Source organism: Rousettus aegyptiacus, unplaced genomic scaffold (assembly GCF_014176215.1).
Source record: "Rousettus aegyptiacus isolate mRouAeg1 unplaced genomic scaffold, mRouAeg1.p scaffold_m13_p_9, whole genome shotgun sequence".
In the NCBI taxonomy this organism is placed as follows: Eukaryota; Metazoa; Chordata; class Mammalia; order Chiroptera; family Pteropodidae; genus Rousettus; species Rousettus aegyptiacus.
Window position 1 is genome coordinate 58,995,478 of NW_023416312.1, and position 112,114 is coordinate 59,107,591.

Here is a 112,114-nt window from a genome sequence, read left to right on the forward strand (position 1 = left end):
TAAGCTAATGAATAGATTTTTGTCAAGTTCACCCTTACTGAAAGTCTAAGGCCTTTAAAAGTCCCAACTTTTGACAGTTGTCTCTGTTTCAAACCCCTGCCTTATTTAGGCCCAAGGTTCTGTCTCCTGCCTCTACATGGCCATTAAACTTTAGCGGATAACCAAGCCAACTGCATGCCACCATCAAAGCGGCTGAAACTTTCAATTCCTACTAAACACTCTGGTTTTCCATTTTTGTTTGGACTCCTAGTGATTTCCTTTACTAACTCAGAGATTCATCTGTGCATTTAAAGGGATTTTATATTTTACTCTGTATTTCTAAGTGTTTTGTAGTGTGGGAGGACTTTCAGTGTATTTTGGCTACCATGTTACTGGAAATGAGCAATGAAGTTTATTTTTAAAGGAAAATAATCTTAGGATGGCAGGCAGCATTGGCTTAGATGTTAATTCTTTATTTAAAAAGCTATCCTCCTTTCTTTCATAAAAGAATGTTAATTGATTTTTTTCTGCCTATTCCATCATCTTAAATATTTTTGCTTACCTAAGAAAGAAAACTAAACTGTCAGTCTACCAGTAACCTGAGGTCTGTTGCCTCTTTTTATTTTTTATCCTAATCTTGGCACATTTGGCAGAATACCAGATTTGGTCCCATTTCTCGAAAATAACTTTTTTGAAAAGGACTATAGTGAGGGTGAGGAGGATGCATCGCACATATGTAAATATGTGTATATATACATATATATATGTATATATACATATATACGTATACACACACACATACATACATACACACATACATACACACACATACACATACACACACACATGAGTTGTTTTAATGAGGAAATTGATCAGATTTATGATTCTCAACTTTTTTTTTTTGGCGAGCTCTGCTACAAAAATAAAAGATACTTGGCATACTTCTTAGAAAGGAGAAAGTAATTTATTTCCCTTCACACATTTCATAAACAAATGTGTAATATAATCTGATACAGAACAGGTTGTAAATGGGCAAATCTTGAATGGTTGGTCATCCTGATATTTTCCCTTTTAATCCTTTTATTTAGTCATCAAAATCTAGTCTATATACCTCAGGATTACATTTCTACCTTAAAAATCTGTCAGATCTCTACTCCCAGTCTTATCCTTTTTCAGTCTTTGACGCTGGTGTAATTGTAATCTTAAAACACATGCTTAAAATACTTTAGAAGTTTTCCATCACCTTCAAAATAAAATCCAAACTCTAAGGACATGGCATAACTAAATAGTCCATGTCTACTTTATGATTCTCTTCTCTAGAGACTCTCCAATATCTTCCTTGCATTTTAAGTTGCACCAGATTACTATCACTTCCCTCAAATTCTATGTATTCTTATTAGGCCTAAGAAAATAGTTAATGAAAATATTATTGGTTTTAACAAAAATATTATTTATGAATTTGTCTCCATTAAAGCCAGGAAAGGAAAATGTAATAAATTCTGCTTTTGGTGTAGATAAAATTTTTAAATTTAATGCTATGAATTTTAATCTACTTTTCAACTGCTTTAATGTTCTGGGAAAAATTAACTGTTCAAGAATACATAAAACATGTATATGGGGGCCACATTTTTCCTTTTGCCTGAGGCTCCAGTATGGCTCAGCATAGCACTGTATTTATTTAAAATTTTGATACTTTTTTCATAATGAATTTTTGCATTAATTTTTATTTTAAAATAGTGCATAAAATATCATTTAGCTGGATTACTGAGATATTTGGCATCTCCTTAAATTTTTTTAACTAAATTTATTAGGGTGACATTTGTTAATAAAATTATATCAGTTTCCAGTGTGCAATTGTATATTACATCATCTGTATATTGCATTGTGCGTCACCACCCAAAGTCAAATCTCCTTCCATCACCATATATTCGAACCCTATGCCCTTATCTACCTCCCTCCAACCCCTTGCATACAAAGCAAGTGCCTTACTCACCCCACCCTTATCCCAGCCCTACTTGAGGTCCTTAGATATAAATAATCTCTTTGAGACTACTGTGCATCTGAAAGTATTGTAGTTGAAATATAGGACTTTTATTCCTGGAAGTGGTTTCTATCACACCTCTCTACTTTTTAGTACAGAGTTCAGAATTGTGAGGTGGGGATAAATTTTATTTTTTAATAAAATTTTTTTTGAATAAGAAATACATTCATGTGATTCAAAATTTAAAAGACAAAGAGAAAAGAAATATAGTAAAAAGTGTCCCTCTAACCACCCAGTTCTTCTCCCTGGAGGCAACCAATGCTAAATATATCTTGTAACAGATAATGTATACTTATTCAAGCAAATGTGTATATTTATTTTAATTCCCCCATAGTGTGTCTTGGATCTTGCTGTTTTAATTTAACAATATGTATTGGAGCTCATTCCATGTAAGTATATAAAGAGGTTCCTCATTCTTTTTTATAGTTGCATATAGTAAGTATCCCCTTGTAGGATCATTAGTTAATGTTTTCAGTCATTTTCTCCTACAAACGATGCTGCAGTGAATCACTTTATTTATATATCGTTTTGCACATGTGAGTATATCTTTAGGATGAATTCTAAGAAGTCATATTTCTGGAATAGAAGCTTTTAACATCTGTAATTTGGTAGATATCACTAAACTGCTGTCCCTGGAAGTCATACCGATTTACACTCCCACCAGTAATGTAAGAATGCCTGTTTCCTTACACACTACAGTATAGTATCACATTTTTGTTTTGCCAGTCTAATACATGAGAGATATCTCAGTTTAGGTTTTTTAATTTCTATTAAAAATAAATATCTTTTTACATGTTCAAGAGCCATTTGTATTTCTATTTCTTTAAACTGTCTCTCCATAGCGTTTGCTCAATTTTCCACTGAATGGTCTTTTAATATCAACTTTTAGGGGCCCCTATATAATGAAGAAATTAGTCTTTTGTAGAAAAGTTTCAAATATGTGTTCCCCATTTGTCGTTGTTGTTGTTGTTGTTGTTGTTGTTGTTGTTGTTGTTGTTTTTAACTTTGCCGTATCAATAAGGGAGGGAATGCCAGAGTTGACTGTTAGATGTGTAAAATTCCACAACCTTTGCAATTTCCCCATGTTTATTCCGTGTGTTGGTCTATGAAGAAGAAAGTGCTTGAAAAATGGGGATCGGCTCTTTCAGCTTGGTGGTATATCCTGCCGCACAATGACACTGAAAGATAGTTATTTAGGAAAACAACTAGGTGGTGCTGATGATATTTCCTTTGTAGTGACAAGGTATATCTAGCAATATTGTGACCACATTAGATTTTTAATTTGAACAACAGTGGTTTAGTACACAGATCAGTCATGTTATGTAGCAAATGATTTAAGCCTTATGGAACTAACTATATGTCTGAAGTACAGTTTAACAAATACTGTTGAGTCCCTGACTCCTCATTGTTTCCTTTGTTCCTTTTTGTCTTTCTACTCATTCCTCTTTTCCTTATCAAAGTACAGTGTTAAAACTTGAGTGAGCTTCCTGAAAAACATGGAGGAGTGATATACATCCCCAGATCTTTCTGCTTGAAACAATAAGCTAAACATCGAAAATTCAACAAAAAACACCCAAACTGCACACCGGCACATCTGAATGTGGGATCTGTGCATAAGAGCTACCACCTGGGTCAGAACCCTGATGTCAGGCTGTGGACTGGGAGAAATAAAGAAGCAGCTTCTTACAGCCAATAGAGCTACCTGTATGGGGAGAGGGAGAGGAGAAGGTTTGGCAACTTCCCTGAATAGCCCTGCCTGGGAGAATTTGTGAGTTCCACACAGCCAATGGCAGGGCCCAGTCATCATGGCAGAAAGAAGAGAAGTGGACAGCAGAGAAACAATAGTTGATTTTTACTGACCACAGTTGCAAAACCGAGGCTGAGCCACAGCCCCCAACTCCCAATGCAGAGGGCCCCTCCCCACATACCCACCGAGACCAATCACCACTGAACCCAAGGGAAATCTGAGCAAATGCTACCGAAACTATTGTTAACAGTGACAGGGGCTGAAACTGAGGGTAGCAAGCGTGATTAACTATCTACAAGAAAATAAAGCATTATATAAAAGCATTATTAAGGCTTTATATAAAGCACAAATCCAAGAGGCTTAGATGCCACCTACTGGAAACCAAAGAAAAGCACCTTATTTGCAGCAAGCTAAAGAGAAACCTTTATATAATAAATCTTCTTTCTGGAAAAAAAAACAGCAGAATACATTTCCATTAAAGCCCAGGTGGAGAACTAGTCCATTAAACACCATCAACAACCAATGTGACAAGGCATCTCAGAAAGAAAGAGAAAAGTCTCCAGAATATAAGCTTATAGACATAGAAATATGCAACATAAATGATAGAAAATTCAGGATGGTACTTCTGAAAAAACTCAGTGAGTTCTGAAACAAGTCCTATCATCAATTTCAGGAATTGAAAAAACAACTAGATGAGCAGAGCAAGGAGATCGAAACCCTCAAAAAGAACCAAATAGAACTTATGGAATAAAAAAAAAAACACTGCAAGAGTAGAAAAATTAAATAGCAAGCTTGGGAAATAGAGTCAACCAAGCGGAGGACAGAATCAGTGATATCGAAGACAGAAATCTAGAAATAACCCAGAAGGAAGAAGAGAGAAATTGAAGGATGAAAAATAATAAAAGAGAAAGACAAGAACTAGCTGATACCATGAGAAGAGAAAACATAAGAATAATGGGCATTATCAAAGGCAAGGAAAAGGAACAGGGATTAGAAAGCATTTTCAAATGAATAGTTGATGAGAATTTCCCAAATCTAAGGAATGAGCTGGAGATTAGAATTCAAGAAGTCAACAGAACACCCAATTACCTCAACCCAAAAAAGCCTTCACCAAGACACATTGTATTAAAATTATCAAAAATCAACAACAAAGAATTCTCAGGGCAGACAGGGAGAAGAAAACAATAACTTATGAAGGAAAACCCATTAGATTATCCTCGGACTTCTCAGCGCAGATCTTATGAGCCAGAAAGGAATGGAATCTAATATTTGAACTATTAATTGAAAGGAACTATGAGCCTAGAATAATGCATCCAGCTAAGCTCTCCTTTAGATATGAAGGAAAAATTAAGACCTGTCCAAACATAAGAAAATCAAGCGAATTCTCCACTACGAGGCCTGAAGTACAGGATATACTAAAAGCGGTCAGCTCACCTAAAAGAAAATGACCAAAAAAAACCACACAACAAAACATAATTAGGAGTAAAGTGACAACTAGGCAAATAGAAGCAGAAGAGTGCAACCCTTACTAAGAACATTACATTATAAGCTTAAATAGTAAAAGAATTGCTATAGCAAGATAGTAATGAACGTTCAACATACATAGGGACAAATTGAGAAAACAATTACTGAAAAGGGGAAGATTCAAGGATCCAAATTTGCAAAGGGGAATTGAGATAAGGCATGTGCAGAAGAAAACAGACGACCATATATTTATAACTATCCTTTACATATTTGTAATGATAACCACACTCCAAAGATTCAGAACTGAGGTATATAACATAAAACAAGAAGAACCATAGGAAAAACCCACAAAAGCCAACCACAATAAAGAAAACAGAAACACAAGGACAAGAAAGCAACGGAAACACCAAGCTACCAGAAAACAAAAGATAAAATGGCTATAAGAAGACTTCATACTTCAATAATCACCCTAAATATAAATGGACTGAACTCACCAATAAAAAGGCACAGAGTTGCAGAATGAATCAAAAAAAAAAAAAAACCCAACCATATTCTGCCTCCAGGAGACACATTTCAGTTCGAAAGACAAATATACACTCAGAGTGAAAGGGTGAAAAATGACATTTCAAGCAAATGACATTCAGAGAAAAGCAGGAGTAGTGGTACTAATATTGGACTAAATAGACTTCAAAATAAAAAAGGTAAAGAAAGATATGGAGGGACACTTCATAATGATAAAGGGAATCATGCACCAAGAAGACATAACACTTATTAATATCTATGATCCCAATCAGGGAGCCCTAAAGCAATTTACTGAAGAACTAAAGGGAGAAACAAACCAAAACACTATTGTAGTACGGGACCTAAATACCCCACTGTCAGATATGGACAGATTATCCAAACAGAAAATCAATAAGGAAATAAAATCCTTAAATGACACATTAGAACAGCTGGACATAAGTGACATTTACAAAGCCTTCCATCCCCAAACAGCTGCTTATACATTCTTCTCTAGTGCACATGGAACATTCTCAAGAATCGACCAGATACTGAGACACAGAGATAGCCTCAACATATGTAAGAGGGTTGAAATCATACCAACCATATTCTTTGATCATAACGCTTTGAAACTTGAGATCAACTGCAAAAAGAAATCAGGAAGAAACACAAATACATGTAGATTAAACAACATGCTACTGAAGAATAACTTGGTCAGAGAAGAAATTAAAAGAGAGATCAAAAGATACATAGAAACAAATGATAATGATCACACAACATATCAAAACCTTTAGGACACAGCAAAAATGGTCATAAGAGGAAAGTTCATATCATTATAGGCCTTTCTCCAAAAACAAGAATGACACCAAAGAAACAACCTAAAGCTTCATCTTTAAAAAGTAGAAAAGGAAGAACAAATAAGCCTAAAGTCAATAGAAGAAAAGAAATAATCAAAATTAAAGCAGAAACAAATGAAATTGAAAAAAAAATAGAAAAAATAAATAGTTCAAAGAGCTCGTACTTTGAGAAGGTTAATACAATTGACAAACCCCTGGATAGACTCACTAAAGAAAGAAGAGAAAGGACACAAATAAACAAAAGCAGAGATGAAAGAAGGGAAATTACAACAGACACGGCAGAAATATAAAGCATCATACAAGAATACAATGAAAAAGTATATAACAGCAAATTTAATAACCTAGGAGAAATGGACCAGTACTTTGAAGGATAAAACCTTCCTAGACTGAATCAAGAAGAACTGGAAAATTTAAATAGACCTATCAGCAGTATGGAAATTGAAACAATCATCAAAAATCTACCAAAAAGTAAAAGTCCAGGACCAGATGACTTCACCAGGAAATTCTACCACACATTCAAAGAATATTTAATACCTATTTTCCTCAAACTCTTCCAAAACATCAAAAAGGAAGCAATATTTTCCAACTCATTACATGAGGCCAATATTACTCTCATACCAAAAGCTGGTAAGGATAACACACAAAAAAGAAAACTACAGAATAATACCTTTCATAAACACAGACGCAAAAATTCTAAGTAAGGTACTAGCAAACCGAATTCAGCAACATGTTAAAAAGATTATACACCACAATCAAGTGGACTTCATCCCAGGGGCACAGGGATGGTTTGACATACGCAAGTCAATTAATGTGCTACACCACAGAAACAAATTAAAAAATAAGAATCATATGATCATATCAATAGATGCAGAAAAAGCCTTCTACAAGATACAGCATCCATTTATGATCAAAACTCTTAACAAAATCGGTATAGAAGGAAAGTACCTTAACATAATAAAGGTCATCTATGCAAACCCTCAGCTGACATTATACTGAATGGTGAAAGACTAAAAACCTCTAAGATCAGGAACAAGACAAGGCTGTCCACTATCACCACTGTTATTCAATGTAATGTCGGATGCCAAACAAGTACAATCAGACAATAGGAAGATATAAAAGGCATCTAAACAGGAAACCAAGAAGTCAAATGGTCACTATTTGCAGGTGACATGATTCTCTATATAGAAAACCCTAAATACTCCACAAGAACACTACTAGAAACAATAGGCAAATACAGTAAAGTTTCTGGATACAAAATCAATGTTCAAAAATCCATAGCATTCCTATACTCTAATAATGAAGCATCACAAAAAGAATTGGAAAAAAATAATTCCTTTTGCAATTACAACAAAAAGAATAAAATACCTAGGAATAAATTTAATGAAAAATATGAAAGACCTATATAATTAGAACTACAAGACCCTATTAAAAGGAATCAAAGAAGATAAAAGAAATGAAAAGATATTCCATGTTCTTGGATTGGAAGAATCAACCTAGTTAAAATAACTAGACTACCGAAAGCATTATACAGATTTAATGCAATCCCCATCAAAATCCCATTAGCTTTTTTTTAAAAGAATTAGAACAAAAAAATCATCATATTTGTATGGAAGCACAAAAGACCCCGAATAGCCAAAGCCATCCCTAGAAAAAAGAGTGAGGCTGGAAGCATCACTCTGCCCAACTTCAAATTATACTACAAAGTGACAGTAATCAAAAAGGCATGGTATTGGCAGCAAAACAGACACATGGACCAGTGGAACAGAATCAAGAGTCCAAAAGTAACCCCATATTTATATGAACAAATAATTTTTGACAAAGAAGACAAAAACATACAGTGGAGAAAGGAAAGCCTCTTCAATAAATGGCTCTGGGAAAACTGGAAAGCCACCTGCAAAAGAATGAAACTAGACTGTTGTCTATGACCACACACCAAAATTAACTCGAAATGGATCAAGGACCTGAATATAAGACCTGAAACAATTAAACAAATAGAAGAAAACATAGAAGCTAAACTCAAGGACCTTGGACTTAAAGAGGACTTTATGAATTTGACCTCAAAAGCAAGGGAAGTAAAAGCTAAAATAAATGAATAGGACTACATCAAATTAAAAAGCTTCTGCTCAGGAAAAGATATCGTCAACAAGGTAAAGAGACTATCTGAATCAGAAAATATGTTTGCAGACAACACCTCCGATAAAGGGCCTAATAGCCAAAATATACAAAGAACTCATACAACTCAATAACAACAATAAAACAAACGATCCAATCAAAAAATGGGCAGAGGACCTGAACAGACACTTTTCCCCAGAGGACATACAAATGGCCAAAAAACATTTGAAAAGATGCTCAACATTGCTAGCTATTAGGGAAATGCAAATCAAAACCACAATGAGATACCATCTCACACCTGTTAGAATAGCTATTATCAACAAGACAAGTAATAACAAATGTTGGAGAGGATGCGGAGAAAAAGGAACCCTCATAAACTGCTGGTGGAACTGAGAATTTGTACCACCATTATGGAAAACAGTATGGATGTTCCTTAAAAAAACTAAGAATTGACCTATCATATGATCCAGAAATCCTTCTACTCGTTATTTTCCCCAAAGACTTGAAAACACATATCCAAAAAGATATTTGCACACTGATGTTACAGCAGTATTATTCAAAGTGGTCAGGACATGGAATCAACTGAAGTGTCCTATGACAGATGTTTGGCTAAAGAAGCTATGGTACATATATACAATGGAATATTACTCAGCCATAAGAAGAGATGAAATTCCGCTATTTGCAACAACATAGATGGACCTCGAAATAATCATGCTAAGTGAAATAAGCCAAACAGAAAAAGTTGAAAATCACATCATATTACTTATATGTGGGATATAAACCTAAGAGCAACACATGAACAGGGCAAACAAGCAGAGACTCATGAACATGTACTATAGACTAGTGGTTACCAGAGGATATGGGGCGGGGGAGGAAGGGGTAGGTAGACGGTTAAAAGGGGTCAAATACAGGGGTGTCAGGGGAGGGAGAAGTGGGTAAAGGGGATCAAATATATGGTAGCTGAAGGAAACTGGACTTTGGGTGGTAAACACACAATAGAATATACAGATGTCAACTTATAAAGCACACCTGAAAATTATATAATTGCATTAACCAATGTCATTCCAATAAACTTAATTTTAAAGAAAGAGAATATTCCCTATGTTAAAAAATAAATTATAAATCTGGCATTGGAAAAATTAAACTCGTGATATTTTATCTTTTTTATCTATAAAAATATAGAAGACTCTATTTGTGAGTAATCTTTTTAAGTATTTCTGACATTATGAGTATTCTTATGGTCTTTAAATTGGAAGGTGATGAGAAACAATTCCACGGTTTACCCACATACTGAAGCTATGGAACTGGGGAGAGCCATTTGTGTAACTTCCTCTCTGTGGCCCGTTCAGCATGGTCAGTTCTGTTATCTTTCTCTCTTCCAGTCACTTTTGCTGCCCTTTGAACCCCACAGCATCCTCTCATTGGCACATTATTCTAAACCCTACCTCCTTTCCTATCATCTGTTTTACTTCCTTTCCACTTTACTCCAGATTTCTCTCTCACAGCACCTCCATATTCCTAATGTTTCCTCCTGTCCGTCACCACTTCCACTATCTGAACTGAACCCTCCATACTCTCTTGCCTGAATTAGTGAAATACTCGTTACTATTTCTCTGCTTTAATTCAGCTACCAGAAAGCTGCTAAAGTGATCTTTCTCAATGCATATGTGAGAATAAGAGGAGGACTTCTAAGTAATTCTATATCATTTTAAAATTTTAAAATAAGCATTAAAATGTACAAATATTATATCACTCCACTGTTTAAACTCCTCCTCTAGCTTCCATTGATTGCAAAACTCAAAATTCTTAATATTACGTGCTCCATTAGTTGTGCCACTTCATCAATTAGTCAACTTCATTAAGTGACTTCTTGCTTTTCTCTTGTTTTCCCAGATGACTCTGCCAGAGTTATCAAAGATGCTCAGTTCTGAATACTAATATCATCAATTAAAGCATCTGCAGTGTACCAAGCACTCTACATGTGATCTCATACTTCAACCCTGTAAAGTAGGCATTACCATCTCAGTTTTATAAAGAAAGTGAGGATCAAAGAGGTTAAGTGACTTCCTTAAGGTCACACAGGTGTTGGCAGAGTCAGGATTTGAACCCAGTTCTGCTAACTTTAAAACATATGATCTTTCCACTATACCATGCTATCTCTGGAATGAACTGTTTTGGTCATTCCGGCCCTGCCTTTTAAAGAAACATTACTTCCTATCTTTAAATACATATTAGGAGGCAAAATAGTACAGTAGTTCAGACCATGAGCTCTGGAGTCAAGCTGCCCAGGTTAAAATTCCATTCTTGCCATTTATTAGCTGTGTAAACATGAATAAGTTTATCCCTCAGAGCCTCAGCTTCTCCATCTATGAAATGGGTATGTTAATAATAGTTCTGCTCTCATAGAGTTGGTATAATTTTTAAAAAGATGACCCATGTAAAATAGTTAGTACAATGTATGGCAAATATTATGCATACCCCCAGTAAAGCATAACTATTATTAGCATATTGCAGATACATCTCAAAATTCTGTTGGCCCTTTTGTTTTAGTGCTCCCGATCAGTACATCCGAATCCTAGTTTGCTACATCCTAATTGTCCTTTTTATGCATTTCTGTGTAGCCAAAAGTACCATAATTATATTGTATAGGCTTTGCCTCTTTGAGAGTGATTTTTGCAAGATATAGCTTTAGATACAAAATTTTTATTAGTTCATATTAAATGGCTAATTGCTCATGTGCTGGTCACTTACTAAAGTGTTACAGAATATAATGATTTAATTGCTTTAGTATTCCTTATATAGGAACAAAAAATAGTAGTTTAATTATTTTCTTTTATCACAGGATTCATCTTTTTTGCCCTATGTTTTCACAGTGGGATGTCGCAATGGCCAGAGTAATCTCCTAATATTATCTGCTCTTCTGTTGGTTCACTTTCTATGTTAGGTATCAAATTTGGGAATTTCCTTGAAGCAGACGTTTTTAGAGAAGCCAATCACAAAACCAACCCTGGGCAAGATAATCTTGATTTGTTTTGTGATTTGTGTAAGCAATCAAATGAATTATCTGAACAAGGCCTTGGATAGTTTCAGTACCTATGCAATCATTCCCATGTACTATTTCCTTTTCCCCACTGCTGTCACCACCTACTCTGCCATTCTTTTCAAATAAAGCCAGAATAGGCCCTCGACAATTTTAGTGGTACAACCTGTGGTTTTCTTACCATAGTCCTAGTTTTTTTTTTTCCTCCACACCTTTTGAGATGTCCCTTATGGTATATACTTGTTGCCCTTTGAGTGGAGATCGATAAATCTAAACAATACCCTTACTTTGTGGAATAAAAATGAAGGTTACCATAATTTTCTCCATTAGCTTCTTCTGAGTCTAGACAATGACAACAATATAATGAGGCTAAGAGTATGAAGTGTCTTAAAAGAAACACTATTGGATGGTCTTTGGTATAAAGTCTCCCTAGACCAAGTTTTAATTAAGGTATTGATTTGAGGGATATTGGTTTAAACAAACAAACAAAAAAGACCGTTGATTGCTTTCCATGTAAAGGCTATTTTCCAGGGAGTGTATTGACTTGCTATGTTTTGTAATCCAGACTCCTTATGGAGATTTGTTTGTTACCATAAATAAAGTTTTGCTCAATTTCCTTTTATCTATCATCCCTAATGTTCATTCATGGATTAATGGGCGGGGGCTTTAGGGATAGCCTGGTTTTCACAGTGTGCTTGGTAAAACCCTAGAGGTCTTAAGCGTCTTAAGCACCACAGGGTAAGGGCACAGGGTGGGGTTTGTGATGAGACAAAAGCAGGCAGGCCTCCAGATACCCCTGCCACCAAAGCAGCTTTGCTTTTCTATTTTACATATTAGGCTTCAAAGAGAGATTTCATTTCAAGAAGAGTCTGATAATCCAATCCTTTGGTTTTTATAGTTGAGTCTTGAGTGTTCTACCATGAATATTTGAAATGAGGACTTTGAATGTCATTAGGGCTGACGGTACCACCTTTCTGTCAAGGTTCTCAATGTAAATTTCTGAGACTGACAAAGCAAACAAAAGCTCAAACTGTTGATCTGGTCCTTAATCTCTGAGAGGATGGGGGCAGATATTCTACCTCTTCTTCCTCATTGTCTTGAGTCTAGTAGTGTTGGACACATCCTTGGTGCTTAAGTATATTGTATGAATCTGACAGACACTCTCATTATGTATATTAGGTGAGCAAGCAATAAAACTGTAGAAGACATTTAAGTTTGTTTCTAAATGTAATGAGAATACTTTAATATTGGATGAAAGAAGAATATTGATATAATAATAAAGCAAATAATAATATATCATAGAAAGGAAGAAAGAAGAAACCAGAGGACCCTTCCTTTGCCTTGAAGTTTTACATGAACACACTAAATTTTGTAAGGAAAAAAATCGATAGGAGCACATAGATACAAGGTATGTGTTAGACACCTAACCTGGAAGGCTGATTTTTCCTGGACTTCAAAATGACATTATTATTACTACTCTGCTGCTGCTACTATTACTTTCTTTACCAGGCACATGTTCTCCATACAGCAGACAAACCCCCCTAAAATTTGTTATATCACATTACTTGTCTGCTAAAAATCTCAAATGGCTTCCCATGCTGGGTAAAAGCCAAGTTTTTGCAATGGCTTACAATACCCTACGAGATCAGTGCACGCCCCCACTACCAGCCTCGATCCATCTCAGGCATGTTTCTCCAACTTCATCATTCCTACCCATGCCATTCCAGCCATACTGACCTTTTGACTGTACTACTTTAGCATCACAGAATGTATCTCCCACGCTGGGGCCTTTTTGAGCTTGCCGCTACCTCTGCTTGAAATGTTCTTCTCCCAGATACCTACCTGGCTTGTTCACTTAATTCAGGTCTCTGCTGAAATACCACTGTCCCAAGGAGGCCATCTCTAACCATCTTACCTCAAATAACAACATCCCACAAATATTCCCTTTGCCTTTTCTCTGTGGTACTCATTATATTGACACATTTACATGTTTGTTTCCTCTTCTCCTCTCACTAGAATATAAGCTCCAAATGGGCAGAGACTTGTTTTGGGGCACTGCTGAATCTCTGGTACCAAAAAGTGTCTGATACAAAGTAATCACTTAAATGTTTGTCGAATTGTTTTCATCAGGATTTAAAATGTTTTTTTGTCGTGCCTATATGGGGGAAAGCTAAAAGGACTAGAGGCTTCAGGAAATGTGTATTTCCCTAACTTTCATGGACTTGTACTAGAAACACCAAACAAATAGTTCCATTCCAGGTACATACTCCAGTCTACTAGGATTTGAAGAGAAGAGGAATCCAGTCAATATAACCTCTTCCACTACACTCAGGGAATTGACTATCTGCACTGAATTTCTTCTCTCCCCATCTCATTTAAAGGTTCTCATCTCTCGCAAAAAAGTCAGAGGTCCCTGGAATACTGTGTTGTACCTTGCCCAGAGCAGGTACCCACACTGACTACATTTCAGCCTTGGAACGAGCCCACACCAAAATCTCTCCAGGATGCAGGTGATAACCAGAATGAAAAGCTTTCTGAATCACAGAATTGAATCTTGTAGAAGCTTTTATTTCAGTAATCAAAAGAACACAGTAAATGGAATCTATACTGATTAACATTAGGCATGCACCTCTACCTGAAACTGCTGTTAGTTTCTGACAGGCCTAAATCTTTATAACTTATTTAGGCACATCTTCGAATTTCTTGGACCCTGATATTCAGGGTAAGTTCAGTTCTTCCTTGTGGTAGTTTAGTAATGAGAATTATGTTCACTAGCTAGATGCCTTTAAAACCAAAGGCCTCTAGACAGACACTCAGGCTACCTGTACTACCTTGATCACAGTATAAGGAAGGGAGATAACTCAGAAAGTTAACTGCATTGTATGAATATTCAATAGATTTTTTTCCAGCACTGATGGTCAAAACACTAGATAAGGAGGCCTATGGTTAAGTACCAAATTACTCTTCTCCCACTGTTGCCCTTTCTCAGAGACATAAAGATGTATATCCATGTTAGAACTCTGAAGTGAATCCACACAAATGACAGATTTTACCCATGTGGTCCCACTAACAAATTACAGAAAGCAGTTCCACTACCCAAATTATAGGAAGCAGTTAATGGGACTTTGAGAAAAAAACACAGTCCCACAAACAGTAATATGCATCTAGTAAAGTTTTCCATTCACCTGTCAATTGTTTTCACAAGATTAACATTAAAAAACACACAACCAAATACGCGTATGACCGTCAAGCCCCAAACACAAACAAAAAATTGGTCTTTGTTCATTCTCAGATGACAGGATGTCCCAAGAGTGACAAAGGTGGGAGCCAATCCCCCCATGGCCTTTTCTTCAACCATCCCATCAACCACTCTTCATTTCTTGAACAAACTTCCTTTTACAAAAAGGTAACGCTAAAGTCAGTCAGAAAGGCTTTCTGAGAAGACTGGCTTGGATTTCTGGGTCTGTTCCAGTCGATTCAAGATGAATTGGCTTGTATCAATGAAGCGCTCAACGCAGTTCACAAAACAGGCCTCAGCCCGACTGTCCAACTTTGGCCCAGGCTTGTCCATGCACTTCTCCTGCTCAGGACAAAATACAGAATCACAAAGGGAACTTGGGGGAAAAAGGGGAGGGGATAACTTATTTAAAGAAAACATTTCACCTAAAAACAGTAAAATGATATGTTAATAATACTTCACATTTGGCAGCAGCTTACTTTGTGGTGAGCAATTTTCTATAGCCTTACATCAAATTTTTATAACAAACCTATGAAATAGGCACTACTATTAATCCTCATTTTACAAAGAGGGAAGCTGTGGCACAGAGATATTTTGCCTAAAGTCATAGGGCCAGAAAGTTGTGGAGCTGAGACGTTACAGAACAAAGAAAATGGCAAAATACAAGTGAATTAATCCTCCAATGAATTTGGTTACAACTCCACATACATCAAATACCTTTAACTGCAAAATAAAGAGGTGGAAGGAGAAATCACTGCAGCAAGATACCCCAAAACCTACCAAGGATAAAAAGAAAATCTATGACCTGAGATCTCTAATTAAGTGAACTTGACTACTTAAGCCAGAGGTTCTTGAATCTTCTCAAGATGAATGAGGGAAAAAGATGAATAGGAAATGGTATGAATTTTCCTAAAGCTTACAGATTCTTGGAGGAGTCCTTAACCCGCCCCACCCCCCAGCCAAATGTAGTGAATCACAGATTTCTTAAAAAAAAATCAAAGCACTCTGGTCCAAGAGAGACAAGAGGTAAGTATTTGTTAAGGGTCAGAGTCCAGCAATATCATAAGTTAATGGGAAAAGGACTATGAAAACTGACGACTGTATATAATTCAAGTTAAGCGATTCAAATGAATTTCCTTCATTATTCTCTGCTGTGTACAGAAACCTCGGACCTCTGCCTCCAAAGAAAATTACCCCTAGCCTCTGAATTCTGTGAATTTTGTATGTCAAGGCAGTTATGCTGTCCTTGGCAGCCAGAGAACACCTTGATCCCAAACTGCAGATGCCTTTCACCCTTTGGCCCAAGTTCCCTCACAGGGCATACTCAATTCTTTAACCTTCAGATCCAAAACGGCTTGATATTACACAACAATCCAACAAGAAGGCAAGTAACTGTGTATGTTGGGAGAGATTAGACTACTTTTATAGTTAGTGGGCTAGAGCCACTCGTTCCTCACGGACAACGGTTATTGGATCTAGGTAATCAAGATAAACCCTGAGGAGTCCCGGAACAGGAGATTCACTGACTCCTTGTGACTGGGGGTTCCAAAAACTAGAACGTAGTATCGGAGACTCCCATCAGTCTTGCTGAGCAGCACTAGGCAGCTTCAACCTCGGTGCCTAAAGTGCTACTTGGGACAGTGGCATATTCCCCAGTCTTATGATCCCCAATCCTCTGTACCAACAAAGCCGAGGTCTGCAGTGACAGTCCCCTGAGAAGCGAAGTCACCCTTTCCCCGACCCGGCTGGGCCTGAAGAACCTAAGGGAACCAAAGGGTACTGTCAAGTGCTCCCCTTCCCCGAATCCCGGACGTCGTAGCTAGTCCCGCGGGGCAAGGACAAGCGGAACGTAGGTACAGTGGCTAGGTCCCGGCCCCAGGCTCCTTACCCAACAAAGTTCCGTCATCTGGTGCACTAGCTGTTGGAAGCGCTGCTTCTGAGTCTCCACTTCAATGAAATGCTGCAGCTGCGGGTCCATCGAGCCCAAACCCGCTGCGGAGGAGGATGAGGAGGAATCCATCCCGGCGCCGCCACGCGTGCCAAGACCAACTCCGTACCAACTCCCCGACCTTCACGTGTCTCTGTGAAGGAACCGGAACCACAATCCACCGCCTAGGGGACCGCCCCCTGTGAGCGCACTGCGCCTGCGCGAGGCCACGTGCGCGCCCCGCCCCCTACTCTCTACCGGGCGATCCTCCCGGCTGCCCGCGCGTTCCTCTCCCCGCCCGAGCCGCCGGCTTCTCTTCCAGCCCCCGTGCCCTCACTGGGTGCCCTTTCCGGCTGCCAGCGCGCCCCGCCTCTTGCCGCGCCCTCCACTTGTGCCATCTGCTACATTTCTATCCTCTGACCCCTCCGAGCACTCCTCTTCCCCAGCTGCTCCCGCGTCCCGCTCCCGGCTTCGCCCCCAGTCTCTCCCCCTGCCCTCCGCCAGGCTGCCCTCGGGCCATGCTCCCGCCAGCACTTGAGGTGCCAGGGTCACTGCGCTGGCCAGACGTTATTCCAAAAACAAAAAAAGATTAGAAAACGAAGTTACTGCAGGCCACGTGGCCCATTCCTGACTGGCCCAACAGCCCCGCCCCTGCCCGCTTCTAAATTGGCCCGCGCTTTCCCAGCTGCTGTGTTGATGCCCAGCCTGGACTGCGAGGCTCATCATCTCTTGGCCGTCCTGGGCCCCTGGCTCTGTAATGGTTCTCTTTTCTTGATGTGGGGAAGAGTCTCCAGCAGAATTTGTTCCCAGCCATCAACTTCATTCTGGAATACCGCATGATGACTGTGTGCTGGGCACTGTGCTTTGGCTTGTCAGTTCGTCTCTGATTCAGAGGCAGAATTTTCCAAGAGCCAGAGGGATTAAATGCCAAGGATCTGTCCAGTTGTCGAAGTAGGACTATGCCAAACCAATGTCACACAACAGTTTCCTGGAACACTGGGAAACGGCACTCCAGGGAGGCTGCATGATTAATGGAGATAGCAAGAAACTTTCATGCTTTCCAGTAATTTTATTTTACCAAAACACCTTCTCCCATTTTTATGACATGGTTATATTCTCGCCAAATTCGGCCTCCCTTACCCCAAGCTCTAATGTCTACCCAAAGAGCTGTTGGACCCCTTGTGAGGCTATTTACATCCCTCTCTCCCTAAAACTGTTTCTATCCCAAATTCAGTCTCTTAATTCTCTTGGGAAATTTCTTTGGGTGACAGCACCAGGCACAATAATTCCTTAGCCTTTGTTCAGAGGTACTATCCCAGCGAATCAAAGAAGAGAGGCAGTCCTAAATGTAGAGAGGGGCTTTTGTGTATTCAGCTAGAACACAAAGGCTCAAGGACCTGTAGCCTGGGTTTTCCTCCTAGAAAGTGAAATTGGGGCTTGTGGAGGAGAATAGAACCAGGAAGCTTATTGGTGAGCTCAGGATTCTTCATCCATGATATCTAGAATGTTGCTCAGAAGAATTTTGAAAGTGGGACGTTCATCTGCTTTCTATAACCAAAGAAAAAGTACAGTGTTATAGTGGGCTAGAATCCAGAATCTAAGAGAAAAGTAGTAAGCAGCAAATGTTTATTAAGTATACACTATATGCCCAGTAACATAACCTGTAGATTACAAAGAAAAAGGAAAAAAAAATAGTTGTGTTCCATAAAATTCTTGTACACTTTTCATCTTTAGTAAGTCAGGTTGTTAATGTGATGAAGACAATTTGCAAACTAAACTGACAAACATATTGATTAAAATGGAAAATTCATTCTTATTTTGGATCTTCGACTGAGAAATGGCTACCAAACAAGTTTAAGTGGTTGACAGAACTGAAATCCTACAAGCTGTGAAAATTTTTAATTTGGTTTCAAACACCGTTTCTATCATCTCATAGCCAAAGTTAACAGAAGAATTAACATTTCAAGACCACCAGCTATATCCTGAACACTTTGGATCTTTCATTTACACTGTCTGGCTTCCAGACTAAAGCCCTTTGTGATAGCCATGGTTCATAAGTCCCGGAAGTATTTAGTGATTCAGGGCATATTCCTGTCAGAAAGGCCTCAATCCATCAGAACCAAGAAGCCATCAATTTCTTGTTGCTTTGAATCAGTGGTTCTCAAAACTAGCTGAGTATCAGAATTTCCTGGGAAGTTTAAAAAGACATTACTGGGTCCTTCTCCACACTTACTAATAAGAATTTCTGGAGATAAGGCCCAGTCATCTGTAGTTTTAAGAGTTCCCTAGGGATTCTGATGTGCATCCAGTTTCAAGACTACTACTTTAAACAAATTATGGAGAAAGTACCTGTCTGAAGCAGTTAACTAGCAGAGTGAGGATGTCCTAGTTGGGAGGGAGCATGGCCAATCGCCCTTAATCCTGCATGGCACAGTGGAGAGAAGGAACGTGACTCCAACGGGTTCCCCCTTTCCCCACACTTTCTTTGTGACCTCAGTCATTTGTTGAAGAGAAAGGTGCCATGCTCTGATCCAGATTCCCAATTTTTCACCCCCACCAAATGGGCTCCAGTTTCACATATGTGCTCATTGGATGCGGTCTTTCCTAGTTTCTAGGTGGGCAAAACTAAGAGCTCAGCATTTTATTTCCTACTAGAGATTTAGATTGTCAAATTAAGGTTGCCAAGTATCTACTGAAAAATGGAGAAGGAACCTCTGGAAGAACCGAAGGTGAAAGCAGCAAAACATTTTAGTAATAATGGGACAGGCTCCTTATTTTCAAATTAGCACATCTATCCACATGCCCCATATTACACCATATTTAAAAAAAAATGAACACTACCTATTTTAGTTTCCTTTAAGGTCATAGGAGTTTTTATTTGTTTATTTGTTTGTTTTAAATTTTACTTAAGACCACAGCCAGAAAAGTTTGGCAGTTAGTAAAGGAAAAGAAAGAGCCAATGACTCTGAAAGGAATGAACACAAATTTTGATGACTTTTTTTTAATGCCCGTACATTTGTCTGAGTGTCTTTGGCTGCCCGAGTGTGTTAGGTGACATGGCCTCACAATGACCCTTCTGCCTAAGGCTGAGTTGGTATTGGGGTCTGCTAGTGATACTCTAGTGAGAACTGGAGTGGGCCTGGGAAAGCCTCTGGCTATCAAAAGTTTGGGATGTGGGCTGCAGTCTGAGAATGTGTGCAGCTCCATGCAGCCAAGGAGAGTGTGGACTGGGTTCCAGGCCAGCTAAATGGGAAAATAGGTTCAAAGAAATAATTTAAGAGGTCTCAATAAAACACTTACCTCATGCCAGCAGCTGTACATTATGGTATATACCCGCTCTGAAGCTAAATGAGGCCTGTAGAGACGTAGGCCTTGGGCAATATGTTCAGCAGTTTCACTGTTAGTAAATCTTTCATATGGCATCTTCCCCAGAGAGTAAATTTCCCACATCAAAACGCCTAGAAAATGATGTTTTTAAGTATTGTCAGTTTACAGTCTTTTCAGAGAGTAGAGATCCTAATCTTTCTATATCAACCTCAAATATTAGATTCAGGAGATTCCCCACTCTGTGCTTTTTGCATTTTTTTCCAACTTCTGCTATAGTTCTGACCATACTTGGGGGTAATCAGGGTTGCACTGGGCCATTAGCTCTTCCAGGAGAGAGACGGCATCTTATTTGTCTTTGTGATTATAGTGTCCGACAGAGTCCTTGGTACGTAATCAGTATTCAGAAGCTGTTGAACACTGAATGAATTGTTTGTTCTCCTCAATATATTGTACATTCTAAGAAGGCAGGGGTCATGTCTAGTTTGCTGGCTTTATCTTCAGAAACCCTGTGGTTCTTGACATAGTAAGCACTTTCTAAAGATTCAATGAATTAAAGCAAGAACAAATAATCTCTGTGTAGATTGCGAAGTGTCGATTTCCCCAATGCTTTCCTCTTCCTTTGAGCTGTATAATCTATATAATCGTACCACTCACCAAAAGCCCAAATGTCAGATTTGCTGCTGAACTTGCTGTACATAAGGACTTCTGGTGGAGACCATCGGACTGGAAATTTGGAGCCTACTGAACTTGTATATTCATCATCTAGAACATACCTGCAAAAGATTCAGGACTTGGAGATCAATATTTGGAGATCTTGATATTTCTTTAAGATTTCTTGACACAGTCACAAGTTATATAAATACACATCTATAGGCCAGCCAGTGTCTTTTACAAATGTTATTGTTAACATATTCCTGTTTTCCTGTCTGATTTAGCTTTCCTGATTGACAATATGGTAACAGCAAAGATGGAATAAAATAAGATATAGTAGGTACTCCCTTCCTCTTCTCTATTTCTTTTTTTTTTCTTCTCCTTCTCCACCTTCTATTCTGTAGTTGCCAGCAGGACTTAGACTGATTAGGAAAGAGGGAGGGATGGAGGAAAGTGAACAGGACTAACGGATCAAGATAAGGTATTGGGAAAATTCGCTTGAAATGAGAGAGAAGGAGAAGAAAAAGATAAAACAATAAAACAAAAGGATGCAAGAAGTGGCATATCATTCAGAGAAAGAAAAGGTATAGAAAGATGTTGGGAAAGACTAGAAAGAGAATGAAAGAAAGGGACAGGATTACAAATTATAATGCCCCCTCATTTTGTATTGTGCTGATTTTACTTTTCGAGGGAAAGATCAAAAAGCACACTTACCGGGACAGGCCAAAGTCAGATACTTTAACAACTCCTTGATCATTTACCAAACAGTTTCGAGCTGCCTGTAATGCAACAGATAGCAGTGAGACTCCATCCCTGGCATACAGGTTAAAGGCCCAAAGCTTCCACCCGCCAAGGGAGTGAAGCCAGGATAGCATCATCTCCTTCAACTAGAGACATTTTCCCACCTAACAGGAGTCCATAGATGCCACTGAGAAATGTCGATGCATTTCTACCACTTGTAAAGCAACCTACTGTGTAGTCATAAGTAAAACACTAAGGACATGCAAATGATTTCATTCACATTGGCAATTCCATGACACCCCTGTTTGCACTGAAATGCTGAGAGAATTAATGGAGAACAACAGAGGGCAAGTGTGTTTTGTTTTCTGTTTCTCTGCCAATGAGCCTTGGCCTGACTGAAATAAACAGGGGCAAAACCTCTGTTGCTTCCGAGGGCCAGGCAGGCAAATCGATAAGAGTGAAGTAGGGTGAGTGGAGATTGCAGGAAAGTTAAGAGCACTCTCCTAGTCTAAAGGAAGCAGCTGCTCCTCAACTCCAGCCCACTGTTAGCATGCCCTATGAGACTGTGGACCTGGTGTTACAAGATGGTCTAGATTTTCAAGAAAAGCTGGAAACTCAGTTTTTTTTAATGTGAAATGTTAATTGCTTGCTAAATAGGACATACCATTAAAAAATGTACTCACAGACCCCCAGTTTGTGACTCTGCTTTAACCAAATGATGGCTCTTTGCCAGGAGTAGTCCCATTGGGAAGCAGGGTTGTCCTTCAGCCCCCACCATTTCCTTGGTGTGGTAGGAAGGAGGCTGGGAGTGAGTGACTGCTCTAACTCCCACCATGATACAACTTGTAGTGTTGAGGCGGATGATCCTTAACTGGCTGACTACTGGAGCAGAGGCTCACCTAACTTTTAGTGTTTTCTAGATAAAACTGAAATGATGGCTCCAGCAACCCTCCTCCTTCATGTCTTCCTCTGCTACTTCCCACCCCTCAGCCCTTGGTCCCAGGCCAATCCTTCTGAGGTCCCACCAGGTCTCGGTGAAGGAACTGCTTTGACTCCAGATATTCCATGGCTTCGCAGACATCTTTGCACATCTCCAGCAGCTGCTGATTCTGGAAGTGGTGGCGCATTTCCCTCAGGTAGTTCAGGAGGCAGCCATTGGCCATGTACTCAGTGATGATGAAGATGGGGCGCTGCTTGGTGCAGACACCATACAACTGCACCAGCTTCTCATGGGAAAGATTCCTACAGGAGAGCCCACAAACCAGTCCACACTTTCTGGCTCTGCATACCAGTCAGAAAGGAACTGGGGTGGAAAGGGGTCAGCCTGGGTGTAGAGTGTCAGATAAGGGACCACAATAGCAACTTGATTTTCCTCCCTCCTACTCTGGACCCCAAGAGGGCCTAATATATGAAGTGAGTAGGGATTTGGAACCCATTAATAGATCAGGAAAGAAGCCCAAGGCTGAATGAACACTAAGGCTAAATCAGAATCAGTCTTCCTTTTGAAAATCTCATTTTCCACAACCACCCCCAAATGCTACTGAGATGGTAAACACCATGATCAACACTAATTTCAACCAATATCTAAAGCAGATAAATGATTAATTTAGCAGTTAGGACTCCCACCAATCAAAGGAGGCCCTGGTCCCAAATCTCTTACTCTGAAAGTCATCTAAACCACAGTCAGTTGTCCTGGTAATTCCTATACCCTAGCCACTGGATTAAGAGTTGAGTTTGGTCTGTAACTCACATCATGACTTTGGCTTCTTCAATGAATTCATCCTCAGACATGGAGCCTTCTTTGATCATCTTGATGGCCACATCATATTGGCCTCTCCATTTCCCATACTTAACTACCCCAAATTGTCCAGTCCCCAGCTCCTTCAAAAAGGTCAGGTCCTTTGGATCAATTTCCCATGATCCTATAACAACAAAGCCTTGGTGTGAGCCTTTGGGAATCATGTATGTATAAATCCTACAATAGGTAAGAATGCCTACTCGGTGTAGAAATAAGCAAGCAGTAAAAGGGAAATTCTCAGGAGTATTAATCCACCTTTGCTCAGGTAAATGTCAGGGACAAGGGGTTACTGGTTGTAAGAATCTGTGGATTTTAGATGCAAATCAGCCATAAGGCAAGAAGATAGACTAGACAACCTCTTAAAACCCTTTAGGATTTTTTTAAAACCAGAATTAAAAATAATAATAATTTATGAATCTATGTTTTTGCAGTTCCAGTAGGAGCCACAAGAGGGAAAAATCATTAAATAACTTGTTTGGCTCTGTCTTAACCTTCCTTGAGGCAGCTGGTGCAGAACAGTGTGCTGTAAGGACTCTTGTGAAGCAAGGTCTAATTGGATCTGCTAAAGGTAGATTTGCAAGGGCAAATGGCTAGTCCACCCTACCCTAGAGAAATAAGCAGTTACCGTAGCCCAGGCCTGCAGTGGAAGGTGCATTCTTGTTTTGCTGAGACACTGGATATTTGAGCCTAGATATGAGTCCTGAAACATACAGAGAGGGTCATGCTTCTAGTGAAGTGTAGGAGGTAGGATACCTCACACACCCTCACTTGAAACCTCACACTTCTGATGTTCACTTTCCTAGTACATTTTGAATCCCAGAAGATCTCCACAACACCCCCCTCCCCGCCCTTTTTTTTTTTTTTTTGGTCTGGAAGTTTCTCCTCTCATAAAAGAGTTCTCAAGGACAAAAAAAAGAAAATACTAATTGAAATATACTCCCCAACTAAATACACCCCAACCTCTCAGCCCAGGCTTAACTCACATTCTACCTTCTCAATGAAGCTGTTTCCTTCATCAATCTCCCAGTTTTTTTCGAACGTCTATACTACAGTATATCCTTGAATAATGTCATTTTGTTTTAATGTTGATGAGATACCATAGGAACTTAACTCCTGTTTATATCAATTAGCCTATGGTAAAACTGATTTTGTAATATGTTGTTTTGCTTAAAGTTGCAGAACCCATTGGTAATGTTAAGTGTGGACTTACTGTACTGAGAAACTGTCTTTTGATGTTTTCTAACCTGGATATTCTTTGAGGGCAAAGATCTCGGTTAATAATTTTCCTTTACTACCAAGTACACAGTAGTAACTCAATGAATACTTGCTGATTGATTAATCACCAATCTCTTTTATGTCTATCCTTAGTACTGAGCATCAATCATTAAATAAGAAGTCACTACCTATGGGTATAAAGTCTGTCTTTGACCAACTCTTTAGTTGACCTCCACCAGCATTACAGGAGTTGACTTTCACTGATTGATTTGCACTGCCCTGTGAGGCTTATTCTTCCCCCTCATCACCTTGTTCTGAATCACTTCTGATACTTATCACATTCCTTCATCTCTGATGCCCTTGGTACTCACCTGCAGAATTATGCTGATGGTAATTAATGAGCTCAGGGATGGTGCTGAAGAGGTGCTTCTCAGCCAGGTAATACTGGTTCTGAGGTGTGGAACACACAACATAATGGCGTATCACCCCTTGAGGGTCCCTGAAGAAGTGGATTCTGAGTCAGCAACTTGGGAACAAGGGTTAGTGGAACCCAAAAAGTGAGGTGAGATGAGTTTTGAGATTAGGGACAAAGGAAATAGGAGAGACACACCATTAAGGAGCTGTTGGATGGGTACCCCTGTCCTTTGTTCCCAAGGCCTTTGAACAGTAGCACTCACCCTGTAGATTTAGCAAACACAGACACAGTATATTTTCCAGCTTTGCTGGAGTCTCTGACAATGAAACCTCCTTCCTTCCCCTGAAACAAAAAAAGAAGCTGACTGTAAGGAGGAAGTGGTGCCCACACCTGCATCCCACCTGCCCAAACCAGGGAGAAAATATAACAACCCCTGATTTCACTGCCACATGCCGTGTTTCAGCTGATGATACTGAAAAGTGTAATGAGAACCCCATACAATGATGGCCTCGACACTGCCTTGCTTGGAAGTGGCAGGCAGCAGCAAGTATTTAGCTCAAGATCCTCGCTTGTACAAGGAGAATGCTGTTTGTTTGTGGTCGCATGCTTACCTCTTGCTTTAGCAGTTCTTCAGCTTGACTCCGAGTCATGTGTTTTGAATACCACCTGTTGAAGAAGAGTGCTTGAGTGGCTTCTAAGCCATGGTGTAAGCAGTTCTGAGACTAGAGTGACCTCTAGGACTCATCCATGCCAGTGATTCAGTCAATTCACTAAACCCCTACTTATTGAGTGCCTATCATGTACATAACACAATTGCATTACTTTCCCAGAACCCGGTTGGCACTGAAAATTCATAGATATGGAGAGTAGAGGGCAAAGGGAGGCAGCAGGGGTTTCAGGGAAGGGATTGAGGATGGAGCACTCAAGGACAATCCACCTCTATATTTACGGAGAATAAACGATGGCAGAAGTTTAACACGTTCACTCTTTCAAATGTTTCCTGTCAGGCTGTAAACTCTTTCTTTGAGTGTGGTTCTTATGGATTTGGGGAGCATGGTGACCTCTCCAGCTTTCATAAGCAGGTGTTTGGGAGAAGAGTAAGACGTAGGTACTACTAACTTGGGGGTGGTGACATCATTTGACCTAGTTGGCAGTGATCTTAATAAGTATCTCAAAACCAAAATTTTGTTGAAACTACAAAAAAGTATAGCTATATTTTATTCCTTCTGGAAGACCGTGAGCTGGGACCATAAGCATACTCACTCATACATTTCAATGGAGTCTTCTGCTTCGGTGACATAGTTATTAGGGATGTAGCCTTCCTGCCTGTAGAGAAGACATTGAGGTAGATCCTCTAGCACTCCCCATCCTGGGGGAGAAGCATAATCATATTCCCGTATCCCTGGGCTCAAAACAAATCTCAAATGGAGATATATAAATCATGCTTCTCCCTCAAAGAGGATCATGTCACTAACACATGGCTAGGCCCATGAAGTGTGTAGCTTCTGCACATGCAGCATAGATCATATGTGTATAATGACATGTGGGCCAGACCCTACAGACTCGGAGAGGTGGCCATGTGTAGGGCTGGAGTGGACTCACCCATTTTTATCTCGTGCTCGCCACCAGGGTAAATTGCTCTCCTCCAGAATAAAATATTCATCACCCTTCCGCAGCTGTAAATCATTTGCATTCATTGGCATGTAATCATACAGGGCCACAACCTTTTTCAGCTCACTTGTGGAGACGGGTGCTGCTGTTGGTTCAGGGGGCAGTGGTTTTTTCAAGATCTGTGTAGGTAGGAGGACAAAGTAGGGTGGTTTGGTTAGACATCAAGTACTTTCCTCTCCCAACTCTCTGGCTTACTAGAAACACCATCCTAACCCAAATCATGAATAATACAAGTTTATTTAGCAGCTCTTCTTAAGCACTTAGGTAGGAGTTCCCAGCTGGAATGCATACCAGAATCTCTAGGGAGCATTTAACAATCCCAACACCCAGGCAGTTTCCCAGAACAATTACATCAAAATCTCTGGGGATGGGACCCAGCCATCAGTATTTTTAAAACTTTTCAGACAAAAACCATGTACAGACATGATGAAGAAACATATTTGTCACTAAATCTATACATGGACTTAATAAGTGGCTTTAAAATTCAGTGTTCTTGTTTGTAAAATGAGCATAATAATTCCTGCCCTGCTTTATTGTGCTTCACAGATGTTGCATTTTTTACAAATTCAAGGAAAGACCTTCCATCAGCAAAAAATTGCAACTCGCTTTATTGTAGTGGTCTGGAACCCAACTCACAATATCTCCAAGGTCTGCCTATGTATGAGGAAGGGCTTTCTAGACCTCAAAAAGTAACCATAAAGTCAAGTTTTAAAGTAATATATTACTAGTAGGATCAAGGTATTGGGTAGACGGATGTTTATGATTAAATTCTTTTGATTTTATATTTGAAAATATTTTTCATTTTTAAAACTGGGCTTTATTTTGCTTTAAACAAATGATTGGATTAAATGGTTGATAAGAGCATCCTAACGGGCCTGTATGATTCCACTGAAAAGGAAGTCCTAATTAGAATAAATCCCGTCTCAGCAAGAATACCAATTAACAGTGCCAAATCCCAGGAGAATTCTAAGACTCTTGTATGTCTTCCAGGGTAACTGTAAGTTTCCATTTGAGCAGTAGCAGCACCCAATTTCCCTGTATACCTGGTCCTCCTCAGGCGTGGGAGGAAGAGGCTTTTTTGTCTTCCTGTGAGAACTCCCAGGTTTTAAACCTGCAAAATAAGAAACCAGTGATGGTATAGAATGTATCTTAGGAAAGGGTCTCAGGACAGGTTTTGTCAGGGACTTTGCTCTTGGTTCACAATGCCTTTAGGCAAGTTAGGAAAAGTCTGGGCAGATACAGTCCTATGCCAGGTCACACAGCTTGGAGAGTTAGAGGACCAGCTGAATTTTGGTCCCCACAGATCCCTTCTCCCAGGCCTTTTTGTACAGTGACCAAAATGTACAAACCTGCGCTTGATAGACCCTTGAGAGAGTGGTTGACAGAGTCAAAAGAGGGAGGAATTGTATTGATCAGATCTCTTACTTCCATTCCTGTTTTCCAAAATTTGGCAGCCCATAGCATTTTTGGCTGTCTGAGAGCAGCAGAGATACTGCCCATCGATCCAGAAGCACGGGTGGTATTTCTGTACCAGATCACTGTTGTACCGGATTACTGTAACAGGAGAGAAGACAGATCACATCTGACAGGTGGGAAAATCCACAATTTGCATGTTTTCCTCTTTGAGCTTAGTAGTGAACTTCAAACAACTGCACATTCTTCTGCTACCTTGAAGGGAAGCAGACAACAGGGCCAGTTGGCTCACAAGCCTGGCCCCAGAGAGCTGTGCAGTTATCTTCAGTGGTCAGCCATGATGACTATCTCCTGACCAACATGATAAGAATAGCTGATGTCTCCAGAGCCCAGAACAAAAACACTCTATCTATGTTTTCCCAGTAGTCATTACAATTTTCCTGTAAGACAGGTGTTGATTATGGTGTTCTTTTCCAGATAAGGGACACAATTTGCCCAAGCCAAACTCTCACTCCAGCTTCTAATATACCAATGTCCTAGCTCCCTGAATAATCTTTTACATATTTGCCTTAATGAGAACTTCTGCATCAGGATTTCTGTATTCATAGAATAGTCAACAGAGCGAGCTCAGGGGCAAATGAAGGCAATTTTGCCCCTAGATTCTGCCTGTAGAATAAACAGAGTTTCAGTTTTTCTAGGGCCACCGAGGTGGGTTGAACTCATTGTAGGAGATAAACACAGCAGCTCCTTTTCCCTTACAAGGTTGTGAGGCTCAAAAGATATCCCAGAAGCCAAAGTACTTTGAAAAGAATAGAGTGGTATAAGATAGGAGGAATTGGTCTTATGGCTTCTAATACTGTGGAAACTCAAGAACCTTAACATGAAGTCGGTTAGACAAGTCATCCTAGGATCATGTTGTTAGATAACAGAGGAGCAAAGATAACTGAAATAATTGACAATCACTAGCATTAGGGCAAAGACCTAGGGTGGTGTAAGAATATGCACATCTGAAGACGTACACATTTTCAGCTTTTACTACTACCGCCAAGCCCTGCATAACTTTTTTAAAAAGATAAAAACCAAACAAAACTCCTTCGTGGAGACCAACTCCAGTCCTTAAGAGCTTGCTAGTCACGCTCCACTCACTTAGGGTTTTGGGGAAAGCCTAAAAGCTTCTGGTGGCCAAGTGCTTTTTAAAGGCAAAGGAACAAAAGTTCTGTCTTAAAAAAAATTGCTATCTTAATGTTCTCTAAACATGTATTTGAAGATTTATATCTACTCTACCCTGCCTACCCTCACCCTTCACTTTTTTAGCACTCTCTTACATGCAAGATGGTGGGAGCTATTCAGATGGGGTCCAGGTTGTGAGGAGCTGCACACAATTTTTTTAAAGCCTACAGCACCTGGTCTTCCTAGGTGGTCTCCCATCCAAGTACTAACCAGGTCCGACCCTGTTTAGCTTCTGAGATCAGACAAGATTGAGCGCGTTCAGGGTGGTATGGCCATTGGAGAATTTTAAAATAATAGTAAAACCAACCGAAAGTCTGTCTGACTTTTATCATTACCAGGCACTGGAAATTCTGAATAATATTCTGTATAATTCTTCCAGCAAGGACTGATTATTTCTATTGCCTCCACCCTCTGCCCCTCCTACCCTTCAGGTAGAGATTTTGAAAACCCTCAGGTACAGGCCTAGACACCAGTAGATATTCTAACAATTCTTAACAACTAGCTACTCTAAACAAAGATATGCTAATGTGATAATGAGGGGACAAAAAGCTTCCTGCTCTCTTCACCTCTAGCACACTCATTAAAAACCAAGCTTACATTACCAAATAATGTCTGCCTCTGAAGAGGTCCCTTTAAGATTGCCCTTTCTTTGTTGGCTAATCCAAAACTGGTATTTTCAGCTACTTAGGAGACAATTGCAAAAGCAGAGTGTCTATTATGGACTGAATGTTTGTGTCCCCTCAAAACTTACATTATGAAGCTTCCCAATGTGATGTATTGTGAGGTGGAGCCTTTGGGAGGTAATTAGGTCACGAGAGAGGAGCCCTTATGATGGGATTAGTGCTCTTATTAGAAGAAACTCAAGAGAGAGATTCTCTCTGCCATGTGAAGACACAGTGAGAGAGTGACCAGTCTGCAAGTCAGGCAGAGAGTTCTCACTAAGAACCAAAGCACATGGTACCCCAATCTTAGACTCCTCAGTTTCCAGAACTGTGAAAAATAAATGTTTAAACCACCCAGTCTGTGGTATTTTGTTATGACAGCTAGAGCTGATTAAGACAGTGTTCAAGTGGGAAGGCTAGGAGAGACTGCTTACTTCGCCAATGCATAGAGCCAGCCTGTATGGGAAGCACTAATGGTTGGCACACATTCTGCAAATACTTGATGGTCTGCTGTCCCATATACATATTTATCAGGATAATGTTTAAAATTCTGTTTTAAGAATGAATGAATTATTCCTCTCCATATTGGTTGTTAGAGTTTTGCCAAGGCCACTCTCATTCATTTTGGTAAAGTCACATCATTTGCTTATGTTTGAAGTTGCAATTAGGATAGGCTCTATTAAGCTTGACTAAACAAAGATTCTAGAGTGAATATAGCCAAAAATCTGTGGTTCTGTAACATCGAATTGTCCACTACCATGTTCAAAGAAATGAAAGGAGAGAGCCCATGGCTAAGTTCTTAGGCATACAACTTTTCATTGAAAGTGTCACTGAAAAACTGTAGCAGATAGATATTAGGTTACTTAGACCCTACTTTTTAAATTGAGATATAACTTACACATAAAGTGCACAGATCTAAGGTATGTAGCTAGCCACATTTGTCTATAATTATTTAACCATCACTCAGATCCAGCACTTCAGAAGGCTCCCTCATGCCCCTTCACAGCACCAGGATTCTGATGAGGTCCCTTTTTCACGTTAGTGATTTTTAATTGGTGTATTTTTACCCTAAAGTGGGACATCACCAGAGTGGGATTTATGGCTCCTAGACTATTTTTATATTGGCATTGCTAGCACCTGGGGCTGTCCTGGGGTTGTTAGAACTTGCACCTAAATCTTCCAACAACTATGATCTTTGTTGCAAGACATTTACATTTTGGCTCATGTTGTCAGCCCAAGCAGGTTCAATAAGACATACACCCAGGTCTGGAATAACTGGAAAAAAATGCCTTCAGTAAAACATAAAGGAAGAGAAGGCAAAATTGCACCTACCCACACTAATGACTCAACTGAAGTGGTGGTGTTTTTTTTGTTGTGGCTTTATTTTTACTGTAATTTTACTTACCTAATGAACTTTAATAACAGTGCATAATAAATATAGTAAGGTTAACATCTGAGTAAATAAACCAAGTTTACAAGCCGGATATTCATATCCTTGGCCATTACTCATACCTTGAATATAGTAGGCATTCAAAAAATCTTTATTGGGCTAACCTACAACTGGTTTTGAAATTAGTACTTGAAGTGTAAAGGAGTCACTAACTTGTACATGCCACATTTTTTCTCTTTTGTTTCTCCCTCAGCTAGCATATCCACCTTCCCCTATTTCCAAACTAAATCCTATCTATCCATCAATGTAGAGCACAAGTTAGTGGTGGCTGTGTACTCCCACAGAAAAATCAATTAACAGAACTATTGGCCCCTTTTTGTGTGCAAGCACTGTATGAGGCATGTGGAGAGAACCAAAGAAGTACAAATATATATGACCTCTGGAGCTCCTATTTCAGCCTCTGCAAATATTTCTCTGGCTTGGAAACAGCCTGTTCATTCAGAACATGGAATTCAAAGCCTGACCCTACCACTTACTGAGTGCCTTTGGGCCAGTTACTTAACTTCTCTGTACTTTAGTCTTCTTATCTGTAAATGGGAACAATGAAAATAACTGTCTTATATGGTCAATATTAGGAAGAAATAACTTAACATATGTAAAGAACTCAGAGGATCCTGGATCCTAATAAACACTACTGAAGCATTTGCTTGTTTTGTACCCCTAGGTCTAAAGCGCACCTCTTATCTCAAAACATGCCAAGAACTTAACTGTGTGGTGCAAGATATCACCCATTTGCAATACTCAGCATAGCCTTACTCTAGAATACGGACTTTTACTGCTTAATGACCAGAATAAATTCTGAGGAATGCATCATTAGGTGATTTAATCATTGCACAAACATTATAGAGTACACTCAATTCTAACTAAATGGTGGAGCCTACTACACAAGGTACCTGTGCGTAGACATACACAAGGTACCTGTGCATAGACATAGACATAGAATTCAGGCTATATGGTAAGATGTATTGCTCATAGGCTACAAGCCTGTACAGCAAGTTACTGTACAAAACTACATGAGATGAAATCAAGTACAAGAGAAAATGATGTAATCAAGAGACGTGGTAAACATGGGATGTGTGAGGCTGCTGCTGCCTGTGTAACATTACGCACTTTTTTAGATGAGGCAACCCTTGGTTGACCTCACAGATTGCAAGGACCTTGCCAGCTTACAATCCCTTATTTTTTTTATTTTTTACACCTATAGCACCTGGTCTTCCTAGGTGGTCTCTCATCCAAGTACTAACCAGGCCTGACTCTGCTTAGCTTCTGAGATCAGATGGAATCGGGCTTGTTCAGGGTGGCATGGCCGTAGACAACACTGCACACTTTTTGACAGCAAACATTTTTTTTATAAGTAGAAAGAGTATACTCTAAAATAATGATAAAAAGTATAGTATAGTAAATACATAAATCAGTAAAAGTCATTTTTTATCATTATTGAGTAATATGTACTGTACATAATTGTATGTGTTCTACTTTTATATAACTTATCGCTCAGTAGACTTGTTTACATCAGCAACACTACAAACATGTGAGAAATGCACTGAACTACAATATTATGGTGGCTACATTGTCACTAAGCAATAGGAATTTTTCAGCTCCATTATAATCTTATGAGACTACCATAGCATATGTTATCTGTTATTGATTGAAATGTCTTTATGCAGTGCATGACTGTATCTTGCTAACAACCACAAGTGCAATTTCTGAACTTGAGAACCAAGCAGCATAAAACTATGTAATGAGCTTAGTCTCTGGAGTCATGTAGACCTAAGGATGTGGTAAGAATCCATGCTTCCCCACTCAATAGCTGTGTGTCCTTGAAAAAATTACTTAATCTCTTTGAGCTTTAGTTCTCTCCCCTGTAAACAGGAGAATAATACATACTTCATAGGCGGATTGTGAGGATTTAATGAGCTAGTGTATTCAAAGCACTTGGCTCAGAGCCTGGTACACAGTAAGTGCTCATTAAATGTTATTGTTGTTGTTGTTTTACCAGAGTAGCTATGAGAATTAAATGAAATAATAAATATAACGTATTTAGCTTGGTGTCTAGCACATAGCAAGAATTCAATAAATGACCCTTCTCTTCCCTATTCCTCTCCTCTTTCAGCTTGAAAAACTTGGTTATTTTTATGTCAACTAATAGACTTGCATTCAAAGGAGTAAACAAAGCTGGTATAGTCAGCCACCAGGTATGATAATCTAAATGTTTATTAAGACAAAGGTTATTGCTGTCACGCAATAACCCAACCATGCTGTTATCAGTCTGCCATCCTTCCTGTTTCTCTAGGCAGCCTTTCCTGATGTTAATTCAACCAGTTAATCTCTCAGTCACTTGACATGTGGCTATATATACACCCAAATGTGTGTGCATGCATCCTGTGCTACAAGCATTTACAGTCAAGTTTATCTGAGCACACTGTATGGTCTATGTGAAATGCTGAAACGGTTTAACTTTAGGTCCTCACAAAGCTAGGAATATTAAATAGTTCCTTGGAAAATATTTATTCACAGTGAAGATATGTATAGTGCTTTCTGTGCAGTGCTTTATGGTTTTCCATGTGCTTTCACATGTATTACCTCATTTGATCCTTAGGACAACCTTGGAGGTAGTTATGGCAGACGTCGTTATTATTCCTATATCAGAAGAAGAAACTGAGCCTAAAAGAAGTATGTTGACCTACTTGTCAAAGGTCATTCAGCTTATTAGTGGTAGAAGAGGGCTTGGAATAAGGTTCCCCACTCTGACTTCAAGCACTCTCATAATCATCTATTTAATTTTTGGGGACTAAGTATTGTATACTTAGGATTCAAAATATTGCAATAACCTTTGAATGCCACACCACCCCACCCTTGCAATCAGTGTAAAGAATGGGGCTTTGTGTCAATAGGGAAATGGAGGTACCTACAATTATAAAATTATACTACAGAGATAGCGGTGGAACTGGGTTGAAATTCTTAGTCTAGCATGTCATTTTTTATTCATGTGATGGAATGTGAAACTCAGCTGGATCAGTAATATGGGGAAAATTATTTCTCTCCTTCTTCTTCCCCCTCCTTCTCTCGTCCTCCTTCCCTTCCATCTCTCTTTCTCCAATCTCTCTCTCCCCACGCCCGCCCCCACTTCTCTCCTGCTTTTCTTCCTTTCCTTCTTTTTTCCTTTGGAAACTTGTTTATTTACAAACAATTCTCACCATTTTTTAGCTGGTGAATCCAACGTGTCCTCAGTTCTTCAGTTGGGGAGAAGACATAGAGAGGCCCTTCATCATATACAACCTGAGACAATGGACACACACTTCAGCAATTAGGGTTAAGAAAAAAAAAAAGAAGAAGAAAAACCTTGAAGGACCAAATCTTAAGCAACGACTTTGTATATGCATAGTGGAAAACAAAGGAAGGCAGAGTTTTTAGTCAGTAACTGGGCCAGTGTCATGTGAATTATCTGCAGAATTCCTAAGTAATTCAAATTCAGGGATGTAGGACTTAGAAAGTCTTAGCTTATTGAATACTCCTAGGTTCTCTTGAGTTATGTTTCGATTTGTGTGTAAACTTAGTTCACAACATTTCCTTCAGCCGTGGTGGAGACAGGATTTTTGTTTAACCAACAAAAGCTATTTTATGACCTTATTAAACTTTGAATTTGTATAGGGAAGAATTGAAGTAATTATTTGTATAACTTAAGTCTTGGTTAGTACATATAGATTATTCATTTGGAAAACATGAAGTAAAATTTTAACTCATGGCTAATTTTCCCCTCCCTGCCTAGTAGTCTCCCCTTGTCAATATTTGCCAAAATAAACCAAACTTGGAACCACAACCCTACTTCAAAAAAGAGTAAAGCAAATTAAGCATTGTCATCAAATCAAACAGTCAGTATTTTTTGAACACTTCACATATACAAGGCATTGTGCTAAGTGCTGTGGAGGTGCATAAACCATATAAGATGTTTCGCAGACTTACCAGATATCTATCACATAGTGGATTCTAAAGTCAAAAGTAAATTAATTTTGAATGATCTGCTGTTTACCATTATCAACTAGCCCAGCTAAACTATGTCATTTTGTTGAAATGGTAGCAAAAGTATGTCTAAAACACCCTTCCTTCACAGGTTTTGTAAACTTTGATACAGTCAAGGACATGGACAAGATCCTTTTACATTTTTCTTTTTGCCTGTTAGTCTTGCTGTGCTCATAAATCCATGACAGAAAGCCCTCTCCCCTGAGACTTTCCACTTCCTTTTCTGTCTTTCGCTGTTGCAGAGGCCGCTATATTCATGACACGTGGCCTACAGAGTTCTCAGGACATAAGCAAGCCAATTCTGAAGCTCTTGTTCTCTTTTATGGCTTACAATGCATCAACCAAACAGATGTCTATGTGGCTCCTTAGTTATTTCATACTAGAATAGAATTTAAGTTTATGTGTAAGTCTAATAAGCCTTCCCCATACCAAACTTCCTAATACTACTCCTCCTCTCCCATTCTCTGACCTTTCAACTCACATGACCACTTTTAGACAGATAGGCAGAACCAGAAGAAAGTGAAATGCTCGCTCGACAAACCCAGCATCTTTCTCAATGTAGTTATCATAGACAAGACACACCATAATAGAATTAATGCCATTATGGAGTCTCTGAGGTGTAGAGACTAAAATAAACTATGTTATATTGGGAAAATAAAGAAAGCAAATGCTCTCAGCTCATGGCAGTCTCATTTCTCAGTCCAACCTTCTTGTCTACCTCAACTTCTGTTTCTTGGGACCTAGTATCCTTCCCTATATCCCACAATCCGCCCCTAACAATTACAAGTCCCTTTGAGAGCTGGTGAGAGAAAATAACTCACCTGGAAGGGATAAGGGAACCTTTCAATGATTGAGATCTGCTCCATTTCACTGGATTCTTCACCCCTTCTCTGCAATGAAAGAAGAAAAAAACATGGTTATTGGTTGATGCATTATTCTTTCCTGGATTTTTTTAAGTACTGGGAATTCTTTGCTGTAGCTTCAGAAGGCTCTCCTGCACAGACAATGCAAATTTTTAGTGATTAATTCCTATAACCCAATAAGGACACATATCCATGGAATCCAGAACATGACAGAGAAAGATAAATACCATATGATTTCACTTATATGAGAATCTAAGAATCTAAGAAACAAAAAGAACAAACCAATCAAAAACAGACTCACGAATATGGAGGACAGTCTGGTGATGGCCAGAGGGGTGGGGGTGGGGGGGTTGGAGGGCTGGGAGAATAGAGTGAAGGGTTAAAGAAGTACAGATTAGTAGTTGGTAGATGGTCACAGAGATGGGGAGCACAGCATAGGAAATGCAGTTAGCATTAATGTAATGGCTAAGTGTAGAGCCAGAGTGTCGGGAGCCATTAAGAGACACTGAAGAAGTCACGTAACTGATAGCCATGAAGCAACTGCTGAGACTGCTTAAACAAAAGTTCTAGGAAGCAGGGTGTGGAGTTAAACATTACTGACCCTGGAGGGGAGGTTTGCCTCTTAAAGAAATCCTCTTAAGATAGTGGAATGTTTTACAGCCCAGAAAAGGATGTTTGTACCCTGAGGGAAGGATATATAGGAACTTATGGAAATGTCAGCATTCCTATGGTATCGTACTCTGTACTTTGCTATTGTACTCTGTGCTTTGCTATCATACTCTGCTATTGTATCCAAAAACTTATATAAAGGCTGTGCTAAATAAACTTGGGGCTGCAGCAGTGACTGTATGCCCTCCCGAAGCACTTTCCTATCTTCTTTTTTCTTAGGCTTCACCCCCCTCTTTTAGGTGCTGTTCGATCTCTGCCGGCGGGCTCTGGCACCATAGGAGAGAAAAAGTAATTAGGGAGGGGGTTGTTTTATAAACTGTATAAATGTCTAACCAATGTACTGTATACTTGAAACTAATAATAAAATAAATTTTTTTAAAAAACTGTCAGGCATCTCAAATCATTAAGGAAAGGGAGGTTACTTGATAAATGGTGCTAGAACATTAACCACTAATATTGGTGGTGGTAGTCAGTTAGGTAGCTATTTCACACCATATGCCAAGGTAAATTCTGAATGGATTCAAAAGCTTAATGTAAAAAATGAAACTAGGAATGATGGAGAAAAAGTTTAACCATTTATATAATCTTGCAGGAGGCAAGGCTTTTCTAATATAATGCTAAAGATTTAGAACCATTAAGAAAAGGTAAGCTAATTTGATGATAATAGATGTTAAAATATAGTATGGTAAAAAAAAAAAACCACCATAAACAAAATTCAAAGATAAATGAAAAATATTTGCAACATATTATTACAGTTAAAGAACTGATATGCTTAATATATTGAGATATCTTAAAAACTACTGGGAATAAGGTAAACATTTCAGTAGAAAGATGGGCAAAAATTAACAGGCAATTCGCAAATGAAAAAATATAAATAAGCTATAGATGTATAATTGTTCAACCTTATGAGTAACAAAAACAATTGCAAAATAAGGCAGCAGTGAAATGTCATTTCTTACCTGCCAAATTAACAAATATTTAAAATATCTGGTATTAAAAAAGAATGCAGAGAAATAGAAACTCTCACACACAGTTTGTAGGAGAGTATGAAATTCAAATTTCACTTCTAGAAAGCAAAGTAGAATAAAAAAGGTAAAAATAACCAAAATGCACAGATTTCATAAAGAGAAGACAAAATTTTACTTTTAGGAATTATTATAAGAAAAGAATAACAAAAGTATGTAAAGATGCATGAAAAGATGATCCTCCAACATGGTTTATAATATCAAGTAATTGGAAATAACTTAAATGTGCAGTAATAGAAAATGGATTAAACAAATTACAATACAGTATACCCAAGATAAGGAATACTATACAGTCATGAAACTCATGTTATTAAAGGGTATCATCATGGAGAAAAGTTTTCATATATTGTTAAATTGAAAATGTAGGTTTCAAAGCAAGATGTGTAGTATAATTCTATGTTTCAAATATATAACACATATTTTAGTGTGGTTGCATGTGTTGCTAGTGGAGAAAAACTCAAGCCTGCAAATCTGACCCTGGTACCTGAAGGAGTAAAACCCATGATCTCTGATCAGTTTGTAAACTTGATACGATGTTATCTTAAAATCGGTGTTACAAATTTTCTAGATTAAGTGAGTTGTTCTGCATCTGGGGGAAAGATGCTGAGACTCAATATAATCAATACATGGCAGAGTGAAGAATTTTATACAAAAGCTTTTCTGTACTCCATAGTACACCACCAGTTTTATTTACAGAGAACTGCAGTGTTCCAAATTTCTTAACCGCTCTCCCATCTCATTCCTCTGACAATAATCTCTTCTTACCGGAATCTGTCTTTCAGGAGGAGGATTTTTTTCAGGAACCACTGTTTCAACGCAGGTGATCTTCTCAACATCTATTGAACCCTTCTTACTGCCTCTTCTCTAAGAAAGTGAATGAGGAAGAAAATGGAGAAAGATTAAGGGTGATTAAGCAACCAGATGATTAGATTTTGTTATCTAATCATTCAACATAGTGAAGTGATACCCACACTCTATTATCAGGACCTGCCATTTTGAAAAAATCAACTTTCAGATCTATTAATCTAATCTTTTTTGACTACCAGATGGAGGGAAAATACTACGGAAGAGTGGATGACTGTCTTTATCTTAGAAAATAAGAAAGCAATTTCCAAGTCTTAGATTTCATTCTTAATAATCATTTAATGAGTGCTCACCTATGGCAAGATCCCATGGTAAAATTTTCCCCACGGCTTCTCAGTACCTTTCAGTTTTTTTTTTTTTCTCCAGCATGGCTGTAGCTAGTTCTAGGCTAGGAAACATTTTGCTGAGTTTGAAATGTACTTGGGTCCCTTCCACTTCTCTCCTCCCACCAAAAAGCCTCTACCTTCTCTCCAAGGGGTATCTAAGACCAAGTCTTTGATACTTGGGTTTCACAGCAGAGAAACTTACCCCACGTTCAAAGTCATACTCATAGTAGGAAAGTTTGTGCACAGTCAAGAGAAAGAGGCGCTTCTTGAAGTTTAAAGGTGATGTTTTCTTTTTCTGCTGGGATCGCTTCAGAAAGATGCTCTCCAGTATCACTGCAGCCATAGCTTCTTATTTCTGGAGCTCACTTTTTTGCTGTTGATAATGAAAGTTCTTGACAACCCAGCACATTAATCCTCATCTCCCTTGGTTCCCCCTCAGCCTAGCCACCTAGTTTCAAATGGAGCAGAAACTTGCAAAGCTAACAAAAGACCTTCTTCCTACCTTGCCATCCACCTTCCATATCCCCTATCTTTGTCAGTTTTTAGGTATAGTGGATGAATATCGAATTGGGGGAATTGGTCCTACATTGTGAGCTCACATAAACTGAGTTCTTGGAGTACTATGGATGCCAAATGACATGTACCTGTGTGCTTGGTAATGTCTAGAGGCAAATTTATACTAACTGCCCTTTTATGATATGTGCAGAATCTGTGAACAGCAAAAGTCTCTCTGCAGCTGTTGACCCTGATATCCCCAGAAGGGATAATGCAGGTGCCAGAACTCCACTGAGGCAGATATTGGACTTTCAGTTCCCAGTTTCCTAGACAGTGAATATAAATTTTCAAACATTGTCCCACTGAGGTCTGTAACCAAGGGGTCAAATAAGGATATGGAGGCTGCACCTGCAGTTATAGACATATACTAACTGCTGCCCAACCGATTTTGCCCATCACCCACTGGCTGAGCTATAAAGGATGAAAGATTTGTTTTAAAATTGAAAAACAATTTTTTTGAGAGAGAGTCATTTTTGCTTTTGTTTTTGGCTTTTCCCCATCTTTCTGATTAGATTAGTTTTTTTTTGTTTAAAGCAGCATCATGCAAAAGTGACACAACTGTCTTACTCTTATAGGTGTCATCTCTGATCATTTATAAAAAGTAACTTGATTAGCCTCTCCAAATTTACAGTACCCTGGAAAGATTCAGGTTAGGTAACTGAAATAGAGAAAGGCAAATAAAGTTATAAAAAGTCACCATGGGAGAGGGGAGAAAAAAAATGGCGTAGATGATAGAGGTTCTGTTCATCCCTCCGGTGACCAAATCAAAGTTGCAATGGAAACAAGGAGTAGCAGCAAAGAAAAATCACCTGGGATCTAGATGAACAAGCCCTACAACTAGGGAGATAAATGAGAAATCACCCTGCAATGATAGAAGTTAGGACGGGGTGAGGACGCGGGGCTGCCTGCTCTTGAGTGGTTGAGTGAGACAGAAGCTGCAGTGGTGGCAGACACCTCTTAAAGAGGCCTCACCTGTGAGCAGATTTTCATAGTGACGGACCTGCTTGCTCTGAGCACCAGTGCCTGTTTGCATGCAGGGGGCACTAGAGACTTACTGAGAGATATTGTTGATGTGAGAGTTGAGGCAAGACTCTCTCTGTACAGAAGTGCTGGAGGTATCCATTGCTCCCTGTTGAGCCCTCCCCACTCTCAGTGCACAGACACAGAGCTGTCATAACTGTGATGTCATCAAACTGGATAACAGAGGTTGTTCCACCCAGAGGATTCCCTGAAACCCCACTTCCCCCAACTCATGGCTCCACCCAAGCCACATCCAAGTATATTCTCAGCAAGTCAGGTGCTCCTTGATGAGCAGTGCCTAGACTCACACTGGAAGCAGCTGGCCTCGGTTTCTGGTGTGGCCTTTTGAGGCAACTATAAGCACAGCATCTGTGGACTACTTGCTTAATCTTAACAGGTGGCCTGGGAGGGGTAGAGGCTTGAGCTAAGTTTGGTCTGCGGCTGAACCCCTCTCCAGACTGTGCCACTGGACACCTACTTCACAAATCTACACTAATAAGATCGGGCGACTTAGGAGCTTTGCTCAGTACATAGAAACAGACATGGAAAGGCAGCCAAAATGGGAAGATAAAGAAGCAGAAACTATATGAGAGAACAGAACAGAGATCCAGATATAATGGAGTCAAATAATGTAACAACTGCAGAGTTCAAAACACTGGTTATACAGATGCTCAATGAACTTTTGGGAAATGTAGAGAACACTAACAAAGAGATAAAAATGGAGATGGAGATTATAAGAGGGAACCAGCCTGAAATGGAGAACACGTTATCTGAGATGAGAAGTATATTAAATGGAATTAAAAAAAAATAATAAACAAAGTGAATGTAGAAGAGGATCACATGCCCTATCTAGAGGACAGGAAAGCCAATCAGGACACTCAAACAGAATCACAAGAAAAAAGAGGCCAAGACTATAAAGATGATTTAAGCAGGATATGGGACACTATTAAGGCTCCAAATATTCGTCTGATCTGCGTAAGTGAAGAAAATCAAGATGTTGAACAACTGTTTGAAGAAATAATAATGGATAACTTCCCTAACCTGGTGGAAGAAATGGACATAAAACCCCAGGAAGCTCAGAGGATTCCAAAAAACAGGGATCCAAAGAGGCCCACACTAAGACACATCACAATTAAAATGCCGAAGGTTAAATACAAAGAAAAAATTCTAAATCGGCAGGAGAAAAATAATTACATGTAAGGGAACACCCATACAACTGGCAGCTGATTTCTCAAGAGAGACTATGCAGGACAGAAGGGCTTGGCAAAAAAAAAATATTCAAAAGAATGAAGACTCAGGATATACAACCAAGAATAATTTATCCAGCAAAGCTATCATTTAGAGTTGAAGGACAGATAAAGGGCTTCCCAGACAAAAATAAACTAAAGGAATTTATCACCACCAAGCCAGAATTACAGGAAATGTTGGAGGGACTTCTTTAAGAAGAAAAAACATGTATCAAAAACAGGAATAAAGAATGGTAACAACTACATTCCTATCAATAAGTACCTTAAATGGAAAAGAATTAAGTACTCCAACCAAGAGATGGAGTGGCTAAAAAGATAAGAAAACAAGACCTCTACATATGAAAAGGAAGGGGATGGAAAAAGATATTGCTGTGATGAACCTAGAAGGTATTTAAGTCAGACAGAGAAAGATAAACACTACATGATTTCACTTTTCTGTGGATTTTAAGGAATGAAAAGAACAAATTAATCAAAAACAGACTCACAAATATAGTGAACAATTTGGTGATGGATAGAGGAGGGAAGGGGAGTTTGGAGGGCTGGGAGAATGGGGTGAAGGGTTAAAGAAGTACAAATTAGTAGCTGATGGATGGTCACGGGGATGGGAATTAGCATTAATACATTGGCTCCGTGAGGGTCAGGGGAGGGAGCAATTGGGGGGGCATTTTACTAATTATATAGATATCTAACCAATGTACTGTATACTTGAAACTAATTAAAATTTAAAATAAATAAATGGTTAAAATGATAAATGTTATATTATATGTATTTTACCATAATTTTAAAAATAAAAATTTGTAGAATATTTAAATAAAATAAATATTTTAAGTGATAAAAATTATTTCCTTTCCATAATAAAGATATTAGTACTAACTAAAAAAAGTCACCATGTTTTTTTTTACTTATACAAAGCAACACTTCATATCAATTATTTGCTTAAAGTTTATGCACTATCTTATATTACTAATTCCGAATTTTCATTAGAAAGGTAAAGTGAAAATATAAATACAAAAAATGGACACTAAGTAAATACTGAAAAAAATCACCATTCCCTGTCAAGTTTTGTTTGAGGTGGGTTTTCTCCTGGGTTGGTGGTTTATCTTTAAAACTAAACTCTTTATACTTTTGGTAGCACCAGGGAAGCAGAAGAAATAAAGTCAGCAGGTTTTTCTTTTCTACCTGTGAAGCACAGATTATTGTTCACACCAAGAAATCAAGGGAGTGGTTTTTATTAAGGCATGAGGCTATCCACACCATTACTTTGATCTTTCCTGTGGTGTAGAAGGTTCTATTATCATACTGGGAGGACAAAAATAGGTTAAAGAAACACCAGGGATGTTTGGAATGATTTGTTATGTGGATGACCTTGTCTTCTGGTGATGGATTGATTCAATGGTTTGTAAATGATCTTTCGAGAAAGATTGAACAAAGGAACAAACCTCTCCCCACACCCTGCCACATAACTCTCTTCCATGACCCCCTGATTTAAATGGTCTTTCACAGGAATGGCAAACTGATAAGGGTTTACAACCAAGAGAGTCCTTTCTAACATTAAGATTCAACTCAAAGCCCAAAGAGATTTCTTTTAACATTAAAATTATTTGTTTGCCCAGAAGTAGTGGTAACCAAGTAGCAATGCTCTATTCTCAGGAACCCAGATCTCTGTAATAATATTGCTTTTGTTCCCATAGTGAATTCCACTTATCTCTTCACCATCAAACACTCAAATTACAGAAAACAAAATAAAAATCTAAAGAAACTGAATAGCATAACCAGTAAATTAGATCAGAAGCTGCCCAGTAAAGCACATCCAGTAGTGCTTCTTTTAGCTGAGAAAAGCACATTCAGCCATTTACCTTTAGATGTATTGTGAACTCTTAGTGAATACACTCCCTGCTCAGACCCAACATCTGCTTCAGTCTTGGTCTCTGCTCTTATTTCCTATAAGCAGGTCTTTCCGGAAGCTGCCTCTGATCTTTCAAATTTTTAGAGCAAACCCAGTTTGTATAAGAGGAAGCCTTCTTCTCTTTCAAATGTCTGTGTTGAGGTAAGGTTCAATGTCAGTCTTAGTATGAGGAAGTAAGCCTTTCACTAGCCCTGTGAGCAAGGGTTGAAATGGCCTCTACCTCTAGATCACTGAGCTGGAAGATTACAGGGATTTCCATGGTCTGGTCACCCTCTTCTTTAACTGCGTTCTTCCTATTCCTTGTGATCCATTTCAGACACACATAGCATGGAAATGCGGTGGCTCTTACTTAGTCACCACTGAATCAAGCAATAATGTGAAAGAAGAGGTGTCCATCTTTATGTCTTACTGAAGGTTGGCGTGTAATGGACACTCTGCATCAGAGGGCAGTTGCAGCTTCTTTGCGTACTTATTGTAGCAGGTCCTAATTTTTTTTTAGCAATTTCAGCAGCCTACAGACTTGATTTGACCACAAAAGATGCACCATGAGGGCTGACACTGCACTTCACTCAGAGGGTGGAAACGGAAGTGACATGAATGTCACACACACACACACACACACACACAGTGTTCATATAAAGAAAGAGGAGGAGGAATAACAGAATTACATAGAGCTATTCATTTAAAATATAGAATTCCAGTATTATAATGTCCTCTTTATTAAACTACAAATGCAAAGATCTTCATGTGGTCACCTTTTGCATTCTCCCAGCAACCTATGGAGCAGCAGAATTCAGAAAAAGGGTCCTTGCTAGTAGTAACAGTTCAGCCATCTTACGAATTCCACTATGCCAAGGAGTTAATATAAATAGCAGTTGTAGAATCAGTAAACTAAACAATCCTTGGTTCCTATCTTTACTCATGCTAGGATAAAACACTATTAGGGACAACACCAGAGTAAAATTCAGAAGACTTCATAGCCTGCATACGATTGGGAAGAGTCTAGCGGATGCTAGTTAGAAATAACCAGTCAGTCATAGTTCAAATAACCACTTAGTAGAATATTCAAGAAGCAGTATTTTCTCATTATTTCCCTTTTAAAGCATTACTTAATTGCCTAGCAAGATTCTAGTCATTCCTTTTTCTCTCTAGGGAAATGGAAGATAACTCTATTTCTCTCAGTGCAGTCTTCCTGTCAGGCATTTTACATGCATTATTTAATTTATTCTTCACAACAGATAAAGGAAGTGAGATTCATAGAGATTATGTTATTGTCCAACCTCATCCATCTGGACTCCACAGCCCTTGCTGTTTCTGTGGTACATCACTACTTCTCAGAGGAATTATTATTATTATTATTATTATTATTATTATTATTATTATTATTTGTCTTCAGCAAGGTATGATGACATCTACTTCAGCATCCTGTCATTACCCATGTCTATCATCAAACAGCAGTTGGGACAGACTCTCTTCATCTTCTAGGAACATTTGGCAAAAGAAGAAATGGTGGTAAGTGCAGGGGATGAGAGAAGATCATGGAGCACTTTCCTCTGCAATATTCCTCTGGACTGGAAAAGATAATGTGGCCTTGTTAACTGTCAACTGAACTTTTTCCCACTTGAGGACTCTTCTCAGTCCTACCAGGTTTTCTTTCATTTTCCTTTAAATCTTCCACAAGGAGATCCTAACTGGTGGATTCTTAGAGTCATTCGCTGTCTCCTTTTCAGGATTTTTCATTGTTGATGGAATAAAAGCTCAGGGTTTAGGTGGAACTCCTACTTTTTGTCCCTTGGATTGTTGTTGTTTATTGTGGATATAAACCTTTGATTGAACATACCTTCTTTTATATTATGTAATGTTGCAAATAGATAAAAATAAAGAGGATGATATTATACATATGTATCACTATTTACCTCTATAAAGTACTACATCGTGCTATAATAACTTCCGGTGTTTTTAGAAATGCGATTCATAGAGTCAAAACCTTCTCATGTCCTCCTCCACAATCAGTCCCCTCCCTTCTCAGAGGTTACCAGTATCTTGACTTTGGTGTTTGTCATTCCTAGGCATGTTTTTATATCATTACTACATATGTAAGTATCCAGAAGAATGTTTAGTTTAGGTTTATATAGTTTACGTTTTTATGTAAATGGTGCATATTCTTTAGCAACTTGCTCTTTTTCTCAATGTAATGTTTTAAGATTTGTCTTGGTGGCTCTACTTCATGCATTGAATTCATTTTTATATTATAAAGTATTCAATATGATGACATCACACTTTCTCTATTTTCCTATTGATTGATATTGAGGTTGTTTGTTTTCAATTATTAACAATGCTGTCAGTGAACATTCTTGTGTATGCGATCATAGTTTTCCGCTTTCAGAATAAATACTGTTATTTAGACAAACTGGCAAACTCAAGTCTGGCTTATCTGTTGGACTGTAACCTTTGTGTTATCCCGTGCGTCCTCCTCATTCCTAACTGATGCTTTACTATGAAATATGATAGAATTATCAACTATCTCTAATTAGAGTATAACTGAGGGGCTAAATTTGGCCTACTAAAAATTTCTTCTCAGCTCCAAGAAGCATCTCTCAGGTTCTGATTGAGATTTCGATTGAGAATTCCTTGGCCCTGAAACTAGAGAGAAGTCTTCTTTAATATACCATAACCAGAGCAACAACAAAACTTAGTTGCTATTTGTTAAGTTCCCGAGAAACTCTAGGCCCCAAAGAAATCTAATTATTTTATGATAAGCTTCAGGGTGAGCTTTACAAGTAACCAAATTTGTGGTGAAGTCTTCCAGCCATAATCAGTTTCCTGGTTGCATGTCTAACCAGGGAAATTCTCAACTACTATCGTCATTTACAAGAGGTCTCAGAGCTCTAGTTCTTCTTCTTCAGCATTTTACTTTAACATTTTACATTTTCTTCTGTGGTTCTGGAAATTTCTAGGTCTCTGGGATTCCTCATCTCTTCTGCCCAGCACTAGAGACATTAGACTCTGACCAAGTGATGATGAAAAGAGAGCCAGATAGCTGATCCACAAGTTTACACTCAGCATCAGATTGGCAGTAACACTTTGGTATTGTCCCTCTGCCTTGAAGGTGACTGCTGGCATGCATATCTTTCACTTTGGACTTGCATGCTCCTTTGTTTTGTTTTGTTTTGTTTTGTTTCAGTTTAGTTTTTATTTTCCCAGGTTTAAATATTTTAATTTATTTTCTTTTGATATCAAATGAACATTTTTATAGAAAGTGTCAATTAGAGGAATATTAAAAAGAACACATTATCCAGAAGCATTAATATTTGAGCATATTACCTTCCATTTTCTGTGCATTTTTCTTATATTTGAGATCGTATTTCACATGCTATTTGTAGTTTATTTTTTCTTAACATTACCTATCCATCCATCCATCAAACACACTTTTCCCCCAAAATACCTAAAGTTCTTATTTAACATTACTCCTGATTATTTTCCCATGGTATTAGAATCTCTATATAAGCATCATTTACCAAGTCAAAAAGTATGCATTTTGCATTTTGAAACATGATTACAAAATAGTTTCCAGAAACATTGTACCTATTTCCACTCCAAATATGTTAAGAGCCTGCTTTCCTTATAGTTACCTCTTTTTGATTCTAATCTAATTTTTTACTCTGTTTTAATTGCAGACTAATCTGCTTTCTCATTGAGCCAGTGATCTTGAACTGCAGTATATTCGAACCTCCAATTTGTCTATAATTTAACTTCTCTTGACTCCCTAGAATTTCCTTCTTCTAGGGATGACCTAATAGACTATAGTTAATTTCCTTTTCAGGAAGGCAGGGCAGTGAGATGAGCTTCTCCTGGAAGTTAGGATGACCAACATTTACCCTAAGGACACTGGGTGATGGCTCTCAGAGTGAGAAAGAAAGTCTGAGATTAAGGTTTTTGTGTTTCTAATGCTCTCTGAACACTCTCAGTCAGTGCACATGAACCTCTACAGAAACTGAAAGTCACACGTGGCCCATTTGTTTCAGGGTCCTCAGAGGAGTTCTCTCTCCCCCTTCCCCGATGGCTTCGTTTGCATAACCAAGCAGCTTTAGAGTGAATTAGGTCAAGATCTGTCTCTAACTTCTTGTTGAGCACCACCTCACTGAAAATTCTAGCTCTTCCTTATTCCCAGGAGTTACCAATCAGATCTTGGCATTATTGGCTGAAAAGCACCAAAACTGGTTTCAAAAGCCTTATCTTCTTGTACCTAAGTCACTTTCTAGTATAGGTATAGACCACTGAAAGGAAACTCTATAGGAAATTTGCTCTAAAAGAAACAATAGATTAGAGTGATGATAATTTAAAATTGCACTAAGACCCTAGAAGTGGAAGGAAAATTGTACTAGTTCTCATCATAAGAAGTTTACAAAGGATTCTAAACAAACACATCACTAGACACAAGAAACAGGAATTTGAACTTTAACGCAAGTGTAAATAATCTGAATATAAAAGGGGTCAGAATAGAGCAGATAAGGCTAGCTAGCTCTAAGGGATATTGTTTCGGTAGAATGCTTTAGGTCCCATGAGTATTTGCATTTTGTGGCTTATTTGGAGGGTGACATTGTTTTATCAAATAACTGAGGCTCTAGAGAAGCTGTAGCACCCTTGGTTCAGAGGCTTGGCATGTAAAATGAAGGAATGAGCAGAACTAGCCCACAACTAACAGTACTCAGACCAGTTCCTGAGCTGGTAGACCCCTGCTTCTGGGTTTTGCTGCTGCCCTGCCTCTGGAAATGCACAGCATGGGACAGAAACTTGGAGCTTAGAGAGCCAGATGGCTGGGAAACTGGACTGGGACTGCATTTGAGGTCCAGCAACGCATCCAAGGATGTCTTAGTCTGGGCCAGCAATCCCTATTGTTCTAAATGCCACACCATTTGCTCTAGGCAGGCCCTTTGGGGACACCGGCAGGTTTCAGGCAGAATAAAAACAACAGCAAACACTGAGATATTAGCACTTACTATTGCCAGGCCTTGTTTTAACTGCTTTACATATATTAACACATTTATTGCTCTCAACAATCCTACATGGAAGGTATTATGCAAGTAGGAGGAAAGGGAAAGGGAAAAAAGCAGGACAGAAAGAGGCAAGAAAAATTCAATGCAATTCAACAATTACTTGCTAAGCACCGACTCTGTTCCTGGGGATGTGATAATGAATAAAATAAAGGAGGGAATAAAGAAAAGGTGATAAAGATAAATAAAGGAAAGGGAGGAGGAGGGTGTAGAGGAAGAGAGGAGAGGAAAGGAGAGAAATGATGAAGACAAGAGAAAAGAAAGCCATGCACATGGCAGGCAATGGTAATAGGAAAAACCTCAGGGGTTGGCCACACAGTCTGGTCTGAGGCTAAGGCTGCTTTCTTCTGGCCCAGTCTCTTACCCGCTATTACCACGAGGTTGGTGCACACGATCTTTCTAACGAGACAGTTCTAATCCCGGTGACATTGGCCTGATGCAGCTGGAGGCAGGTAGCTTAAACCCTGGCTTAACAGGTAAATTTCCCCAGGTTATAAAAGTCAACGACATATTGTGTCATGCGAGCTTTTACTGTTTTCTCAGATAACATACCTCTTAGAATTTCTTCTTCTAAGAGCCTCAATAACACAAGTACGTATTCTGTGTCTTCAAGCAATATTTGACCAAAGGACTTATTTCTATCCTACTGCCACTGACAGTATTACTTCTCAGCCAAGTTTCGCACAGGTATCCCTTTCCAACATTTGCTACCTGTTCAGATGATTACCACATGTTACTTTTTTCTCTTCCTGTTCCCCCCACAGCCCTCCTCAGAAAGGACCCTTACAGCCTGTTCTGATCATCAGAAAGGACTGCCAGGGCCTTGTGCTGATGACTCCCACCCTCGGTCAGCCTCCACTGCCAGCCAACTATATGGCACCAGCCATGCTTTCTCTCTGGCCTTTAGGGGCCCCGTAAAAGGCAGCCGCTGCCATGTCCCAGACCCACCTTAGTCCTGACTTAATTCAGGTAGCTTCCCAGATGCACTGAGATGCCAGGACTTCGAAGGTGGGACTCGATCTCAGAAGACACTGGTCCTGGAGACATATTCTTACAGTCCAGAGAGGAAGGACAGTCTGAGCAAACCCCACCCTTTCACAGCCACTCAGTTCCCTTTTTTTGTTTCCTGACTTAAACCAATGCCTTTTTTTCTTCTCAGCAGCATGGTATCTGGTTCCCTGCTGCTGTCCCTAGTCTACTCCCCCACCCCCAGCTGTCCCCGCCCTTCATTTGTTTGGGACCTCTGACACTACTATCTTGAGTTTGCTCTGAAAGAACCCTTCTCAGCATTGCTGGGGCCACTGAGGCTCTAGACAGGGTTAGGTTGAGCAGACTTGTCAGGCTGACCTCCTCAAGGTAAAGAGACAATATACTTAAAGGACTGTGGATATGGTCAGCTGAGAAAGTGGAGACTTACAGAAAAGAGAAGAAATGTAGAACCACAAAGATAAAACAAAAGGACTAAAGAGGAAGATTGCCTTTAGAGTCTCATGTTCTCCAAGGGAGAGGAGATTCAGGGTCACACAGTCAAACTTGATAGTGAAGGATGGAGAGTGCTCACAAAAGGACCCCAAAGTACAGAGCCTGACAGGAGAGACAAGACTTCCCCCTGCTGAGTCATTTTCTAAGAAGGCATTTTTTTTTCTACAGAAAAAAATGTCTGAATGCAAGCCCATACAGACTTGTTACCTTTTCTATTTTTTGTGGATATTGATTTTCTTTATTAAAGATTCTGCCTCAGAGATTAAGTCCTAATTTACATCTTTCTCATTAATCCTGTAAAGCGATAAACCAAAATAGATTTGTTACTTAAAGCCTGAATGTTTCCTCAGTCACCTCCATTATGTTCTAGCAGCAATCTTCTCCCAAAGCATTCTCCTAAGAAATTCAGTCAATACTGGTTACAAACCAAGATGGCAGCGGAGCCCCTAGTGACTGACCTGCTTGTCCACCTTGACACATCAGGCACTGCCATGTTTACTTGCCCCAGGTGCTATATCCTAAAGCAGAAACAGATCGCAGATTCCACTAGAAGTCCGTCAAAAATTTTAAGGCAACAGGACTTTTTAAAAAAGTATTCGTAGGATAGTAGAGCGGTTAATCCTCACATCTGCACAAAATAGATGGGCAGGAAGTTATTGCATGATCTTCCTATTTTATTGATAATTTATAGCCTTTCAACTAGTCCCCCCTGAATGGCTGCTCCTGTCACCTGCCTGAGAGTTGGTCACAGACATTTAACTTTCCTCCCCCTTTTTTTTTAGTCAGAGTCTACTTTTTGTCACATGCCCTGTCTCTTCTCAAGGTGCATCTTATGGTTGAGACTAGGAATTGGCAGACATACAATAGGGGGTCTGGACAAAGGAGAGCAGGAAAAGGGAAAGGGGAAAGTAAACCTAGATAATTCCTCACTTTTTTCCCATGAGCACTCTCTTAATGCACTTGGCTAGATAGAAAGAAGGATTGCACCCAAATCGTGCAAATAAATGGCCTAGTGTCACCTCGAAAGATTCTCAATGTAATATAAGGTTCTGTGTTTGATGCTATCTTGTTCAACATTTTCATTAATGACCTTTTTAAGAAGCTATAGAAAGTAGTTTAGCTAATCAGTGAATGGGAAGAGGTTGTTGTTAGCTAGATGGAATGATAGAATCAGAGCAAAGAGTTTCCGAAAGATCTTGAGTACCTAGTGTGATAAACCCAATTCAACAATTGTATTTTACCAAGGCTAAGATTCACATTCCATAATTAGGCAGCGACATTGAACTTCAAATAACTCCAGGTGAAAGTGGAGTAGCAGTAGGACTTGTGAAAATGGTTCAGACATTTTTGCTGGTAGTAATCAATAGAAATGTCATGTGAGTAACATGGCTGTCAAAAAATACAAAGTGATATTAGACTTCTCTGCAAAAGTAAAATATCTAGACAGAGGAATGTAAACAGGCCACCTACTCTGCAAGACCAAGCTATATTCCGAGTGCCTTAGAACTGAGCAGGAGCGTGTCCAAAACAGAGACTAGGACTTATGAAGGGAATTGAAACCAAAGCCATGTCACATGAGGTGTTATAGAAAGAAATAAAGTTCATTAGACTAAGAGGGGCCACATTTACTGTCTTCATATTTCCAAGTAACTAACATTTAAAACCTCTAGAAACTCCTCAAAGGCCAATCAATGATACTACCTAAGAGCCTAGAGAGAATAAAATGCTGTGAGACTACAGGCTGGCTGTTTGGCAAAGAAACTTTTTTAAAAATATAGTAGGCAGTGGTCATATTTGTATTATCTCATTCCCAAAGACCATCCAACAAAAAGGGGATGGTCAGAAAGTCAGTTCAGGACCCATGGGTGATCCTGAAGAGTTATGCAAGGGGGAGATACTAGGCTTTCATAGTTTATTAGCCCCTAATCCACTGGCACCTCCACCTGCATCCCTGCCCAATTTTCTCCCCTCATTCTCCTCTACCCTGCAGATGCCCCTGCTTCCCCTGTGTGATGTTATGGTTAAGTGCAAGGCTGTGGTGTTAGATCACCTGAGATCAAATGCTGGCTCCTCAAAATAACCATTTGTATGACTTTGAGTAAGTGAATTTAATGCCTCTTGTGTCTCAGTTTCCTCACCTGCTAAATACTAATAATGGTACCCACTGCCTGGGTTGATAGGATTAAAATAGGTAGTATACAAGGTGATTAAGATAATGTCTAGCATATAATAAGTACTCAATAATTGTTAGCTATTATAATTCCCAAGCCACAATAATCCTATTGTATAATGGTAAGGGAACCTGGGCTCTGGATTCATATCACTTGTGTTTGTATCCTGGCTCCACTAAATACTATCAACATTGGGCAATTTTTTAAAACAGTCTCTGGCCTCAATTTCCTCATTTGTAAAATGGGAATAATAGTATTACCTACCTCCTTGAATTACTGTGAGAATTTTATGAGACAATCCATTTTAAGTGCTCAGTACCTGAATCTTTCTCTACTGGACTCTTTTGAAACCTAGCACATGACTTCTGCCAGGTGTTGGTGAAAGAATGTCCAAACATATTGAAAAGTTTTATAAGAGTTTATTTGAGCCAAAATTTTGAAGACATGCCTGGAAGTAAAAGCTCAATGGATAAAGAAAATGCTCCAGAGAACAGAAGTTTTACATTTCCTTTTATGCATTCAGAATCAAAGGAGAAAATGTAAGGAATATCTGAAATGCATTGGTGGTAGAGTAAAGAGGTGAGAGAAAGCAAAGTGGGGAAATCTCTAGGACTGATTAAAAAGCAACATAGAGAAACATATACTTTTACATTGGTGGGCACAGGCTAGGTTATTAACATTTACAGCAAACAGAAGTGGTATGCGAGGAACAAGATAACAATGTACGGTTCTGAGGTCTCATGATCTGGTTGGTGGTCCTTTGCTCTGGTGTTTGTGCTTGTACCTTAAAGGAGCCTAGAAAAGAAAATTACTCCGACATGTCAGAGGTATGTTATCCTAGATGCATAAGAACAATGGACAGGGCTCACTTAAAGTAAAGACTGACCTTTGCTGAGGAAACTGTAGGCCTGGGATATAATTACCCACCATGACCCGCCCAGTCAGAAATGTTTATGTTCATGCCATCCTTTGTGGTTGCTCTTGGCTACAGAGTTTGTAAGTCCTGCTATGCCTTACAAACCAGAAAGGTAAGAGCCACTGGATACTTTCTATCTCTTGACCTGATTGCAGGAGCTGAACAATTTCTTCCCCACTTTTCAGAATCAAGGGCAGCCAACTTGCTCCCTCAACAGAAAAAGGTTGCTTTAATGCTGATCACTAATCTTTTTTTTTACAAAGTATTTAGTCTGTAATTACACACTTAAGAACATGCTTATTTGATTATTGTGCCCAACACAGAAATAGGCATTCAATAAACATTTGTCGAAAGAACCAACTGGCCATGCGAGTACTGGCTCCCTCCAAGCTTTCAGTGAGCCAGAAGTTCATTGCAAAAGATGTTCCCAGTGTCCTTGAGGTAGAACAGGAATGGGACATGCCGGTGGAGACCTTCTCCATTTGACCCTAGTCCTGGCTTCCATCCGGGATAGGGAGAGGTTGGCCAGAGGGTATGGCAAGAACACTGCTTCCTTCACTTCAGGCTGCACCTAATCAACATCTGCCAAAAGTGATGAAGTGAGGAAAAGTTCCACAGCTAGGGGGCGAGAGGAAGTCGAAGAGGATGGATCAGCCTCAGAGCAGTTCCTTAAGATCCCGCCTGCGGCTCCAACTCGTCCTCTTAGCCACCAGAGGGCGATGCACACAGAGCTTTAGACTCTATGGTCTCTCCTACCGACTCCCACGAGGAAGAGCAACTAGGAACCTCCTACATACTTCCGTTTCCGGACCTGCCTCTTTCTTTCTCTGCTGGTAGTGATCTCGCTAACATGGTAGGACTTTAGGTTGGGGACACGGTAACATCCAGTTTAATCTTTCCTCCTCTGTCGACAGTTCCATCCCAGGATGGGTGCAGGCCCGTGGGCGGACTCGCCAAAAAAACCCAGTGTTGACGGGATCGGCCCCAAAGGGACCAGGCTTCAGGGCCAGGAATTGAAGTGATAGGATCAAAGAGGTAGACTTAGGTGGTAGAGTGTATATGTTCTCTTAATACTTTGGGGCTCGTCGGAAGCTGCTGTACTTGGAGCACATGGAGCTGGACCACCTTCTGTAGAACGTTGTGTGTGAGCAAGGTGTTTAAGAGTCGAGTCCTCATGGGCTTCCTTATCATTTGGGTCGTAATTGTTACATTGGCATCTGATAACACAGCACGTACTGAATGGTTTATTTCATAGGTGAACGTTCCTAAAACCCGCCGGACTTTCTGTAAGAAGTGTGGCAAGCACCAACCCCACAAAGTGACACAGTACAAGAAGGGCAAAGACTCTCTGTATGCGCAGGGTAAGACAGTCTGTACGTGCTCTAGTTACACTGTGGCATTTGTGTAGTAGTACAGTGTAGGAGCCTAGACCTCCCCCCCACGTCCCACTTGTTGGGCATTGCTATTTCTGCTGGAAACCCCAAGATAAAACCCGGAAGAAGACTTTGCCATGTGGCTGTTAGGATTCATTATTTTGGTATACCGTAATAATTTTCGTTCTAGGAAAGCGGCGTTATGACAGGAAGCAGAGTGGTTATGGTGGGCAGACTAAGCCGATTTTCCGCAAAAAGGTGAGTGGTAATTACTATTTGATATGCTTCCCCCACATTTCTGCAGTGTACTCAATATGTATTCAGTTTCAGCGAAGTTTTCTCATTCACCTACAGTGACATACCTCGTAGACAGTGGAGCTGAGAGTTCAATCCAGGTCTGACTCTAGTCTCCAGTACTCCATCATCACAGTGTTTTATATTTTTTTTGTTCTTTTCTGAGGAGGCAAACATCGAGTTAAGGAATGTGCTCTGCCTTCCTAAGAACCAAAGTTGGAATACACCAGTAAATCTTTCCTTTGCCCTATTCCTTTCTCTCATGCCCTAGTGAATCCTCAGCTCTTGCAATAAGAATTGTTCTCATTTTGCTCCTCAGCTCATCTGCATTGTCTGCTACCTATCTCATAAAGTCATAAAGCTCTTTAAAATAGTCTCCCAGTGGCCTCCTGAATTCTTTCATTCTTAGGCTTGATGTGTTTCTCTTGACCTCAGGTGATTTTGCTACCCCTTAAAGAACACAGTGCCTGGAACGGCATTCCCAGAATTTCTTCAGGCACTTTGCTCTTCATTTAGCCTGGTTCCAGAAAGTATTAAGGAATGACTTTAGTGTTCATTTAGGTGCAATAAATGATTTGATTTCAAAGTGTTGGAAGGAATGCTTGATTCCCTTTTCACATTCAGGTAACTTGTTTAGAAGATGGGAAGGTTCTAGCTGGGTTTTGGATTTTTTGAGAACTGTGAACTAGCAGCAGTAGAATTCTGCCTGCAAGAGCAGGCTGAAAAAGTTGAGTATTCTTGGGGAGTGTACTCAGGTTAAAGTAATGTAGTTGAATTCTAGATGTAATTGTAGGTAGTCTTTGGAGACTTGATAGATCTTAAGTAACAGTTAACCTATTTTACAAATTGTGAAAGTTGTGTTTATCTCAAATCTGACAGGGGAGGAAAGTTAAATGTCTGTGACCAACTCTCAGATAGGTGACTGGAGCAGCCATTCAGGGACTAGTCGGATGACACATTTTTGGTTGTGGAATACTTAACTGAAGAGCAGCTGAAAGGCCCCAAGTTCATGGTAGTATAATAAGTGCCTGTTTGATAAGCATGTTTGTGAATGGAGAACTTGATGACAATGAGATAACCTGCTACCTTTGCTACTTATTACATTTTCTCTTAAATTCACTGTTTTTCACATTTGTTTTCTCCCTATAGCTAAAGACGAATTGTCTTAATTGCAAAGCTCTTAGTATTAACCCAACATAGTCATATTTTCAAAGAGATTTTCTCAGTGATTTATGAAGGGGTTGACTTAATTTTTTTTCCAGGCTAAAACTACAAAGAAGATTGTCCTGAGGCTTGAATGCGTTGAGCCCAACTGCAGATCTAAGAGAATGCTGGCTATTAAGAGATGCAAGCATTTTGAACTGGGAGGAGATAAGAAGAGAAAGGTATATAATGTGGGGTGGATGGTGTAATATTTTCTATACAGTTTTATTTGGAGAGGTGAACATTTCTGCCCATTCATTTATTGTGATACAAGGATTGAGCAGTCCTCTCAAAATAACCTGATCCATAGCTGAGGGTGTGAGGCTTTTGGTGTTGGTTTTGGCATGAGTAGGAAAGGAAGAATTGAGGACTGAACCTAAAGGATGGTGATCCCTTTAGGAATAGACACTGTTCTGATGGAGTAGAGATTCTTTGCAAAATTAAATAAACAAAACTCTATTCTGTTACAGGGCCAAGTGATCCAGTTCTAAGCTTCATACTTTGTTTTATTATGAAGACAATAAAATCTTGAGGATATATTCACTTCATATGGTCGGAGTTGATCTTTCGGGAAAGAAATAAACTAGTGTCAATAAAATTCCCCTTTTGGGGAAATTTAGGCTCGATGGTTCCGTGTACTTTGTTCATTTCAGTTGAATCTGGTTGAACTCATATCAGAAGCTGTGGTCTGGTTTGGCACTTCAGTCACTTGCAGCTTCATGGGATCCTTTTTGCTGTTTCAAAGCAAGAGCTATGGGTTATAAATAGAGACCTAAACCTCGCTGACTGGGTGAGCTCAGTAACAATTCTATCCACAGAGAGTGTAAAGTTTACCAAGAGTGAAATAATTTGTTTTACCTTTGCTACTACAGTCATTTGAGGAATTTTGGCCCCATTCACTAGGCACAGCATACTGTATGTATTACACATCTTCAGACTTAGACCACCTAGATGTTTTGATATGCCTCAAAATTAGTAGACAAATTCTTTTTATGTTGAAATTACTGCAAAAGATAATTTCTAGTGAATTAAAATTCCCAGTGGAATCTAGCAGGGATATCTCCATTTTTAACAATACCTAACAGTTTAAAATTTTACATCCCTTTTCTCTATATGTTACCGTATACTTCATTCTTACTGATGTTCAGCTCTTCATACTTGAGCAACAAAACTGGATGGCAAAGCACTTAGGCTATACATTTTGGTAACTGGAAGTGCATCTTAGCAGTTTGTATCCATGGATGACAAAGTCTGGGTTTACCAATTTCATTCCAATTTTTATCAACTGGCAATGATTAGTTTTCCAATTTTATTGAAAATAATTGGTAATCACCTGACAGGTAAAGGAATCGTTGCAACATATACTTTGAATTCTGAGTGAGCTTTTTGTGCCCTATTGGTTTCTGTAGTGAAATTTTATTCAATGAAATAAAAACAGCTGAAGTGGGAATGAAAGGACAAGTGGGGTGGTCACTTTGGCAACAAAATATAAATATTTAAGAAAGCTTTATGTAGTCTGGCTCACTAGCTGAAGCAAAACAGTTCCTGTGGGGTTTATTCTAGTTTTTAAGCGTGAAGTCCATTCATAACACCCAAGCTTTTTCTTCACAGGGAGGAGCTTTGTGATATGGCAGGCAGGATTACAGGCCACTCCTTGACCCAAGGAAGCAATATTGATGGTATAAGAACGAGGTCCACCAATCTCCTGAAGGTTTACCATAGCCACAGCCCAGGCTAAGTTGGAGAGAGGGCGTTCCCAAACCTCAATGTTGTCTTCCTGAAAAGTAAGCCAAGAAAATAGGTGTGACAAATTGGGTAGCGGGCAATAAACTGCCTTGTTAGTTGTGACATTCAGTCTCATTGTCAGAACTACTGAACACTTCGAGGAAAAAATAAAATTATCCCTTAGCATGTTTTGGAAATAGAATGATTCTAGCAAAACTCTTCATTACTGATATTGAGATTTTAAAAATGGATTCTTGAAAGATCAATGCATATCATCATACAACAGATTTAGGCCCAAGACAAATTTGGTACTTGGGTACAAAGCCATCTTAAAGTACACACCCAAAATAAACATTTGTATGAATTATAAACTAGAAGGCAGGAGAGCATGTTCCCAGCCAATTCCTATTTTCTCCCATAGCACATTACAATACCTTTCTAAGTAGGTACCCCTGCTTGCCCAAGGAGTCCTGGTTGATGGCAATTACATCTTTATTTTGAAGGAGGGCTTTGGCTTGAGGGCTGATGTGTCGGAGGTCATTGGACATGAGTAATGGAGCTGCCATGATAGCCCAGAGGGCCATCTGAGTTATCTGCTGATCCCAGCTGAGGCCAAAGTTGCCAATCACTAACTGGGACAAAGAATGGAAGAATTCAAATGAAAGAAGGCAGAATTATTCTTAAAGTTGCCCAGACAGAAGCCACTTTGTATGGCACCCTGCTCTGAGTACTCACAAAAAGCCTGCTCCCAGGAACTTGCCAATTTATCTTGAATGTCAAGAAGAAAACAGCCCCGCCGCAGGGATATGACCAAGGACGGCTCACGTTCTTACCATATCTGGGTCATTCCAACCCCCTGGTCCTGCGACACTAACAATTGTCTTCTGGTTAGAAGATGTCCAGTCCAAGATACTCTTTACACTTTGCCAAGAATCATAAACGTCCCCAGAATTTCTCCAGTGATTGCAGTACTCTCGGATTTCTGTGTAATTGGGCTGTGGAAACATAACTTGTTTACTTTTTACTAACATTCTTGCGAGTTGAAAATCAATTTAAAGAGGCACTGTGGCCTCTTTAGAGCTTAAAGGTCTCCATATGGAGAGCTAAATAAACCCTTTTATAATGGAACTTCATTGTAAGAAGTTTGCTTCAGAAGTAGGCAATAAAACTGAAAATCCCTACATAAAATGGCTTTAACACTGTTTATGCTGGAAATTTACCAAATGGTAACTAGGTACTGGGATTATGGCAGATTTAATTTTTTTGCACACTTCACTGTATTTTCAAACTTCTAAAATGAAGTAACATGTAATGAGTAACATGTATTACTTTTATCAGCAAGAACAAATGATAAGGAAAAATAACAGCTGTAAAATTACACAGAACTCATCAAGCATATGATAAGGCAATCTAAATCCTAGGCATATAATTTGTTGATAGAATGAATAAAAGTTGGTAAATAGGCACGTAGGATATTCAAGGCTTAAGGTGTTGAGAAAGAGGTGAAAAGTTTTACAGAGATTAGAAGAAAATAACAAGGATTTGTTCTATAAATAATTATTCATTTCCAATATGCTAGGGATATAGTGACTAAATCAGACAAGGTCTCTGCCCTCCTGGTACTTAACATTCTAGCAGGGGAGACAGACAATAAACCAGTCAACACGTAATTCCATATCATGTTAAGGTCTTAGAAGGAAACTGAAAAGGTTAATGGGATAAAGAATGACTGGATAGATGGCTATTTTAGAGAAGACCTGTGTGAGTCTGTGGTGTTTGGTCAGAGACCTAAATGTTAAGAAGCTAAGAAATCTTAGGCAAGAATATACCAGGCAGAAAACAAGAATCAGGTATAAAAGTCCCTGAAGCAGCAATAGGCTTGGAGTGTTTGAGGGACAGAAAGAATACCAGTGCAGTGAGCGAAGCAGTGATCAGAAATGAGGTTGGAGGGGCAGGTCAGGGACAGATCAAAGGAGCTTGATTTTATTCCAAGTGCAATGGGAAGCCAGTTAAGGGTTTTAAGCAGGGGAGTGATATGATTCCATTTACATTTTAACTAGAACAGTCTGGTGCTGCTTGGAAAATGGATGGAGGTAGGGGAGAGTAGAAGTAGAGAGATCAGGCTTTTGGGAGAAGTATTGGGGGGGAGATGATGGTGGCTTAAACGATCAAGGTGGATACACAGGAAATGGAAAGAAATGGGCTGATTCTGGATATACTTTGTAGTTGTTACTGACAGGATTGCTAGTAGATAGGTTGTGAACCGTGAGACAAAGGGAAGACTCAAAGATGACTGACTTCCCAAGTGGTGGTAGCTTAGACTCCAATTATAGCAGTGGGGATGGTGAATAGTGGTTGGATTCTTGGGAGAGATGATAGGATGAGACTGTTAAGTAAGGTTGGACTTTGAAGACCTTTATCTTCTTTGTTCTCAACTTCTGAAAAGCTATCAGCAAGGCTCTACTAGATTCTGGGCTCACTAGCTCACCTTACGAAAGGGCCACATATAAAGGGGCCACTCACAGGAGTACACAATACTTCTGCCAGTCTTGTTCAGGGCCAAGGACATGTACTTATAACCTGTATGAGAAAACAAAAGGTAAAATAAGGGAAAGAAAGACATTTCCAGCTGGGGCTTTATAGTTTTAAAAAAGGCTGCCTGGAAGGGTCATGTTTATATTTTAAACCAGTAGCAAAGACAGATAGCTGCTCTGTGCTGAAATTGTATTTAATACCTTCCAGAGTGCTGGGATTGTTCTGAGGATGTAGTGTGGGGTAATGCATATACTAAGGAAAGACAGGAATGAAGATCTTCCTTTCTGTGTGATTGTTTGACATTCTGAATGCTTTCCCAAGTGATGTTATAGAGAGTTAGAAACTATATGTAATTAACTCAGAGTCCTCTTGAATGAAAAGTGCACAATATTAGCCGTGGGTTAGGCAAGCATGGATTTTACATTGCATGAATGAATGAGTGCATGGACAAACTGAAGAAGAGAAGAGGTAGGAGCTCTGACACATTAAGAATGATTATTTCCAGTATTGTGACTGGGTACTTAAAATGAGATTAGTTCTGTGGATGCTCAGTTACCTTGGCCTCAAAGTTCTTCTCTTTGCTCATGGCTAAATCTCTTGAATGAAACATACCATCTGCCAACTGTTCCACACTGTCACAGTAACAACCATCAAATTTTAGCAGATCTACTCCCCAGCTGGCAAAGGTCTTGGCATCAATGTCATAGTATCCAAAACTCCCAGGGTAGCCTGCACAGGTTTTTTTCCCAACATCTGCATAAATCCCTAGCTTCAATCCTTTGCTATGGACCTGAAATGAAAGGAAAAAGTCACCAAATAGAAGGGCGATCATGAAGTAGAAAGAGAGAAGCACTCCAGGTTGGGGACAGAGATCCTCACAGTTCACCAGGTATTGCAGCCTTTTCTTTTTTCACAAGTCCCCTAAATTATCCTTTGCTGGGAGACAAAGGACAAATCCTCCAGTCCTGCTGATTTCTAACAACTGCACATGTAAGCTATAGCATAGAACTGAAAAGAAAGCTTTCAGACACTCTCATCTTCCTCTGACAGGAACCTACAAGTTATCTTCTAGGGCAATGATAGATTTATCTGGACAAAGACTCTCTCCTTGACCAAACCTAATTTAGGATCCTCTGAGCCCTCTTCTCAAGTAGGCCTCAATCTTGGCCTTTAGTGTCCAGTTTTAGCAAGAATCCTGCTAAGTCATTCCCCAATGCTTGATATGTGACCAAGTTCCTCATTTCCCACCCTTGATGTCTTAAGTCCTTGGCCCACCTTTAGCAAGAATCCCCCTCCCTTTCATGTCTCCTCTTAGTAATTTTCCATCCACTGACCCTTCTCAATCTGCCTGTTGGCTATAAATCTTCACTAGTTTTTGTTATATACAGAATTGACCTTGGCTCCTTCCCCTACTGCAATAGTACTGGATAAAATCTGCCTTAATTATCTTTAACTAATGTCTGGCTCTGTTACTCTTTCACAACCTTCAGAATGTTCCTTCTATCCTCTAAATTCTAATTTATAGTACAATTGCAATACTGCTCAAAGCTTATATGGACATATATGCACATGTATGTCAAAAACCAAGTTCCTTTTTCCTCCCAGAGAATTCGGCCATTTCAGCAAAAGGAGAACTTCTCCAAGATGGGCCTCAAGAACTATTGCGAAACATGTATCTGCTGATAGGATAATTCCACCTGCTATGCCTTACAATTCAATGTTCAGATAATGGCAGTTATCTTACTTTCTAAGTGTTTCTGAACAAACTCCCATATAGAAATGTTTACGGTCTCCTGAATGAAAAAGAAAATTGTCTATAAACTCACATAATTAGCTAGGTGGCGGATCCCACTAGGAAAGCGAATAGGGTCTGCTTGAAGTCTGCCTTTTGAATCTCTTTCTGCAGCCATCCAACAGTCATCAATGCAGAGGTACTCATATCCTACTTTCTTCCAGCCATCTGAGTCCATGAGATCTGCCATCTGCATGAAGAGCTTCTCACTGAAAGAGAAATTCCAAGAGTCATTACAATTCATTAAACAAATGCTTGGGTCCCTCCTATTTGTTAGGTACCTTGGGTCTTTACAATTGTTTTCAACCCCGTAATAGTTGGGTAGTAATCACAACCAATGCAAGGTAAAATGGACTGGGCCCTTTTTCTTCTCCTTCCCCTCCCCTCTTATTCTACCCCAAATCCCTGAACAATTAAAACAGGACTGAGAAATACATGAAATTTAAAGGCTATTTGAACTAAGAAGAAAGTTCAGTAAAGTTAGAAACTACAAAGTTAATATAATCAACAGCTTCCTTAGATACCAACGATAACCTTGGAGAAAAACATACCATTGACAAGAGCAACCAAAAAAGCAACAGGAAAACCTAAAGTACCTAGAGATTAATTTAAGACATGTGAAGGGCCCACAGGAATAAAACTATGATGTTTCCAAATGATTTGAATAAATGGAGAGACATTATTTTACTCTTGGATAAGAAAACTCAAAATTAAAAAAAAAAGCTAATTCTCCCGACACACCTTTACACATTTAATAAAATCTTGAAAAAATTCCAAAAGGACCTTTCAAGAAACTTGACAACATGATTCAAAAAGTTCACCTAAAAGATTAAAAGATGTGATCATTCAGCAAAAGATAAATGAAGCTGTTGTAGTACCAGTAGCACTAGAGTACACAGATCAGTGGAATTAAAGAGAGTTCAGAAAGAGGTCCTTCCGGCCATCTGGCACCATGGGATTTAGTATATATTAAATGTGGCATTCCTTATAAGAGAATAAAGTCCAGATAGATAAAAGATTTTAATATTTAAAAGATCCATAAACATACTAGTAGAAAATGTAGGTGACTATATTATCTTCAGGTAGGAAAGGACTTTCTCAGCATGATGCCAGAGTCAAAAATCACAGAGGAAAAAATTGATGTTTGATACATAAATATCAAAACCAACATGTAGCAAGAACCACCATATCCACAACATATGAAAGACGAACACACACACACACACACACAATGCCAAGCAAAAAAAAAAAAAATCCCCCAAAAACAAACAAAAACATTCCAGTTGAAAAATAAGGAATAGTTGATCCATAAAAGAAACTACACAAAGAGCCCATTTAACATATGAAAAGATGTTTAATCTTATTAGTAATCAAATAAATGAAAATAAATACACTTCACAGATAGGCTAAGTTTTAAAAAAAATGACAAAAATGCAGTGCAGGCCATTGCTGGGAATGTGCATTTGTAAAACTTTTGGGGAGGATAGTTTGATATATCACAAAAAGAGCAAACCCTTTGGCCCAGTAATTAGACTTCCAGGGAAAGAAGCAGATGATGTACAATGATGTACAGTTTTATTCACAGTAATGAAGAATGGAAGAGCCTGAATAGCTATCAACAGGAATTTGCTTAAATAAATTATTGTATATATATATGATTTGCATTTATGAAACTCTTATTTTGTGTCAGGCACTCCGCTTACATTTAGGAAGGGTAGGTAATTTGCCCAAGATCACACGGCTTGGTAAGGATGAGCCAGAACTCAAATGCAGGCATGCAAAGTGTACAGTCTTGTTAACAACTCACAACATAAACATGATCTCAGTTGTATTGAAAATAATGAAAAAAGAAATCTGTCTTATTTACTAGAAAACTATTCCAAGGCTGTGTATTAACATTTTAACCATGATTATTTCTAGCTAGTGGAATGAGGGGAATCTTTATTTTCATTATACTATTTACTATCTACAGTTTTTGCATCAATCATTAGTTTTATAATCAGATACAAAAATAAGACAACCATCACTGAGAAAAAAATGAGAAGACGAAAAGACTTTACTCCAGGGTCATAATGGACTTAGCCTGAAACTTAGACCAATTATTCTGTGATGTTTGACCCCGACATTATCTGTAAAGCTGTAAAGACATTAAAAGGAATAACTTATGGGCACTGGGATGTACCATACTGCTGATTATAGAGCAGCCTCTTAACTGCAGGTGTCTTTATTATGTTTAAGAACTATTCTGGCATTAACCAATGTCATCCCAATAAACAATAAAAAAAGCAACTGACATGACAGATGGGTACTACCAGATTTATGGGGTGATCATTTCTTAAGTTATATAAATGTCTAATCACTATGTTGTTCACCTGAGCTAATATTATATGTTAACTGTAATTGAAAACAAAACTAAAAAAAAAGAACTATTTTACAGATCCTTCTGAGTCAGCTTCCTGGGATAAGAGCTGTTATTCCCAATTTACAGACAAGGAATGTGTGGCTGAAATAGGTTCAATACCTATCTTATGAAGCCTCGCTGGGGAAGGTCAGTGAGAAGGCATTGACCCTTCTGTAGGACCTGGCAATCAGAAGCTCCTCATCCGTTCCCCGGTCCTTAGAATGTGCATTCTACTTGCTTTCTTTGATCCAAGAAGCTGTCCCAAGGATGTAGCCTTGAGATAGAAATGTGTTGATACTATCTGGATGGTACATGGGCATACCTTGCTTTGTTGCGCTTCACAGATGTTGCATTTTTTTTTACAAACTGAAGACAAGAAGATAGATACTCCAGCAAAGACTGACTCGCTTCATTGCAGTGGTCTGGAACCCAACTCGCAATATCTACAGGTACTAGCAGCAAGCACAACTGCAGTGAGTAGGAAGAACAGGACTTTTCTTCTCCTTTTTGCGTCATTGCGTTCCTTGACTGTTACCAGGGACTTTAAAGAGACCATGGCGTCTCTGCACCTCCCAACCCTCTCGCCCTAGAATGTGGCTACCGGCTGAAAGGTTGACCCGGAGGAACTTGATACAGGCATTACCTCATATTGCTGTGCTTAGCTTTACTGAACAGCAGAGGCAGAGGAGCAGTTCACAAGAAGGGGCTGAACAAAACTGGATGGTAAATAGAGAAGGTCCCTAGCTGGGTAATCCAGGAGAGACGGAGAGTGCGGGGCCGCTGGCCAGGCTACCGACCAAGGCGGGGGTCACACAGAAAAATTTACGGCCAGTGCCAATCCCGAGCAGTTTGCTGGTAATAAAAAAAAAGCAGCTGCAGTACGGAAGCTCCTCCTCGAGCTCAACCAAACACGAAAAGGCGAAGAGAAGGGGGTACTCAGTATCTCTGATACCTGATACAGGAATCCGGCTCTTCTTTGCAATCGATGTTGCACATGAAGCGCTCCCAGTGCAGCCAGCCCATGGTAGGGGTCATGGCCAAGCCATTGTTCAGGGCCCAGGCCACAGGAACATCCCAGAGAACGAGGGCCAGGAAGCAAAGCGCAAGTACGCAGCCTGGCTGCCGGACTCTGCTCATCAGTCTCATCATCACTGTAACCATGTCTAACAGATATCCCCAGTAAACTGGGCTTTTAAGGTTAACTTTAGGGGCGGGCCAATCACTGAAGAGTTATTAAGAAATGACGTTGTTGTTTCTCAGGCAACTGGGGAGGCGGCCCAATGATCAGTCATGTAAGACGCACTGCAACCAATCATACACTTCTTCTCTTGACTTTGGCCCGCCCTATTTCCATACCAGAAGGAAGTGCGGCACTTCAGTGATCCGGAGTTTAAGCCGAAAGCTGCTCACGTGACCGAGATCTCACATGACGTAGTGCTCACGTGATCAGCCGCTTACGTGAGCAGAAGTAGTTCTGGTCGTCGTCTACTGTCTCGCTATAGCCGTTTGAGGGAAGAAGGAGGAAAATTATCCGGTACCGTTAGAGGTTGGTGTGTGGGTGGGAACTGGGGACCCAGGGGTGGTGATGATGAAGACCAAAGCGTGGTCTGCGGGCCGCCTCCGCCTTTTTCGCTCCCTGCTTTCCCCTCCCCCCGCTCCTCTCCTCCCCCATCTCAGTGCCGGGAAGCTGCCTTTGCTGCGCCTGGTGGGGAAATGGTGGACGTCGTGACTGTGTATGTGTTTTTCTATATCCGTCTGTCGGGGTGGGTCTCAGGGGACCCTTAACAGAAACCTGAAGGTGAAAAACGTTTGAAAAGTACGTCCTTGGATTAGGAAAAACAATTATCGAGACTAGTGGTCTGAGTGCTGGTCCATCGTTTTAGGCACTCATTACCACTGCCTGATTGTCTTGTCTATCTCTAGTGGAAGGCACCAAGTCAATTTTATCTGTAAAATCATATCTAGGCAAATTATACATGCCTAACAGAGGCACCCAATAAATATTTTTTACTGAGTTGAATATTTAAATAACATTTTTCTGATTATTACAATTGTTCAATTCTGAACATTCGAAAAATAACAGTATACTATTTTTAAAAATACACGTAATTCATCATCTTCAGATAACTCCTCAGCATTACAGTGTATAAAAAGTATGTGTATAACACATATAAATACACAAATTCTTAACTCACAGATGGAATCCTGGTTCCTACTTGAGGCAACAAAGTCCTCTGGCCTTCCCAGGAGATACAGTAATGAAGCAGAACCTCCCTGCCACTACAAAGGGATGTTAAGGCCTAGAGTGCTGCAGGGGCATTAAATGGGATGGGTCATCCAAGAGCTGAGGCAGGCAAAAAACTAGTCTAAATCTATCGCTCAGACCTAAAGATCGTTTATAGGGAGACTGTTAACCATTGCAGATGCAATGTGCCAGGCACATAATAGGCAGTTAGTAACCGTTTGTTGAATTGAATCCTCAGTATAGTTTTATGGCAGTTATTACACTTTGTACTTTCTTTTCAGGAGACCCAGTGTTCTCGGACCATGTCAGATAAGCCATCCACATACCAAATTAGAAACTTTTATAAAATTTTCTGTACCAAATTCCAGAAAAGGAAGCATTTTAATTTGTTTCATATTATTCGTTTGCAGAAATAAAAGTAATTTCTCTGTAGAAAATTAAAAAGACACAAACATTTTAGAAATAAAATTGAAAAAGCCAAAAACCTACCACTCAGAGAAACCACTGTTAACATTTGAAATATTTCCCATGCATATATTTTTCCTAACATTGTTTATTAAATTCTAATTACAGTGATTTTTTAAAAGAGTAAAACTGTATAGTAGTATATAAGATGAAAAATAGAAATCCATTTCACTCTTCTTACTCTCCAGTTCTCAAAAAAACAAGTTTGTATTATATGCTTCTAGATCATTTTTTATGCCTTTGCAAACACGTACATGCATGCTTATATTTTAAAATATGTAGGATCATCCTATGCATTCTTTCATTTAATATATTTTAGAAATCATCCTAGATAATGGAAGATCTTTTTTTAACAGCTTCATAACATTGCATTTTAAGGATAAAGTATAATTCATTCGGTCATCCTACTGATGGATAGTTAGGTTTCTAATTTTCTGCTATTACTAACAGTGTTACAGAGAACATTTGTATTTCTGTTGACCAGGCCCTGGAAGGAATTCTAGCAGGATATATGTTTTTTCATAGTTGGGATGATGTAGCTGTGATCTCAGGTCATTTAAGATAATAGTATAAGTAATTTCTGATATTAAATATTTTTATAATTTTTAAATCAAGTGTGTAATGTTCTTAATAAAATACCTTTCAAAGAATATATAGCTTCATAAATCTTTGAATTTCAGATCATCTACTTTAGGGCACATAATGAAGCGGATTTACTGTATCAAAAAACATTTTCAAATTCCAGAAATACTGTATAAACTTTCACTTCTGGGAGTGTATTAGCTTGTGAACCCTGAATATCAGTATCGGTTTATCTTCACTGTTTAGTTTTCACTATCTTGATGCCTGAAAAATGGCAATTAATTCTGGTTTTAACATGCATTTCTGATCCTCAATGAGATTTGAACATTTCCCAGACTCCTCTCCTGTATCCTCCTATCTCTATTCCCCTATATTTATTTAATCTGTTAGCAAGTCCTGCAAGACCCACTGCTTTGAATGCATAGATCACATCTTTCCTCCCTTTTTAAAAACTGTTGTTGCTTTAGGCGAATATCTCTAGGAAATATATCTCTAGAAGACCAGGGTTCTGTTTGAGTGCCATACAGTTGCCACAGTGATCTGAAAGGCTTTTGAAGAGGTCACTTCCCTTTCTTCACTCGCTTTCCCTTCTCCTCACTCTCTATTCCCTTCACTTCTTCCCCTCGCTCCCTTCTTGACTCACTCCCTTATCCCCTCACTCCTCTCATTTCACTCTCTTGTTAAAAGGCCCATAGCGTTTGTCTATCAAATAAAGCCTTTGGGATTGGATCTCTGCCTTGCGAGCCATATCTCCTGTCTTGCCTCTTCCTATTTTTTTGCTTCATAATTTTTAAAATTTGTTCATGGATCTCTGAACTGGTTAGTCTGTTTTATCTAACCATCTTGAGCCAACTGATATAATTGGCCAACCATGCCCTTCTTTACCACCCTTTCACTCTGCACAGAATTCTGTCACAGCAGAAAGAATGTTCATTTGCCCTTTTTGTTTTTAGTAAAGACATACAGTGCCGCTGTAGGACCATAAATCCTTTCTGTGTGTATTGGTTCATGTATGCCAGAGCCAAGTACTGGACCTGGCAACCAAAAATATAAAGTGAATGTATGAATTCCCCATAATGCCTTTTTTCCATTTATCTCTTAGGCCTTAACAGAGCCCTAATTTTATCATTTTGCATGAGTTCTTTATATAATAAGGGTATTAATGTTTTTGTTGCAGGTATCTTTTCAAGCATATTGTTTGTCTTTTAATTCTGTTTGATCTTTTGACATAATGAAGTTTTTAATTTTTATGTAATATAAAGCCGTTTTTTTGGTGATGTCTCCCACTGATTTTGTTGATGTTAATTTTTTACACCTTTTTATTGACTATAATGTTAATGTATGGTCAATGTGGAAAACTTAGAACATAAAGAAGTTTTCAAAGAAAACATTCCCTGACACAAAAAGGTACTACCATCCAGAAGTAACCACCATAATGGTATCCAACACATAATAGGTAACGAATAAATAATTGTTGAATGAACAAATTAACAATTTGGTGTGATGCTTTTGTTTTTATAAATGTCTTACAAAAAAGCTATCTGTATATTTGAGTTTCGTATTAATAGTTTGTTTTTTTCTTATTATGAACATTTTTCCATGATAATAGTCTTCTTATTTTTTTTTTCAGTTGCACTGATATTGCATTGAGCCAAGCTTGCCACCAAGAGCCTAACAGTCACCATGATGCTGAGCACTGAAGGCAGGGAGGGGTTCGTGGTGAAGGTCAGGGGCCTACCCTGGTCCTGCTCAGCCGATGAAGTGATGCGCTTCTTCTCTGATTGCAAAATCCAAAATGGCACATCAGGTATTCGTTTCATCTACACCAGAGAAGGCAGACCAAGTGGTGAAGCATTTGTCGAACTCGAATCAGAAGATGAAGTGAAATTGGCTTTGAAGAAGGACAGAGAAACCATGGGACACAGATATGTTGAAGTGTTCAAGTCCAACAGTGTTGAAATGGATTGGGTGTTGAAGCATACAGGTCCGAATAGTCCTGATACTGCCAATGATGGCTTCGTCCGGCTTAGAGGACTCCCATTTGGCTGTAGCAAGGAGGAAATTGTTCAGTTTTTTTCAGGGTTGGAAATCGTGCCCAATGGGATGACATTGCCGGTGGACTTTCAGGGGCGGAGCACAGGGGAGGCTTTTGTGCAGTTTGCTTCACAGGAGATAGCCGAAAAGGCCTTAAAGAAACACAAGGAAAGAATAGGGCACAGGTACATTGAAATCTTCAAGAGTAGCCGAGCTGAAGTCCGAACCCACTATGACCCCCCCCGAAAGCTCATGGCTATGCAGCGGCCAGGTCCCTATGATAGGCCAGGGGCTGGAAGAGGGTATAATAGCATTGGCAGAGGGGCTGGGTTTGAAAGGATGAGGCGGGGTGCCTATGGTGGAGGTTATGGAGGCTATGATGACTATGGTGGCTATAATGATGGGTATGGCTTTGGGTCTGATAGATTTGGAAGAGACCTCAATTACTGTTTTTCAGGAATGTCTGATCATAGATACGGAGATGGCGGGTCAAGTTTCCAGAGCACCACAGGGCACTGTGTACACATGAGGGGATTACCTTACAGAGCCACTGAGAATGATATTTACAATTTTTTTTCACCTCTTAACCCCATGAGAGTCCACATTGAAATTGGACCTGATGGCAGAGTTACTGGTGAGGCAGATGTTGAATTTGCTACTCATGAAGATGCTGTGGCAGCTATGGCTAAAGACAAAGCCAATATGCAGCATAGATATGTGGAGCTGTTCTTGAATTCTACTGCAGGAACAAGTGGGGGGGCTTATGATCACAGCTATGTAGAGCTCTTCTTGAATTCTACAGCAGGGGCAAGTGGTGGTGCTTATGGTAGTCAAATGATGGGAGGGATGGGTTTATCCAACCAGTCTAGTTATGGGGGTCCTGCTAGCCAACAGCTGAGTGGTGGTTATGGAGGTGGTTATGGTGGTCAGAGCAGTATGAGTGGATATGACCAAGTTCTGCAAGAAAACTCCAGTGACTATCAGTCAAACCTTGCGTAGGTAGAGGAGTGCTAAACAGCTACTACAGAAATAGAAGCTGCATTTATGGGAGTTGAATAGAATGGGAGGGATGTCTAGCATATCCAGTATGATTGATAAATGGGAAATATTCTGATCACTCTTGGTCAACTTTCCTTTTTTCTTCTTTCTTTCTCTCTTTTTTTTAAGAAAGCAAAGATTAAGTTTAACACTTTTGCATTACAAGCTTGTGATTTATGCTTACTGTAAAATGGAAGTCAGATTGTTTTCAGACTTCAAGCTCAGTAATTTTGAACACTGAGACAGTCATCTAGGATGTAATAACAGTTCAGTATTGACCATAACTGTTAAAACAATTTTAAGCTTTCCTCAAGTTAGTTATGTTATAGGAGTGTACCTAAGCAGTAAGCATATTTAGGTTAAAGCAGTTTCACTTATGTTAAATGTTGCTCTTATACCACAATACATTGAAAATTTTGGATGCATGTTGAGAAACATGCTTTTCTGTAAAACAATATAGGAGCTCTGTCTACGATTCAAAGTGAAAACATTTGGCATGTTTGTTAATTCTAGCTTTTTGGTTTACTATCTTGTAAGGCACGCGAGTGTACACTTTTTTTTTCTTAAGATCTGGGACAATTTTGAGATGTAATACCAATACTTTAGGAGTTTGGTCATGTCATTTGTATGAAATTCTGGAGCTTTGATTTAAATCTTTCCCTGTATTGTGATTTCCATTAGATGTACTAAGTGAAACTTGTTAAATAAATCTTCCTTTTAAAAACTGGAAAAATAATCTTATACAGCTTTATTTTTCTTATGTTCTGTCATGAGTCATTCATTTTACACAATCCTGCTGTGGAAGTTGATAAGTTGTTTTCAGTTTCTTAATTATTAACATACATTAGCATGTATCATTATTTCTAAGATATATTCCGAGAAGTGGAATTTCTAAGTCAAAGGCACATATTTTTAAGGCTTTTGATTTGTATTACCAGAAAGATGATGGTACTTTGTGTTTCCACCAAGAGGATGTTTTTTTTTACCCCCCCCCCCCACCGTAGCCTTCTTGATGATGCACATTATTCTTGATCTTGGCAATTTTTTAGTTGAAAAATGGTATACCATTGCTATTTTAATTTGTATTTCTTTGATTAATGTTGAGGTGGAGCAATTTTCTGTTTGTGTCTAAGCTTATTGCCATGTCCACAGGAAAATTGGGCAACTCTGGAGACTATCAAGACAGCATTTTCCAGAATCCAAAGAGAAAGCAAACAATCCTCTTCCTTTTATTTAACCAATAGAAGATTTAAGTCACATTTCTATGTTTTGGAAAAAGTACGCCTGTGTTATAGAAATGCAGTCTCCTCCATAAACTCATTCATAGTCTCTAAACACCCTGTTATCTTTTTCAGGGGCATTTAAACCTTGTTTTAAACCAGTGGTTCTCAAACTTCAGCATGCACCGGGATCCTCTGCAGGGCTTGTTAAATCAATGATTACTGGGGCCCCACTCCTAGTTTCTGAAATTCGGTAGCTCTAGGGGTGGTGCTTGAGAATCTGCTGATGCTGCTTATTTTACAACCGTGACCATGTATTGTGACCCATCAAAGTGCTCTAATGGCTATTGGCCTATTTAAACCCTAAAATAACAACTTTGAGAAGCAGCTGCCTTCATGATCCCTGATTGCCTCCCCTTATTCCCCTGACAAGTAGTTGAACTTTAAAAGTGCCAACTGCACATGATTATTTTCAACATTATCTCATGTGAGGACTTTGGATGCCTGTGACATCCAATGTTGTCTTACATTGCTGCCTATGTAATGACCATTAAAAATTAAACCTCTCAATGATCTTCAGGCCTGGACGCCCTCAGCAGCTGCACCTGAATGTCTACAGGTCTCTTTGGAGGTCTGACCAGACTGGAAATGGATTGTTATTCTTGGTATGCTTAGAGCTGGGGTCCCAGAGAAAGCACTGAGATGGGAAGTAAATATCAAGTTGGTATTACCTGCTTCATTTTATTCAATGATACTTTATTGAGCCCTATTTATAGAAAATCATTCATACTGAGGATACAGTTGGGTGATATGAGATTCTTCGATGACCTCTAATATCTGACATAGCTGCAAGGGCAAGAAATCCATTTTGACTCATATCCTATTGAGTCATTACTTCCCCTCAGCCCTTTAGGAAGACTTTCTCAGAGGATTCACAAGTAGGTGTTTTTTTTTTGCTTTCCAGGCTGTTAAGTTAATTTTCCGGAATGTTCTCTATGAACAAAGATTCTCCAGTTAGCCACTAGATGTCACCAAATCCAAGGAAAGGATAGAGAGCTCTGAGATCTAAGACGTTTGCTTCCTCTTCGCTGGATAAGAAAATTCAGAAGGGTTCAAGGAGTCTCAGAGGTCAGTGGTCAGCGCTGACAGCAGTTACCCATAGGGACAGCAGCACAGATGCACGTGCAGATGGATGCATGCACATGTACGTGTGCACGCACATACACCACCTGAGAGTCTCTCAAATCTAACATTCTAACACTACTCAGGAGAGTTTTCTGGGAGGTGAAGTGGGTAACCAACCCATACCCTCAACCACCAAGCCAGAGGATTCATTTTCGACTTCACCTGTGAGCAATTTGGCAGGATCAGGTCAAAAAGTTTGCAGCCACAACTATCATGGCCTAAAGGGGTCTCTACCGATGGCTTATGCCAGTGGTTCTCAGAGCATGGTTCCTAGACCAGTAGCATCAGCATGACCTGTTAGAGATGCAAAGTCTGAGGCTCCATGCCAGACTGACTGAATCAGAAACTCTGGGGATGGGGCTCAACAATCGGTTTTAACAAGCCCTGCAGGTGATTCTGATGCTCAGAACCACGGGCTTCTGCATGGATTTCTTCATTCACCCATTCGTTTATTGCCACATTCATCCAACTACAAAGGAGGCCTCTAAACCAGACCATCCTATCTGTAAGCATGGCACATCTTCTGTATCTCCCCTCACCAGCAAATTGATATGAAAATGCATCGCAAGTTCTTTTCCAAATCAAGATCCTTTTTCCATCAGGGAGAATTCCTAAGCTGTCGGCAAAAAGGAAGATTTCTCCAAAATGGGCCTGGAGGACTATTGCAAAAGACGTAACCACTGATTAGATGAAATTTCACTCGCTATGCATGATACCAAGCTGGGAGAGTCACAAGGGCCATTGCACAACCCGCTCCCACACTGGGGGGAATTCAGTCTTGTGAATGCAAAGCAGGCATATCCCAGGGGTCACCAGGTTAGCGCCATGCAGTATCCCACTCTGGAAGTGACCAGTTTAGCTTGTGCCTGGAGCCTGTGTGTGGAGGCCACTGCCCCCCAGCAGTGATCTGCACAGACACATGCATAGAACACACCACCCACCAGATAACAGTCCTCTGAAAAAAAAGAATGTTCGGCTTCTGAAAGAAGAGATGGGCACTGAGAAACAACTTCTGAGAATTGCCGTAATTTATTCAGCAATTATTTCTGAACCATTTTCCTATTCCAAAGCTCTGTCCGACCAATACAGTAATTAGGACATTTACCTTCATATTGTGAGGGCCCCTTTCCACGGTCCTTTCTTTTTCTTATTCCCTCTCTCTCCCTCCCTCCTTCCTGTCCTCTACCTACTTTGCACTGGGCTGGTTTCTCAGGATGTCATTCATTACATATCAATGCTATCCCCACTTTAGAGATGAAAAAACTGTCTCAGGGAGGGCGAGGATCAGCTTAGCCTTTGGGAAAGAAGCAAGACTGCCTGAGGGGAGGAGGAAATGATATCTGGCGGGGGAAAGGGAAGGAAATGGCTTGGGTCCGTTTGGGACGGCGTAAGGGTTGCAGTGCCCTGCGACCTTTGTGGTGACTGTGGCAGTGATCAGCGCTGCATCCGGCTCATCTTCTCTGTTGCTCTCCAGCCCATAGTCCCTTTTCCCTACCGAAAGCCCGCTGATAGGCAGGGGAAAAGGTCAGATAGGGAGCCTGAGGAAGGTGGAGACAGAGTTTGATAAGAATCATTCCTTTCTTTCCGCTCCTGCAATCCGGAGAGCCTCAGTTACCCTCTTCACCTCGCCCCTAGTAGATCTTGTTCCCAGAAAGGGACAGAGAAGAGGCTGCCGGGGTAATGGCGGCCGACGGCGTGGGGCTGGCGGTGGCCACTGGAAAGGGGGCGTGGTCAGCGTGGCGAATGGCGGATGGTGACCAACGGCAGGAAGGCGAGTCTGGTGTCAGCGGAGTTCAGAGACAGGGGACTACGACTTTGCTAGCTATGGCTGGGCTAGTTAACGCTGGCCTGGGAACTTTGCCCGCCATCCTGGGCCCCTCTCACTCCTTTCAGTTTAGCTAGGCGCCGGGAGCGGGAGGGCCAAGGCCAAACCCGGCTACAGGGCAGGGAAGGAACAACCCTGGAATCTCGTAGGCGACCCCTCCGCAGACTTTCTCAGGCCGTCCTTCCCCCCGCCCCCGAGTGTTCGTTCTTGTGACCAGCGCTCCTTTGACCCAAGAGCAAGAGGGGGGAGTTCTCTTTTCCCTAAGCACAGTAGACACTCAGTACATGTTTATTTTCAGTCGAATATTGATTCAGATTTTATGGGTGGTGGTTAATTCTTTTCCTTCTGTTCTCAAAACTCCCATTGCCTACTGGATTAAGGACAAACAGCTCCCCAACTTTCGCAACACCATACTGGAACTTTAAAAAGTTCTGAAATTATGTGGGTTCTTTTGTTTGAGTATTTCTCAACTGATATTATTTTATTTTCTTATTTTAACTTTTTGTATTTCTTTTCTCTGCAGCATGCCCTAAAATGTTTTATCTCTTCTCTGAAACTTCCACTCCTCAGTTCACATTGATATGTCTCCTAAATATTTTTGAGCAAATTAGCAGACTGCATACTTATTACATGGTGGTTCTCAAATTATTTCACAGGTGGTAATTTTGAGTTTTGCTTGTCTGGCTAAACTGTATCTTTTATTCTTAGGAAATATGAGGGTCTTCAAAAGTGCTTGTAAAGTTGGGTCAGGGAGAGTGACTGAAAATGGGTGTGTTTTTTTTTTTTTTAGAAATTTTGGTGATGGTTTGCACAACTCTAAATTTTCTAAAACAACATTGAATTGTACACTTAAAATGGGTGAAATTTATGAGTATAAATTACTCTTAAAAGAAGTGCTTACAAATGCGTATGGAGTAATGAATAGTGGGGATATGATTTATTTTGTGGGGAGATTAGCAGGATAAATAAAAATACAGTGGCATAAGGAAATGACAAAGACTCTCTCCTTGACCAAACTTTAGGCAGGCTCTTTCAAATCTTCTTTTCAACTAAGCCTCATTCTTGGACCCTGTCCTGGGGCCTTGTCTTCATGCCTACCCCAGTTTTAGCAATAAACTTTCTCCTACCCTTGATACCTGATCACCTTGGCCTGCCTTTAACAAGAAGCCTGTTAAGTTGGTTTAGCAAGAATCCCCCCTCCTTAATGTCTCCTCTTCGTCATTTTCCATGCACTGACCCCCTCACTCTGTATCTTGGCTATAAATCCCACTTGTCTTTGTTGTATTCAGAATTGAGCCCAGTTCTATATGGAAGTCTCTTTTCCTCTATTAGAATAGTACTGAAAATCTGTTTTTACTGCTTTTAGCTAGTCTCTGGCTCTGTATCTCTTTGACAGAGGCACTTTCAGACAGTGCTTCTGGTAGGATATATCAGTCTGCCTGCCGTGGGGGCAATTATTTTTTAAAAGACCACGGAAAAGTACTTACTCATTCATTCATTCACAAAATACTTATCAAGTGCTTACTTATTGCCAGGGATTGTGCTGGGTACCCAGGAAACAGATACAAACAAAAACCACCTACAACGTCTCCTCTTCATGAAGCTCATAGTCTAGTTAGTGGGGGGGCCAAATAACAAGTAAATAGCCATACAAATGTATACTTGTGATAAGGATAAGTATGAGGAAGGGGTCCATGGTACTATGAGAACCTATAAAAAAAAGTGGGATTTGACTAGTCAAGGTGGTCAGGAATTGTGCCCTGAGAATGTGATTATTGAGCTGAGAGGTGAAGGAAGAATTAAGGCTCATTCGGTTGGAGATAGGGGTTGGGGAGAAGGCTTAAGGCTATGTGTTCAGAGATGGCATAGTGAGTAAAAGGGGCTGAAAGAATGCCAGTAACTCTGGAGTTCAAGAGGCAATGGGAGAGCAGTGTGGTGGGAGTTGAGTGTGTGTCAGTGTATAGGGGTCAGGACAACAGAAACCAACTTAAGCTGTTTTGTCTATATCCTAGAGCCACTGGCAGCCCTGTGTGTGTGTATGGTGGTGGTGGTGGTGGTGGTGGTGGTGATGGTAATGAATTGGATTCATCTTTTGAGAATATCACCGTGGCTACAGTATGGACAAAGGAGTGGGAAGGGGCCAGAATATGTTGGGGGAGTCCTATTAAGTGTCATTGCATCGATCTAGGGTAGAAGTGATGGTAGATTGGACTGAGGTAGTTGTGGTTTAGATGAAGGGAACTGGTATATTTTAGAGTTACATAGGAAGTAAAATCCACTAGAATTAGCAATAGATTAGAATTGGGAGTGAGGGAGAGTGAGAAGTCAAGGGTAACTTCTGTCGCTGGCTTGTACAACTGTATGTTTGGGAGTGTTGGTCAGAAACACTAACTACCAAGTTCAAGGATGAAAACTGTGAGACTGGTCTTAGATTTGCCATGCTGAAGATTCCTTTCAGAGCCATATAGATAGTTCAGTGGATGGATCTGCAGCTTGGAAGGAGACTCTAGCCTGGAGATATAAATTGTGAGCTCTGCGCACATAGGTGGTAATTGAAGCCATGTGTGGGGATAATGCTGTACAGGTCAGAAGAGTATCAGAGGAAGAACATAGAAAAAAGCCCTGAGAAACTACAGGATTTAATGGGGAGGATCGACCTGCAAAGGAGACAGGAAAAGAGCATCCAGGGAGGTTTAAAAGAATGTTAGGAAGGACTCGTGTCATTGAAGGGGAAGGAGAAGACTGTTTCAAGAAGTAGGGAGTGGACCGTCAACAGTGCGTTGGTACTGAGGGGTCAAATAACATGTGGACTGGAAAATATGTGTTGCATTTAGGAATATGGAGGTCACTGGGGACTTCAGCCAGATCTATTTTCATGGAGTGACAGTGCCGAAATCTGGATTGGAATGTATTGGAGTATGGTTAGCTGAGAGGGGAAGTCAAAGTTGTGGAAACAAAGTGTATAGGCAACTATTTGAAGAAGTTTGGCTAAGAAGGAAACAAAAATGCCAGGGTTGTAGCAGGAATGGGATTAAGGATGCCTTTAAAGAAAGCAAGGATAAACTTGGTGGATGTGTAAAGTTTACAATAAAGTGTCCGTCGGGCATATGTGGTTTAAATGCAGTAGGAGAAGAGATACATTAGAGTGTACATTTGCTGAGAAAGAGAAGGGTCTGAGACACAACGCACAGGTGGAGAGAGCATCTCCATCTAACAGCATGTCTGTAGGTTTATGTTTGGTGCTGGGAAGATGAGGAAGCTCCCCTCTGAAGCCTCCCCCCATTATTTTTTTCTTTAAAGGAGAGTATGTTCTTTTATATGTAGAAAGAATGAGGAAGAGGAGGTGTTGGAAGTTTGAAGAGATTGGAGAAGGTTTAATTAGCTGTAAGAGTGAGAGTTGGTTGACCAGAGAAAAATAGGACTGCAGAGTAATGTTAATAGGCCATTTGAGGTTGTTGATGGTTAATTTATCATGAACCAAGCTTTACTTGTTCTAAGTGTATTTCTAAGTGTCCAGTATTTTATTTAACCCTCAAAGCCATCCCACAAGGTAGGTGATGAAATGGGGGGACAGAAAACAATGTCACTTGTTTAAGGTCAAAGACCTAGGGTTGAAGCCAGATATCTAACCCAGATAGTCTGTCTCCAAAGCTTATGATCCTAACCACTACACTAAGATATGTTCCCTAAACAGGTCCTGATCACAATTTACCATTGTTACATTTAGATCTACATAAACTATTTGATGGTGCACTATATTGTATGGATGTAGCACATCCATAGGCAGGCATAAACTCAGTTGCCAGGATAAAAAGACACTGTGTTGTATGTTCCTTTGCCCCTTGTGTGATCTTGTAAGAAAGCTCAGGAAGGCCAGCAGAGAACATGGAGTTGTTTGCCTTTCTGGGCCTGACTAGAGGCTCTGTCCAAACTAAGCCTCATGGTATATTGGGCCCTGACTCTTTCATAGAGTCTCCGTGATTTTGTAAATTGATTTTGTTCTTGATAGTCTGCTCAGTTAATTTTCCAGGAGCTCTCTAGCTGTGATTCTGCATTCTCAAGTCAGCCACTAGACAACACCTAATTCTAGAAACGATTCAGCTTGTTTGAAAATAGGTTACATGTAGGCAAATGGAGGTCGTATAATTCTCCTTCTTTCTGCTTTGCAGTTATTTTCCAATTTTCTATAGAGAGTATATATAACTTTCATTTTGAGGAGGAAAATGAAGTTACCTTCTCTAAATAAAAAGGCAGACTAGGCAGAGGACAGATATCCAAGATTCAGTGCTTTTGAATATACTGAAGCTAAACATATGCTTACTCTATGATCTAATAATTCCATCTCTAGGTATATGCCCAAGATAAATGAAAGCATATGTGTATACAAAGACTTGTATATAAATGTTCATAGCAGCTCTATTCATAGTTGCCCCAAATTGGAAACAACCCTAATGTGCATAAACAGAGGAATGGATAAGTAAACAGTGGTACATCCATATAATGGAATACTACTTAGCAATGAAAAATAAGTCTAAAAAAATATGCTAGCAGTGGGGAAAAACGGCATAGATGATAGAGGCTCTGTTCATCCCTCTGGTGACCAAATCAAAGTTGTGATAGAAACAAGGAGCAAACAGCAAGGAAAAAATCACCTGGGATCTAGATGAACAAGCCCTACAACTAGAGAGAAATCTAAGAAATCACCCTGAAAAGGCAGGAGGTAGGACAGGGCGAGGATGCGAGGCTGCCCTGTCCCAAGAGGCTGAGTGAGACGGAAGCTGTGGCAGCGGCAGACGCCTCTGAAAGGGGCCATGTCCATGAGTGGACTTTTGCGGTGACAGACCTGCTCACTCTGAGCACCAGTGGCAGTTCGGCTGTGCAAGGGGGCACCAGGGACTTACCAGGTGACACTGAGTTGTTGTAGTGAGGGTCGAGGTGAGACTTGCTCTGTATAGAAGTGCTAGCAGTATTCATTGTTCTGCGAAGAGCCCTCCCCATTACCAGTGCCCTGGACACAGCACCGCCATATCCATGACATCATCGGACTGGATAACAGAGGTCACTCTGCCCAGAGGATTTCCTGAAACTCCACCTGACCCAACTCACGGCCCTACGCAAGCCACATCCAGGTGTGTCCTCAGTGAGTCAGGTGCTCCTTGCTGAGCAGGGGCTAGACTCGCACCGGTGGCAGCTGACCTTGGTTTCCGGTGTGGCCTATTGAGGCAACTATAAGCACAGCATCTGTGGATTGTTTGCTGAATCTTAACAGGTGGTCTGGGAGGGGTAGAGGCTTGGGCTAAGTTTGGCCTGCAGCCAAACCCCTCTCAGGACTGTGCCACTGGACACCTACTTCACAAATCCACACTAATAAGACTGGGAGACTTAGGAGCTTTGCTTAGTACATAGAAACAGACATGGAAAGGCAGCCAAAATGGAAAGACAAAGAAGCAGAAACCATATGAGAGAACAGAACGGAGATCCAGAAATAATGGACTCATTATTTGGAGTCAGACAGACTTACTTTTGAATCCCTGCTTTCAAACTTCTTAGTTGTTTGACCCTAGAGCAATGACTTATCTTCTGTGATCCTCAGTTTTTTTCAGAACATGGCAAAACATGGGCGTATAACCCCCACATTCTAGGCTTGTTTTGAGAATTCAGTGACAGAATGCAGGTAATGTACTTTGCCTGCTACAGAGAAACCATTTAATTTTGGCTGGCTCTCTTATTTCCCTATAGGGTTGCAAAACTGTGACTTTTGACTCTCAGGTGAGATTCTGTCCCTGGTCCATTGGACATTAAATAACCCCTCCTATCATTACTACTACAACTAAAAGGAAGACTTATACTTGTAGTATCATTCTTAAACCCATTCTTAGCCTCACATAGCCTCTCGTTTACCAAATAAGAATGAGGAGGGCTCTTTCATTGGCTTTCACAACATTCCCGGGTGATCTATTTGAGATGGCTAGTTGTTCTCCTGTTTCAGAAATGAATATTAGACAGGCATCTTTACTTCAGCAAGACTCAATAGTTTGTAATTGGTCTAGCACTGACAAATATTCTGTTATCTTGCCTTGTAGGGTATAGTAAGACATTGCAGATACCTAAGTAAATAAAAATAGGGTTATGATTTTTCTTCCTACTCCAGATTCCACCAGACAATTCATTCTTATCACATGGAAATAACCATGAAGTCAACAAAACACACATGCCTATTTATCGCCTTCTTAGCTGACCCATTTAAGAGAGCTTTTTGTGCTAGCTATGCTATTTAGTTGTTCTCAAAGTTGTCTGTTTAAGAGAAAGTTCAGCAGAGAGAAAATGGATCTTCATTGAATAACTGCTCTGTGTCAAGCGCAAGTCAAAACAACCCTGTGAGCTAAGTACCACTATTGGTTTTAGAGATAAGGCTACTTGATTTTGGAAAAGAGAATTAGTTTCTAGATAGTCACTCAGCTAATATGCATCAAAGGCAGTATTTCTTATTCTCATCCATTGATTTTATTTCTTTTTACTTTATATTTGAATAAAGAAAATGTGATGAATAAATTAGCCTTTTTCTGTCTCAGCCCCATTTCAGTCACCATCAACCAAGGTGTCTGCCTGAAATCAAAACCATTCAGTTTATCCATAAAAGCAAATCAAACAGTGATGGTCCATGATCTCTAGACAAAGCTTTGGCCAACTATCTACCTACCTATCCACCCGTTTGTTCATTCATTCAACAAATATTTATTTAGCACTGATGATGTGCTAGGCCTCATGCGAGGTGTGACAGTTAACTCCAAAGGGGAACCATTTATCTTCCATAACTGAAGCATGACCCTTATAGGGACTTGTGTTAAGAGTGAGCAGCTTCAGAGTTAGGGTAGAAGTGGGGATAGTGTCTCCGAAAAAAGAAAAATATATTTACCGAGCATGGACTGTGTCAGATCAATGAAGTCCCAAGAAGTTCATTAACCCCCAAGAGGATTCCTACTTCTCAGTCCTAGGCAGCAGCATTCTGGAGGGCCATCCTGGAGGTGCGGCCCTGAAGGGTCTGAGGCCTAGACGTGCTTAATCTCCTACCCTCTTTACTCCTGGGTCTCAGATGGTCATGTTTGCTTGTCTCGGTATCCAAACCCTACATTTTAGTATATCTTTATTTTCTCCCATACTGTAAGGATATCTTATTTACTTAGGATGGTCAAACTTGAAACTGGACCTCTTCACCATTTCAGAGGGGCTGTCAGGATATACAGTGTATATGGGTAAGGCAAATCAGAATGAGTACACAAATCTATCACTATGACCAAGGTCCATACCTTAAAGATTAACTATGCCTTCCACAAAGATGTACCTTAATGTTTTCTGTATTCAGCCTTGAGCATTGTTTTATGCCTCTATTACACAATGTTTCCTAAACCACTGATAAAAAGTTAAGGAATTGCCCCACATTTGGTCTTATAAAAGTTTTTGTACCTATGCTGTACTTTACATACACAATAGTCAATAATATTGTAATAACTGTGTATGATGCCAAGTGGGTACTAGGCTTATCAGGGGGATCACTTCGTAAATTATATAAAGGTCTAACCACTATATGATATTAAATGTGAACTGTAATTGAAAAATTAAAATTAAAAAATATAAAAAGCCTAAAAAGAATTTATGTATCAAATTCCTTAAAGGCAGATATAATGATTACTTTTTCCTAGTTTTGCAAATAATTTATATTTGCTGATCATGAAGTAGTAATAATGTTCTCTGTAGAAAGTTATGAAAGTACAGATATACATATGCCAGAGGAAATAACTGTTGACATTTTGGCAAATTTTTCTCCAGTTTTAGAAAACAAATCTTGAATATATAATCTTTCCCCAAGCTTTATTGAGATATAACTGACGCATAACATTGTGTAAGTTTAAGATGCTCAACATGTAGATTGGATACATTTATATATTGCAAAATGATCACCATCCACCTACATCCTGTCACATAATTACAATTTTTTAAAAAATGTTATGTTTTATGAAGATAACTTCCTGTGTCTTTTATCATCATGTCTTTTTTTAAAGCATTTTATTTTATTTTATTATTAGTTTAAAGTGTACAGTACACTGGTTAGACATTTATATAGTTTATGAAATGATCCCCCTGATTATCACCCCTCTGGCTCTAAACCTTGCCAATACGTTACTGGTGACTGCATTCCCCATGCTTGCTCCCCATCCCTGTGACCATCTATCAACTACTTCTTTAACCTTTCACTCTGTTCTTCCGGCCCTCCAAACCCCCTCTTCTTTGGGCATCACTAGATTGTCCTCTATATTTGTGGTCTGTTTTTGATTAGTTTGTCCTCTCTGTTCCTTAGATTCTTCTTATAGGTGAAATCATATGGTATTTATCTTTCTCTGCCTGACTTATTTTGCTCAGCATAATAACCTCTAGGTCCATCCATGTTGTTGCAAATGGTAGGGTTTTATTTTTTATGGCTGAGTAATATTCCATTGTATATATGAACCATAACTTCTTTATCCAATCATCCGTTGATGACCATTTAGGTTGCTTCTGTGTCTTGGCTATTGTAAATTGTGCTGCCATGAATATAGGGGTGAACAGATCTTTACAAATTATTGTTTTGGTTTTCTTTGAATCAATACCCAGAAGTGCAATTGCTGGGTCAAAAGGTAGATCCATTTTTAACTTTTTGAGGAACCTCCAGACTATTTTCAATAATGGCTGTACCAATTTGCAATCTCACCAACAGTGTATGAGGGTTCCCTTTTTTCCATATCCTGGCCAACATTTGTTGACTTTTGATTTATTGATGATAGCCATTCTGATAGGTATGAGGTGATATTTCATTGTGGTTTTAATTTGCATTTCTCTGATGATTAGTGACTTTGAGCATCCTTTTATATGCCTATTGGCTCTCTGTATTTCCTCTTTGGAAAAATATTTATTCAGATCTTCTGCCCATTTTTAAATCAGGTTGTTTGTTTTTGTTGTTGTTGAATTGTATTAGTTCTTTATATATTTTGGAAATTAACCCCTTATCAGATGTATTATAAGAGAATATCTTCTCCTATTCAGTAGGTCATCTTTTCGTTTGTTGATGGTTTCCTTTGCTGTGCAAAACCTTTTTAGTTTGATGTAGTCTCATTTGTTTATTTCTTTTTTTGTTCCCTTTGCCCGAGGAGATATATCTGAAAAGAAATTACTTGTAGCAATATCAGAGAGTTTACTGCCTATGTTTTCTTCTAGAAGTTTTATGGTTTTGGGTCTTACACTTCAGTCTTTAATCTATTTTTAGTCTATTTTTGTATATGGTGTGAGAAGGTGGTCCAATTTCATTTTTTTGCATGTATCTGTCCAATTTTCCCAGTGCCATTTATTAAAGAGACTGTCTTTAACCCATTGTATATTCTTGCCTCCTTCGTCATATATTAAATGAGTTATAGATGTGGATTTATTTTTGGGCTCTCTATTCTGTTTCATTGATCATTGTATCTGTTTTTATACTAGTACCATGCTGTTTTGATTACTGTGGCCTTGTAGTATAGTTTGATATCAGGTAGTGTGATACCTCTAACTCTGTTCTTTTTTTCTCAAGATTGCTGTGGCTATTTGGCTTTTATATGGATCCATATAAATTTTAGGATTATTTGTTCTAGCTTTCTGAAAAATGCCATTGGTATTTTTATAGGGATTATATTGAATTTATAGATTATTTTGTGTGGTATGGCCATTTAATTATGTTGATTCTTCCTACCCATGAGGACGGTATATGCTTTCACTTATTCGTATCTTCTTCAATTTCTTTTTTCAATGACTTACAATTTTCTGAGAACAGGTCTTTTACCTCCTTGGTTAATTTCATTCCTAGGGATTTTATCGTTTTTGATGCAATTGTTAATGGGATTGTTTTCTTAATTTCTCTTTCTAAAGTTTATCATTGGTGTATAAAAATGCTACTGACTTCTGAATATTGATTTTGTATCCTGCTACTTTACTGAATTCATTGGTCGGTTCTAACTGGTGTGTGTGTGTGTGTGTGTGTGTGTGTGTGTGTGTGTGTGTAATCTTTAGGGTTGTCTATATAGTATCATGTTATTTGCAAATAATGACAGTTTTACTTCTTCCTTTCCAATTTGGATACCTTTATTTCTCTTTCTTGTCTGATTGATGTAGCTAGGACTTCCAATACAATGTTGAGCAGAAGTAGTGAAAGTGGTTATCCTTGCCTTGTTCCTGATCTTAAGGGAAATGCTTTTAACGTTTCCCCATTGAGTATGATGTTAGCTGTAGGTTTGACATATATGGCCTTTATTATGTTGAGGTATATTCCCTTTAGTCTCACTTTGCTGGGAATTTTTAACATATATGGATGCTGGATTTTGTCAAACAATTTTTCTGCATCTATTGATATGATCATATGGTTTTTATCTTTCAATTTGTTAATGTGGTGTATCATATTAATTGATTTGCTGATATTGAACCTACTTTGCATCTCAGGAATAAATCCAAGTTGATCATGGTGTATAATGTTTTTAATGTCTTGCTGAATTTGGTTTGCTAATATTTTGTTGAGGCTTTTTTCATCAATATTCATAAGGGATATTGGCCTATAATTTTCATTTTCTTTCTTTCTTTTCTTTTTTTCTTTTTGTAATGTCTTTATCTGGTTTTGGAATCAGTGTAATGATGGCTTCATAAAAGGAGTTAGGGAGTGTTCCCTCTTGAATTTTTTGGAATAGTTTGAGTAGAATAGGTGTTAATTCTTCTTTGAATGTTTGATAAAATTTGCCTATGAAACCATCTGGTCCAGGACTTTTGTTTTTTAGGAGGCTTTTGATTACTGATTCTATTTCACGGGTGGTGATTGGTCAGTTCAGATTTTCTGTTTCTTATTGACTCAGTCTTGGGAGATTGTAATTTTCTAGGAATGTATCCATTTCTTCCAGAATGTCTGATTTTTGGTAAATAATTGCTTGTAGTATTTTCTTATGATCCATTGTATTTCTGTGGAATCTGTGGTTATTTCTTCTCTTTCATTTCTGATTTTATTTATTTGAGTCCTCTTTCTTTTTTCCTTGTTGAGTCTAGTAAAAGGTCTGTCAATTTTGTTTACCCTTTCAAAGAACCAGCTCTTGGTTTCATTATTCTTTTGTATTGTTTTTCTAGACCCTATTTCATTTCTTTCCACTCTGATCTTTATTGTTTCCTTCCTTCTATTCACTTTGGGCTATGTTTGCTGTTCTTTTTCTAGTTCTTTTACATGTATGGTTAGATTGTTTATTTGAGCTTTTTCTTGTTTCTTGAGGTAGGCCTGTATTGCTATGAATTTCCGTCTTAGGGACTGCCTTTGCTATTTCCCATAGATCTGAGTAGTTGTGTTTTCATTTTTATTGGTCTCTAGGTATTTCTTGATTTCTTCCTTGATCTCATTGATAACTCATTCATTGTTTAGTGGAATGTTATTTAGCCTCCATGCGTTTGTGTATTTTCCAGTTTTTTTCTTGTAATTAATTTCTAGTTTCATACTACTGTGATCAGAGAAGACAGTTGATATGATTTCAGTTTTCTTAAATCTATTGATATTTGTTTTGTGGCCTAACATGTGGTCTATCTGGAAAATGAAGCATGTGCACTTGAAAAGAATATATATATATATATATATATATATATATATATATATATATATATTTGTTTTGGGGGGAAACGATCTGAAAATATCTATTAAATCCATCTAGTCTAGTGTATCATTTAAGCCCACTGTTTCCTTGTTGATTTTCTGTCTGCAAGATGTCTATTGGTGTCAATAGGGTGTTAAAGTCTCCTACTATGAGTATATTACTGTTGATTTCTCATTTTATGTTGGTCGACAATTGCTTTATATATGTAGGTGCTCCTATGTTGGGTGCCTATATGTTTACTAAGGTTATGTCCTCTTGATTTATTGACCCCTTTATCATTATGTACTGCCCTTCCATGTCTCTTATTGTAGCCTTTGTTTTAAAGTCTATTTTGTCTGATATAAGTATTGCTACCCCAGCTTTTATTTTTCATTTCTATTTGCATGAAATTTCTTTTTTTATCCCTTTATTTTCAGTCTCTGTCATTTGATCTGAAGCGAGTCTCTTGTAGACAGCATATGCATGGGTCTTGTTTTCTTATCCATTCGGCTGCCCTATGTCTTTTGATTGGAGCATTTAATCTATTTATATTTAAAGTGATTACTGATAGGTACATAGTTACTGCCATTTTATTATTCATATTTATGTTTTCCCCCCATTTTTTTTAGCAGAAGTCCCTTTAATATTTCTTATAATACTGCCTTGTTTTCCTGTCTGGGAAGCTCTTTGTTTCACTTTCCATTTTAATTGATAGCCTTGTTGTGTAGAGCATTCATGGTTGTAGATTCTTGTTTTTCATAACTTTGAATATTTCTTGCCAGTCCCTTCTGGCTTGCAAAATTTCTGTTGAAAAATGAGCAGACATTCTTATGGATGTACCCTTATAACTAACCAGCTGCCTTTCTCTTACTGCATTTAAGATTTTTTCCTTGTCTTTGACCTTGGTATTATAATTATGTTGTGTCTTGGTGTAGGTTTGTTTGAATTCCTCTTTCTTGGTACTTTTTGTGCTTCCTGGACTTATATGTCTAATTCCTTTTCCAGGTTAGGTAAGGAAGTTTTCTGCCATTATTTCTTCAAATAGATTCTCAGTCCCTTGCTTCCTTTCTTTTCCTTATGGTATTCCTATGATATGAATATCATTATGCTTCATGCTGTCCCAGAGGTCTCTTAAACTATCATCATTTTTTTAAAAAGTTCTTTTTTTCATTTTGCTGTTCTGATTGGGTATTTTCTGCTACCTTGTTTTCCAGCTCACTGATTTGATCTTCTGCTTCATCCAATCTACCGTTGAATCCTTGTAGTGTGTTCTTCATTTCAGCTATTGTATTCTTCATTTCTAACTGGCTCTTTTTTATGGTTTCTATGTCCTTTTTTATGTTTACTATTTCTCTGTTGAGGTTCTCATTGCACTCATTCATTTCCCCCCTAAGTTCATTGAGCATCATTATAACCATTCTTTTGAACTCTGTCTCTGGTAGGTTGCTTGTCTCTATTTCATTTTGATTATTTTCTGGGGTTTTCGTCTGCTGTTTCATTCGTGGCATGTTTCTTTGCTTTCTCATTTTATTAGCCTCTCTGTATTCGTTTCTGTGTGTCAGAAAGATTTGTTTCATCTCTCAGCCTTGGCCAGATGGCCTTATGTGGAAGGTGTCTTGTGTGGCCCAGTGGCACACTGTTCCTAATCACCTGTGCTGGGGCTCTGGATGTGATTTTTGCATGAGTTGTGTGTGATCTTCTGTTGTAGCTAAGCCTTTATTGGTGTTAGCACATCAGTGGATGGGATTAATGCTCAGGATGACTAACTGTGGGAACTGGCTGCACCCACAGGTTAAGAGTTGCTGTTTGGGAGCTGACCCTACTGAGTGGAATTTGCCCTAGCAGGCTTGTGTACTTGTTGCAGCCACCCTTTGTGTGTACCGCTAATGGGACTAGTCAGAAGTTACTCTGTTGTGGTCTGGTGCCAGCCTCCAAATGTGTTGGTTTTGTGGCCCCTTGAGAAGGGGCTCCCCAGTATGCCAAGGTCAGTTGCTGCCTTCGATTGCTTGGGGCTTTCTGGTGGGAACTACAAAGTGACTTGCAGATGGTTGTTGCCTATGCTGGATCTGTAGATAAGTGGAGGAGACAACACTGTAAGCCATGGCTGGGTGAACCCCAGTGCTGGGCCTGGGGCAGTTTAGCAGAAGGACCAGTGCTTCTCAAGACCTTAGGCTGCCTGTCAGTTGCCCATAAGACTCCGCAAATGGAAAAGCCTCTGGGTGATATGTGCATTGGGTGGTGTCGTGATCCAGAGAATCACCTGGATATATTGAGCATATTTCACTCTGTCATTGCTGTGTCAGTTTACATGGCAGCACTCTCTCTCAATCTCTCTCTCTGTCTCTCTCTCTGTCTCTCTCTTTCTCTGGCTTCCCTTACAAGTCTTGGATGGCAGCAAGGCCAGCTGGTGCCCACCTCAGGCCTGTAAACACTCGAGAGCTATTCAAGAATTACTGAAGCTTATGGGCAGATGTTTGTGGCCTGACACTGAAAGTCTCTCCCAGGATGCATGGGCTTTGCATGAGCTGCACAAACTGAGTGCTGTTGTTTACTGTCAAATTTATGTCCCAAGAAAAGCACAGATGAGACCGGGTTGCCTGGGAACAAGCTTCCCACAGGTAATTTGTGGGTTGAGTAGGGCAGCGTCTCAGTGAGACATGGGCCATCAGGCTTAAACAGCACTAGATTTGCTGCCAGTTCTGGGTCTTCAGGCTTCCACAAAAATCACAGTCCACTGCAAGACCCACTGCCATCTGGGACAGGCCCACAGAACCCCGCAATCCACCCAAGTGATATTGTATCTCATGTTGGCAGCAGTGATCTGCCTGCCACTGTTTTTTCTGAAATTGGCACACTGCACTAGCCAAGGTCTGTTGTCTACCTGGAATGTACAGCCCTGGAAAGGGGGCAGGGTGGGGGTAGCTGCCTGTCAATGGGCAGCTGCAGGCAATTCGTGGGTTAGCTGGGGTGTGGTCTCAGGGAGACATGGGCTGTCAGGCCAATATGGCCTCAGTTTAGCTGCAAGTTCTTTGTCTGTGGGTTCCTGCAAAAGTCAGAAATCATAGCAAGACCAGCTGCTTTTTGGGACAGGCCCACAGATACCTGTGATCTGCCCAAGCTCATGTTGGCAGCAGTGATCCTCCCGAAACTGTTTACCCCGAAATGCGCACACAGCACTGGCTGAGGTCTGATGCCTTTGCTGAATTTTTGGCCCGAAAAGAGTAGGGCAGGGGCAGCCTCCCAGCAACAAAAGCTCCAGGTACTTGGCAGGTTGGGTAGGGTGGGCTGATCTCCCTGAGCCAATGTAGCTTCAGAATTGGTGGGGCGGGGGCGGGGGGCAAAGAGGGAGGGTTCAGCACAGGCAAGCTGTGCACACCTGTAGACTGCTCTGGATGGGGCCCAACTGAAGCACAATGGTGGCTGTCCCTCCAGCCCTCACTTTGGTGCCACATAATGCAATCTTCCTCCGTATGAATCTTGCTTGAGCCTTCATCCCTCTGGCAGCGCCCAGGGTGTGTGCACACAGACAAGAAAGTCTGTACATAGGTCCTTTAAAGAAGCATCTGGGATTTTAGTCTCCTATCTCATCCAGATGGTAAGAATCCATGCTGATTTTATCCGTCAGATATTTCTGGAAACTCCTCTTCCCTGGGCTGGGACCCTGGGCTTGGGAGCCCCTGTATGGGGCCAGGTCCTCTCTCTACTTCAGAAGGGCCTCTGCAGCTGTGGTCTCCCTCCTGGTATTCACCCACCATCTGCAGGTGTTGGCCTAGCCCAATTCATGTCTTTGCCCCTCCTACTGGCTTCAATGTGGCTTCTTTATATCAACAGACATATGTGTTATGATCAGCAGGACTTCAGGTGATTCTCCACGTTGATTATTTTATAATTTAGTTGTTATTTTAATTTGGTCCTGAGAAGAGGCGAATCCTGCTTTTACCTAGTCCACCATCTTGGTGGACACAATTTCAATTTTTGTGGTGAGAACATTTAAGATCTACTCTCTTAGCAACTTTCTAGTATATAATACAGTATTATTAGATATGATCACCATGCTGATCTGCACAACTTGTTAATCTTATAAGTGGAAGCTTATACCCTTTGACCAATATCTCCATTTCTCCCACCTCTAGCCACTGGTAACCACCACTCTACTTTCTGTTTCCCCGAGTTTGTTTTTTTTTCAGATTCCACATATAAGTGATATCACACAGTATTTGTCTTTCTGTCAGACTTATTTTACTTAGCATAATGCCCTCAAGTTTCATAGTGTCATCCAAGTTGTCACTAACAGCAGGATCACAACTTTTCATGGCCGAATAGTATTACATACATACATACATATATATATTATATATATATTATATATATATATATAGAATACTATATATATATATATATCTCACATCTTATTTATCCATTTATCTGTTGATGAACACTTAGATTGTTTTCATATCTTGGCTATTGCAAATAATGCTGCAATGAACATGGTGGAGAAGTACAGATTGAGTGGAGAAAATAAGGCAGGACCTAGAAGCAGTGATTAATCATGATACCAAAAAGATTATTCTTCTGCAAAATCCACTTGCTTTATGCATCTTGGACTATTATGGCAAAGACCAGACTGGGTCTTATACCTTGGATACCATCTCAGAGGACATTATACCTTAGAGTCTTCTTAGAAAACACCAAAATGAGGACAGTGGAACAGAGGGTAGGAAGTGAAGGGAACTAACATTTTCTAAATGCCCACTGTATGTCTGACACGGTGTCAAATGCTTCCCAGAGGGTTTCTCATTTAATGTCATCAACACTATTGTGAGATAAAAGTCATAATCCTACCTTAACTGAAAATAAAGCTGAGTCTCAACAAGTCCCAAAAATTTTAGAAGTTCACATAATTGCTAAAAGACAGAACCTGCATGCAAACCCCCCAGAGTAGCTGGTTCCAAGCTCATGATTCTCTCACCTGTTAGAGATGCAAAGTCTCAGGCTCCATGCCAGACTGACTGAATCAGAAACTCTGGGGATGGGGCTCAACAATCGGTTTTAACAAGCCCTGCAGGTGATTCTGATGCTCAGAACCACGGGCTTCTGCATGGATTTCTTCATTCACCCATTCGTTTATTGCCACATTCATCCAACTACAAAGGAGGCCTCTAAACCAGACCATCCTATCTGTAAGCATGGCACATCTTCTGTATCTCCCCTCACCAGCAAATTGATATGAAAATGCATCGCAAGTTCTTTTCCAAATCAAGATCCTTTTCCATCAGGGAGAATTCCTAAGCTGTCGGCAAAAAGGAAGATTTCTCCAAAATGGGCCTGGAGGACTATTGCAAAAGACGTAACCACTGATTAGATGAAATTTCACTCGCTATGCCTGATACCAAGCTGGGAGAGTCACAAGGGCCATTGCACAACCCGCTCCCACACTGGGGGGAATTCAGTCTTGTGAATGCAAAGCAGGCATGTCCCAGGGGTCACCAGGTTAGCGCCATGCAGTATCCCACTCTGGAAGTGACCAGTTTAGCTTGTGCCTGGAGCCTGTGTGTGGAGGCCACTGCCCCCCAGCAGTGATCTGCACAGACACATGCATAGAACACACCACCCACCAGATAACAGTCCTCTGAAAGAAAAGAATGTTCGGCTTCTGAAAGAAGAGATGGGCACTGAGAAACAACTTCTGAGAATCACCGTAATTTATTCAGCAATTATTTCTGAACTATTTTCCTATGCTTAATCATGAGGTGTTGGAACAGGCACCAAGAAGGGTCTTAGTCCCAGTGCTGCCATTATAATAGCTATACTCTCCTAATGACAAAGCTTTGTTTTTTTGGCTGAGTTCATTGTGTTTGGCTCTTGTTTTCCCCTAGATGAATTTTTTTTGCAGAAGACCCTTCCATACCCATTATGACCTTAAATAGTCTTATGCCAGACCTCCCCACAAATTCTCCAGATGTACCTTGTCCTAAGCAGTGGACACAGCTTGAATCATTTCCTGGAGACTCCTGAGCCTCTGCTCAGTAGACAGACTTCTATTGAGTCCATTTCACCAGTTACTTCAAGGGTGTCTATCCACCAACTGCTTTCTAGGCTCCCATCAAATATATGAATCACAAGTACCTTCCAAGGAGGCTCCACAGACCACACATAAGTGGACTTGTGCAAGTCTTTCTCCACAGTCTTTCGAATATGCTCGGTTCTAGTAGGTTTCTGAGTATCGGCATATGAGTTAGCCCTTGAAGGAAGACAGATCCATGCTACAAAGCAGTTTTCTGGCCATCCGCTATGTTGAAGACTTGGTAAATTCAGCAAAGAAATGACCCCTGGGTGTCAGACTATCAGCTTTGTCATGCCATGACCATTCTTTTCTTGTGCCCCTTCTTTGCCCTGGGCACACACTCCCATGCTGCCCAGTTCTAAATATAAGGGACCTGTGTAAAGCTCTTGAGACCCAGGGATGGGAGAATGGATACATTCTAAGAACGCACAGGGGTTGACTCAACCCTGAACAAAAGGCTGGTCCCAGAAAGAATGTTTGCCTGAGGCACATGAATGACAGAGAGAGCCATGGACTATAAGGAGGATAAGGAGCAGATCATGTGTGCTGCACAGGCAAGGAATATGCTAGTATGAAAATTTACACACATGTATGTGGGAATTGGGGGTGGGATTGAAGGCAGAATGCTAGCTGCTTCTTTATCGTTTGTGGCTTAATATTTGGGGATCATTTGGTTCTGAGCTTTAGATTTCAGGGAACATTCCAGGTTACACGGGTGCTGGTGGAGGCCCTGGGGAGTGGAACCATGGTTTTTGCAATCTGTTATAATGGATTCCATTTTAGAAAGAAGTATTTAGTACTTAGTAGTCAGACAGATGTAGGTCAGCCTCCTGTTTCAGTCTTTTATTTGTTTTATGACTTTGGATGTGAAAATATATCTGAGACTGTTTCCTCATTGTTTGGTTGCTCATGGGGCGCCATTACGCCAGTGGAAAGGTGGCTCAATACCTAAGATGGCCTACAGCTCACGACCAAAGTTACAGCAGAGACTTCCCAGGCGGCAAAATCAGCCAAACAGAGAAGTCCCCGCCCTGTAACCCCACTGACATCCTGGGCCAAAACCTTTAAAAACCACGCCTATACCCCAGACACATGTGACTTCTCTGGCCCCTTTCCTCGGGACCAGAGAACCTCGCCCACAGACCCTAATAAAGCCTGTTTTATACTTCGCTTTGGCTCAATCTCACCCTCATTCTCGTCTCCTCCGGCCGATCACTCATCTGTTACATGGAGATAGTGATGATAGTGTTGCATGATGTTGTTGTAGTTTGATACATGTAGCAAGCTACCACACATTAAGTAAATTCCACACTCAGCTAATAACATTCATTGACTTGTAGTAGATCCATTTGTCAGGGAGTAATCATCATTATATCAATTCTGGTATCCCCATCATTGCCAGGTACCAGTGCAGATGCAGTTCTTGTATCTTATAAATCTTTGAATTTATTTATTTTTATCATTTATTATTATTTATGCCTACAGCACCTGGTATTCCTAGGTGATCTCTCATCCAAGTACTAACCTGACCTAACCCTGCTTAGCTTCCGAGAGGAGACATTGGACGTGTTCAGGGTGGCACGGCCGTTGACCATGAACCGTGGCTCCACTGGGGTGTGAACCCAGGACCTTCTGCATGTAAAGCAGATGTGCTAACTGCTACACTATGGAACTGTTATGCCCTGACTCGTATCTCCACGAACCACCAAGGAGCTGACACTGATGCAAGAGCAAGAGGGAGTTTACTTCAGACTCGAGTCCGGACCGCGGTCCGCACACCGACGCAGCAGTGAGTAGGAGGCGGTCCCGAACATGGGGCTTCAGGGGTATTTGAAGGGAAAAATTGTAAGCATGGGGAGCGATGTCTTGGCATTACAGGATTGGTACAACGAGCTTGTAGCTTAGCAGGATTGGCTGGGTGATGGCGCCAAGGAACAAGGCGGGGAATTTGGAGAGTTACTTTCCATAGTTGCTCTGATTGGCTGAGTCTAGGGTGGGGTGATCGTCTTGCTATCTGCAGCTTTTCCAGGAACTGTCCTGTGCTTAAGATGGAGTCTTATACCTAAGATGGAGTCACTTTGGTTCTTCATTCCCCACTTCTACTAGTAAATGAAGAAGCTCAATCGTGAGCTTCCTCCGTTTCTAGGTAATGGTACTGTGAACGCATAACCATGAGCTGGATGGTGCCTAATTGTTTCCTGATAAGCCTAAGCACCCAGTTAAGAACGCAGGGGCCAATAGTCAGGTTCAGTAAGAAAGCAGTCAAGGGGCCTAGGAGCGGCAAGGCCCATGTCATCCAGGAGGATCTAAACCAACTGAATGCACCTTGAGCCTCTGCTTCAGCCAGGCAGTTCTTGATGGACTCTCGGAGTTCTTTTACCTTGTTCTGGACAATGCCTGATGCATTAACACACACACACACACACACACACACACATGCACACACACAACACTTCTCTCTTAGGAACTGTCAAGTACCCCCCTCAGTGAGGCTTAGGTGAGGCAGGTTGCGGCTGGGCAAGAGACCAAGCTGGGACTCTGGCCATAGAGACCAACTGGTGAGCCCTTTGCCGCACTAGGTGGAGAGCCTGCAAGGACCGAAGAAGGGAGAATTTACAGTCCTCTGTGAGCCCACCCTCCCTAGTATGGGGAGAAGTGGAGGTTGTCTTTTAAACATGAATTTACAAGGTGTGATCTCCCTACAGTAGGGAGTGCACTGTGCCCTCAATAGAGGGGAGGGATGGAGGCTCACCCAGTTCTCGCCAGTTTCTTCAAGTTTAAACTTGGTTAAGGTCTCTTTTAATGTCATATTCATTCTTTCTACCTGGCCTGAACTCCGAAGCCTATATATGCAGTGCAGTTTCCAATCAATACCTAACATTCTGGCTAAAGTTTGACTTGTTGTGGCGATGAACGCCGGGCCATTTTCGGACCCCAGTGTCAAGGGCAAGCCAAATCGAGGCATTATTTCTGATACTAATTTCTTAGCTACTACCTGAGCAGTCTCTCTTAGTTGGAAAGGCTTCAGTCCATCCTGAGTAGGTGTCAATGAACACAAGTAGATACTTAAATCCAAAAGTTCCAGGGCTTACTTCTGTAAAATCTAACTCCCAATGTTCTCCTGGAGATTTGCCCCTAAGTCTTGATCCAATTTGTACTTCAACAGGAGGCCCAGGGTTAACTTGGGAGCAGATATGACATCTTGTTGTTATCTCTTTGGCCGTTTTGTATAGCCCTGGGATATAATAGTCTCTTTTTAAAAGTTCAATTAGCTTTGTCCCTCCTAGGTAGGTTGGGACGAGTGAGACTAGTTCCCAACCTAGGGCACCGGGCACCAGAGTGCACCCATCTGGGAGGTGGATCCATCCAGTGAGTCCCTTTGACCCCTTCAGCTTACTGCTCAGTTCAAGTTCTGCAGGGGTGTAGACAGGCAAGTCTGAGAGCTTTCTGGGGGGCAGGACCAGCAGAATGTCACTGGTTTTTGGGCGGCTTCCTTTGTGGTCTGGTCGGCAAAGGAGTTGCCCCAGGCTATCTCAGACACAGGCCTCTGGTGACCTGGGCAGTGTATGATGGCTACTTTCTTAGGTAGCCAGATGACTTCAGGGAGAGCTAAGATCTCTTCTCTGTTCCTAATTTCCTTCTCTCCTGAGGTGAGTAATCCCCTTTCTTTATGTAGTGCCCCATGAATATGTGAAGTAGCAAAAGCATACCTGTTATCGGAGCACTTGGGTCATGGCAATGAGTTCGGCTCGCTGAGCTGATGTTCCGTGACTCAGGGCCTGAGCCCAGATGACAGTCTCTCCAGTGACTACTGCCGCCCCAACATACCTGACTCTCTCTGAGACGAAGCTGCTTCCATCAGTGTACAGGGTGGCATCCGGTTGTGGCCACGGGACATCAGTCAGGTCTGGTCTGAGGCAGGTGATATTATCCAAGAACTCGAGACAGTCATGTAGTGGCTGTTTGGGAGTATTATCTGGTAGCAGGGTGGCCGAGTCGAGAGCAGCAGTTTTCAGGAACTGAATGTGGGGCTTATTGTTATAAGTAGGACTTCAGTTATTTTCTTAAGCTGGGTGATATTAACTTCATCCCTGTTGTTGAAGATGTGCAGGGCTACCTCAACTTGTTCAAATTCTTATCCTTAAACCTTCCCATCTTTTGTTACTTTTTTTTATCTAATATCTGGGGCCAACTGACTGATAAAAGCAAGATTTTATCAGAAACTGGCGATACTGATCGAGAGCCTCCTTACCTTGTTCAGTGTTGGGGTCTCAAGGTGGACGGGTATACAGGAGGACATGTTGAATACGAGCTGGGTCTGTAGTAGGCTGTCCATTTGGCTCTAACACAGCCTTGGCGCTCTCCCGCAGGATCCGTTCCCTTTCTTCTGAAGTGAATAAAACCTATAAGAGCTGCTGGCAGTCATCCCGGGTGGGCTGATCTGATGAGTGAAGAAAAATAGTCTCTAAAAGAGAGATTAGTCCCTGTGGTTTTTCTGAGAAAGAAGGGTTTTTATGTTTTTAGTTATACAGATCTTTTCTGTTATCCGAAATTTCAATTTCAATATCAAGACCACGTATTTACTCAAATTATAGCTATCTAATTATTGTGATAGTTGTATTGTCATGGCCCAAATCAGAGCCAGGCCCTTTGCTTCTTTACAAGCCTTTTGTTTTTGAATAGTTAGGTCTATTTTTGATATTCATGACATACAATAATTTATAATAACTGAAATTATGACTGATACCATTATACAAGGATGTATGAATAGTAAAGATATTGACAAATTTTTAGGAACTTTATAGAATTTTTTGAAACACTTGTATTGGTAACATATTCATAACCTTTGTTTCTTAAATGTATTGTTCACAGGTAAAGAAAAATTCTTTTAAAATCTCTTATTAGGAACAGACCAATAACGCCAACTCTAGTTTTGTGTCAATACATTGTTGACATTAAAGTTCATTTTAAAACCTTATGATAAATACATTTAACTTTAGCCAACTTGACTGTCTAAAACAAGATTTTCTCTTCACATACCTACTATTTTCCTCATTCCTTCAATTTGCCTCTTCTCATTCACTCAGAAATAACCACTTTAAGACAAACACCTTTCCTTCATTTCCCTTCAAAAATAAATCTCCATACTTTATACATTCTTTTGTGCCTCAAACAACCTTTAAATAACCTGAAACTATTTTAGGATAAAATTACTCTTTTTCTTAAAAACGCCTCCTTTATATCTCAAAACGCATCTTATTTTCCTTACATACTGTGTATACAGAATTTTTTCCTTTACTTGTATTATTCTTAGTAATTCATTTACATATACTAGAATTTATAACTCTTAGTAGCCTTAATATCTAGAGAAAACAATAAAGTAAGCAATTGTAAACTGTTTTATATATCAGCATTCAATAGGTTAGCAAATTTATTAATGTACCAATTTTATAATTTTAAAGGCATATTTTTAGTACAATTTTAGGAAGACTTAATTTATCTATAAGTGCTTATTTCTTTTTAAACTAACCAAAGCAGAGTTCTTTTATAAATCAACCTTTCTATAAAAATAAACTCCAACCCAAACCAAAGAACCAGTTAGAAAGGAGACTCTACACTCTGTGAAACTTCTAATCAAATTCACATTCAGTCATAAAGAAGGATTAGTCTAACAGGCCCCTATTAGCTTCTTCAACTCTTATATTTTTAATATCAAAAACAAACTCACTTCTATCACCGGGTAAACTATTTGAATTTCCTGTACCTCAGTTTCTTCATCTGAAAGGCTGTTTTCAGGTTTAGTGACCCTTCTGATGGCCACTTGTTCCAAATGTGGGCCAATCTAACTGTCAGAACCTCTGGAGATCAAAGGGGGCGACACGGGACCCATAACCTTGAGCCCACTGTCTGAAGTCTTTGAAATTACTGAGGACATCAGAAACAATGGACAAATCAAAGGTCCCCTCTGGGGGCCGTCCTACGTTGAAAGAGGGCCATTCCGTGTTGCAGAAAGTGACCATCTTTCCCTTCCTGACCTCTACGGAGAGTCTGTGAGCCCGTTCCCGAACATCCTTGAAATGGCTGGTTAAAAGTCCTAAAGGGGAAGAGGTTGTCTGTCCCATAACGTCTGTCACAGTCAGATACTACACAACCACACCAACAGCACGGATATGACAACACAGGAACACAAAAGAAAACAGATGTGAGGTCTCGCTCCTCGCCCGAGATACAGACATGAGGTCTCGCTCCTCACCCGAGATTCAGAAGGGGTCCGGAACGTCTCCCGGGACCCCCGCAGTCGTGGCTAATGGGTGCATCCACCTGAACCACGCTTGACTGCCAGAAATTCAGAAACTGGCTACCGGTAAACGGAGACTGAGGCACCAAAGAGACCAACAGACTGGACAAACATATGACAACCACTCACCAGCCGGCCGCAGAGGTCCCTCCAGGTCAGGTGCCTTGGGGCCGTGGAGATCCCGGATGAGCCCCCAAATATTATGCCCCGACTGGTATCTCCACGAACCACCAAGAAGCCGACACCAATGCAAGAGCAAGAGGGAGTTTACTTCAGACTCGAGTCTGGACCGCAGTCCGCACACCGATGCAGCAGTGAGTAGGAGGCGGTCCCGAACATGGGGCTTCAGGGGTATTTGAAGGGAAAAATTGTAAGCATGGGGAGCGATGTCTTGGCATTACAGGATTGGTACAACGAGCTTGTAGCTTAGCAGGATTGGCTGGGTGATGGCGCCAAGGAACAAGGCGGGGAATTTGGAGAGTTACTTTCCATAGTTACTCTGATTGGCTGAGTCTAGGGTGAGGTGGTCGTCTTGCTATCTGCAGCTTTTCCAGGAACTGTCCTGTGCTTAAGATGGAGTCTTATACCTAAGATGGAGTCACTTTGGTTCTTCAGAACCACATCTTAAACCTTTGAATTTAGACCTGAATTTAGAGAGGTAAGAAAGAGACCAGGAGGGAAGGGCAGGCATGACTTTGCAGAAAAATAATGAGGAGCCACACAGGGGCAGGGGCAAGACAAGGAACTCTCAGAGCCCACTGAAACAGACTCTCTTTCTGAAAGTATGGTGTGGGTACTCACCCAGAAACACAGCCCAGTAGTCACCTCCATTCATTCATGACCAAATACTGAGTGGCTGTTGTGTGACAGGCAGGGAAACAATGCTGGTGATAGCCCTGAGGTTCAATCAACTTCTATTGCTCTTCTGACATATTAATTTCCTGAGGCTGCTGTAACAAATTGCTACCAACTTGGTGGGTTAGTACAGAAATTTATATTCACACAGTTCTGGAGGCCAGACATTCAGCATCAGTTTCACTGAGACAAAATTAAGGTATTGTCAGGGCTTAGACCCTCTGAAAGGTCTAAGGGGGAATCAGTTCCTTGCCTCTCCTCAGCTTTTGGTGGCTGTCAGTATTCCTTGGTTTGTACCCGCATTGCTCCAATCTCTGTCTCCATGGTCACACTGCCCCTTCCTCTTCTGTGTGTCGAATCCCTCTCTGCCTTGTCTTATGAATTCATTTGTAATGGTATTTAGGCTCCACCCAGATAATCCAGGATAATCTCCCCATCTCAAAATCCTTAATTTAATTACATTCGCAGAGATTTGTTTCCCAGATAAACTAACATTCACAGGTTCTGGGGATTAGGATGTGGATTACCACATTGATTAATGACACTTGACTGGACACCTAGAAGTCATTAAGAGGATGTTCTTTCAGTTGATTTGTTTTCTCCCTTCCTTCATCAAGGGATCTGTCCACATGTAGGAAAGGTCAGTCAGAAAGAGCAATCCCTACACAGACCCCCAGTACTCCACCTCTGTAAAGACTTTTCAGAATTACCCTCACCTCTGTCATCCTCTCTTCAGGCCACTGTGCCCTGGCAAAAACACTCTCCTTGATAAAACTTTTGTCAGGCTCCTCTGAGTCCCCTTCTCATTATAGGCCATGACCTTGGCCTGTTGCCCTTGGACTGGCTTTAGTAAGAATCCTGCTAAATCAGATTAGCAAGAATCCGCCCCCATCCTTGATATTTGATCACCCTCGTTATCTGAACATGTTCCTTGATGTCTAAGTCCTTGGCCTGCCTTTAGTGAGAATTCCTCCATTCACTCACTGTAGTTTCCTCTTAGTTTAGTAATTTTCCATCCACTAACCCCCTTGCTCTACTCACCGGCTGTAAATTCTCAGCTGTCTTGACTGTATTTAGAGTTGAGTTCAATCTCTCTCCCCTACTGCAATAGTATTGAATAAAGTATTCCTTACCATTTTAACAAGTGTCAGAATAATTTATCTAACAGCTCACAGCTGCCTGTATCAGTTTTCCTTAAGCTGGCTGTGATCTCATCACCCAGACACTCTCAGAAGCATCCTATTGCCAATTGCTTACCCTGGCTGTCATCTCTCTCAATCTGCCAAGGTCTTGAAACAACATTGCTGTCAGAAAGTTGTGAGTAAAATGCAAATTATATATGTACACAGCTTTACATAGCATTAAATTGAGGAGTTATAATTCTAGAAAATAAGAAAGGATGTATATTAAACACAAGAAATATGACCATGAAATAAGTGGAAGGAGACAAAAGATAACATTTGTCATTATGACTTGAAATAACATTATTTTTGACATACTTATGCAGAAGTATCCCTATGCCTGCTCCAGCCAATAGTATATTAGTCAGGTTGGATTTTCTAACGTTATTTGTAGAGTCCTTGGCTGGCTCTCCATCCCATGGATCCAGACAACATTTTACATTCCTCTTTCCCAAGCCCTCTGTGCTTTTGGAGAACTGTACCATTTTCTGTTTCCTCAAGAGTTTCCACATTTCCCACATTCCTTTAACATGCTAGGGTTCAATTTTCACAGGGGTTGGCCCTCATACACGTGACATCGTCATATCTTCAGATTAACCCCTTGAGGGAGCATTGTTACTCTTATTTTAGAGAAGAAGAAACAATCTCCAGGAGGGAGAGAATCAGCCTTATCTTTAGTTAAAAAAAATTGCTGGAAATTAGAGAAGAGTGGAGGAAAGAAGATCTATCTATCTATCTATCTATCTATATCTATATCTATATCTATATCTATATATCTTTAGTTTAAATTCATGTTATATAAATGATGTTTATTATTATGCAGTCCCATTTGTGACAATGGCATGAATTTGCCCCACCTTTTCCAGTTCTCTTTTCAGATTCCTTGTTCATATTCTTATTTGTTTTGTGGAAGAAAGGTGTCAAGGAGGGAGAAGAGGAGGGGGTGGGCCTGGGGTTCCTACCCTGAGGAGGAGGGGTCTGTAGATGGGCTGGAGTTACAAAATAAGGGGTAGTTAAGGTAAGCTACCTCTTTCTAAGCAGAGTCCCTTGCCTGGCACACAGTAGGTGCTCAGTACATATTTATTTTCAATTAACAGTTGGCTTTATTGTTTATGGATTGTGATGACATATTTTCCTTCTGTTCTAGAAGCTCTCACTGCTGACTAGATCACGAACAAATAGTCCACCAACTGTTACAACAGTATCTTCAAATTCACAGAAGTTTATATGAGCTAGATAGGAAAATTTACTACATATAATGCTGGCTCTCCCATTTGCTTCCAAATTAGTATTTCTCAATTGATATTAGTTTACTTTTTTGTCAGTTAGAAAAACAATTTTATTCTCTGCAGAATATACTGAAAATGTTTTACCTCCTATTTAATACAACTTTTACTTCTCCGGTCACTCTGATTTCTCATCTCTTTGTTCTTTTTGAGCATATATTTCAGCCCCCTTTGATTGGTTTCTTATACTTTCAGGTGTATTCATTTTGCTCATCCAGTTTCACCCCTAAATAAATACTATAGCCTCCACAAAAGTTGATGGAGTAATACATGAAAAAGAGCAGATATGTGATATCTCCTATGGGAATAATTGTTAAATAATACCAGGGGACATAGAATGGCAGCTTCATATATTGCTTCTGGTAGTATATATGTCTGTCTTTTGAGTGAAGCAAATTGTTTGAAAAGTTCCTTATAAGCTATCTCTTACCCAAATTTAGCAGCTTAAAACAACAAACATTTATTATCTCACATATTTCTGAGGGTCAGGAATTTGGGAATGGCTAAGTTGGGTGATTCTGGCTCCGGGTCTCTTATGAGTTTGCAGTTAAGAAGTCCGCTGGGATTGTGAGCATTTGAAGGTTTGACTGGAGTTAAAGGAACCACTTTCAAAATGGCTCATAGAGCTGTTTGCAAGATACCTCAGTTCCTTACCATGTAGATCTCTTTGCAGGGCTGGTTGAGTGTCCTCATGTCACAGCTACTGGCTTCCTCCAGAGCGAATGATCTGAGAGAGATAAGCCAGCAAGTTGTGAGGCCTTTTGTGATCTAATCATATATCATTGCTCATGCCATATTCTTTCAGTTGGAAGTGAGTCATCAAGTCCAACCCATACTTAAAGGAAGGGGAAGCTGGTGCTGTCATTGTAGTTGTTTCCTCACAGCAACAGCAGCAACAACAAAACCCCGACAAAGTTGCTACTGGTATTTATAGAACTGTGTGGGAAGTGGGGCTGGGTGTGTCAGAGAACAATCAGATGAGGAAACAAATGTAAAGAGAAGTTTCCATGGTGGTGGTGGTCCTAGATTGGGAAAGGCTATATGGAAGCTGGGTTCCCCACTGGCTACTCAGTATTTATTCCCTTTTATTTGTCTGCGCTCGTATCTGTATTTTGACAGGTAAAGACACCAGGCCAAAACATGCTTCCCAGAGAGCATGGACAAATATAATATGCATCTCTGATAGTACGCTAGAGAGTTCAAAAACTGAAAGGAAATCTCAGCAATTTATTTGAAAAGAATGTAATGTTTTTTCTTTCAACCCTAGTTCCATGAGACCAATTCATTGTAGCACACAAAAATGATATTAAATTTACCACATCATGTACAAAATAGTGCTAATTTTCCCTTTTGTTCTTAAATTTTCAAAGGCTTTCCAAGGCATGGTTGGGCTGTTAGTTTTATTCCATATTAATTTCTTTTCAGAAAGAATGTAGCAAGGAGGGAGGGAACTTTAATTAATGAGCAACTACCACATGCCAGACAGTTTATGTAGGTTTTCTTATTTAATTCTCACCAGCACCCTAAAAATAAAGTACTATTATTATCACCATTTTATAGGGGAAGAAATGGATATTTAGAAATATTAAGCTGTTCTTTCAGAATCACTCAACCAGTGAGTGGAATAAGCAGGACTCAAATCCGGGCTTTGTTTAACTCCTAAGCCTGTAGTGTTTATAAGGGTGCTTCCTATTTCAGATGGTGGGCTTTTAAGTTTTAGTCTCAGGTTGATTTTAATTGGCTAAGTTGTTGAGTTTTTTGATTCAATGACAAAATGAATGTAAATCTTTTTTATTGTATATAAATAGTATTTATTTATGGAGTGCTTTTAGCATTAACACCCTAAACTCCATGGCTCTAAGAGCTTAATTGTTTGGTTTCAGATGATTCAATGTTCTATAGACTAGTGCTTCCCAAACTTAAATGTGTATACAGATCATCTGGGAAATCTGTTCGAAATGCAGACTCTAATCCAATAGGTCTAGAGCGGGAACTATATTCTGAATTCCTAGCAAGCTCTCAGATGATTCCGATGCAACTCAATCTCAGATTATAGTTTGAATATCAAGAATATGGTGCATTCCTCCATAAATATTCTTGGAATCCCCAAGGATGCATCCAGGTGTCCAAGAATTTGTCAGATCAGGGATAGCTAGCTGAGTTGAAACTTGTAAGCTTTCTGTACACAGCTGGTTTTTTTTTTTCAATTAAAAAATATTATTTTTTTTCAATTATACTTGGCATACAATATTACATTAGTTTCAGGTGCACAACATAGTGATTGGATATTTATATCTTACAAAGTGATCACCCTGAACACGAGTACCCATCTGACACCACACATAATCATTACAATATTATTCACTATTTTCTTTATGCTATACCTTATATCGCCATGGCTATTTTGAAACTGTCAATTTGTATTTCTTAATCCCTCCCCTTGTTCACCCACCTCCCTCCCCTAACCATCCTCCCGTCTGGCAACCCTCAAAATATTCTCTGTATCTATGAGTTTGTTTCTATTTCATTTGTCAGTTTATTTTGCTCTTTAGATTTCTCATGTAAGTGAAATCATATGGCATTTGTCTTTCTCGGTCTGACTTACTCTACCCAGCATAATACTTTCTGTGTCCGTCCATGTTGTTACAAATGGCAAGATTTCATTCATTTTATGGCTGAGTAATATTCCGCTGTATATATGTACCACTTCTTCTTTATCCATTCCTCCATTGGTGGACACCTAGTTTGCCTCCATATTTTGGCTACAGCAAATAATGCCACAATAAACATATGGATGCACATGTCCCTTCAAAGTAGGATTTTGGGTTTCTTTGGATAAATACCCAGAAGTGGGACTACTGGGTCATTCTTTCTCTTGTTATAGCCTTTGTTTTAAAGTCTAATTTTATCTGGTATAAGTATTGCTACCCTAGATTTATTTTAGTTCCATTTTCATGAAATACCTTTTTTAATCCCTTTACTTTCAGTCTGTGTGTGTCTTTTAGTCTGAAGTGTCTCTTGTGGACAGCATATGCAAAGGTCTTGTTTTCTTATCTATTCAGCCACCTTATCTTTTGATTGGAGTATTTAATTCTTTTCCATGTGAAGTACTTGTTGATAAATATGTGGTTATTGCCATTTCATCATTCATATTTTTGATCATTTTTTTTCCTTCTTAAAGAAGTTCCTCCAATATTTCCTGTAATACTGACTTGGTAGTGATCAACTCTTTTAGCTTTTTCTTGACTGGGAAGCTCTTTATCAGCCCTTCTATTCTAGATGATAACTTTGTTGTGTAATCTTGATCGCAAGTCCTTGTTTATCATCACTTTTAATATTTTGTGCCAATTCTTCTGGCCTGCAAAGCCTCTGTTGAGAAATCAGCTGACAGTCTTATGGGAGCTCCCTTGTAGGTAACTAACTACCTTTCTCTTGCTGCCTTTTAAGATTCTCCCTTTGTCTTTAATTTTTGGCATTTTAATTTTGTGGCATGGGCTTCTTTGGGTTCATCTTGTTTGGAACTCTCTGTGTTATTTGGGCTTGTATGTTTATTTCCTTCATGAAGTTAGGGAAGTTTTCAGTCATTATTTCTTCAAATAGGTTTTTAATTTCTTGCTCTCTCTCTCTTCTTCCTCTGGTACCCCTATGATGTGAATGTCAGTATGCTTGATGTTGTCCCAGAGACCCCTTAAATTATCCTCATTTTTTTGGATTCTTTTTTCTTGTTGCTGCTCTGATTGGGTGTTTTCTGCTAACTAATCTTCTAAATCACTGATTCAATCCTCTGCTTCATCTAATCTACTGGTGATTCCTCCAGAGATATTCTTCATTTCAGTTATTGTATTCTTCATTTCTGACTGGTTCTTTTTTATGTTTTCTATGTCCACTTTTATGTCATCTATTTCTTTGTTAAAGTTCTTACTGAGTTCATCTACTCTTCCCCTAAGTTTATTGAGAATCCTTATAAAAAGTGTTTTTAACTCTGCACCTGATAGATTGCTTGTCTCTGTTTTGTTTAGTTCTTCTGAGGCTTCATTCTGTCCTTTCACTTGGGATGGGTTACTTTGTCTCCCAATTTTGGCTGTCTCCCTGAAACCTCCATAGCTCTGAGTGCTCTCATCTCCCTGGGGGTTGGCACCTGATGCTCCCCAGTCTATTGCTCAATTTCTATTACAATTGGCATGTCCCTTCCCTTCCCTTGCCTTCCCTTCCCTTCCCTTCCCTTTCCTTTCCTTGTCTTCCCTTCCCTCCCCTTCCTTGCTTTTCCCTTCCCTTCCCTTCCCTTCCCTTCCCTTCCCTTTCCTTCTCTTCCTTTCTCTCTCTCTAATATATATAATAAATAATAAATATATAATATATGATATATGACATATAATGTATAATATATAATACATATCAATATAGGAAATATATATAACATAAAAATTACCATTTGAATCTTTTTAAGTGTATCATTTAGTAGTGTTAAGTACATTCATAATGTTGTACAACCATCACCAACATTCATTTCCATAACTTTTCATCCTGCTCCATACCCATTAAACAGTTATTTCTTATTCTTTCCTCCTCCCAGCCCCTGGCAACCACCATTCTACTTTCTGTCTCTATGAATTTCACTACTCAAGGTACCTCACATAAGTAGAATCATATAGTATTTGTCCTTTTTTGTCTGGCTTGTTTTCACTTGGGATAAGGTTTTCGAGGTTCATCCTTATTGGAGTATGCATCAGACTTTAAATTTTTAAAGGCTGAATAAAATTCTGTTGTACAAATATGCCATATTTTGCTTATCCATTCATCTATCTATGGGCATTTGGGTTGTTTCCATCTTTTGGCTATTATCGTTGAAGGAAACCAGAGCTGTATAGTAGCTTTAGTAGTAAAAAAAAATCAGAAACTTGCTATAGGGAAAAAAGAGACCTCTGTATAGAACTTGACTCAATTCTGAACACAACTATAAATCCTCCTTGGGGATTTATATGATTTATATGAAAAACAAGAGGAAGAAATATCAGGGATTAGTAGGGGGGTTCTGGTTAAACTGATCTGGCCAGGATCCTTGCTAAAAGCAGTCTGGGGTGATCAGAAATTGAGGTGAGGATTTTTGCTTAATTGACTTAGCAGAATTTTTGCTAAAGTTCGGCTATGCAAAGATGAACACAGGGGTCCAAAGGTCAAGGCCTAGTTGAGAAGAGGGTTTAGAGGTGCGCAACTAAAGTTTGTTCAAGGAGAGAATATTGTCAGCATGCATAATACTGCTATGAACATTGGTGCACAGATATCTGTTTCAGTCCCTGCTTTCACTTATTTTGGGCATATACCCAGGGGTGAAATTTCTGGATCCCATGGCAATTCTATGTTTAATATTCTGAGGGCCCTCTTTACTGTTCTCTGCAATGGCTGCAACATTTTACTTTTCCAACATATGCAGTTTCCAATTTCTCCACATCCTTACCAACACTTGTTATTTCCTTCTTTTTCCTTAATAAAAAATAACAGCCATCTTAATGGGTGTCATTCATTATTTATTTTAATATAAAATTTTTATGTAATAATTTTGCATTTGCAAAACTACAATTTTAATTAATATCAAAAAAATAAAACACTATTGTGGGAAAGAAGGTAAAAGTCATGGGAAAAGTCAGGAATATTTGCAAACTCTATAGTGTTCATATTTGTGATCTGTTAGGCAGATCAATGGGTGGACAATGTTAACGGAAAATTCACTTAAAGAGCAATATTTGTGCCCAATAAACATTAGCTAATTAAATATGATCAAAAATCAGATATATCACATTAAGTGAAATAGGTAAGTTACAGAAAAATATGTATAACATGATTATAATTTTGAAGAACATGTGTACATTAGAATAGTTTATATATTCTGTTTATATATAATTATACATTAACAAATTACATAGAAAGAAACACACCTGTAGAACATGCACTTGTCTATTTTCAGTGATTATTTTTGGGTCAGGGAGTGAGGGTCAGACAGATGGCATATACAAGATAATGTCAATTTATACATATATGTTTTTGACTTGTTTGAAATTTTGTAATCAGAAAAATTTATTAAGACAAAAATTTGTAAAGAGCAAAAATATGTAACCCAACTGACAAAAATTGAGTACGCATTATGTTTTGGAAATGTGTTTACAATATGGTGGTTTGTTGGGAAAAGAGTAGGCTAAAACAACTCATTTGACAGTGTATCTATGTATGTATGTGTTTTTATCTCAAACTTCTTCACTCCAAATAATCACGCATTCATGTTCAGCTTTCTCTTCAGCTCAGGCAGGAGGCAGATGTCTAGTTTTAGGGTTTAGAGACCGCAGAAGATCATATATTCAGAAAGATTGCTGCTAGTGGTTGGCAAATTCTAGAAAGACTGAACTGAAGCCAAGTCCACGCCCGTCCCCGGGATTCCCTTTTCCTTCATAAAGCCTCTTGTCCTGAGACTTTCAGTAGTGCAATTCTGATTCTGATCACCAGGGTCATCTGTCTTCATTTCATCTCTCGCTCTCTCTCTCTCTCTCTCTTTCTCTTTCTCTCTCTCTTTAATAAAAAGGTACTTTTTAAGAAGAAACAACATGTTTTTAAATGTTCTTATTGAATAGAGGTATAGGATGGTACAAATTGTGCTTTAAACATGGTTTCTTATATTAAAAGACTAAAAGAACATCAATTCAGTTTTATATACACTTTATTCATCTCCTCTCCCCTCTCTCCTTCCTCCCCTCCCCCTCCCTCTCTCTTCATCAAGGTTGGCTAACCTGTCTACACTGTAGAGAGTGCCCCACCCTGGGGAGAAAGCAGGTAGTGGTTTAAGCCCCCAAGAACCATTTCCCTGTAAGGGTTTTTGGAAACCTTCCACCTGCCTCTCTCCAGGCTGCTTTACACACAGTTGTCCAGAGCAGTTTTCCCTGAAGCTGGCTCTGATATCGCCACATGAACACCTTCAGAAGAAACCTGCCAGCTTACCAAAAGAATTGCAAACTCCTTTCCCCAGCTTACATTCCTTATACTGTGAATCCAGACTACATTTCCAGCCCTGTCTCACAAGTTCTCTGTGTTCTGGGTAACCTGTACTGTGGACTAATCAATCCCTCAACGACTCTTGTGTTCCCTGTATGCCTCTTTAACTGGGTGGGGATCAATTTGCACAAGGCTCTGCCCTTGCAGATACATGGTGGCATTACACACTTAGATCAATCCTTTGAAGTCGATTGTTACTCTCATTTTAAAGATGTGGAAACTGAGTCCCAGGGAGGGCGAGAACCAGCCTTGTGTTTAGGAAAGATACTGGGGTTACAGAAGACCCACTGACAGCTTGACAATGATAACTGTATTATTTTGCTCAGTTCTCTTAAATGCCTTCTATAAGTAAAATAAATTTTATTTTTCCTAGAATTTAAATGTTGCATATTCTTTGCAGAACATTTGGAAAATATATTAAAACGAAAAGAATGGGATAAATACACCCAGGATCCCACAGCCTGAACAATTCATCCTTTTCTAGGATTTGCTGACATCTAGTGGTAGATTCAAGAATATCAAATTATACCTATATAATGAAGATAGGTCCAGAGAGACTAAAAAACGTTTCCAAGTTCCATCCAACCTGAATGCTTACCCCGGCTTCAATAAATACAACTTTCCAACTTTACCACATTGCTCTCCTTTGAGATAATGAACTTCTAGGAATCAGGATCTGGCTATGCTGGATGTGGTTCCATGGTGTAATGGTTAACACGTTTGCTTTACATGCAGAAAGTCCTGTGTTCGCGCCCCAGTGGAACCATGGTCCATAGTCTATGGCCATGCCACCCTGAACGAACAAGCCCAATGTCTGATCACAGAAGCTAAGCAGCGTCAGGCCTGGTAGGAAGACCAGCTGCTGTAGGCAAAAAGAAAAAAAATGGATCTGGCTATGTTACATTTGCTTGGAATGGTGCACATAGATTATGAAATTACACATATATATGCACACTAGTTCATCAACTTCTCTTGATGGGATGAGGAAAGAGATAAAAATCTTTTACTTGTGCTAAGGGGCCAAGGTATAGGACCGGCATCACTAGCTTTCCAAGGTAGTAATATATAGAGGAAAGCGCAGGCTCTGGAATCACAGATAGGAGTGGGAAATGCAAGCAAGGGATCTAATATTTATTTTAAGATCACTCTATGTTGGACAGTGAGGTAAAATTATTTACATTAAAGTTTAATAATATTGAAGATACACTTCGTAATCTCTAAGGTAACCATTACAAGAATAGTAATAAAATGTTTAATTAATAAGGTAATAGAGAGGGAAAATGGAATTCTAAAAAAATCATCAAGCAATCCAAGAGAGAGCAAGAGAAAAAAGAAAAAAAGCAATACAGAACAGGCAGAACAAATAGAAAGCAAATAGTAAAATGGTAGATTTAAACCCAAATATACCAGTAATTACATTATTGGCAAACAGCTTATGTAAACATTCCAAGTAAAAGACAAGCCTTGTCACTGTATTAAAACAAAACAAAACAAACAAACAAAAAAACCAACCTGCTTAGGTTGCTTAGACAAGATCTACCTTCAATACAAAGCCAAAGAAGGCTGAAAATAGAAGGATGGGAAAAGAGATACCATGTAAATATTAACAAAAGAAATCTGATATAGCTATAACAATATCAGATAAAATAGATTTTAAAGCAAAGAGCATTAATAAAGACAAAAAGACACATTTTATATTGATGAAAGGGTCAGCACACCAAGAAGATAAAATAATTCTAAATTTGCATGCACCTAATAATATCATTTCAAAATATAATAAGAAAAATGGGATAGCACTTAAAGAGAAATTTAAAAATTCACAGTCATAATGGAAGAGTTTTAAGAACTATTTTTATTATACAAGCATACACAGAATAAAAGTGGAAAATAAAAGGAAATAGGAGAAAATGACCCCACAATTTAAATCCTTACTACTCAGAGAAAGCCATTGTTGACATTTTATTGTCTATATACATCTAGAGTTTTTCCTGGTATATTTGTATATATGTGGATATGTATTTGATTAAAAATTAAACCATAATATACATACGGTCTTGTTATCTATTTTTTAAAAATGTAATATATATCATACATACCTTTTCATGTAAAATATTTGGTTCTGTTATAGTTTTTAAAGGCTGCACTATACTTTATTATATTAAAGTATCATAATTTCTTTAACTCATTCTCTATTGGATATTCAAGTAGTTTAGAATTACAG

General features: G+C 39.7%; 5 protein-coding genes and 2 pseudogenes across 6 annotated transcripts; 2 read left to right on the plus strand and 5 right to left on the minus strand.

Annotated features, from left to right (window-relative positions):
• Window positions 1–14,285: 14,285 nt before the first annotated feature.
• On the minus strand, window positions 14,286–17,076 carry TIMM8A (translocase of inner mitochondrial membrane 8A). Its single transcript, XM_016132203.2, has 2 exons — window positions 16,865–17,076; window positions 14,286–15,318 (listed from the first exon to the last, which is right to left on the minus strand). The coding sequence occupies exons 1-2, from the start codon at window positions 16,994–16,996 to the stop codon at window positions 15,157–15,159; spliced, it is 294 nt and encodes a 97-aa protein (XP_015987689.1). The 5' UTR covers window positions 16,997–17,076; the 3' UTR covers window positions 14,286–15,156.
• An 876-nt stretch (window positions 17,077–17,952) lies between these two features.
• Window positions 17,953–50,114, minus strand: BTK (Bruton tyrosine kinase). The gene is made up of 19 exons (XM_016132181.2): window positions 49,974–50,114; window positions 39,446–39,616; window positions 38,819–38,917; window positions 36,318–36,386; window positions 34,674–34,755; window positions 28,147–28,275; window positions 27,765–27,832; window positions 26,653–26,840; window positions 26,314–26,376; window positions 25,662–25,716; window positions 25,313–25,392; window positions 25,007–25,134; window positions 24,046–24,120; window positions 23,373–23,544; window positions 22,648–22,864; window positions 21,596–21,660; window positions 20,885–21,003; window positions 20,204–20,361; window positions 17,953–18,451 (listed from the first exon to the last, which is right to left on the minus strand). The coding sequence occupies exons 2-19, from the start codon at window positions 39,584–39,586 to the stop codon at window positions 18,380–18,382; spliced, it is 1,980 nt and encodes a 659-aa protein (XP_015987667.1). The 5' UTR covers window positions 39,587–39,616; window positions 49,974–50,114; the 3' UTR covers window positions 17,953–18,379.
• LOC118608250 lies at window positions 29,526–29,644 on the minus strand (annotated as a pseudogene).
• Window positions 32,672–32,790, minus strand: LOC118608522 (annotated as a pseudogene).
• A 4,222-nt stretch (window positions 50,115–54,336) lies between the features above and the next one.
• Window positions 54,337–57,090, plus strand: LOC107503619 (60S ribosomal protein L36a). Its single transcript, XM_016132195.2, has 5 exons — window positions 54,337–54,447; window positions 54,850–54,955; window positions 55,158–55,225; window positions 56,524–56,646; window positions 56,935–57,090. The coding sequence occupies exons 1-5, from the start codon at window positions 54,337–54,339 to the stop codon at window positions 56,953–56,955; spliced, it is 429 nt and encodes a 142-aa protein (XP_015987681.1). The 3' UTR covers window positions 56,956–57,090.
• Window positions 57,091–57,720: 630 nt separating this feature from the next.
• On the minus strand, window positions 57,721–66,113 carry GLA (galactosidase alpha). Its single transcript, XM_016132194.2, has 7 exons — window positions 65,870–66,113; window positions 62,551–62,725; window positions 61,337–61,514; window positions 60,678–60,769; window positions 59,023–59,184; window positions 58,624–58,821; window positions 57,721–58,241 (listed from the first exon to the last, which is right to left on the minus strand). Exons 1-7 carry the CDS (start codon window positions 66,076–66,078, stop codon window positions 57,972–57,974), a joined length of 1,284 nt encoding a protein of 427 aa, XP_015987680.1. The 5' UTR covers window positions 66,079–66,113; the 3' UTR covers window positions 57,721–57,971.
• Window positions 66,114–66,305: 192 nt separating this feature from the next.
• HNRNPH2 (heterogeneous nuclear ribonucleoprotein H2) lies at window positions 66,306–72,022 on the plus strand. 2 transcript variants are annotated; one of them, XM_016132196.2, is made up of 2 exons: window positions 66,306–66,463; window positions 69,840–72,022. In XM_016132196.2, exon 2 carries the CDS (start codon window positions 69,893–69,895, stop codon window positions 71,240–71,242), a length of 1,350 nt encoding a protein of 449 aa, XP_015987682.1. In that variant the 5' UTR covers window positions 66,306–66,463; window positions 69,840–69,892; the 3' UTR covers window positions 71,243–72,022. The 2 variants fall into 2 exon arrangements, with proteins under 2 accessions (XP_015987682.1, XP_015987683.1); XM_016132197.2 differs by having other exon boundaries at window positions 66,306–66,451.
• The last annotated feature ends 40,092 nt before the right edge of the window (window positions 72,023–112,114 follow it).

Coding starts and splice junctions, on each gene's coding strand:
- TIMM8A (XM_016132203.2), bottom strand. CDS start 16,996: ATGGATTCCTCCTCATCCTCCTCCGCAGCGGGTTTGGGCTCGATGGAC. Junction 15,319..16,864: donor AGATGACGGAACTTTGTTGG/GTAAGGAGCCTG, acceptor TGTCCTGAGCAG/GAGAAGTGCATGGACAAGCC.
- BTK (XM_016132181.2), bottom strand. CDS start 39,586: ATGGCTGCAGTGATACTGGAGAGCATCTTTCTGAAGCGATCCCAGCAG. Junction 22,865..23,372: donor GAAGAAGCCAAAGTCATGAT/GTGAGTTACAGA, acceptor GCTCTCCTGTAG/GAATCTTTCCCATGAGAAGC. Junction 18,452..20,203: donor TGTACAGCTGCTGGCATGAG/GTAAGTGTTTTA, acceptor CTTTGGTTATAG/AAAGCAGATGAACGTCCCAC.
- LOC107503619 (XM_016132195.2), top strand. CDS start 54,337: ATGGTCTCTCCTACCGACTCCCACGAGGAAGAGCAACTAGGAACCTCC. Junction 54,956..55,157: donor AGACTCTCTGTATGCGCAGG/GTAAGACAGTCT, acceptor TTTTCGTTCTAG/GAAAGCGGCGTTATGACAGG. Junction 56,647..56,934: donor GAGGAGATAAGAAGAGAAAG/GTATATAATGTG, acceptor ATTCTGTTACAG/GGCCAAGTGATCCAGTTCTA.
- GLA (XM_016132194.2), bottom strand. CDS start 66,078: ATGGTTACAGTGATGATGAGACTGATGAGCAGAGTCCGGCAGCCAGGC. Junction 58,822..59,022: donor GTTGGAATGACCCAGATATG/GTAAGAACGTGA, acceptor TCTTTGTCCCAG/TTAGTGATTGGCAACTTTGG. Junction 58,242..58,623: donor AGGGGTACCTACTTAGAAAG/GTATTGTAATGT, acceptor CTTACTTTTCAG/GAAGACAACATTGAGGTTTG.
- HNRNPH2 (XM_016132196.2), top strand. CDS start 69,893: ATGATGCTGAGCACTGAAGGCAGGGAGGGGTTCGTGGTGAAGGTCAGG.